At 42.4% G+C, this 144,179-nt stretch overlaps 5 protein-coding genes and 1 pseudogene across 6 annotated transcripts in view; 3 read left to right on the top strand and 3 right to left on the bottom strand.

Moving 5' to 3' along the window:
• Nucleotides 1–18,135, top strand: part of LOC311133969 (synaptoporin-like) — a gene marked incomplete at both ends in the record, with an annotated part of 138,022 nt that extends 119,887 nt beyond the window's left edge. Inside the window, 4 exons of the mRNA XM_084167596.1 lie at nt 13,907–14,034; nt 15,286–15,484; nt 15,696–15,887; nt 17,878–18,135. Coding sequence (XP_084023722.1) covers nt 13,907–14,034; nt 15,286–15,484; nt 15,696–15,887; nt 17,878–18,135 — 777 coding nt within the window. The remainder of the gene's footprint in view (nt 1–13,906; nt 14,035–15,285; nt 15,485–15,695; nt 15,888–17,877) is intronic.
• Nucleotides 18,136–42,947: 24,812 nt separating this feature from the next.
• thoc7 (THO complex 7) lies at nt 42,948–47,877 on the bottom strand. The gene is made up of 8 exons (XM_084166879.1): nt 47,418–47,877; nt 46,862–46,982; nt 44,289–44,416; nt 43,924–44,010; nt 43,661–43,718; nt 43,485–43,551; nt 43,318–43,387; nt 42,948–43,177 (listed from the first exon to the last, which is right to left on the bottom strand). Exons 1-8 carry the CDS (start codon nt 47,434–47,436, stop codon nt 43,119–43,121), a joined length of 609 nt encoding a protein of 202 aa, XP_084023005.1. The 5' UTR covers nt 47,437–47,877; the 3' UTR covers nt 42,948–43,118.
• Nucleotides 47,878–48,054: 177 nt separating this feature from the next.
• LOC311133880 (ataxin-7-like) lies at nt 48,055–87,023 on the top strand. The gene is made up of 13 exons (XM_084167485.1): nt 48,055–48,179; nt 57,680–57,779; nt 59,924–60,139; nt 60,314–60,382; nt 66,458–66,562; nt 78,227–78,464; nt 79,687–79,970; nt 80,278–80,360; nt 80,500–80,768; nt 80,892–81,081; nt 81,341–81,462; nt 81,700–82,777; nt 83,017–87,023. The coding sequence occupies exons 3-13, from the start codon at nt 59,932–59,934 to the stop codon at nt 83,032–83,034; spliced, it is 2,664 nt and encodes an 887-aa protein (XP_084023611.1). The 5' UTR covers nt 48,055–48,179; nt 57,680–57,779; nt 59,924–59,931; the 3' UTR covers nt 83,035–87,023.
• Nucleotides 87,024–87,140: 117 nt separating this feature from the next.
• Nucleotides 87,141–92,647, bottom strand: LOC311133878 (26S proteasome non-ATPase regulatory subunit 6). Its single transcript, XM_084167483.1, has 8 exons — nt 92,371–92,647; nt 91,736–91,941; nt 91,360–91,505; nt 90,892–91,111; nt 89,158–89,266; nt 88,836–89,004; nt 88,538–88,615; nt 87,141–87,367 (listed from the first exon to the last, which is right to left on the bottom strand). Exons 1-8 carry the CDS (start codon nt 92,513–92,515, stop codon nt 87,271–87,273), a joined length of 1,170 nt encoding a protein of 389 aa, XP_084023609.1. The 5' UTR covers nt 92,516–92,647; the 3' UTR covers nt 87,141–87,270.
• Nucleotides 92,648–94,704: 2,057 nt separating this feature from the next.
• Nucleotides 94,705–98,202, top strand: LOC311133967 (annotated as a pseudogene). Its single transcript has 8 exons — nt 94,705–94,721; nt 94,853–94,949; nt 95,102–95,219; nt 95,722–95,840; nt 96,448–96,625; nt 97,049–97,149; nt 97,323–97,444; nt 97,919–98,202. The product of its transcript is annotated as an uncharacterized misc_RNA (transcript).
• A 14,605-nt stretch (nt 98,203–112,807) lies between these two features.
• Nucleotides 112,808–132,276, bottom strand: LOC311133608 (prickle-like protein 2). Its single transcript, XM_084167127.1, has 8 exons — nt 131,824–132,276; nt 126,952–127,135; nt 122,974–123,087; nt 122,668–122,805; nt 120,893–121,096; nt 116,694–116,880; nt 114,621–115,559; nt 112,808–114,355 (listed from the first exon to the last, which is right to left on the bottom strand). The coding sequence occupies exons 2-8, from the start codon at nt 127,069–127,071 to the stop codon at nt 113,421–113,423; spliced, it is 2,637 nt and encodes an 878-aa protein (XP_084023253.1). The 5' UTR covers nt 127,072–127,135; nt 131,824–132,276; the 3' UTR covers nt 112,808–113,420.
• Between the last annotated feature and the right edge of the window lie 11,903 nt (nt 132,277–144,179).

The raw sequence follows: 144,179 nt of genomic DNA, 5'->3' as shown, positions 1-144,179 counted from the left end.
AAGTGGCCTTTAACACAGTAGACGAGAGAGGTACTGTAGCGATGATCATGTCCCTGTTTAGTTCTTCTGACCTTGTTGGTAATAATGGTATAATAGCTGGGTTCCTGGCTTTCAGGGTGGTTGTATAGACTCTTTATATGACCCAGAGTATTGTGATGGTGGATCAAAACATTTAATGGGCTGCAGACATGGTCCAGATTTCTGCAGTCGTAAAGAGAGAAGATTTCAGGCTTTTTGTTCCCAAAGTGGGTACTTCATGCTTCGACGCCTGTCGTCTTGAATAGAGCGGGTGGATAGCAGCGCCTATGGTGCCTGAGGGAACCTAAGTGTAGCTGATGAATGCTGTGCTTAGGCTCCTCAGTGACACTGACTGACTGACTGACTGAATACACAGTGTCCTTATCATGATTTACATTTACATTTTAGTCATTTAGCAGACGCTCTTATCCAGAGCGACTTACAGTTAGTGAGTGCATCCATTTTTTCATACTGGTCCCCCGTGGAAAACGAACCCACAACCCTGGCGTTGCAAGCGCCATGCTCTACCAACTGAGCTACACGGGACCATCTCCACCTTTACTACACACTTAACGATCCCTCTCCCTCTATCACCTCCTCACTCGTTCTCTTCTTCTCACCATTTCTCTTTCACCTCGTCCTCCGTTCTCTCTCTTGCTTTCGTTCTCCATTCTCGCTGAGTCCATGAGCCCATCCCTGGACTCTATGTATCTCATGTATGTTTTCATGGGGGTGAGGGATGTATCTTGTTGTGTGTATGTGTAGCTGACTGTGGTGATCTGTGTGGAAATAATTTCCTTTAGAAGGGCAAAAGAACATAATCATTCCCCAGCCCTTATCCTAGCCTCATCCTAGCCTCTTTCCCTGCGTTCTCCCAGTCTCCATCCTAGCCCACATCCAGGCTTCTCTCCCAGGTCTTATCCCTCCCCCAGGAGCCCAGCTGGGAGAGGCTGATAAACACACAGGCTTAGCACACACTCCCCTTCACAATGACACACTCGCCTGTTCAAAGGCCTCCACTATAAACGCGAGTGGTAAACGACTGAAATCATAGGGAATGGAGGCAGCTGCAGGAAAGAGAGGGGGAGGGCGGGAGGGAGGGAGGGGGGAGAGCGAGAAAGCTGGGGAAGGGGGTGGGCCCGGGAGGTTTTTTACCATAATGTGAGGTTGGAATTGCTCTCTCTCTCTGTCTCTTGTTGTGTTTATGTGTGTAAATGTGAAATGTTTCTGACTGTGTGTGTGTGTGTGTGTGTGTGTGTGTGTGTGTGTGTGTGTGTGTGTGTGTGTGTGTGTGTGCGTGCGTGCGTGCGTGCGTGCGTGCGTGCGTGCGTGCGTGCGTGCGTGCGTGCGTGCGTGCGTGCGTGCGTGCGTGCGTGCGTGCGTGTGTGCGTGCGTGTGTGTGTGCATGGTTGGGCAGATTACTTGAAAAATGTAATCCGTTACTGATTACAGGTACATGAAAAATAAAGTAATCGGTAACGTAATCCTTTGAATTACACGAAATGAGTAACGTAATCCGATTACATTTTGATTACTTAAAACGTTTAAAAACATATATATTTTTTAAAAGACATATTTTAAAACATTTAAAAACGTTTGTCTAATGTAGATTTTTTGTTGTTGTTGTATTTCCAATTTGGGGACTAGTGTGGGAGAATAGCCTAAAGATCCTTTCATTCACATGTTCTATTGTATGTGTAAGAACATAGTGACAGGGCTCCATGCTAACATTTACAGTTGGTCGCACCACAATTGCTATGGGGTCACATAATAATAAAAAATTAGTAGCCTCATCATCTTATAAAGTCATTCAACGTGTTTCATTAAGACGTGTACTAGACTACTAAAATGGTATTATTTAAAAAATTAATGGTTTATTCTAGCATCATGTTCAAGCACGAATGCATGATACCAGATATGTTTATGTGCATCCTAAACCAGTGATTGTCATGAACTTGGGGTTTGACAACTAGGCAATTGTTGTTATTATTTTAGTATCAGAATAGGGTTCCAGATGAATTTGTCTACATCTTTTTGGGCACTAATATCACATAGGCTAATTCATTTGGGGTTAATTAATCAGCTGAGGAAGTGGTTAGCTAGATCGCTAATTCTAAATATAGCCTAATATCACTGATAGTTAGCTGTTTAATTGAGATCCTTGTTTTATATATATATATATATATTATTTTAAAGGATTTTCTTTTGCAATTTAGTACAAAACAAAAGCGCACAAAAAAATAACAAAAAAACACAGCTGCCAGACATGTGAAATTAAGTATTGCTTAAGCAAGACATGGGACAAGAATAGAGCAACAATGAAAGCTACAGCAACAATAAGTGTCCCTAGTCAGTGTTCATAGTCAGTCTCTGTCCAGATGGTCCAGAAACTGACCCCAAATCTTGAGAAATCTCCTGGAGGAGTTAGTCCTGAAAAACAAATATTTTCCAAGTTAATGATGTTAAAAATGAATCTGCTAGCCATCTACTGAAGCAAGGGGGGGGTGGGTTACTTCCATTCTGTGAGGATATTTATTTTTTGCAGCCACCATTCCAAACACCAGAGCCTGTTGTTCCTCATAGGACGATCTTAGAACAGACTCTGAGCAGCCAGAGAGAGCAGGTTCTGCGTCAGGTTCAATGGCCCTCTCATATACCTTTGAGTACCAATCAAAGATGTTCCTCCAAAAATTATTAAGTAGGGGGCATAGCCAAAAAATATGAGTTTAATGAATCCTCTGAGGCTTTACACATGTCACACAGTGGGGAGATCTGGGGGTAAATTCGATGTAATTTGGTTTTGGAGTAATGAAGTCTATGTATGACTTTATATTGTATAACTGATATCTTGCATTGATGGAACAGGAGTGAATTCTAGACAGGGCTTCTCCCCATAGATCATCTGAGATCTCAATATGTAACTCTTTACCACAGGTCTCCTTGAGATGACTAGTAGAGGCCTCTGTGTAGTTGGAGAAAAAGGTGACAAACTGTGAGATGAGGTGTTCTGAGTTGGGAGGGCGCTGTAGCAAATCATAAAACTAATGTTGTACAGGGAGGGTGTCAACATTTTGAATTTTCCCGTTGATATAGTGTCTGACTTGTAAATAATGGAACAAATTTGAATGGGAGAGATTTAATGTATTCTTTAATTGGATGAATGATGCTAATTGCTTATCTATGTATAAGTCTTCAATTGTGGCCAGTCCCTTCTCCCTCCATTCAACAAACACCTTATCAGACCGAGATGGAACAAAATAATGATTAAAGCATATCGGGGTGTATACAGAGGTATCAGGCACCTTATAAACAGGCTTCATCTGGTTTAAAATTCTTAAAGAATTTCTCAAAACATAGTTGTTGCCTGTCAGTTTGTTTGGGTGCTCTGCTTTGGAGAAAAGCAAGGCTGGAAGAGAGGAATTTGTTACAGACTTGACTTTCATATTTAGCCACAGGGGGCAACATTGTCCAACTTATCTGTGAAACCCAGTTGGCAGGACGTTAATGCCCTGGCATTTGCAGCCCAGTAATAATGCTTAAAGATGGGTATGCCTAAGCCGCCACTTTCCTTGGGCTTTTGCAAGTGGGCTTTACAAATACGATGGTTTTTGTAACCCCAGACAAATGACAAGATTGTCGAGACCAAAGTTAAGAAAAATTGGAAGATTCTGGCAAAGATAAAGGAACCTGGGAAGAGAAACCATTTTTATGGCATTAATACGCCCCATCATAGAAATAGGCAATATTCTCCAGCTCTCTATGTTTTGTTTTAGCTTTGCAACCAGCTCACTGTAGCTAAGCTTGAAGATGAGCTTTGGATTTCTAGGTATTTTTTGTCCCAGGTAAGTTAAGTGGTCATGCACCACTTTAAATGGTATCCTCTCTAGCTCACTTGCTGTAATATTATCTGAGATACACATGAGATCACTTTTTCCCCAATTTATTGAATAGCCAGATAGTTTGCCAAATGAATTGATTAAGTCTAGTAGGTTAGGGACAGAGGCTACTGGGTCCGAGAGGCACATCGTCTGCATATAACGAAATGCGGCTTTCTATGTTTCCTATTTTAAGACCTTGGATATTAGGATGATCCCTTATTTGTATCGCCAGGGGTTCAAGGGTGACAGCGAAGAGCAGAGGACTGAGTGGGCAACTGTGCTGGACAGATCTATGTAGTTCAAAGGAACAGGATTTGTCGCTGTTGGTCAGAATAGAGGATGTTGGGCAGGCATAGAGCATTTTGACCCAAGCGATAAATGAGTCGCCAAATCCAAACCTAGTGAGTGCTTCAAACATGTATGACCATTCTATTTGGTCAAACACTTTTTGAGCATATAGCGATATAATTGCTGCCTTGGATAAACCCTGTCTGATCTGGATGAATAATGGTTGTTCCATGTTTGTTCAACCTATTAGCAAGCACTTTGGTGATTAATTAAAACCGCCTCTGATTATTAGATTAGTGGTACTAAGATCTGGGAGTAAATCAAAAACATTACGAAATAAATGTGGGTCATTCAATAGGGTGACAGGGAAATAGGGGTGACAGGGAAATAGTTAATGTTCCATGATACTATGATGTACCTACTGTGTGGGTCTGTAGTCATGGACAAGAGTTGAAAAGGGATGTTTTTACGAAAGAGAAAAGCAATACCTCTAGCCTTGGAGAAGAAGGGTGATTGATAAACTTGAGAAATCCAGTTGGATCTCAGATGCCGCTGCATCTTGGCTTTTATGTGCGTTTCTTGCAGGAAAATTATGTCAGCACCAAGTGATTTCAAGTGCTTAAATACCATACCCCTTTTGCACGCGTGCCCAAGACCGTGCACATTCCATGAGACTAATGTGACACCTTTAACATCTGATTGATTCCCAAGATCACTTCCTGACATTTATATCCAAGAGCATTTCAAATAAAACATCTTAAACATTTACGAATTAACATAAAACTTGTCTGGCAGCAGAAAACAAAAACCAAGCACAGTAACAGACCCCAGAGAAACCTGCCCTCCCCACTGCTTCCCCACAGAAACCCGCTCTCCCCACTGCTTCCCCAGAGAAACCCGCCCTCCCAACTGCTTCCCCAAATGAAGCACTCTTCTCCCCATCTTACGTAAATGAGGACCGCCGGGCATGATGGCTAGAACAGACCCAATACTACTAACAACAGTCATACTTAACTAACAGCCCTCTCCGTGGTTGTTGGAAAACAAATGAATACGTTACCATTTATGAATAAACATAAAATCCACTGTTTGCTCAGTCAATATCCCAGAGGTTTGTGGTGAGTGATTTCACCCTTTCATGGGGTTTGCTGTAGTTTTGATATGTAGCTTGCAGCCTCTTCGGGCTTGGTGAAGACTATTGTCATACTGTTGTGATGAACATGTAGCTTGGCTGGAAAACACAGGCTATATTTCACCTACGCCTCTCTCATGGTCTGCATCACATCTCGGAATGCGCGCCATTGCTCCATCACCTCCAAGGTGTAGTCGGGAAAGATGATAACCTTTTGGCCTTTGTATTCCATAGCTCGCTGTCGTCCAAGTCATAGAATTAGCTCCTTTTCCTGAAAGTGATGTACCCTTGCGATTATGGTACGCGGCTTGGCACCTGGTGAGGGCTTCGCCTGTAGAGAGCGGTGTGAACGATCAATGATGAGGGGCTTTGGGAAGTTGTCGTCGCCCAGCAGCTTGGGAATGAGCTTGGACACGAACTCTGTGGGTTCCCTTGTTCTTCGTCCTCCAAAATCCCCACAAGTTTGATGTTCAGCCTGCGACTCCTGCCTTCTAAATCGAGAACCTTGACTTGGAGCGCCTCGTTCTTCTTTTTAAGCTGCGTGCAGGTGGTTTCCAGGCCTCCGATCCAGGTGTCATGATCAGACAGGGCCTCATTGGCTGTGTCCATGCGGCCCTTCAGTTCGGCCTGTGCTGTCTTTAGAGACTCAAACTTTGTTTCGAGCCTGTCAAAACGATTGTTGATAGTTTTATTATAGCCTCTTTTATTTGTTGACACATTGCCATGGCAGAATCTTGTTGCTGGGTGTCTGGAGAGTTGTCGTCATCTGTACTCAAAATAGCGCTAGCTGCTGCTTGTTGAGCCTGGGCCTTTGTCAACTTTGCGTTAGCTGTTATGTTGGTTTTCGTCGCCATATTTCACTTTTTTGCTGCTAGTTAGTGCCTGGGGAATATACTAAACAATGTTTATATATTTTTTTGTTGGCAAACTTGGAAATAAAACATTACAAATTTAAGATTTCAAAATACGCGGAGAGGAGATCTGAAGGAACGCTTTTACTCCATACGCATGCGCACTAACGCCGCCTGTTTAATTGATATCTAACAGTAAATATAATGTATAGGCCTATGCACCCACCTTGAATGGCTGAGTGCCCTTTTTTTCAATATGAAATACAATTCAGACCAGAAACCTGGGATCCTTTTCTCTTCAACAGTAACAACAGTTGTTGCTTTCAATACAGTGTTTTTCCCCATGATTACATTTTGAAATATTGTGCAATCAGAAAGCATTTCACAAAGGAGAGAGAGAGAGAGAGAGTGAAACTGCACTGCTTCAAAGCAGCAAGCAGGAACTCTATAGTCCAGACGACTGCAAGGTGTAAATGTTTTGGAAGCCTCTATTCATTCAACCAGTTTGAATACAAAAGACGCCATCCACCTTTCATGAGCAATCAGCAGAACAATTGCATGTGAGAAGTCTTGATGGTGCGCTAAATGACAGCAATGATGACAAAGTTTTATCTAATTTTCCTCTTGATGAGGTAATCCCGAATGTAATCAGCTGTTTTTAAGAATGTAACAGTAATCCGATTAAACCATTTTTTAAAGGTAATGCGGCTGATTACAGTTACTTGTTTTTTTGTAGTCGGATTAAGTCATCCGCATTACATGTAATCCGTTACTACCCAACCCTCCCACTGGGCAAAAACTGGTTGAATTAACGTTGTTTCCTCATCATTTCGACCCAAAAAGTCAATGTGATGACATTGAATCAACGTGGAAAACTGATTGGATTTTTTTCACCCAACTTTTCACCTAAATCCAATGACATTGTCACGATCGTCCTGAGAAGAAGTGGACCAATGCGCAGCGTGATGAGTGAACATACTTATTTATTAGAGAACAAAACAACAAAACGATAACGTGACGTCCTTGGTTACAAACACTAACCATACACGGAACAAGATCCCACAAACACTGTGGCCAAACAGGCTGCCTAAGTATGGTTCCCAATCAGAGACAACAAGCAACAGCTGATTCACGTTGCCTCTGATTGAGAACCACACCGGCCAACCTAGAAACAAATAACTAGATAAAGAACCTAGAAACAAAACACATAGAAACAACACACCCTGGCTCAACATAACAGAGTCCCAGAGCCAGGGCGTGACAGACGTGACAATTATTGTTGATTTCACATTGAATAAACAAACGTTATTTGACAACTCAACCAAATGTAAATCAAAACTAGATGTTGAACTGACGTCTGTGCACAGTGGGCTATGTGTGTGTGCTTGTTTGCTTTTCATAAGCACCTGATCCCTCTCAACCAAAACAGTGTGATGTGAGCGGTAAATGCCATATCGCAGTACTTAAAGCACTTCTGCCCTCCTGCTGTGTTTCTCTGTGCTTGAGATTAGGCAATGAGAAGAGACTTACAGTATACCTGGGGAAATGGGGTGTTAAGAGAATGGAGAGACTGATCCAGTACATTGTAGATGTGCTTTAGAATGGCATCTCCTAGCCTAGCATCCTGCTCTGCTCTGCTCACTGCTGGACACCGTCTGTGCTCCACTGTTGCCATGCCACCTCAGGGATAATCCAGAACGCTCCACATCAGCTAGCACACATATGGAGCCACTGTACTGCCTAGGAGAGGACAGAGAGCAGGGATGCCTTGGAGCAGGACTATGGGATGGCCGGATGGAGCTTTCTTTACCTTTATCCATCTTTGATTTATGCAGGACAGGCATGTGTCATGGAGAATGGAATTAGGACTTTTTTTTTTACATGTTCATGATTCTGTGAATTGTGATTGGGGCTCTCTATCTCTCTCTCGCTCCTCTTTCTCTTTCTCTCTCTCTCTCTCTCTCTCTCTCTCTCTCTCTCTCTCTCTCTCTCTCTCTCTCTCTCTCTCTCTCTCTCTCTCTCTCTCACACACACACACATACACACACTCACGCACTGTGGATATATTAAGCAGTAGGAGCTGTATGGCTATGAGCAGCTCAGTTAATGAAAGAAGGTGATGAGATAAGGCAGTCTCAGCCAGTAGCCTAACCAGGAACACATTACAGCTCTATTAATGAAACACTTCTCACACTGGACTGTACATTCTATCTACTTACTACACATCAAACTACCTTCCCCTTAATATCCATTTACCACCACAAGGTGACACAGATCCCCTGATATTGGCTGTGGCAATATGTGGTGTACTGTACATGACAAATGTGATGTTCAGTTATTGTACATCAGTTCAAGCATGCATTTTCACTCCCTTTTTTAACAGTTTTTAAATGCCTCATTTAGGCTTATTGAAAGTAAAATGTTTTCAATTAATTGTCAGTTAATGATAGGGCTACCGTCTTCACTGTAGTTAATGCTCAATAGTACCCATTACCTCCAGTAGAGGGAAGCAAACTGAACTGTAAACTCTTAAAGGCCCAGTACAGTCAAAACGTGATTTTCCTGTGATTTATTTATACACTGAGTATACCAAATATTAGGAACAACTTCTGCCCTCATAATAGCCTCAATTCATCGGGCATGGACTGACTCTACAAGGTGTCGAAAGCGTTCCGCAGGGATGCTGGCCCATGTTGACTCCAATGTTGGCTGGATGTTGGCTGGATGTCCTTTGGGGGGGTGGACCATTCTTGATACACAACGTGAAAAACCCAGCAGAGAAGCAGTTCTTGACACAAACCGGTGCGCCTGGCACCTACTACCATACCCCGTTCAAAGGCCCTTAAAACTTTTGTCTTGCCCATTCATCCTCTGAATGGCACACATACACAATCCATGTGTCAATTGTCTCAAGGCTTAAAAATCCTTCTTTAACCTGTCTCCTCCCCTTCATTTACATTGATTGAAGTGGATTTAACAACTGACATCAATAAGGGATCATAGCTTTCACCTGGATTTACCTGGTCAGTCTATGTCATGGAAAGAGCAGGTGTTTTTAATGTTTTGTATACTCAGTGTACTCACACTATGAGGTTGGAGTAATACTGTGAAGTTGGGAAAATGATGATAATGCCCTTTTAGTGTAAAAGCTGTTTGAAAAGACCGCCTGAAATTTCAGCCTGACCACCAGGCAGTAAATTGGTTAATAGACCAATTAGAAAGAGGGTCCCAAACCTCTCTGCCAATTACAGTTAGTCAATATTGACACTCGTACCCAGGTGAGTGTGTGAGGTCAAGCTGGGTAATCTGAAAATGGCAGAGCACATTTAATTAGCCTTTCCAGGAATTGAAACCAAACTGTCATCTCTCCTCCTTTTGGCAAGCTGGCCATCCAGCTGCCTGTAATGGCGGAATGGAGCTGCATGCTAAGTAGGTGTCAGCTCTGATTATGGTAATCATGGTTTTGAGCAGCCTGTAGGCAAAGAGCTTTATACGGAAAATGGGCTTGGAGAGACCAAGATAGAGAGGAGGAGATGGTGTGTGCTGCTGAGATGCATGGAGAGGGACTTGTAGTGGAAGTACTGCTGCTTCTCTCTTTACCGCTCTTTACCGCTCTCTTTACCTTGTGTCTTTGAGGAAGAAACTAGGCTGTGTTTCAGATCAGTGGGTATGAAGGAGAGGAGACAAGGAAATAACTAGTGAGATGAATCTTTGGATAACTGAAGTAGTACATCATTTCTTCAAACCACGGAGGCAAAAACAAAGTAATAATCCAAGAGGTTATAGGCCCATTGCTCCTCAGGGAACATAGGCCATGGACCACTGCTGTCCATCATACTCTGTTCTGACTAGTTCTCACCATCCTGATTCAAGCTTCCATTAACATGTGTTCCATGGGTGCCCTCTTTTTCTGTTTCAGGTTTTTCTGTTTTATTGCTAAAAACTAAACCAAGGAAGAAAAACAAGGCAACAGTGTTTTGCACTAATAAGTACACCAAGTGTTCTGAGAAAATGAAAGCAATCCTGAAAAAGCACTGGCATATTCTGCAATCAGACAAAAAAATTGCACACCGCTTCAAGGAACCCCCACTGGTGGTATATAAGCGTGGTCGCAATATTGGGGATAGCTTAATGAGATCTGACTTGCCCCCTGATCCCACACAGACACTCTTGACACCTATTCCAAATGGGAACTACAAATGTGGCTCATGCGTACAGTGCAATAGCACTACAAAAATATCCTTCTTCAGACACCCACATACAGGTCCAAAAATCCCTATTAGGGGTATCATCTCATGCAAGACAAAGGGAGTAATCTATCTCATCACCTGTACATGTGGGAGAGCCTACGTAGGACAAATGAAAAGACAATGAAAACAACGCATAGCTGAACACCGCAGCTCAATCAGGTGTAAGAACACTGACTATCCAGTAGCAGCTCACTTTGTTGAAGCTAACCATCCCATCTCCTCCCTCAAATATACAGGCATTGAGCATGTTGCTCTACCAAGGAGAGGAGGTAACATCGAGACCCTACTACTACAGAGGGAGGCCTACTGGATATCCTATTTAAAAACATTGACCCCTAGTGGTCTGAAATTGACTTTGATCTCAGGCCTTTCTTATGACCAATTATATTTTTTGTGGACAGGTCTTGAAAATGAATGTATTCTTTCTACAGCTTATCAGCGTACACCCAATATGTTCCCCCTCTTGATGATGCTTATTATGCATTATGGTTGAACCAAAAGATTACATGTAACAAAAACATTTAATGAAATTGGAAATATTTAAAAATATATGTGAAATTAAATGAACCAATGTATGTTGATGTTAAAATTATGCTAATGATAATGATAACAATGGCATAATATATTCAATATGCTGTGGGCTATTGTCTTTTAACAGTTTCGCTTAATTCATTCTGATTAACCTAGCAGTTATGACACACCCCTCACTATTGTCATTGGTTGCACTAATTGCACTGTTTATCTACATAACCACGTTCAAGCATTCATGACATTACCCTGAAGCAGGGACGGCTTGTTCAATAGGGCGATATGGGCGACGCACTGCCAAACGGGAAAAGGAAGGGATTTTTTTTCTAATCAATTATAAAAATAAAAATAAAAATAAAAAATTATAATTTTTTTAAATAAATTTATAAAAAATTATATCACGGCAACAGCAGTTATCAGTGTTCACGTCTGATCTGACAGCCACTAAATGTCAAATCAGGCTAAAGTCGTGCTTCAAATGGCCCCGCCCGTTTTTTGGGCGATTTCAGTCAGGTTGAAAATCGCCCAGAAGTCTCTCATAGCCTGTCATGTAAAATCTATTTTTTTCACATTTCAAAGCTTTCAATACATTCTCTATGGGTGTCTGTGGGCTTGCACTTACGCGCTTTCGTCATACATAACGTAACCACGAATGAACGTAACTAAGAAAAGACCAGGTAGCAGCCTCAATCAATTCACTACTACTATCAAAATGGCTAGGCTTCAGTCCAACTCGATTGTGTCTTTGAAAGAAGTTCCTTTTTGTCGGCGAACAAATTAAGATAAATTGGCAACGAAACAATTAGGACCTCCCAGACCAAATTTAATAATTCAACAGGTTTCTACTAAAGGCGGAAAGTCCTACACCCGAGGATTTTCCAAAAATTGGTACGAACGAAAAAAGACATTGCCACTCACTCAACTGGATGACGAGGGATACAGGCTAGCTGTCCGCCGCCACAACGATGAGGTTAGTGTTGATAATCACAAGTTTACTGGATGTGGATATGGTGTAATAAAGGCAGTTTATTCAGAGGTAAATATATCTGGAATCGCGTTCACGGACCCGTTCGTCAAACTCTTAGGGAGCTATAAATTAAGCCCCATTACTTACCATATCAGATAAGAGAAATTGCTGCAGCTACATATATTTTACATCCTGGCCCTACATAGTTCACTATTTGCATCACTTACCAAAATATTACATGTGGTCATATATGCTTGGAAAGTGGAGATGCCATAGAACGTCAAAAAAGTAAACATTGCTGGAGACACATTGTCGTTTTGGAGAAGACATCGCGTTTGCTAGCGAAGAGATTTGTTGTGGCAAATGAACTTGGCCTGGGAATTGCCAGGAACCTCACGATAAGATATATGCATCAGCATTGCGAGTCTCATGATTCTATACGTATTGCGATTCGATACTGTGATTTTATTGCGCACCATATGTCTGTTGCAGAGGGATCAGAAAGCCATGAGAACGAGTTTTGATCAGTCATGGAAATAAAAGTGCTGAAAACTAATTGGCTCCCAATGTGAAAAGATTGAGAACAAGCTATGAAGGAACAATAATGGTGTTTTGGTGCAGGTACAGCCAACTAGCGCTAAAATATTGCGATATTGTCAATACAGTATATCGTAAAGTATCACTATGTAACTCGATTTCTTTCACCCCAATCCCTCAAATTAACGGTAAATAACTGAATTGTTTGCCCCACATTTAGCTAAGATGATTAGCTAGCCAGCTAAAATGTTTTATTTAGTTAGCAGTCGCATCTACAATAGTTTACTGTCAATAACATGTCTCCAAAAATGACGTGGTGTCTCCAATTGTGTTGACATTTTACAATTGCAATGCGCATCCATGAGTATCCACTTTCTGTAGCTCAGCTGGTAGAGCATGGTGCTTGTAACGCCAAGGTAGTGGGTTCGATCCCCGGGACCACCCATACACAAAAATGTATGCACGCATGACTGTAAGTCGCTTTGGATAAAAGCGTCTGCTAAATGGCATATTATTATTATTATTATTATTATCTGAAGAGAGCCCCGAAACATTGTGTGCAGACATTTTATGCAATAAATGAAGTAGGTTCAATCTAGTAGTTCTGATCTTCTGATTGGTCCTGATGAGTTGGGCGAGGTCACCTCCAGGCTACTGTCACTGTTGCATTGGCTCTGAGTCGGGTTCTCTGTCTTCAAATGTTCAGCCTAAGAGAGGGGATTTTTGTGTGTGTGTGTGTGTGTGTTTAACAGTGATGTGTGTGTGTGTGTGTGTGTTTAACAGTGATGATGTGTGTGTGTGTGTGTTTGTGTGTGTGTGTGTCCTCAGAGCAAGAACTCGTGAGTTGGAAGAACTGAGAGGCCTATGGCGTGGGTGTTGTCCTTGGCCACCTGCTGACAAGGCTGACAAGATAGGACCCTTTTGTCCATTGTTATTGGATAGGAACAGAACTTATAACCAGCTCCTGACCTAAATAGATCTTAGCACAACATTTTACTCAACATATCATATTCCATATTCACTATAACAAATATATTTACTACGACATTAGCAAGAACCGCCACATCCTCAGCCGGCTAATCCAGTGTGTGAAGTTTTGCGGAGTGTTTGAGTTAGCTTTGCGAGGCAAAGATGAAACTGAGGGCTCCACCAACCCTGGTAAGCCAACACTTTTGAGATCAGTCAATAAATGCTTCTGGTATTGACTTATATGCTGCCCCTGTCTTCATGTTGTTGCTGGACATATCTTTTTTTTAAATGTGTGTAGGTCACCTAAATCATCAGAAAAATTGCCCCTCCTGAGAATTTTTTCAGGAGCCGCCACTGGTGTACGGTGTTATGTTATGTCAAGCTCAATATCTGCTGTACGGGCCAGCGGGCGGTGAGAGGTCAGGCAATTTACTCCTGAACAGAGTTCCAATTCAATAATGTTGTGGTTTTTGTTTGTTTCTCAACAGCTTTTTTCCATTTTTGCATTTGCAACATGTGGAGGCTACAGTGGACAGCTGCGGGTTAGTGTGGACTGCCAGCTTGACAAGGCCAGCAGCAACCTCAGTATTGGCATCGATTTTGCCTATCCTTTTAGGTAAGAAACTCACTCTCTAGTAACATTTCAGACACATAATAGTAATTAGAGATGTGCAGTTCCCGAACAATTCTTTATTTTTAAATCTATTTTTACTGACTCGAGGGTCATGATACATTTTTCAGAGTGACTCGTTAATTTTACTTTGACCTGCGTGCCACAATGAATCCTACAGACGGATTATTATGCTCGTCTCTGTCTCCGCAGCTCCAGAGACGTGCTCCGACCACCGACTGTCTGTCATATGCACACGCACGAAAATAGATCATGCAGCATAGAGAAGAAAAATACATATTTAGAACTAATAATTGATCGCGTGGTGCAAGAATGAATGTAATTAATTGATGGTTGAATGTTATCGATGGACAGAGCTTTGTAGAACCAAAACACAGCCTACACAGCCTGCCTCTGCTCAACAAACTCAAACTCGAGAATTAATCGATTAGGGGGCTGCTGCATTTCGCAAACATTATGTGCTTATTTCCCTTGCGGCAGTGAAGTAATTTCACCAAGAGTCATTCACAGTCTAGTCCGGTTGCGGCCGCAACAAGACCTAATTTCAAAGGTATCAAGAAATAATCATATTTGTATGCCTAGCCATCACAAATGTTTGAAGCACACTTTTGTAGGTCTCAATTACAAATGACAGCTCCGATAAGCCCCCTATGATGAACGAGAAGCTTGTAGAATCATGGGTCTTTCGAGTTTTTAGTTCATCGTTCACCGGTAGGGGGTCCTGCGCGCTCTGGGCATTACTGAATCAAATGAATGAAATTAGTCTAAAGATTTGTTCTTTGGACTGAACGAGTCGAAAAGATCAGTCAGTAAAAAGAGTCCAGCGCAGCCCATGAACATTTAAAGAATACACAGAGAATAGGAGTCATCACCTCTAAAACTATTGCTCCTCATTAAAATGCCTTCTTTGTCTATGTGTTTCAAGACCAGCCTAGTGGGTTAATATTTGAGACAATTTCAGATGTATTTTCTAACACCATATGGAAGATTTAGTCAAGGCAATCAAGACCCATCTGTGTAGCACTCTGAAAGCTGTTATGTAGCCAAACAAAGTGATTAGCACCAGACAAGATGTCTAAAATGCTGTCAGTGGTAGCTTTGCTAATATTTCACTCAGAGACACATGAGATAAGAGCATCAGTGGTCTTTTGATTACTTTTAACATACTTATTTTCTCCATTATTTAAAGAGTGACTACAGGTGTTTTAGACTCCTCTGTTCCCCCCTCTGTGGAAGGTTGCACCAGGTGACCTTCGAGGCTCCGCTGTGTGAGGGGAGGAGGAGGGAGAGGCTCTTCCTCATTGGGGACTACACTTCCTCGGCTGAGTTTTTCGTCACCATCGCTGTGTTTGCCTTCCTCTACTCCTTCATGGCCACCATAGTCTACATCTTCTTCCAGAGCAAGTACCGCGAGAACAACCGAGGCCCTCTTATCGTGAGCTGCTCACCTTTCACCCTTTTCCATGTTCAAACCTACATTTTGAATAAGATAGTATGCTATGTGTTTGTAATGCTTCCATGCGACAATATATTTTATAGGCAATATATTTTGTGTACTGTACCAAGTCCCTGCACCTTTGACATCTGCTGGTTGTGCAAACAGTAACTTGAACAATATTCAGTAACATGTCCCCCTCCACCTTCAGGACTTTATAGTGACCGTGGTGTTCTCCTTCATGTGGCTGGTCAGTTCTTCAGCCTGGGCTAAAGCCCTGTCGGACATCAAGGTGTCCACAGACCCAGATGAGGTGCAGGAGCTGATGTCTGCCTGTAAGGTCATGACCAACAAGTGTGGCTCAGTGCAAGGACCCTGCTGGTCAGGCCTCAATACCTCTGTGGTGCGTCAGACTGTGAACCTCACACTACCACAACACACACACACCACATGTACAGTGGAGAAAAAAAGTATTTAGTCAGCCACCAATTGTGCAAGTTCTCCCACTTAAAAAGATGAGAGAGGCCTGTAATTTTCATCATAGGTACACGTCAACTATGACAGACAAAATGAGAAAAAGAAATCCAGAAAATCACATTGTAGGATTTTTAATGATTTTATTTGCAAATTATGGTGGAAAATAAGTATTTGGTCAATAACAAAAGTTTCTCAATAATTTGTTATATAATATAATTTGTTGGCAATGACACAGGTCAAACGTTTTCTGTAAGTCTTTACAAGGTTTTCACACACTGTTGCTGGTATTTTGGCCCATTCCTCCATGCAGATCTCCTCTAGAGCAGTGATGTTTTGAGGCTGTCGCTGGGCAACACGGACTTTCAACTCCCTCCAAAGATTTTCTATGGGGTTGAGATCTGGAGACTGGCTAGGCCACTCCAGGATCTTGAAATGCTTCTTACGAAGCCACTCCTTCGTTGCCCGGGCGGTGTGTTTGGGATCATTGTCATGCTGAAAGACCCAGCCACGTTTCATCTTGAATGCCCTTGCTGATGGAAGGAGGTTTTCACTCAAAATCTCACGATACATGGCCCCATTCATTCTTTCCTTTACACGGATCAGACGTCCTGGTCCCTTTGCAGAAAAACAGCCCCAAAGCATGATGTTTCCACCCCCATGCTTCACAGTAGGTATGGTGTTCTTTGGATGCAACTCAGCATTCTTTGTCCTCCAAACACGACGAGTTGAGTTTTTACCCAAAAGTTCTATTTTGGTTTCATCTGACCATATGACATTCTCCCAATCCTCTTCTGGATCATCCAAATGCACTCTAGCAAACTTCAGACGGGCCTGGACATGTACTGGCTTAAGCAGGGGGACACGTCTGGCACTGCAGGATTTGAGTCCCTGGTGGCGTAGTGTGTTACTGATGGTAGGCTTTGTTACTTTGGTCCCAGCTATCTGCAGGTCATTCACTAGGTCCCCCCGTGTGGTTCTGGGATTTTTGCTCACCGTTCTTGTGATCATTTTGACCCCACGGGGTGAGATCTTGCGTGGAGCCCCAGATCGAGGGAGATTATCAGTGGTGTTGTATGTCTTCCATTTCCTAATAATTGCTCCCACAGTTGATTTCTTCAAACCAAGCTGCTTACCTATTGCAGATTCAGTCTTCCCAGCCTGGTGCAGGTCTACAATTTTGTTTCTGGTGTCCTTTGACAGCTCTTTGGTCTTGGCCATAGTGGAGTTTGGAGTGTGACTGTTTGAGGTTGTGGACAGGTGTCTTTTATACTGATAACAAGTTCAAACAGGTGCCATTAATACAGGTAACGAGTGGAGGACAGAGGAGCCTCTTAAAGAAGAAGTTACAGGTCTGTGAGAGCCAGAAATCTTGCTTGTTTGTAGGTGACCAAATACTTATTTTCCACCATAATTTGCAAATAAATTCATTAAAAATTCTACAATGTGATTTTCTGGAAAAAAAATTCTCAATTTGTCTGTCATAGTTGACGTGTACCTATGATGAAAATTACAGGCCTCTCTCATCTTTTTAAGTGGGAGAACTTGCACAATTGGTGGCTGACTAAATACTTTTCCCCCCCACTGTATGATTCATTATAAACCATAGTATGTTTCATTTTCTGTGATACTCTGTCTCGGTCACACTTTATTTAGATAGTCCGGATTGTTCATCTGTAGATGCTCTACAGATGGTCATACTATCAACAAACTATCTGTTGATAAGCAACTGCTTGCTAAGGTTAGGTTTAGAATAAAGGTTCGGTTAGGGTTAGGGTAAGGGTTAAGTTTGGGGTTAGGATAATGGTTAGGGTTAGTGGTAGATAGTTAGTTGAAATGTTACTGATTGTCTGTAGATAGTCTTTAGAGTATCTACAGATGGACTATCCAAATAAAGTGTTACCTCTGTCATTCCCCAGGTGTTTGGCTTCCTAAACTTTGTCCTGTGGGCAGGAAACATCTGGTTTGTCTTCAAGGAGACTGGCTGGCATAAAGGAGGACCAGCTCGGTACGCTGGAGCGCCTCCCGAAAAACAGGCTGAGACATTCAACCAGCAGCAGCCCTACAACCAGGGCAGTATTGACCAGTCAGGAGGCTACAGCGCCCAGGGAGACCTGGAGCAGGCGTCAGAATACAGTCCTGTGGGAGGACCCACCTCCTACTCCAATCAGATGTAGCCTTGCAGTCTGATTGGCACACTGAAGGGGGGGGTTTGATCCTCAGATGCATCACATTGTTGGTGTCCAGTTTGTGCAAAACCATAAAAAAGAGTGTCCAAATTAACTACATGCAGTTCTTAGGTGGAAATATTCCGGTGCCAGAAAAAGTAAGTTGTCGATTGGTACAGTTATCACACGTAAGTATTTTGGAGTATTGTACATAAAACTAGATTTTGGTTACGTTTTTAGATGTGTTGTTGTCCTGAATGTTGTATTGCCGGTGGGTTGAGTCTGTTTACAGTTTCTCTTTTTCTGTGCTAGGTGCTATGCCACAGACCTTTTTAACTGGACGTCTTTTTCGTCGTGGAAGAGAAATGTGGTCTACAATTGTATCATTCTTGAAGTTTCCTACATAGTGTTGACAAAGTGCATGCAATTGTGCTATGTGTTACTATGCCTGTTTGTGCACATTCTATTTACGAAACCGGCAGGATTTCATCTCAGATTTACAGTAAGGTATCAGCAGTAGTTTTACTTCACATCTTAATCATTTGCATTTTATTTCATAGTCCTTTATACTATATATTTTGATAACAATTTATTATTATCTAATATATATACAATGATTATTTAGATTGTATTCAAGTTCCATTTTCCTGCACACAGGAAGAATTGCTCTCTGTTTCCCATATATACTGAACAAAAATATAAATGCAACATGTAAAGTGTTGGTCCCATTTTTCATGAGCTGAAATAAAAGATCCCAGAAATGTTCCATATGCACAAAAAGCTTATTTCTCTCAAATATTGTCCAGAAATTTGTTGACAGGTGTGGCATATCAAGAAGCTGATTAAACAGCATGATAATTACACAGGTGCACTTTGTGCTGGGGACAATAAAAGGCCACTCTAAAATGTGCAGTTTTGTCACACAATGCCACAGATGTCTCAAGTTTTGAGGGCGCGTGCAATTGGCATGCTGACTGCAGGAATGTCCAACAGAGCTGTTCCCAGAGAATTGAATGTTAATTTCTCTACCATAAGCAGCCTCCAACATCATTTTAGAGAATTTGGCAGCTCATCCAACTGGCCTTACAACTGCAGACCACGTGTAACCACGCCAGCCCAGAGCCTCCTATGCCCTCCCAGGCCCACCCATGGCTCCGCCCCTGCCCAGTCATGTGAAATCCATAGATTAAGCCCAAATTAATTTATTTCAATTGACTGATTTCCTTCTATGAACTGTAACTCAGTAAAATCTTTGAAATTGTTGCATGTAGGGTTTATATTTTTGTTCAGTATATTTACCTTTTCATTACACAAGATGCCCTTGCTCATAAAGGGGTTTTATGTGTTGGTTTGTGGGACGTTTTTTATGTTGTTGTTAACAATTGTAAATGGGAAAAAAAGTTTCTACCCGCTCTGTTTACAAATGGTCACTCATGATTCAAATGAAAGTACGAGTTTTTTAAGCTGCACTCAGACTACTGTGAAATGAAGAATAATGTAATACACCTCCTAGAGTGAGCTAGCTGAGTCCATTTAAGCACAAGGCCCCAGTGAAAAAGGCCCATAAGAACCTAGTTGTAATTAGAACAGTGAGCTCAGCCAAGCTTGTCTGTATATAACCATTACTGAACCCCCTCCATTTTATCTGTCATGTTTTTTCTGTCTTGAATTCTATAAACAAAGTAATTCAGGTTTGAATGACTTTTGAAAGTTTGTGTAATGAATAAAAATAAGCCTAATTAGACAATGTCTGATAATATTGATGATGATGATGATGATGATGATTATGAATTAACCCAGTGTCTTGAGCTCCAAAGCATGTGGCTTGCATTAACCAGGTAACAAATAATTAAATAATTCAACGTCCATGTATGTACTTGCCCTTCTGTGCGTGTAACATTATAATGTGAACAATTTGAAAACCACTTACCAGTATTATTATTCTGTTCATGATTACTGAGTGTGGATGATATTTTACAAGCATTTCGAATAATGCTAATAAAGATGTTACACAAATCCATATTCATGGTGTGTTCTTTTTCTCTCTCTCTCTGGCATTTTCACAAAGAGAGCTTTTGGGAACAGTGGGTTGTCAGGCCAATGTCCCTAATGGGTCAGGCGCTGACACCAGCTCAAACCTGATTCAGCCCTTACCCTGCCCCAACCAATGTCCCAGGTACCACTCAGTGCCCAGATAGAATGCCACCTCAAACACACCTCAGCTTGGTTACCAAAGTTTTGGGAGATGGCCCATGAGCGTCTGTCAGATGGTTGAGCAGAAACAGCGTTTCCCCAGAGAGTCAGGCAGTTATGTATGTTGACCATTGTATGCCCCCTCACCAAAGTGAAGGTATTCTGCTAGCAAACAAACAACCTAAACCCAGACGATTGAAAAGTGGCTTTATGTCTCAAAAAAGCTGATCAGTAGGCATCCCTGGGTGTTGAGTCCAGCAATCATTTGTCCCCAAGCTTTGGAATGAAAGGTATCTGGCTGCAATTGGTTTAGCTTGGGAATCTAACAATGAGCATCTGACCTGACAACAGATTCCTTACTGCTATTCTCAGGGAACAGCACTTCTGTATTTAACAGAAGATCCAATCGGACTGTATTACTCTGGCCTTAGCAAACAGCACCTGAGTGCGTGTGTGCGGATGGGGGCTGGGTCACAGTAAGACTAACATTTGCCTAAGAACACCTGTTGCCAAGTGACCTGTTCTACACTAAAGCTTCCTGATAATATGGGTGGTCAACATCAAAGCCAAAGAATACAAGCAAAATAGGATCTCAAATAATAGTCAGTCCAGCTTCTAAGAAGGTATCAAACAGGTATGTGAACCTATTGTACCATTACGTTAGCCTTTCTATACCATTTATATTATATTGAATATCTCATGGTATACAGTAGTGTCCGACTATGTGGGTGTGCCATTGCTATCAGTTTGCTGAGTACTATTTGCTCCTGGTTTGTGGAAACAGGGTTGAAGTGTCCAAACAGCTGTCCTCCATTTAAGGTAGGTACAGTATGGCATCTGCTTCATTCTTACTCAGCTACTGTAAACTTCTGTGCTGTTATTGCTGAATCAGAAATTAAATAATTATTTGATTGGGTAAGGTAACATAAATTAGTTGCAAATGTTTTGACATAATTTATGTCAGTCCTCTCCCTTCTGGTCTCTCTCTCTCTCTCTCTCTCTCTCTCTCTCTCTCTCTCTCTCTCTCTCTCTCTCTCTCTCTCTCTCTCTCTCTCTCTCTCTCTCTCTCTCTCTCTCTCTCTCTCTCTCTCTCTCTCTCTCTCTCTCTCAATTCAATTAAATTTCAATTTCAATTTAAGGGCTTTATTGGCATGGGAAACATATGTTAACATTGCCAAAGCAAGTGAAGTAGATAGTAAACAAAAGTGAAATAAACAATAACAATTAACAGTAAACATTACACTCAGAAGTTCCAAAAGAATAAAGACATTTCAAATGTCATATTATGTATATATACAGTGTTGTAACAATGTGCAAATAATTAAAGTACAAATGGGAAAATAAATAAACACAAATATGGGTTGTATTTACAATGGTGTTTACACTGGTTGCCCTTTTCTTGTGGCAACAGGTCACAAATATTTCTGCTGTGATGGCACACTGTGGTATTTTACCCAGTAGATATGGGAGTTTATCAAAATTGGGTTTGTTTTCAAATTCTTTGTGGATCTCTGTAATCTGAGGGAAATATGTGTCTCTAATATGGTCATACATTTGGCAGGAGGATTTCCCCAAGGTTGCTGTTGACGCATATCCCACCGTAGGTCCTCTGTAGCTCAACTGGTAGAGCATGGCGCTTGTAACGCCAGGGTAGTGGGTTCGATCCCAGGGACCACCCATACGTAAAAATGTATGCACACATGACTGTAAGTTGCTTTGGATAAAAGCGTCTGCTAAATGGCATATTATTATTATTATTATAGTTATTGGGGTCAAAGTTGTCTACACTTTTGTTGATTGGGGTGATCAGTCCTTGGTTCCAAATATTGGGGAAGATGCCAGAACAAATTGGAATTTGTGTATATTTTATCATTTCATTGAGGATACCATCAACACCTCAGGCCTTTTTGGGTTGGAGGGTTTGTATTTTGTCCTGTAGTTCATTCAATGTAATTGGAGAATCCAGTGGGTTCTGGTAGTTTTTAATAGTTGATTCTAATATTTGCATTTGATCATGTATATTTTTTTGCTGTTTGTTCTTTGTTATAGGGCTAAAAACATTGGAGAAGTGGTTTACCCATACATCTCCATTTTGGATAGATAGCTCTTCGTGTTGTTGTTTGTTTAGTGTTTTCCAATTTTCCCAGAAGTGGTTAGAGTCTAAGGATTCTTCAATTACATTAAGCTGATTTCTGACATGCTGTTCCTTCTTTTTCTGTAGTGTATTTCTGTATTGTTTTGGTGATTCACCATAGTGAAGGCGTAGGCTCAGGTTTTCTGGGTCTCTATGTTTTTGGTTGGATAGGTTTCTCAATTTCTTTCTTAGGTTTTTGCATTCTTCATCAAACCATTTGTCATTATTGATACTTTCCTTTCGGTTTTCTGTTTGAAATTGTTAGATTTTATATGGAAGCTGAGAGGTCAAATATACTGTTTAGGTTTTCTACTGCCAAGTTTACACCTTCACTATTACAGTGGAACGTTTTGTCCAGGAGGTTTTCTAAAAGGGATTGCATTTGTTGTTGCCTAATTGTTTTTTGGTAGGTTTCCACACTACTTTCCTTCCATCTATATCATTTCTTAATATTATACAGTTCATTTGGCTTTGATGCCTCATGATTGAGTATTTCTCTGTTCAAGTAGACTGTGATTTTGCTGTGGTCTGATAGGGGTGTCAGAGGGCTGACTGTGAACGCTATGAGAGACTCTGGGTTGAGGTCAGTGATAAAGTAGTCTATAGTACTACTGCCAAGAGATGAGCTATAGGTGTACCTACCATAGCAGTCCCCTCAAAGCCTACCATTTACTATTTACATACCAAGCGTGCGACAGAGCTGCAGAAGTTGTGACCCGTTTTTGTTGGTTATGTTGTCGTAGTTGTGCCTCACAAGAGATTGAAGCAATCTCACAATCCTGGAGCACGACTGGAGCAGGCAGGGCTACTAAAGTGCTTTTACCAGTTTCTTTGATTTCTTCAGACACTCATTCTCCTTGGGAAAGCATTGAAGCTTAAGTTCATAATCGTACCATACAATTTCTTTACATAAAAGAATGTGACTCCAGTTGAGTTCATGTATTATCTCATCAGTTCAGACTACTGTACTAGGTTACTTAGGAGTCCTGCATGTGGTCGGATACCCACGGTTCCCCGCAGCTTGCGGGTGGAATGAAAGCATTCTTTCAACCTGTGGGTCGGCTCGCAGTTCAGAACAATTACATTGTAGTTCAGCAGTGGTGGAAAAAGTACTAAATTGTCATACTTGAATAAATAAAATAAAATAAAATAAAATAAAATGTTATTGGTCACATGCGCCGAATACAACAGGTACAGACATTACAGTGAAATGCTTACTTACAGCCCTTAACCAACAGTGCATTTATTTTTAACAAAAAAAGTAAAAAATAAAACAACAACAAAAAAAGTGTTGGAAAAAAAATAACAAAAATAAATAAAAATTAAAGAAATAAAAAATAAATAAACAAAAATTTAAAAAGTAAAAACAATGAAAAAAATTAAAATTAAAAAAATTAAATAAAATTATTGTTTAAAAAAACGATAACGTAATATAAGGGAACATAACGTAAAAAATAATTAAAATTACAAAAAAAAAAATATATATATTTAAAAAAAAGACAGAGCAGAAGTAAAATAAAGTGACAGTAGGGAGGCTATATATACAGGGGGGTACCGTTGCAGAGTCAATGTGCGGGGGCACCGGCTAGTTGAGGTAGTTGTAAATGTCACCCAGTTAAATACTACTAAAAGTATCTGGTTTTAAATGTACCCAATGGTCAAAAAAGTACTCAATGTTCATACTTTAGTAAAAGTACAAAGTAAAAGTAAATGCTACACATCAAATTCCTTATATTAACCAAACCAGACGGCACAATTGACTTTTTATTTATATTTTTTATGGACAGATAGGGCACAACACTCAGACATAATTTTCAAACGCAGTATTTGTGTTTAGTGAGTCCTCCAGATCAGAGGCAGTAGGGATGACAACGCATTATATTTATAGGTGTGTGACTTGGACCATCATTCTGTCCTGCCTGAGCATACAAAAGTAATTTTTGGTGTCAAGGTAAAAAAAAGTACATATTTTATTTAGGAATGTAATGGAGTAAAAGTTGAGTTACATTTTAAATAACGAGAAATATAACATTTAAAGAGGAGCTGGATTGGAGAGGCCTATGCTGCCACCTACTGTGGTAACAGCAGAGGTGTAGGCATCCTGATAAATAAAAATACCACATTTTCCCTTATATCCCAGCACATGGACCAAGAAGGCCAAGTTGTACCTTACATGGTGAAAAATACACATTGATTACATTGTATATCCCACCAGGGGCAAATCTGGTGTTTTTAGATAGCTATATTAGATCAAAGTTCCAGACAGGAACTATTATTTTAGCAGGTGACCTAAATCATACATTTGATAAGATTGACAGACGTAATAATAAAAAAGGCACATTTAGGGAGCGTCCAAAGAGGTAAAGAAGAAAACAAAATTTCTGAACTTAAGCAGAATATGATCTTTTACTTCTGAAAAGAGCCAACAACTACAGGTTAAACTCAAATAAAGCATACTACTTTATGGCAAATAAACCTGGTTAATGTCTCACAGCTCTCACAAAAAAAATACATGCTAAACCAGTTATAATTTTAAAAGATAAAGATACAAAATGATAAACAACAATGATGAATGACAATTTAAACATTTTTCTATATAAATCAGAATTAAACAACAGTGGGACGGATCCTATAGCCTTCTTAGACTCAACAACTCTGAAGCAACTATCAACAGACAAAAAAAAATATCATTAAAAACAGAGATCACCCAAGAAGAAATATTAGTACTTTTAAAACATTCGCAAGGAGAAAAGCACCAGGAAGTGATGGCTTTCCCATTTAATTCTATTCAACATTTTGGGACAAAGTAGCCCCCCTATTTACACAAATGAGAACATACATGTCACTTAATTCAGCACTCCTTAGTTCCATGTATCAAATAGTAATTTCAGTTATATTAAAACCAGAAAAATCTGGAGAGTCCCCTGCTGATTATAGACCCATAAGTTGAATAAAATGTGAAAATAAAAAAATAACAAAGCTTATAAGCAATATAATGGCAAAAGTCTTACCAGACTTGATACATATCAATCAAACAGGGTTTATTCAAAATAAACACTTACAAAACAAATACAAGAACACGTTTCAGTTTAATACAATACGCAAAAAAACAAGATATAGATTTATCAGTAATGGCTGTTGATGCCGAAAAGGCTTTAGATTGTCTTGAATACAGTGGCTTGCGAAAGTATTCACCCCCCTTGACATTTTTCCTATTTTGTTGCCTTACAACCTGGAATTAAAATAGATTTTTTTGGGGGTTTGTATCATTTGATTTACACAACATGACTACCACTTTGAAGATGCAACATCTTTTTTCTTGTGAAACAAACAAGAAATAAGACAAAAAAACTGAAAACTTGAGTGTGCATAACTATTCACCCCCTTGTACTGCAATCTTTAAGTCATACCACAGATTCTCAGTTGGATTGAGGTCTGGGCTTTGACTAGGCCATTCCATGACATTTAAATGTTTCCCCTTAAACCACTCGAGTGTTGCTTTAGCAGTTTAGGGTCATTGTCCTGCTGGAAGGTGAACCCCCGTCCCAGTCTCAAATCTCTGGAAGACTGAAACAGGTTTCCCTCAAGAATTTCCCTGTATTTAGCGCCATCCATCATTCCTTCAATTCTGACCAGTTTCCCAGTCACTGCCAATGAAAAACATCCCCACAGCATGATGCTGCCACCACCATGCTTCACTGTGGGGATGGTGTCCCTCGGGTGATGAGAGGTGTTGGGTTTGCGCCAGACATAGCGTTTTCCTTGATGGCCAAAAAGCTCAATTTTAGTCTCATCTGACCAGAGTACCTTCTTCCATATGTTTGGGGAGTCTCCCACATGCCTTTTGGCGAACACCAAATGTGTTTGCTTATTGTTTTCTTTAAGCAATGGCTTTTTTCTGACCACTCTTCCGTAAAGCCCAGCTCTGTGGAGTGTACAGCCTAAAGTGGTCCTATGGACAGATACTCCAATCTCCGCTGTGGAGCTTTGCAGCTCCTTCAGGGTTATCTTTGGTATTTTTGTTGCCTCTCTGTTTAATGCCCTCCTTGCCTGGTCTGTGAGTTTTGGTTGCCGGCCCTCTCTTGGCAGGTTTGTTGTGGTGCCATATTCTTTCAATTTTTTAACAATGGATTTAATGGTGCGCCGTGGGATGTTCAAAGTTTCTGATATTTTTTTAATAACCCAACCCTGATCTGTACTTCTCCACAACTTTGTCCCTGACCTGTTTGGAGAGCTCCTTGGTCTTCATGGTGCCGCTTGCTTGGTGGTGCCCCTTTCTTGGTGGTGTTGCAGACTCTGGGGCCTTTCAGAACAGGTGTATATATACTGAGATCATGTGACAGATCATGTGACACTTAGATTGCACACAGGTGGACTTTATTTAACTAATTATGTGACTTCTGAAGGTAAGTGGTTGCACCAGATCTTATTTAGGGGCTTCATTGCAAAGGGGGTGTATACATATGCACGCACCAATTTTCCGTTATTTACTTTTCAGAATTTTTTGAAACAAGTTATTTTTTTCATTTCACTTCACCAATTTGGACAATTTTGTGTATGTCCATTACATGTAATCCAAATAAAAATCCATTTAAATTACAGGTTGTAATGCAACAAAATAGGAAAAACGGCAAGGGGGATGAATACTTTTGCAAGGCACTGTAGCCTTTTCTGTTCAAAACTTTGGAAGCTTTCAACTTTCCAGCTGAAGTAATACATTTAATAAAAACATTGTATAAACGTCCTAAAGCAAAAATATACTCAAATATTATCGGATGAAATTGCTTTAGAACCGCTTGCAGAAAGAATTAGACAGGACCTAAACGTAACAGGTATCAGTATTGGTAAACATGAATATAAACTAAACATATTTGCAGATGATCTCCTGATATACCTGACCAATATCGAAAACTCAATCCCCCCTATTTTCAGAATACTCAAAAATCTCAGGTTACGAAATTAATGTGGGAGAAAAAAAACTAAATAATGCAACAGGAAAATAAAAGCTGTCCTTTAAGTGGAACACAAAAAATCTGAAAAACTTAGGATGCTTAATAAGTGTAACAAATATATCAAGATAACTTCATTCCATTACTCAACAATATGAAAGCAGATCTAATTAAATGGAATAGTCTACCGGTAAATCTTACAGGTAGAATAAACCTCTTTAGAATGGCATGGCTGCCAAAGTTTAGTACATTTATTTTCGGTAATACCAATTACCCCACCGAATACATTTTCAAAAAGTATAATTGGTCATAACAGACTTTATATGGGCAAATAAAATTCATAGAATAAAAAGGAAGATTTTACATCTTCCTAAGTCTAAGGTTGATTTTAACCTTCCAGACATGGAATTGCATCCCCAAGACTTTTACTTGCGACATATAGTTAAATGCACTAAAGAGGAACAATGGGTACATATTGAAGATGAGCATGCTCATCCCCAGAATCCTTTTACGTGTCTATTTTCACCCTCAGCACCCCTACTTCCCGCAGCTGTGCATCAGAACAATCTTCAGGAAATCCTATTTGAGTCAGAAAAGTATATTCATATGATAGGTAAGCTGTACAAATCCTTGCAGAGAGCCTGACAATCTGACAATCTCTTAGAATAAAATATAAACTATTGGAACCAAGATTTTAAAATAACTGATATTGGCACAAGATGGATGGAATGTTGGAACATAACTAATGAGATTACAGTTAACGAAAATGTATGCTTAATCCAGTATAAATTAGTGTTTTCAATGTATTATACAAGAGACAAAAATCACAAATTCTACCAGCACAAAGGCTAGGAATGTCTGAAGGGTAAAACTACTAATGACTCAATAATTCATGCCTTCTGGGAATGTTACAAAATTCAAAAGTTATGGGCAGAGTTGGAAAGATGGATGTCAGAGGTATTGCAATGTTAATTTACTTTTAATTAGTCTGTCTATATATTTCAAGACATGACATATGAGGGTGCAGTGAGATACCCGATGGGTTGGACAATACTCTTCTCATCAATTATGTATATTTTAAAAGTATACTCAAAAACTGGAAATCAGCCAATGCTCCCTCATTCACGCAATGGAGAAGTCAAATGCTTTATTACCCTATCTAAAAATGTAAAGAGCGTGCGCGACGAAGAGAAACAAAATCGAGCAGTTTGAGGCCATGTGGCAGAAAGTGATAAGGACGCTGGAGATAGGGGTGGGGGCTAGTGGGTCTGGGCAGGTGTGATGTAGTGATGATTGTATGATGTAGTCGTTTGTATGTGTATGTTTTGTATTGTTAATCAAATTTAAAATAACATCTTATAAAAAAGAGAGTGTGTGTAAGTTGGTGGTCTGTTGACGGGGCATTGGCAAAGTGGGGTTATATCCTGCCTGGTTGGCCCTCTCCGAGGGTATCGTCGGACGGGGCCATAGTGTTCCCTTAACCCCCATGTCTCATCCTCCAGCATCTTTGCTGCAATAGTCTATGTGCCGGGTGGCTAGGGTCAGTCTGTTATATCTGGTGTAATTCTGCTGTCTTCTGTGTCCTGTGTGAATTTAAGTATGCTCCCTCTAATTTTCTCTCTCTCCCTCTCCCTACTCCAGGAGGACCATGCCTCAGGACTACGTGGCCTGAAGACTCCTGGCTGTCCCCAGTCCACCTGGTCATGCTGCTGCTCCAGTTTCAACTGTTCTGCCCGCGGCTATGGAACCTTGCTGTTTGGGGTTTTAGGCTGGATTTCTGTATAGCACTTTGTGACATCTGCTGATGTAAAAAGGGCTTTATAAATCGATTTGATTTGATTTGTGTGGCACCGGGAACTGTCCCATAGGCCTATTTGTGTGGTGCTAAAACTTTATAATGTTCCCTCTCCCCACGTGAGAATATGACTCGTTGCCAAGTTGACTCCCTGGATAGCCTAACTCACGCTGAAATGGCTAACGTAGGGCTAACCGGAGAAATAAAAAGAAAGCTAAAGGGAATGGGCTACAACAGCATCATTGAAACAGGTGCTGCGAATCAAATCCCCAGTTTGGAAGGACAACAACACGGTAGATGGATTATGGATACACAGCCTGCACAAAGTTTAAGCAGGTAGGCCTATTTGTTTTTGATAATTCAGTTAAATATCAGTTAGGATTATTACATTAATTCAGACTTTTGTTCATTAGACCATACACAGGCAATATAAAGTGTAAACCTGTGCAGCTGGTAAAGGTTTGTGTAGCCAATAGCCTACTAATGTAGCCTATTCTTGCAGCCTATATTCGACTCTGGGAATGGTTTATTTAAGTTTTAATTAGGCCTAAATTATTTGATTATCTAAACAATATTGAATGTAAAGGTATTGTTTTGTTATGTCAGCTATAGTCTTTCATTAGGTATGAAGGCTAATTAGAAGGCAATTTTTCTCAAAGTGATTTGAGTGATGCATCGGATTGTGAAAATAAAAATATATTGTTCTAAATTCATGGCATGGTTGTCACGATGTCCACCGAGGTTGCCCCTCCTCCTTGTTCGGGCAGGCTTCGGCGTTCGTCGTCACCGGAGTACTAGCTACTGCCGATCTCATTCTCATCACTCCACTTGTCATGTCTTGTCAATCACACACACCTGGTGCTCATTCCCCTAATTAGTATGTGTATTAGCATTGTATTTATACCAAGGTGGATGTTTTGCCCTGAGCTTGTTCCTTTTGACGCTTTGGACGTTTGATATATGTGAACGCATTAAACTCTGGACTTCGGTATTTTACCTCCTGCGCCTGACTCTTTAATTTCACCTCGTGCAATGGTTTCCTTTTATCCAATGTTGAATAGACATGCAGACAAATTAATGAATGTGGGGAAGGGGATTAGTAATAATAGCCTAATAATAATAATAATAATAATAATAATAATAATAAAGCCTACTACTCTGGAGTCATAAAAACAATTACATAAATTGATGTTATATGGCTGGTAACGGTTCGGCTCTTGGAACAATTCTATGCAGGTGGGTCGAATTACTGAGAAAACTCTGTACTGATGTCGGGTGTCAGGTGGGGCTCGGAATTGATGTGGCTGGCGTGGTACGGGTGCGGCTCCAAAAAAACGGACCCGTGCAGGGCTCTACTACATTCTAGCGTGGCCATCTAGTGACTACAGTCTGACCACCTGATCATCATCAAGACATCAGAGTGCCCTCCTGTGGTTGTGGAGGTGCACTGCATCTCTCTGGAAGGGTTTTGGACCAGGGCACACTCTGAACTAGGAGCATGGCCTGCCTGACTGGCTGCAGTGTGGTGCTCTGTGGCATCTGTATCTGTGCGACTCTCTCTGCTCCAATAGGCTGTGGTCATTAAGAGTAAGACCAATGCACACCAGCTAAGAGGCCTTAACTCCACTCTGCAGCCACTTTTCTCTGTCACAAAACAGATGTCTCTCTCTGGATATCACTCTTTTATCCCAACATAGATACATCCTGACATCCAAGATGATGTATAGAATATGTATATTTTCTCTGATGTCAGGGTGTCTGTGTTGGGGTAAAATAATGATATCCAGTGACAGACATCTGTGACAATATACTGTACACTGTAATGACGACATGCCAAAGCATAACTACATTTTATAAAAATAAAAAATAATAAAAAATAATAATAAATCATATAGGGCTAATCTCCTAAACTCATTCAAGGAACATCATGGATTTATTCACGACCGAGGGTGTTTCAGCATATTCAATAATGTGAACATTTTCTTTCAGGGTCAGGGGTTGAAGCAAAGTACAAGGATATATTTTGCTGAACTGGAAGAAGATAGGGAGAGGAGGATAGCACTTGAATACTTTCTGCTCCTCCTCATCATCAGCCTGTCTGTCACTTCAGATCTGCTGACAGAGCTCCAGACAGCTAGCCTGTAGTAGGCTAGGCTACTACACAAGCAACATAGCCTACTGTATAAGCAACATATTTGCTAAATAGGTCCAAGACAGGCAAACCTCTGAATAAATAAAGATGGAATTACAAGACTGCATTTTAAATGATGTTGCTCTACACGACAGAGACAAGACAGTGATATGCAGTTAGTTGACTCAGTGTGGAGCACGTGCTTGCAAATTCCGCTCCATCTCTTTACCTCGTTAACTTGGCAATGCTCCTTCCTTAAAAGACACAGCATCTCACCCAATCTCCAGGCAGCAGGGTGCTACCACTGGGCCCTACAGTGTGACTCAACAATGGAACTGTTTTATAATGATATTAAGTGAAACAAACAGCCATCCTCTCTCTCTCTTACTCAACAGAAACAAATGCTTTTCAGGCCTTATTCAGGGTAATAATGATATTCAGTGCCAAGGGTGACTGATACATAAATATGATTTATTTCAATGAATGAATGTGAATGAAACATGTTTGCTCTTGAAGGAATTTATTTTGCACGAGTCACGGACACAAAAACCATGAAAAGCAATGGACATAACAGTTGATGATAACACAAAAGTCACCTTGTCCTAGAGAGATTTACACGGTTTTCAAAATGTCACGCCAGGGTAGGCCTACACGAAACACAGCCCTTATTTTAAGTGTTTCTAAAATCCCCTATGGGAAAAATGAATGGTAGAAAAACGATTGGAACCATTTCCCTGTTTGACCTCTAGGTTTTATGGGTATTATGACTCATACTGTGGTACTCTATTGGTCAGATGCTCGACGTTTATGTAGTCTGTCCAAGTGTGGAAAGCTGTTTTAACATATATTCATTACTTTTTTATATAAATAATTACATTTTTTATATAAATAATTACATTTTTTATATTGATAATTAAATGCTCTATAATTTTTCTTTCACTTTAGAAATGTGGAGTAGGTTGTATACATTAGTAGAAAAAACATTTAAGTTAATCCATTTTTGTATTTAAATTTAAGTGTCACGCCTACTTCTGCTCCTGCTCCCTCCGGCGCTTGACATCGCTGGTCTACTAGCCACCAGTCCTGGCAACCCACATTGCGCTCACCTGGCAACCATCATTGCGCACACCTGCTCCCCATCATTAAGCACCCCTGGACTTCATCACCACCCTGATTACTCTCCAGAATTAAAACAAAAACCTATAATCTTACCTATTTGTAGTTAATAAATCCAACGTGAAACGTGATAACTGTAGTATCCTTAATTAGCATTGAAAAGGTTAATCCATTCTTCTCTAATAAAAAATCTCTCACCATAATTTCTAAATCAGGCTTGTAACATCAGTAGCTAGGCTGAGGGGGAGGGGCAAGTTGCCTACACACACACAGATACACACACACACTGGCAAAGCTTTTCAGCTGGCAGGCAGACACTGGAATAGGTTTCTGAGTGACAGAGGGCTTTGCATAGGCACTTTGTTGCGTTTTTTGGGGGCACTTTAAAAGAATGCCTGTAACGTAAAATGATGTTATTAACCGGTTCCTATGCTTTTAAAATAATGGTTCGGTTCCAGAACAGTATAGATATCTTTCGTTCCCAGTTCTGATTCTGTTCCTAGAAAATTTCATTATTTTCTGTTCTGTTCCCTGAACCGGTTACAACCACTGCTATCTACCTCTATGGTAAGACCACACAATAAATCTGAAACTGACCTGACGACTGACCTGTCGTTCGGCATACTAAAGTTGAGTGCAGTATCTTATGGCAGCTTCCAGCTTCAGCCAGCAATAACTTTTAATGAAGAAATGTGTAAGATTCGATTCATAGGGATCCGTGTACCATTTGTTCAATCAATATCCGAACTTAAACAGTGAAGATGGATAACCATTTAGACTGGATCCACATGGATGACACTCCCCTGGTCCCTGAACCGGTTGTTTCATCCATTATAAAACGAGTCGAAACTAAAAACTCTACTGTTTAAAAAAGGTATAATCTTTGTAAATGATATCATAGGTAGGACTGGCGGAGTTATGTCGCACATGCAGCTCTGTGCTGGAGGCGCTGTCTGGGGTGGCTTTACCAAGGGGGAGCGACTGGAACATTTAAATAAAGATAAAGGTTTCTTTCTGGTTGCTTTAGTTCAGTTGTTCCCAACCAGGGGTACTAGTCTAGGATCCCTGGTGGTACTTGGCCTATCCACAGGGAGTACTTGAGAAGACTCATGAGACCATAGGTTTACTGGTCAAATGTACATGTAATCCCCTGTAGCTCAGTTGGTAGAGCATGGCGCTTGCAACGCCAGGGTTGTGGGTTCGTTTCCCACGGGGGGCCAGTATGAAAAATGTATGCACTCACTAACTGAAAGTCGCTCTGGATAAGAGCATCTGCTAAATTACTAAAATGTAAAAATGTGGGTACTCAAGGCAGAGCAAAATTCAGATGGTGGAACAGTAATCGAAAAAGGTTGGGAACCACTGCTTCAGTTGATGTATGGGTAGCTGACTAAACTCCACTCCAGAAACATCCTTCACCATGGAGTGGAGTTTAGTCAGCTGATGTATGGGTTGCTTTTCTCGGTGTTTCTTGCAGTTTCAGTTCATTTCTCTAAATTCAATTCAATATACTTTATTGACATGAAAAGTAAAACACATTGTCAAAGTAAACATTTAACATTGATGGTCAAATACAAGAATATTCTAGATTGTTTGTAATTAAGCATTAATAATGATAGTGGTAATCATATTAACAGCAATTATAACAAATAATAATAAAGAATAGGCAAATATGAATAATCACACTATACTTTTCATTGTCTGTCCCTCAGGTTATGGCAGGAGGCCACAAATTTGGCTGCCAAAACACAGCATTTCGTTTTTTCACCAAGTATGTATTTACGTTTATCTTCATAATTAGTTTTTAATTCTTTGTATTGTATTATAATTTTGTGGAAGAATGTATTTCTTATGTCAGAATATCTGTCACAATTTAACAGAAAATGCAGCTCTATCTCTTCCTGGGGGTAGAATGAGGATAGTCTGTCCTCTCTGGGCAGCCAGGTTTGCCTGTGAAAACCGGTCTCTATGGCCAGGCTGTGCTCACTGAGTCTGTACATTGCTAGTGTTTTCCTCAGTCAGAGTGGTCAGATAGTCTGTCACCGTGTATTGTCTGTTTAGAGCCAAATAGCATTGAAGTGTTAATTTTGTTGTGTATTTCCAATAAGTTATCATTTTCTTGTTGCTTTGTGATAATTTGGTTGGGACAGATTTTCTGAGTGCTGTCCTGAGGCTTTTTTTTGGGTTGGTCGTTGTTAGTGAATTGAGCCTCAGGACCAGCAGGCTGAGGGGACTCTTCTCATTGGCATTTGGGGGCTTTGTAATGGTAGGAGTGGGGGTCACTTGTTTTTAAATGATTATAACATTTGGTGGCTCTTTTGTGGATATTAATCAGAAGTGGGAATTGGCCTAATGCTGCTCTGCATGCGTTGTTTGGAGTTTTTCTCTGTACTCTGAGGATGCTCTTACAGAATTTCGCATGCAGGGTTTCCATTGGGTGTTTGTCCCATTTGGCAAATTCTTTTTTTGCTTTGCTGCCATATAGTGTAATTGATTATATTATTTATTTAAATATTTTGAGCCAGATACTAATTGGTATGTCTAATTTGACAGATATTTTAATGACATAGAAATCCCTCCTTGCTTTGTCTTTCAGTTCATTCATGTCAGGTTGAAGTTCCCTGTGTAGCTGATTTGTGTGTGTGTTCTATATCAGTGGAGCCCAGTAAAAATGGATATCGGTTTCCCTGACATCTGGATATTTTCTGGAATATCATAATTGTTGTCTTTTTGAGATTGTGGAGGACAGCAGCACCAGGTCATCTGCATATAGGAGGCATTTTATTTCTGTCGTTAAGCGTGAGACCGGGGGCTATTGATTGTTCTAGTGTTTTTGCCAATTATTCTAGTGTTTTTTTCTCTCTCTCTAACTCCTCCTCTGATGTCAACTCTGTATTGTAACATGATTCCCTCTCGAGCTGCAAATAAAGAGGAAGAGAGAAGGAGAGGAATGGCAGAAAAATCAGCTACCAAGACAATGAGGAGTTGATTGAGGACGCCTCTGATGTGGTGGCCTGCTGATTATGGCAAAGATGAAAGGCTCTAATGTTCTCTTCTCCATAAGAGACCTCACCAATTTTATTTTATTTTATTTATTCACCTTTATTTAACCAGGTAAGCCAGTTGAGAACAAGTTCACATTTACAACTGCGACATGGCCAAGATAAAGCAAAGCAGTGCGATAAAAAACAACAACACAGAGATACATATAGGGTAAACAAAACATAAAGTTAAAAATACAACAGAAAATATATACAGTGGGGAAAAAAAGTATTTAGTCAGCCACCAATTGTGCAAGTTCTCCCACTTAAAAAGATGAGAGAGGCCTGTAATTTTCATCATAGGTACACGTCAACTATGACAGACAAATTGAGGAAAAAAATTCCAGAAAATCACATAGTAGGATTTTTAATGAATTTATTTGCAAATTATGGTGGAAAATAAGTATTTGGTCACCTACAAACAAGCAAGATTTCTGGCTCTCACAGACCTGTAACTTCTTCTTTAAGAGGCTCCTCTGTCCTCCACTCGTTACCTGTATTAATGGCACCTGTTTGAACTTGTTATCAGTATAAAAGACACCTGCCCATAAGCTCAAACAGTCACACTCCAAACTCCACTATGGCCAAGACCAAAGAGCTGTCAAAGGACACCAGAAACAATATTGTAGACATGCACCAGGCTGGGAAGACTGAATCTGCAATAGGTAAGCAGCTTGGTTTGAAGAAATCAACTGTGGGAGCAATTATTAGGAAATGGAAGGCATACAAGACCACTGATAATCTCCCTCGATCTGGGGCTTCACGAAAGATCTCACCCCGTGGGGTCAAAATGATCACAAGACCGGTGAGCAAAAATCCCAGAACCACACGGGGGGACCTAGTGAATGACCTGCAGAGAGCTGGGACCAAAGTAACAAAGCCTACCATCAGTAACACACTACGCCGCCAGGGACTTAAATCCTGCAGTGCCAGACGTGTCCCCCTGCTTAAGCCAGTACATGTCCAGGCCCGTGCTAGAGTGCATTTGGATGATCCAGAAGAGGATTGGGAGAATGTCATATGGTCAGATGAAACCAAAATATAACTTTTTGGTAAAAACTCAACTCGTCGTGTTTGGAGGACAAAGAATGCTGAGTTGCATCCAAAGAACACCATACCTACTGTGAAGCATGGGGATGGAAACATCATGCTTTGGGGCTGTTTTTCTGCAAAGGGACCAGGACGACTGATTCGTGTAAAGGAAAGAATGAATGGGGCCATGTATCGTGAGATTTTGAGTGAAAACCTCCTTCCATCAGCAAGGGCATTGAAGATGAAACGTGGCTGGGTCTTTCAGTATGACAATGATCCCAAACACACCGCCCGGGCAACGAAGGAGTGGCTTCGTAAGAAGCATTTCAAGGTCCTGGAATGGCCTAGCCAGTCTCCAGATCTCAACCCCATAGAAAATCTTTGGAGGGAGTTGAAAGTCCGTGTTGGCCAGCGACAGCCCCAAAACATCACTGCTCTAGAGGAGATCTGCATGGAGGAATGGGCCAAAATACCAGCAACAGTGTGTGAAAACCTTGTGAAGACTCACAGAAAATGTTTGACCTGTGTCATTGCCAACAAAGGGTATATAACAAAGTATTGAGAAACTTTTGTTATTGACCAAATACTTATTTTCCACCATAATTTGCAAATAAATTCATAAAAAATCATACAATGTGATTTTCTGGATTTTTTTTCCTCATTTTGTCTGTCATAGTTGACGTGTACCTATGATGAAAATTACAGGCCTCTCTCATCTTTTTAAGTGTGAGAACTTGCACAATTGGTGGCTGACTAAATACTTTTTTCCCCCACTGTATACAGTGTGTGCAAATGTAGTAAGTTATGGAGGTAAGGCAATAAATAAGGCCATAGTGCAAAATAATTACAATTTAGTATTAACACTGGAATGATAGATGTGCAAGAGATGATGTGCAAATAGAGATACTGGGTTGCAAATTAGCAAAATAAATAACAATATGGGGATGAGGTAGTTGGGTGGGCTAATTTCAGATGGGCTGTGTACAGGTGCAGTGATCAGTAAGGTGCTCTGACAACTGATGCTTAAAGTTAGTGAGGGAGATAAGAGTCTCCAGCTTCAGAGATTTTTGCAGTTCGTTCCAGTCATTGGCAGCAGAGAACTGGAAGGAATGGCGGCCAAAGGACGTGTTGGCTTTGGGGATGACCAGTGAGATATACCTGCTGGAGCGTATACTACGGGTGGGTGTTGCTATGGTGACCAATGAGCTAAGATAAGGCGGGGATTTGCCTAGCAGTGATTTATAGATGACCCGGAGCCAGTGGGTTTGGCAACGAATATGTAGTGAGGACCAGCCAACAAGAGCGAACAGGTCACAGTGGTGGGTAGTATATGGGGCTTTGGTGACAAAACGGATGGCACTGTGATAGACTACATCCAATTTGCTGAGTAGAGTGTTGGAGGCTATTTTGTAAATGACATCGCCAAAGTCAAGGATCAGTAGGATAGTCAGTTTAACGAGGGCATGTTTGGCAGCATGAGTGAAGGAGGCTTTGTTGCGAAATAGGAAGCCGATTCTAGATTTTACTTTGGATTGGATATGCTTAATGTGAGTCTGGAAGGATAGTTTACAGTCTAACCAGACACGTAGGTATTTGTAGTTATCCACATACTCTAGGTCAAGATGCAGCGGAGGGTGCAGAGCTGGTGGCCGGGGTAGTGGTAGCCAGGTGGAAAGCATGGCCAGCTGTAGCAAAATGCTTGTTGAAATTCTCGATTATTGTAGATTTATCGGTGGTGATAGTGTTTCCTAGCCTCAGTGCCGTGGGCAGCTGGGAGGAGGTGCTCTTATTCTCCATGGACTTAACAGTGTTTCAAAACATTTTGGAGTTGGTGCTACAGGATGCAAATTTCTGTTTGAAAAAACTAGTCTTTGCTTTCCTAACTGCTTGTGTATATGTGTACTTCCCTGAAAAGTTGCATATCGCGGGGGCTATTCGATGCTAATGTAGTACGCCACAGGATGTTTTTGTGCTGGTCAAGGGCAGTCAAGTCTGAGGAGAACCAGGGGCTATATCTGTTCTTAGTTCTGAATTTTTTGAATGGGGCATGCTTATTTAAGATTGAGAGGAAAGCACTTTTAAAGAACAACCAGGCATCCTCTACTGACGGAATGAGATCGATATCCATCCAGGATACCTGGGCCAGGTCAATTAGGAAGGCCTGCTCGCTAAAGTGTTTTAGGGAGCGTTTGACAGTAATGAGGGTTGGTCGTTTGACCGCAGACCCGTTATGGACGCAGGCAATAAGGCAGTGATCGCTGAGATCCTGGTTGAAGACAGCAGAGGTGTATTTAGAGGGTAAGTTAGTCAGGATGATATCTATGAGGGTGCCCATGTTAACGGATTTAGGGTTGTACCTGGTAGGTTCCTTGATAATTTGTGTGAGATTGAGGGCATCTAGTTTGGATTGTAGGATGGCCAGGGTGTTAAGCATATCCCAGTTTAGGTCACCAAGCAGTACGAACTCTGAGGATAGATGGGGGGCAATCAATTCACATATGGTGTCCAGGTCACAGCTGGGGGCTGAGGGGGGTCTGTAGCAAGTGGCAACAGTGAGAGACTTATTTCTGGAAAGGTGGATTTTTAGAAGAAGGAGCTCAAACTGTTTGGGCACAGACCTGGATAGTATGATAGAGCTCTGCAGGCTATCTCTACAGTAGATTGCAACTCCACAGTCCCGACACCTTACCACTGTTACACCTGGCTATCAGGTATGGCAGCGAAACAGTTAATTCAGCCTCATTTACTGCCTTTTAAAAAAGCATAGCTGATTTGGCTGACTTGCTTAAACAAATGTGGTTTCTACTGACAATTGAGATGTACAAACTATGACATAAGGGGACGACGAGCAGATAAGAGGCAATCAGTCATTTCGATTAAGACATTAACGAGCAAGCTAGGACGTAGTCAATATAACTATTTGTTCAGCACTTTTGAAATGTACAGCGACCGAATTCAGAACATGGGCCGTTCTTACAGCATTCTCCCTGTACATCAAGTCAGAACCGTAGGATAAATAAAGGGGCATATAAGCAGACAATGAAAGCTCTTACAATATTCGATGATGACATTTCTCTAAAACAGGCTACATGTGCACCACCAAGTCAGAACAGTAGGCTAAATTATGAGAGGAAAAGGGACCAAATTATTTAGGCACATTGGCTACTAACAGCTTACTACACAACATACACTTAGTATTGCTTTCTTAGCTACAGTATACATATCTCCCTGGCATATTACATAATTTATGCAGCAGCATACAATACATTTTTTGACTCACCTTGTTGTGCTGTGCTCACTTGAACAGGAAGGTGGAGTGGCGGTCTTTCGTGGGCAAATTTTGTCATCAAACATTGTCATCAAAGTCTGGCATTCTCTGGATTTAAAGTGCTTTCAAGACAACTGGGAACAAGGTTGAATCATGACGTTAGTGATCTTCAGGTCGGTGCTCTAGAAAGAGGCCCGAGTTCCCAACTTGGAATTCCGAGTTGGATTCAAAACGTATTTCTTTCCCGAGTTCCCAGTTGTCTTGAACTCACTGAAGTCTAAGATTTCCCAGTTCCGAGTTTCCAGTTGTTTTGAAAGCGGCAGAAGTCATGCTGAATTGACAGCATGGCCAATGTTGAATGTTTATCCTTTTAAGCTTGGAAAAGAGACCCTTAAACCCAGACTTGGGACCACACATCCACTCCACTGAATAGCAGGCTAGTGATTGCTTTGCAATGCTTGCAGTTAGCCACTGATTCCTTCCAAACCACTCATTGTTGAATTTGCGATTTCCAACTTGTTGTGTAATGTTTATGTCCAATGGCCGATGAGCACCGATAAGTTTTATTTATAATTTCTCTTCATATGACAAGGATTACATTACCAACCCCTATTTTCCGCTGGCTGCCCCACCACCACAGAAAGCACTGAGCTAGGCTGAAACACCTGCATTTTGGAGCTGCCTTGCTCAAGAAAGTAAAAACGAGACAATGTTTGTATGCGGCTTTATTAACTCAATTATTATTATTATTGATTTTTTTACATTGTTTGCAAACTGATATGGGACAAGTATTAATGCCAAAATAACATGCCCTGAATGACGGGTCGCCACTGACCTCACACCATGAAACATTCCCACAGTTGACCGTCAACCAGCATGTGATTAAGATGCCTGACTTATGTTGCACCAACTACATTTATTTAATGACGAATTACTGAGTTGTTGTTTGTTTAACCTGCTGACTAAAATCAAGGTCATCAAGCAGGTGAATGAGTCTACGGCTGAGTCCATGTTGAGGACCCAGCTCAAGATGGAGCTGATAGTGTACACACAGGACAGGTGGCGGAGAAGGACGACCTAGTTGTATCGGAGAGGAGTACTATCTTTAGCACAGATAACCATGCACCTCAAGTCCTTTTACTGCGTAAACACTGTGTAAATCACCATCTTAAATGGTGGCCTACAGCCCTAAAGATGAGAAGAACCTATAGCCTACCTACATTTCCACTATCTCTTCTGACTATAGATGGGAGGGCACTGGCTGAATTTCAGAGGTGGAATGGAACTCCTAAACTAATTCGCCAATTTCCTGAGAGCTAGTTTATGTCATGACATGTGAATGTCCTCTAACATTGTTAGAAGGCTAAAGCTTGAATGAGACAGAAGTGATGGTAGATCACTGTATCGGTCACTAATATTTAATAATGGGTGTGTTCATCTTCATTAGATTGCCAGTCAGCGTCTGGCTGTTTCAGATTGCGCTGGTGATTCGCTGCAGGAGTCTGCTTTCCAGCTGCAGAGGGAGATGCTTCAGATGCTGCAGGAGAAAGACAACATCGAGCAGCTGCTGGAGGACTTTGACATCGGCAGCAAGAGTGCTGCACTAGAGTAAGCTCAAACGCCTGAAAAAGGCACGCAGCTACCTAGTGGAGTTCTAGTATGGACAACTGCTTGTTAACATTTAGGGTGGGTGGTCTTTTCTTGGTCAATTGAACTACAGGTGCATTACATAGGAATGACACCTGTCAGGAACAACAGGTTTGATACTGTAATTCGAGCTCTATTACAGTTACTTTGCAACCATGTTTTAGTTTTTTTTAACCTTTTTTGGTTTATATGAAGATGCATTATGTAAACATAAAAATGTTATATTGTTACTGTATTCATTGTGTCCATTCAATATTATGTTTGTCTTTTTGCCACCATAGAATCTCTCAAACCAGTCCTTAGAGTTGAGGTTTTATGCTTTACTTTTTATAGGGTGTGGCAAACTTGCTTATGATCAATGTTTCGGTGTTCAAATGCAAAATTAAAGATAATGAAAAACAAAAATATGTGGTCAGAGCTAGTATATAACAGTGGTTGGAACCAAAATGATTTTCCAAAAGCTTCATTCCGAACAGAACCCCCCCCCAAAAAAATGTTTGTTCCAGTGTTCCAACCAGCAAAATAATGTTCTGAAACGGTTTGAACCCCCAAAAAAGTACCGGTTTAAGTCGTTTAATTTTAACCTGTGGCTTTAATTTTATAATTTTTCTCGTCAAATTACTTCTCCAATCAGCGCATATAGATCAGGCAAGCTAGTTGTTTACATGCGTGATGGGCAGACAAGTGTAGCCTATGGTGCAAGATGCGACTGAAATTTTGGGGATGGGAGAGCGCGAGAGGGTTGAGGAGGCTTGAAGCGCTGGGCATCTTGTCATGACATGCATTGCCTGAATTAGGTCCACAGAATTATACCTGGGAGGAGCGGCTTCTATGGAGGAACTTTGAATGTCCTTTGAGCTAGCTAGCTAGTTAACAAGCTTGTGTGCAGAGTAGCACCAGAATTAAAAACACATCTTACCTTTTTGTAGTTGATAAATCTAACGTGTAACGTGATAACTAGACCTATTGTATCCATAACTAGCATTGAAAAAGTTAATCCATTCTCTATATAATCAAAATCTCTCTACCTACCTTCTGAATTATGCTTGTAACATCAGTACAGTAGCATATGCTTCTGGGGGAGAGGGGTAGGTAGCCTAAACACACAAAGATTTTCAGCTTGCAATAAGTTTGAGTGGCAGAATGATTGCTTTTGTTAGGCGCTTTGTCGCGTTTTGTTGTGGGACTCGGAAAAAAATGCCTGGAACGTAAAATAACATTATTAACCGGTTCCCATGTTTTTTAAATAACGGTTCTGTTCCTGAACAGTATGGATCACTTTCGTCCCAGGTTCCGTTCCTTGAAAAATGTATTTTCCGGTTTTCGGTTCTGTTCCCTGAACCGGTTCCAACGCCTGGTGTATACATAAACATTTGTGAGAGGATCCTCAAACCAAAGTCATGTTAGTGCCAAGGTGAATATAGGAAAACAATAACCCCTAGCTACACTCCCACCCAGTGACAGCTTATTCATAAACATCCCTAACCCGACTGACATTCTAATGAAGAGAGAATGTGGAAGAGCAATTTACAACTTTATTCAGCAAAAAAAAAACATACAGGTATTATAAAAACTAAAATGTCAACTCAAGACAAACTCAAGTGAAACTTCATTGCTCAAATGAAAAGCATTATCAAAAACAAAAAAATAGTACATAACTAAATTACATTGACAGCTGAGATGCATTCATTCTCCATTCTCCATGGAGCTTTCCTGAGTGTCATCATTCTCTGACTTCTCATCATCTGAGAGAAACCAGAATATATAAACATCATTACACAGGAGTAGTGGAGGTGGATCACAATCAATAACCGACAAAACACAGTCCAGCATACTCATAGCCCATCTTGCCATAGGAGAGCACAACGGCTACAGTCATACTTACTCTCCAGTGTCTGCTGTAGTTCCTGGATGGTACTGAGGAGCACATGGAACTGTTTCTTCCTCAACTCCAGCTGAAGGACAAACAGACAATATATTAAGAAAACACCATACAAATCTATAATTAAGATAATATATCAATCAAACAAAGCACGCAGGAAACAGGCCTACCTTATCTTCCACATTCTCTTTGATGTGAGACAACTGCTGGAGCTCTTTGTCAAGCGCCTCCAACTGCCTGTGGTAAAAAGAAAAGCGCACATCTAAAATCGAAATATATGCATGTACATGTATACCTGTTGGCTGCCTCCATTAAAATGTGTAGAGAAATGAGGAAGTAAACTCACTTTAGTGTTTCATGGCGATCTGGATGTTGCTGGATGACCTTTGCCAGTGCATCATACTCTGCCAAATGCAAAATTAAAAGGACAAAGAACATTTTAAAGTGTACTCTAGCATGAAAAGTACTCTGCCAGATTCCTATACTAAAAGTATTGACACAAGACTAATCAATAACTGTGCAAGTTAAAAACAATAGATAATTTCCCCAAAAAGTATACAGCCATCTTGCACTTTAATACATATTTAAGTGCACCCAGGTTAACCTCACCTTGACGATTCTTTCGTATTCTCTTTGCCCTCTGGATCTCCTTTTTGCATTCTGATATTTTATCATGTGCTGATGTGATGTTTCGTTCTTAAGAGAAAGAAGATAATCAAATATGGCATGACTAAGTGTTGACTAAGTTATGGGTTGACAGTAGAACATAGTGTAATGCAGGGTTGCCCAAACTCTGTCCTGACCCTCCGGATGCACGTTTAGTTTTTTTCCCTAGCACTAACACAACTGATTCAAATAACCAACTCATCATTAAGCTTTGATTATTTTAATCCTGTGTAGGGCGGGAGGGGGGAAGGAATACGTTTGGGAAACCCTGGTGTAACGGACTGAGATGCAAGTGTCTTTTCTCTCACCTATGTCTGTGTATATTTTCTCATAGTTTTCCATTTCCCGGAGGTTCATGTCATACACCAGCAAGGTCTTCCCCATTGAGAATTCACATTGTGCCAATGTACCCAACATCCTCTGGTACTGTGTGAATCTGCAAAGAGGAATACATTATAATTTCACTTTGAGATAGTTTACATGACAGTTGATGTAAACGTCAATGAAAACAGTCAAACACCATTGGTCAATCTGTTAAAAATTGTAAAATGAATCTACACAAAAGTATGTGGACACTCCTTCAAATTAGTGGATTCGGCTATTTTAGCCACACCCGTTGATTACAGGTGTTTAAAATCAAGCACACAGCCATGCAATGTCCATAGACAAACATTGGCAGTAGAACAGCCTTACTGAAGCGCTCAGTGACTTTCAACGTGGCACCGTCATAGGATGCCACCTTCCCAACAGGTCAGTTCGTCAAATGTCTGCCCTGCTAGAGCTGTCCCGGTCAACTGTAAGTGCTGTTATTGTGAAGTGGAAACATCTAGGAGCATCAACAGCTCAGCCGCGAAGTGGTAGGCCACACAAGCTCACAGAACGGGACCGCCGAGTGCTGAAGCGCGTTAAAAGAAAAATGCCTGTCCTCGGTTCCAACACTCAATACCAAGTTCCAAACTGCCTCTGGAAGCAACGACAGCACGAGAACTGTTCGTCGGCAGCTTCATGAAATGGGTTTCCATGGCCGAGCAGCCGCACACAAGCCTAAGATCACCATGTGCAATGCCAAGCGTCTGCTGGAGTGGTGTAAAGCTCGCCGCCATAGGACTCTGGAGTAGTGGAAAAGCATTCGCTGGAGTGATCATCTGGCAGTCCGATGGACAAAACTGGGTTTGGCGGATGCCAGGAGAACGCTACCTGTCCCAATGCATAGTGCCAACTGTATAGTTTGATGGAGGAGGAATAATAGTCTGGGGCTGTTTTTCATGGTTCGGGCTTGGCCCCTTAGTTCCAGTGAAGGGAAATCTTAACGCTACAGCATACAACGACATTCTAGACGATTCTGTGCTTCCAACTTTGTGGCAACAGTTTGGGGAAGGCCCTTTCCTATTTCAGCATGACAATGCCCCCGTGCACAAAGCAAGGTCCATACAGAAATGGTTTGTTGAGATCGGTGTGGAAGAACTTGACTGGCCTGCACAGAACCCTGATCTCAACCCCATCGAAACACCTTTGGGATGAATTGGAAAGCTGACTGCGTGCCAGGCCTAATCGTCCAACCTCACTAATGCTTTGTGGCCGAATGGAAGCAAGTCCCCGCAGCAATGTTCCAACATCTAGTGGAAAGCCTTCCCAGAAGAGTGGAGGCTGTTAAAGCAACAAAGGGAGACCAACTCCATATTAATGCCAATGATTTTGGAATGAGATGTTTGACGAACGGGTGTCCTCATACTTTTGGTCATATAGTGTATATGCGGATGATACTATTATGTATGCTATTGCTCCGATTGTTGATCTGGCTGTGTCAAAACCAGTAAGATTTATTAGCTATGCTGATTTAAAACTTGTGCTTAATACGGACAAAACCAAATACATGTTTTTAAACTCTTGTAAGAATGTTTCAGATGAACTACATATATATAAATGCTGCTTAAGAAGCTATGATTTAAAGTTGGCTATTTCTACAGAAACAGATCATGCCTTTCACTAAGCAGTAGAAAGCAGATTATTCAGTATACCTTTTTATCCGTTCTTGATTATGGTGATATTTATCAAAGTGCAGCTGCTACTAATCTTAAACCTTTGGATGCCATCTACAATAGTGCCCTTCATTTTGTTACAGGTGACAGTTTTGATACTCATCTCTGCATTCTGTATCAAAAGGTTGGCTGGACTTCACTGAAGACCCGTAGATCTCCACATTACTCCTTTTGTTTACAAGGCCCTACTTCAAAAACGTTGTCTTATCCAACTTTGCTGTTGAAGTGTGGACATCAGAGTTGCTGAACCCCTTCACAGGATTGGTTAACTTGAGGTTCCTAGGTTCTCCACCGAGCTAGGTAAATCTGCTTTTAGTTTTAATGCACTGTATTGCTGGAACAAAATTCTAAATACATTTCATCTTGATGTTCTGGTGCCATTCAGGCAATTTAAAGTGTTGATTGGGAACTTCTTTGTGGAGGAATCAAACTGTTTTTCTGGGTGATTTGTGAGATTCTATCCATCCATATAATGTGTATATTTGTGTTGTATTATTTACATTTTAGTCATTTAGCAGACGCTCTTATCCAGAGCGACTTACAGTTAGTGAGTGCATACATTTTCATACTGGCCCCCGTGGGAAACAAACCCACAATCCTGGCGTTGCAAGCGCCATGCTCTACCAACTGAACTACAGGGGACTATACAGGGTGCATTTGAAAAAGAGACCTATGTCTCAATAGGTCTTCTCTGTTAAATTAAAAGGTTAAATAAAAATGATATATATATATATATATAAAATAGTCAGTCAAATCAACTTCTCCTGGTATTAAAGGCAATGATTGGTGGTTAGATAGTAGCAACAACGGCTTATCACACAGGGCAGAGCAGTCACATTTACCCTTCTTGAGGCGACCCAGTTGAATTGCACCATTTAGTAAAGCTCTTCAAAAGAACATTGATACGTCGGTCGTCTCCAGCCCCGTCTCCATCAATGAGAAGACGTTTTCGAATAACTTCGTCTGTAATGGAGAAGTTAGCAATGAGCACATTGACCACCTCCAGACCAACAACCTTTGCAAGCTAACCCTAGCTTCATGTCTGCTAACTAGTAACACATTCATATCGCTTGTTCATGACAAACTCAGAAAGGTCCGCCATGCACACTTATGTAAAATTATGTAGTTAGTTAAACACAAGAGATATGTAGCGCCTATCATCATCACGTACTCATGAAATACTGTACACAATAGTTCACTAGCTAGTTAGCATAGCTAACAAATACATGTAACGGTCGCTTGCTAACGTTAGCTAGCCAATCAATGTAGCTGAGGCCTTCAAGACAAGATTAAAATGGCCATTTCAAATACGCAGAACTATTTAAGACAGGTAGCTACTTCATGATTAAGAAACCATTTTCAACAAATTGGGTAATATCAAACAATTAACAATCTCACCATCAGTTACAGCACCCATTTGCCCATCAAGATTAGTTTCTTCTTTGAATTCAACTTTATTTATTCAAGGAAATATGCCACGTTCATACAACTCGGAAGTGGAAACTCGGAAATCTCCGACTTCAGTGCGTTCAAGACAACTTGGGACTCGTTAAAAAACGAACTCCGATTTGAACGTTCATCCAACTCGGAATTCCAGTCAGAAACTCGGGCATCTTTTTAGAGCTCCGACCTGAAGAACACTGGCGCTATGATTTGACCTCGTTTTTTCCCCCGAGTTCCCAGTTGTCTGAAAGCTCCAACAAAGACACGTTTGGAAACTCCGTGGCATAAATAAACAAGGCTACTGGAAATGTCCCACCTCTTAATAAAGGGACATGGATTGGTCAAAAGGCCTCGTGTTAAATTTTGACAGCATGCGAATCCCATGAAACTGCACTTCTTTGTTCACCATTACGGTGCCTTTATTTAGCTGGAAATTGTTACTTGGCCCCTTTGAGAAGACACAAAATGGCGCCAGTTTCAGCATTTTGAAACCGCGTGCTGGCAGGGCTGCAACGTGCGTGCGTGCTGGTGAAGTGACGTACATGTCCCAGAATGCATTCTGGTAAACAGACATGGAAGCACCTGGTAAAGACCTCCACAGTCAGTGAGCATTGCATTCGTTATTTTTTCACGATCTCCTGACTTTAATATCTGCCACATTCAACAGATTTTCATCTGTCTGCCGTCACATTTGCATCCCCAACGTCCAGGACCCTTGTAAGTGTAAATACATCATGTTTCTATTAAGGCTGTTAATGACTTATGCTGTGCTTTTGCCAGCTTCATTGGAAGACATGGCTGGCCAGCTAGCTAGCTAGCAAGCTTACTTGGGCTAGCGCTAATATTAGCAACTCTTCGATTGATTGCAAAATTAGCTACATTTTGGTGAGCTGGGCATCTTTTACAGCTAATTTCACAGTCAGATAATATATTTTGTGTTTGAATCTGTAGTTATGTCATGTTATTCACTTGGTTTTATGTGATGCAATCTGGAATCCAACATTCCCAGAGCTAGCTAGCCAACTGTCAATTTGCCCATGGTGTCAAAGTCTGAGATGCAACTACAGTCCCTAACTAATATAATAGTAGTATCTAATATACTAATACCTGAACCAGTGCCTGGGCAGAGGAGACAATGAATATGACGAGATCATCGTCTCCTCTGCCCAGATACTGGTTCAACTAATACCTAGCTACCATAGAGCTATGTTGTTTAGCTAGCTAGTTAACTTCACATAGAAATAACGTTAACATGTTTAACTTCTGTTTCTGGCACGCTATTGGCTGCCTGGCCTACATGTTTGTTTTTTTGTGCCCTATTTGAGCAGCTAACTTTAATTATTTAGTGCAAATGTAGGGTAATTAGACAAATTGTTGAACTTGTGAACATAATCGTTGAGGGATGTGCACTTGACAGTGCAATGTCAACAAACAATGTCAATGCCACCATCAACTGTCAGATGACAAGTGTGTCATTTTTTTATTTTCCCCCCTCGATGAGCCACTATTAAACATGAATAAGTATGATGTTACTTTTAAACTTGTCTCAATGCTGTGTAAACTATGCATTTATAAATTTCTCGATGTAAAATTTATTTTGTGCAGAGAACATTGGTGTTGAGCGGTGAAATGCCCTCCAAAGAACCATGCTAGAGTGGCTCTGTGCCACAATGTGGTTCATATGAACAGTCATATGCGTGACCAAAGTGTGCATTGGTTTTTAATCAGTGTAACTGACAAACCCAACCAAAAGTAGCCTAAATACATTGTATAAAACAGGCTTAATTTTTCTTTCCTGCTGCTGTAAATCTTTTTCATTATTTTGACACAATTATGTCATTTACTCAAATAATACATTTAACCTACTAGATAGCTAATGTTCTTGATTAGTAATTGTTTTAGTCAAGTTAACAAGTGGGTCGCTCAATGTCATTTAAGCAAGCCATGACACCCACCATCTCAGATTGTTCTGAATCCTTTCTGTAGTTAGAAACAGAAAAGATTAACATTCCTGCAATGTTATTTTGTTGAAATAGAATTTGATATCTGAGAAATTAAGCAAATTGATTGCATCCAAATTGGCCATTTTATAGGATTAATATAATATTTAATTAATATAGTACCTATCATCTGATTTGGGCCAAACTTTTTTCTATCAATGAGTAAGACATGAGGAATCCAAAGAAATGGGCAAAAGACACCCATGGACTCCGCCACACCCCACACCAATCCCACCCCAATGAGTATATAGTATCAGTTCTCTATGGCTGACAAGTAGTATGGAGTTGCGGCTTGGAGTATTGTTTCTTCATCCTATGTAATGTATTCTTAGTGAATTTGAAGATGTTTTTTTACCCTGTTCAGAGAAATTAGTCATTGAAGTTAAGTTTATGTCCCATCCTACCTCCTGATATTACCAGGTTCTGACCACGAGATGATGCTGTTCCTGCTATTAGGTGATTTAACAAAAAAATAGAATCCTCCCCCTCAATGTTAAAGGGATAGTTCACCCAAATTAGAAATTACATATTCGTTTCCTTAACCTGTAAGCAGTCTATGAACAAGGTATGACAGCAACCCATGCTTTGGATTTGTTTACCTGACTGGCCACTGTTTCAAATGTTAACTTTTTTACATTTGTGGCACATCCAATGCAAGTCAATGGTACCTATATTGGCATTTTCAGGCTTCATATCCATCTATAAGTAACATCATGGAGTTACACAATCATTTTTTTGATACTTTAGAATGATTTGGATATGAAGTGTGAAAATACTAATAAAGGTACCATTGACTTGCATTGGTTTCGTTGAAACAGTGGCCAACGAAACCAAAGCATGGGTTGCTGTCATACCTTGTCCATAGGCTGCTTACAGGGTAAGGAAACAATAAAAAAAAATTTATTTGGGTGAACTATCCCTTTAACATTGAGGGTGGTATTTCTTCAAACCTTTTTCACCAAATAGAGGAAACAGCACCATCTAGTGGTTAGGACCTGGTAATATCAGGATGTAGGATGGGACATGAACCTAACAACTTAAATGACTAATTTCTCTGAATGGGAAAAAAAACATCACCAAATTCAATGAGAATACATTACATAGGATGAAGAAACAATACTCCAAGCTGCAACTCCATACTACTTGTCAGACATAGAGAACTGATACTATATACTCGTTGTTGGGGTGGGATTGGTGTGGGAGTCCGTGGTTGGCTTTTGACAATTTCTTTGGATTCCTCATGTCTAACTCAATGTTCGAAAAAGTTTGGTCCAAATTGGATGTTAGATACTACATTTATTAAATATGAAAATGAATCCTATGAATTAAAATGGCCAATTTGGGTGCAATCAATTCTCTTAATTTCTTAGAGATCAAATTATATTTGAACAAAACAATGTTGTAGGAATGCTAATCTTATGTTTCTAACAACCAAAACGATTTCAGAACAATCTGAGATGGTGGGTGTCAAATCCTCTTTCTTGTGCTTTTTGAGGTGGAATGACCCAAGTGACTCTTTCACTATTCATTTTCATGTAGACCAAATGCAGCTAATGCTAGCTGACCGGTAAATAAAGTAAGTAACTTAGACATTTTTGGGTCTCATGATTTCAATAGATTAGGCCTTCTTGCTAGTTACACAATTTGGAAAATGTGGCTTTTGAATGAACTAGGCTTAACTCCTCTAGTAATAATATATGCCATTTAGCAGACACTTTTATCAAAAGTGACTTAGTCATGTGTGCATACATTTTACGTATGGGTGGCCCCGGGAATCAAACCCACAACCCTGGTGGTGAAAGCGCCATGCTCTACCAACTGAGGTCTCTCCTATCATTGCTACACTATGTTGCTTACTGTGTAGGGCTGGGCGATATGGCCTAAAAATCATATCTCCATTTTTTTCAAACATGGGCGATTCATGATCTATATCTCTTTTTTGTTTTCTGTAAATTAGCCTTGTTGCACAATTAAAGGTCAATACACTGCATGTAAAATTATATCTATACTAAATATAAGCCTCCCACAACCATAAGACTCACTAATCATTTAATTATTTTACCAAATTTTTGAACCTGCTTTTTTCCAATAATCACTGATCTGGCCTTCAAGACTGTCAATGAAAAATTATATATTTTTTATTTATTTAACCAGAACCATGCACAATGCACATCCACTAATAATGACCAAGTTCTTGTAGCAGGCGTTATAGAAAATTAACACACTCTCATAAACAATCTCTCAAGCGCAAGCCAACGTGCTAGTGAGAAACCAGTTAATCTTTATATTTAAAGTCTAAACAACTTGAATCTATTTGCTTGCTAACAAGGTAGAACAGTTGAACTGTTATGAAAACACCCTCTTGTCCGTCTCCAACTGTTTGAACAACATGACCTATTCACTTTGTTAAGATATTGAAGTCAAGTGGCCTACCTGGTTAAGAAGATGCATATTTTGTCAGAATGAGAACAAGTTTCCAATTCGTGATATAAATGCATCTTTTTATGCTCATTACACATTTTGTAAAACACAGACTGGACAGTCTGTGGCTGAAATGCTGCTAGCGGTACAGAAACGGATCATTCATTTTCCACAGTCATGTTCATTGATACGCTTGTTTTTAGTAGAGTCTTCTCTTTTTATTTTATTTTACTTTATTTTACTTTGTCTCCCCAATTTCGATCTTGTCTCATCGCTGCAACTCGGGAGGTCGAGTCTTGCGTCCTCCGAAACATGACCCGTCAAACTGCGCTTCTTAACACCCGCCTGCCTAGCCCGGAAGCCAGCCACACCAATGTGTCGGAGGAAACACTGTTCACCTGACAACCGAGGTCAAAAAAACTATATTCTTGCGATACAGGCATTTGGAACATTGTGCTAAAACATAAATTCAAATTAATATATCGCCCAGCCCTTCTACTTCACTTAATCTAGTAGGCCTAGGCTAGTTGAAGTCATGATGCATCAGTGCTGATGTAGCCTAGGCCTATATTGTGTTTTGTGATTTAAGGGTGTGTACATATTTTTGGATTAAACAAGGCCTCACTAGTATGTGCAGCTGAGCAAAAATGGAAGAAAACTAAACTTCCGGAGGACTTATCATCCTTCCACTCTCTCTTCTCTACCTTCTCCTCCTCTGTATCTGCTGCTAAAGCCGCTTTCTATCACTTCTGGCTCTAACCCTAGGAAACTATTTTCCAACTTCTCATCCCTCCTTAATCCTCCACCTCCTTCCCCTCCCTCCTCCCTCTCTGCGGATGACTTTGTCAGCCACTTTGAAGAAGACGGTAGACGGTAGACGACATCCGCTTCTCTTTCACTCCTATTGAGTCCACTGCTCCCGCTCACAAAGAACTACCCTACACATTGATCTCTTTCTCTCCTCTCTCTCCAGATGAAATCCTGGGACTAGTGATGTCTAGCACACCCGACAACTTGCCTGCTCGACCCTATCCCCTCCTCCCTTCTCCAGATCATCTCTGGAGACCTTCCGTGGTCCTATGTAGCTCAATTGGTAGAGCATGGCGCTTGTAACGCCAGGGTAGTGGGTTCAATTCCCGGGACGACCCATACGTAAAATGTATGTAAGTCGCATTGGATAAAAACATCTGCTAAATGGCATTTATTATTATTATCATTATATTATTCCTCACTTCCTTCATCAACTCATCCCTGACCACTGACTGATTTCAAGATGGCCAGAGTTGCTCCCCTCCTCAAGAAACCAACACTCGACCCCTCTGACATCAAAAACTACAGTCTGGTATCCCTTCTTTCTTTCCTTTCCAAAACAGTTTGCTGTCTATGACCAACTCTCTCATTATCTCTCTCGATCTTCTTGACCCTAACCAGTCAGTCTTCAAGATGGCTCACTCAACTGAGACCGCTCTCCTCTGTGTCACGGAGGCTCTCCGCTCTGACATAGCTGACTCTCTGTTCTCATCCTACTAGATCTATCTGCTGCCTTCGACACCGTGAACCATCAGATCCTCCTTTCCACCTTTACAGGGCTGGGCGTCTCATATCGGCAGGTTGCTCGTACCAAGTGACGTGGAGAGGATTTGTGTCTGCACCAGGTCCTCTCACTTCAGGGCTCGGATTTAGGCCCTTTCTTCTTTTCTCTATACACCAAGTCACTCGGCTCCTTCATATCCTCACAAATGATGTCTCTCCTATCATTGCTATGCAGATGACACTCAACTACTTTTCTTCTTACCCCCTTCTGACACCCAGGTGGCGACACGCATCTCAACGTGCCTGGCAGACATCTCAAGCTCAACCTCGACAAGATGGAGCTGCTCTTCCTCCCGTGGAAGGCCTGCATGCAAAGAACCTTGGCATGACCCTGGACAACACCCTGTCGTTCTCTGCAAACATCAAAGCAGTGACTCTCTTCTGCAGGTTCATGCTACAACATCCATAGAGTATGAACTTTCCTCACACAGGAAGCAGTGCAGGTCCTATTCCAGGCACTTGTCATCTCCCGTCTGGACTACTGCAACTCTTTGTTGGCTGGGCTCTCCGCTTTTGCCATCAAACCCCTGCAACTTATCCAGAACGCTGCAGCCCGCCTGGTGTTGAACATTACCAAGTTGTCCCATCTCACACCACTCCTCCGCACACTCCACTGGCTTCCAGTCGAAGTACAGATCCACTTCAAGACCCTGGTGCTTGCCTACGGAGCAGCAAGGGGAACTGCCCCTCCCTACCTTCAGGCTATGCTCAAACCCTACACCCCAATCGATTGGTCGAAAAATGTGTATGTGTATTTTTCCATATATAGACATGTTTTTACACCCTATGTGTTTTAATAAAATCAACTATATGCGTTGAGCCTGTCTGATGGCTTTAAGATTATGGTTTGATGAAATAAGACAAATGCCTCGAGGGCGCCAGAGATCTAGATAAATAAAATGTAACCTGACCCAACTATTCTCCTCCTGCTGGCTTTAGCATATTCTGCCATTACACTGCTGAAGTTGCTGGTAATAGGCTACACGAGGAGTCTGCAACCTTTCTCATGTGGAATGCCAATTTATCTTACCATTTCTACCGATCTGCGTGCCAGTTATGGTTTTCATATGCACATTTTCGTGAAACGGTTTAATTAAATTTATAATAACGTCTTCATATGTCAAAATCATTGTCATGTGGTTAATCAAAATTCTATCCAAATCTAAATAAAAATTATACAAACCTAAAAAGTAACTTATATTGCCATTGCCAACTATGTCAAATAAATAAAGCCAACAAATAAAAACATTGCTGCCTGCATGTAGAAAATATCCTGATAAAAATAAGTATCCTATAAATCACATTGGCTACACATGGCCTGTCTGCAAAGAACTTGAAACATTGTATCAACTATTAACTTTGGGTCTGCCCCAAAGCTTGAGCTAGTGAACTTGTAACATTGTATAAAATATTCTGGGCCCTCAGAGTTTCCTGCGCCAGTGAGCTCGGGACAACTATTTTATGACGCTTCCACTGGATCAGAGCATGACATTTTACCCTTTCAAGCTGAGTGGTTATCGAAAGGGAGAGAGCTGGAAAGATTTTTCAAATACATTGAGGAACTATTGTAATTCTCAATGGATGTAAAAACAGACTTTGTTTGCTTGCAGTTTGAGGTGAAGAAAACATTACTTTGAGAAGCTCCACAGGTCATTAATGGTAGCGCGTTAAGCCAATCAGAAATACTATCAGATCCCCAAATGGGTACATTTTCTATGTCTACATTTACGCGCAGGCCAGGTAACTTATAGGCCTACTTCTATGCGTGCGAGTCCTAACTCCACATTGACAGGAGCGCTCCAAACAAAAATACAATGATTAAATTGACAACTCGTAAATGGAATGAAATAAACCAAAACTTGTTTCTCACAAGTGTAGCATAGGTTGTGCACTCTGCAAACATTGTGTCCACTCCGACAATGATAACGGGAAGACTGGAATAGTAATTTATTTTATATTTTATTATTATTTATCTAGGCAGGTCAGTTAAAAACAAATTCTTATTTACAATGACCGGCCAAACCCGGACGACGCTGGGCCAATTGTGCGCCGCCCTATGGGACTCCCAATCACGGCCGGTTGTGATACAACCTGGAATCGAACCAGGGGGTCTGTAGTGACGCCTCAAGCACTGAGATGCAGTGCCTTAAACAGCTGCGCCACTCGGGAGCCCGAATGCATTAACATAAATTACCGTAACCAAAATAACAAACATTGTATATTAGAAATTATAGGAATTAACGGTAAATGTACTACTGGTGATATATGTAATGGGGAATTGATATACACTAACAATCAAACGCAAACAATTCACACCATGAAGTTATGAAACAATGAATGTGCACAAATTGGCGGGAGAGGGCGCATTCTGGAGAGAGAAGTGCATTGTGCATCTGGGCGCATGGTCAATCCGACGGTGATACGGCCTCAGCAGAAGTCAGAGCATTCATACTTCTTCCGCTTCGTGGAGCAGTGCAGAGCTGTTGTCAAGGAAGTGAGTTTGTGTTTTCTACAGGATGTACCGCCCCCACCTACCGTCAACCAATCATGTCAATTCTGAGTTATACAGAGCCCTCTGCATTGTTACAACATATGGGAGTCGCATGGCGATGCGGTACAGAACTCGATTTGGCCTCTGCATGCCTCTGGAGGCTCCGCAATTGCGTCACATCCTCTATATGGAGCCTCCAACCACATTTTCAGATCAAGCATAAAATGGCTTTTAGTCTAGGCCTCCGCAATGGATTAGTTCACTGAGATGGATTAGTTTGATGAGATGGGCGCAAATATACACTATGTTCAAAAGTTTGGGGTCACTTAGAAATGTCCTTGTTTTCGAAAAAAAGCAATTTTTTTGTCCATTAAAATAACATCAAATTGATCAGAAATACAGTTGAGACATTGTTAATGTTGTAAATGGCTATTGTAGCTGGAAACGGCTGATTTATTTTATGGAATATCTACATAGGCGTACAGAGGCCCATTGTCAGCAACCAACAGTCCTGTGTTCCAATGGCACGTTGTGTTTGCTAATCCAAGTTTATCATTTTAAAAGGCTAATTGAACATTAGAAAACCCTTTTGCAATTATGTTAGCACAGCTGAAAACTGTTGTGGTGATTTAAAGAGACTAGTTGAGTATCTGGAGCATCGGCAATTGTGGGTTCGATTACAGGCTCAAAATGGCCAGAAACAAATAACTTTCTTCTGAAACTCGTCAGTCTATTCTTGTTCTGAGAAATTAAGGCTATTCCATTCGAGAAATTGCCAAAAACTGAATTTGTACAACGCTGTGTACTACTCCCTTCACAGAACAGCGTAAACTGGCTCTAACCAGAATAGAAAGAGGAGTTACATTAGAGTGCCCAAACTTTTGAACGGTAGTGTATATATTTGTTACTGCTCGACTAAAGAAATCTTGGTCGACCAACAGCCTAACGACCAAACAATCGACCAGTCGACTAATTGGGGTCAGCCCTAAAGGGTTTCATATTCACCACCTACACCTATTTAATGTCTTATCTTTGTAATACTGTTTTCATTATTCACATTGTGTTGAATTGATGAGTAACCTACAATGGTAAAAAAAAAAAAAAAACAGAAATTGTCTAAAGTTCTTGAAGTTAGTTCTGGGCCTACTGATGTTTACAATGCTTTTGTGTACAAAAATAAAATGGATGGCCTAATTATTATTACTGTTCTGTATTTAATTTTTCAACTAATTTTCTTGCTGTCATATTAGGCTACTATGTGTGGTGCATTAGAAGCCTACAGTTTGCAACAGTTTTTCTAGTGGAAATAATTGGTTTCCTGTGTCTAGCTAAATTAAGTTAAATGGCTCAAGCCCCCAACCCCCCTCAAAAAATGTTTTAATGGGAAAATGATTTTAGTGTTGTTTTTTCTCATCTTTGGAAGGGATTATTGCGCTGCAAACTGCAGGGCTCTGGAGTGGTTAACCAGGGATAGTGCTTATTGGATTGGATTACTCTGCTGCGGCGAGGAGCTCCATAAGTAGCTCATGTGCTAGCTTGAAAGCTGCCGAGCACAGAGCTACAGCCAGATCCACCAGGAGCATTGGAGGCGGTGTTATCTTCCAGACAGACAACCCTGTAATTCCCTAAACAGTGATTACGGCATCAAGACAAGGAAAACAATGAACCTAATACTAACTTTTCCCACCCGTCTCTTTCTCTATCTCACCCAGATTCCTTCCACAACTTGTGTGGAGTGACCAGAGATCACCCAAACCGATGAGGTTTTACTGATCCAGTTAAGATTGCGTTCCCTTTTCCACATTTGACAAGGTAAGGTTTCAGTGAGTACAATACCCTGTATTTCTACTCATTCTACACATCAATCTTGAGACTCACTCCACAGTCCTGCAACATAGCTACAATCAGACTGCTCTCAGGTCTGCAGTTTTTCAGCGGCCATTTCATTACAAAATCTCAATAAGATATTGATAATAAATTAGTAAATGTAACAGAAGTGGTACGACGCATATGAGTAACCTAGGCTGAGACCGGAAGAGCCAATGCCTAGGCCTTGACTTATTAGGCTGATGCGCTCTTCTGCTGCACCATAAACCTGAGTTCGAACCCCATGGGTCATATTGGTTCCATGAACTGGATGAGTCTCTGTCAGGAGGTCAAAGCGGGATGAAGTGTCATAGAGGTATCCCTGAGACCTGAAGAGCAGCATTGGCTCCTGAGTCAATGCCTTCTGATGCACGGAGGACCCGTTGGTCCCATAAACAGTAGGCCTAAATACATATGGTATAACAACTGCATAGACCAACATGGAAGTGTAATATTTATCATTTGTAATTTCAAAGTCTGTCAGATGCAGACAATTTGCCAAATAATATTTTATTATTGATTAGTATACAATTATTTAATATTTGTAATACGTTAACACTGTGGAACCATATACAATCCCCCATAACCAGCTCCATCACAGCATCATACCTACACATTTCGCTGTCTGTCATAAATTGTTGCACTGATTAGTTGTCATTTATAGGGCTAGTTTCTGCCCACTTGTTATTTGTCCTTTTAGACTTTTGTAATGGCAGTAGAAGTTTTGCCCATGCAGTGAAAATGCATTCAGTAATTTCTGGTTACTACTGGTAAGCAAGATTAAAAACTAAATATGGTTGTGTAGGATTTCACCACTTATTAACATGTTATGAAAAATGTATGCACTCACTTAACTGCATGTCGCTCTGGATAAGAGCGTCTGCTAAATGACTGAAATGTAAAATCTTATAACTTTCACTTCGAACTTCAAGCCTGTATGGCAGGTGAGGTTACAGTGTACACTATCTGTTACAAGTTGATTCTGCCCATGAGTAGCAGGAGTAGTTTAGGCCTGTGCTGAGAGTTACAAACATGAGATAATATGAAGATACATCCGAATCCCATTTTGAAAGTGGAAGGTATACTTCCGAGGAATATTTCAACGCTATAAAGACCTCAGACATTCATATTTTTGTAAGACCTAATCTACAGACTCTTATATAACTGTACATCTGAATGAAGTCTTTTAGAAAGGTAACCGTGAACGGATAGCTTTCTTTCTGCTTGTTTGGTGTAAAGTGTTCCCAATTCCTAGATTATGGATGTAGGAATTCCATCCATGCGTCACATAGCACTGATGTGTTGCAAAAGGTTGTGAGAAATATGAATCTGTCAGTACTGTAAACTGGAAAGCAGTCGCGCTTTAAGGAAGTAGGACATCAATGAATATCTACTCCCCCATCCCGCGACAAAAAACAGGTCCCTGTCTTAATTGTTTGACTTTAACAAGCATTTTTATATAAATGAACTGTTCGGTCATCGATGTGCATTATCGAGGGTGTGTACCCTCTCTGTCATCATTCTGAAGTTGGAAGCAAGAGTGATTCAGGTTGTTATGATATAATACATCGGAGCATATTCATTTGATCAATATTAGGGCACTGTAAAAAATAAAATAAAAATAGTAATAATATGTTACTATAACTAACCACATTTTCATTAATTAAACAGGTTTTTCGATAAAAAAAACCCAACAACAACTAATTACTACAATGTGAACTGTATCAATTAGGCATAGGCTATAAGAAGGTGATGAGTATAGTATTTATTTTCTAGTTGACAACATATTGTTGTCACATCCCGTGTAAGTGACCTGGATTTATTACGTTTAATGCACTCAGGGAGGTGAATTTAGATGTTCCTCCTTAAAGTTTTATCTGCGATATCTGCGATTGCCAAGACTGTATGTACCGGGGGACGGCCTCGCACACATGCACCCGTCAAAACAAGAGCTATTCCGGTGGTGTCCTCTAGCTTCTGAACACATAATCAAAGGGATTAGCGTTACGGAAACATGCGTTTGCCCGAGTCTATCAATGAAGCAATCCTGAGAACACCACAACGCTGACTGCCGTTTTGTTACATTCTAGCGGAAAGAATGTCGGAAAGGGCCGATGATGACGTCAGGGGGGAGCAGCGCAGAGTGGCCAGGCAGCTAAAGCAGCAACAGCAGCAGATCCAGCGGGGAGAAGGCTCCACAGCAATGGCGACTGTTGCGGAGCGCAGATCCATGCCTAGTCCAGAAATAATGTTGGGACAGCCTTGGAGCAGCTGGGTCAATGCTGCCAAACTCCACGGCAACGACGGTGAGTGCTCGTGCGTACTGGATGTGTGTGTAGAATCGAGACATAACGATGATCGTGAGCTTTTTTGCCGATTGCGTGCAGTTTTTGGAATATGAAGAAACGCTACTGGTAACAACAGCAGAAGCAAGCAAGTGCAACTATTTATCTCAGTGTGTAATCGATTGCCTCTTTTAGGTGCTGAATCAGAGGAAAGTTTGAAAGAGTTCGGGAAAAATCGAGAAGCCATGCGACTGTGCAGAGATGGTGAGTGTTCTCGCTTTTGTCAAAGCCAAGGTGTGTTTTGGATTTGTTGGGTTGCACCGGCTGAAATCTGGTTGTTCTGTTTAACAAGTGCACCAGACTGACCGGTGACAACAAAAGTCTGATCAATCAATGATATAGCCCAGGAATCTGTGGCCACTAGTTGACACCTTGAAGAGGGGGCTCCTATCCTCTGACCCTAAGTAGGTGCACACCACAGGTAACAACCAGGGCTTATTCAGTGGGGTGGAAAAATATACATGTAATGTAATAAAGCTGAAATGTATGTTTGTCTTACACAACAGAGAATTATAAATCTATTTTACACCATAATTTCTGTCTGACTGTTAAGTATCATTGTGCCCACCTGAAAAAGCCTGTGTGCACGGTTAGGGGATGGGCACACTCAGTGTGGTGATGGCACTTTCACAGTTAAAATGGGTGCAATGAGGCTTTCATTAAAGCTAGAATCTTAATTGAAACAATAAGAAAGCGGACTCCCCGCCTCTGTTTTGGTTAAAAGCTGAGGGAAGGGCCTGGAGAAATATAACTGTTCGCAAATTCATAGAACAAGTCATAGATGCAAGGACTAACCATCCATGATATCAGACTTAGAGTTTTATTCATGTTTTGAGGCTATACAGTGTTTGTTTACATTTACATTGTTTACAAACATTGGACTAAAACAAGCTTATAAGCTATATTCTTCAAGAATCAATGCATATATATATATATATATGTGTGTGTGTATATATCTTTTTTTTTAAAGTCCAAAAATGAATGTAGCAACTAAGGATTCTAGCTTTAAAGTGGCAATATGTAACTTTTTGGGCAACCTGACCAAATTCACATAGAATGTAAGTTATAGGTCTATAATTCTACTTGAAATTAAGTCTATGAAGCGGTAGATCTGTTTTATGTGTGCTATTTCTAAGCTTCCCATTCTTAAGTTTAGTTTTAGTGTTTTTTTTTTTAACTTAAAGTTTTGTACACCAGCTTCAAACAGCTGAAACAACAATATTTTTGATTTTGGAAAATATATTTCACAGCATTTTAGATAGTGTAGAGATTCATTTTACCATCTTATTTTGTCACATAAACTGAAATTAGGCAAACTATTCGAGTTTTGGCAACCAGGAAATTGCGCCGCGATTTCTGCATAGTGCAACTTTAAGAATAACTGCTATTCTTGTTGGAAACGGTCTAAAACCTCAGATGGCTTTCCTATGTTAGTTGAATATTTATAGTGCTACTAAAGTACTACACATTCACATCTTTGTTTAGCACATATTTATATTAGCACACTCAATAAAGTACTCATAATTTACAATATTAACAACAAAGGATGACCTTACTCTTTGTTTTGGCTGCTATGATCTATAATTGATTTATTACATGGGTTGGTGTCAGTGATCTGATCAAGGCTGTCTTGAAATGTTAATTACCATGCTATAAAATTAGAGAAGCCCAAGGCTGTATGTGCAACACTGACATAACAAAAAAATTGAATGCAGTCAAACGCATTTAATTATATTTTGCCACATAGCCATCAGAAGGCATAGTGGTCCTTTTGCAAAAAAAATCTGAAGAATATTATGTTTTTTAGTAATGGTGACAAAAACGGTGCTGTAAATAGTCACTCTAGGCTGAAGTTACCCGTAAGCACAAATCTAGGATCAGCATAGCCAATCCTAACCTTTAGTATAGTAACAAGATACTGTCCTCAGTGTAAAGTCACGCTACAACTTGATTCCCAAAAAGCAACTTGTAAAAGTAAGCACTATACATGTAAGGACATCATGTACTGCACACAGTCAGTCTAGTCTTTACTCACTGTTTGGGAAGTAAGAACGGAGATGAGAAAATAGTCTGTTCTATTCATTAAATATCTATAAGGTGAAAGCTAAATTCTCCCTTAATAAGTTACCCCACTTATAGTCAAGAGAGCAGGGGAAACGCCTCGATCACACCTACAGTGTCATTGCGTTTTGGTACACCAGAAGTACATTCATTTCCAATGGAACACTGTTTGCCTTGCAGCATTGCGTTGCAGAGGCAGTTGCAGTGCGTTCTGTGTGTTGCATATGTTAGATTTCAAGAACGTATGCATCAAATTGTATGCGTAGACGGCTTGACGGAAATGGTCGCAGAAGGTGAATGTTGAACTTTTGTTGCACACATATCCAGATGAGGTGTGATTGAGGCTAAACTCACCCCTGAAGTCCTCTATAGCTGTCATGTGTCATAGGCCTACACTTGTGATGTCAGCAATACGTAGGCAGCTCATTTCAGACTTTTCCAAATAGCTTTTTTTCATGTTGAAATGGAAGGGGTTATATACTGTAGCCTACTTGTCAGGGCACTTATCTAACAGTGCATTTGCATTGGCAAACAATGGTGCCAGTGTGCGCACCGCAGTGACATTGCACAATTAAGAACAAATCACTTGTATGCTAGAGGTCTCACAGAAGCCATAACAGAAGACCAGACCTGTCTGATTTACACACTTATTTCCAGGCGTAAAAGGAGCCAAAACTGTTCAGCAAAGCACCTGGATCCAGACAATTTTGACATGACCTTCATTTACATCTTAACTTTTTCTCAGGAAGACCAAGAAGCTTGTTGACAGAATGTGATCAGGAAAGTCACTGTTGTGCTACTGCATTAGTCCAGCTACAATAGCCTATTATTACAGTGATTCAGGAAACCTTTTCTTTGTGTCATTTAGTGCTTGTTGGATCACTAAGAGGAGTATGGACCAGAGCTCGGTTTGTGTAGAATATGTAATTGAAATGGGGATAATGTTGGCTCCAAAGGTTCGAAGACAGTTCCATTTTAGTGAGAATGCTAATTCAATTGGTTGTTTTGATACGTTTGGTGCCAATGTGGAAGATAGTTTTGTCAAACCATATATCTACACACCTGATGGGGACTGAGAATGTATGCCACTGCCCGCTGATTCTGCAGAGGTGAAATGTGGCAGTGTCTCATAGTAGGTGTTGGCACTGTGAAACAGCACCAGCTACATGTCTGAAGGCCTCAGAGTCTGGGCCTTGTTCGTCAGGCAGAGGATTCCGGAACTGTTTGAAAGGACCTGAACAGACGAAGTGAAATATCACTTCTTTTTGAAAATGAATGGAAATATTTGCTCATTTTAGTAGAATGAGAACATGACCTGAACAAGACCCAGATGTTCTGAACTTTGTTTTTCCCTAATTGTTTGTGTGACCTGCAGGATCCAATGGGATGATATTAGTGCAGTAAACTGCTGTCTGTAGGAAAACAGGGGAGCACTGATCGTGTCCTAAAAACATCAATAGAATAGAATACGACTTTATTGTGTCCATTGGTTAGAACAGAAATGTGTCTTCTGCCTTTCCCAACACCCAGAGGTACACACACACTCGTTGAGAGGCACAGGGTCAGCAGCAGTGCAGCATCCCTGGATGGAGAGCAATTGTGGGGGGCTAAGTGCCTTGCTCAAGGGCACAACTGCAGGAGATGATACATGGGATCAGAGACCAGCAGGCTGCCAGTTCAGTTCCATTTCCATTTTTCTGTTGACCAGCCTAGGGCTTTAACCAGCAACCTTGCGGCTGCTGGGCCTCTCTAACCTTGAGGCTACTGCCACAAATGCCTTCCTTTCCTCATTCTCTCTACCTCATCACCATGTATAGGTGCATGCACTGGATAGGGTTTCCACCATAATGGCCTCACCTATCACAGCCTCACCTATTGATTACAGTTCAGTGGTCTTGAAAGAAAATAGATGAGTACAGGACGGCTGATGCTAGGGTGTGTCCTTAGTTGGACTGCAGGCCTACTGGCTCCACACACACCAGCTCCTCTCCTGTGTTTTATATCACATTGGGTCCACAAACTCCTACATGCTCATCAGGTCTGGAGTGTGTCCTCTTGTCTTTGTCTCCTAGCACATTGTCATTCAGACCAAGCCTTGTGAAATGGGGGTACTATGGCTTACCCTGTGGATGACTACACCACTACCATGACTCACCACATATCTCCCTGGTGGAAAAGCCGTTCCTACGCACGCACACACATACACACACACGCTCCAGAGTCCAGACATGACACACTCACATATTGGAACATGACTGAGGGATTCTCTCCTCTGATCTGCTTCTGAGTTCACTCACTCCCATATCTCTGACTCGCCTTCACCTATTTGACTGATAGCAGACTGAGAGGGGGAGGCTGGGGAATGTAGTGGCAGCAGGTCAGAGGTTGCTGCCCTGTGTCTGTGTGTGCAGTCAGCCTCTGTGCTGTGTGCCTCCAATAGCTGCTACTACTCTACCTAGATCATTCATCACTGCCATGGAAAAGGATGGTGAAATTAACTTCTCACTCACTCACTCACTCACTCACTCACTCACTCACTCACTCACTCACTCACTCACTCACTCACTCACTCACTCACTCACTCACTCACTCACACCTTCACCCGCTCTCCCTCTCTCATCTCCATACCACACAAGTAAATGGAGAATGAAATGGCACAATGGAGCTTCACCACTTTTGAAGTCAGGCGCTTCAAGTGCAGTGCCACTGCCATGTCCTGAATGCAGAGTGGACTGGTGATTCAGCTCATTTAAGCGACCAATGGACACCCATGATAGCCAGTGTGAGCTTTTGCATAGGAATTTAATGCGACTCCTAATTTTTCCTATGAAAACAATTTCACCTTGTCAACTTTGTTTTCCACTCATTTAGATATGAAGGGTTTGTTCTTAAGAAGGTACGGTTGCATTTAAATCATTCGGTAGTAGACCGTAACTCTGTTTGGTAGGCCTATGAACTCTTTATATGTTAATTAACCAGACATTTTCATCTGAGCCAGTAGTCGATACTTCCACCTCAGTGGTAGGAGCTGACACTTAGTGAAGTGGGCCCAGACACTAACCCTGTGTGAAGTATGGGTCGGCTTGTTAATTCCCGCTCCACAGCAGCAAATGACTTCCCTAAGAGCACAGGTAAGCTTTTGTGTGGACATCGCTTGGTGACGTTTCAAGTGTCCTCAGCTGTGTGTGTGTTACATTTTTTACATTTGAGTCATTTAGCAGACGCTCTTATCCAGAGTGACTTAAAGTTAGTGAGTGCATACATTTTTCATACTGGCCCCCCGTGGGAATCGAACCCACAACCCTGGCGTTGCAAACGCCATGCCCTACCAACTGAGCTACAGGAGGCCTCGTCTGCCATGGCGGTCAGGCGGGCGCTCTGGGTGGTTTCATAATTAGCCCCTTCATTAGCTCTTTGTAGTTCTCCTTGTGAGGGTCTCATCTTCTAACGTACCCCTCTGATTTCCATGATCATGAGGCTTTCACCAAAAAAGGAGGGAGTCGTTTGTGAGTGGTGGTGTTGAATCCATCAAACAACCAATCGGATCTGTTTACCTAGCATTTAACTAACACAACGACTGACAAAGGTTAAATATTTTGACATTGTTAACTGCATTCAACAGGTAATGTGGTTTTCTTGACACGTAAGATAACATGCATTCCTGTGAATAATGGTGTCCTTTTTTGCCTGGATGAATGTATCTATTTGAATATTTGCAGGTATGGTACATTAAAGCCCAAATGGCAGTCTCTCTATCGCAGTTGCTCTCCATTCTCTCTTGTTTATTTGAAGTCGCATATCATTCAGAGACTCTGCCACTGGCTGTATTTCTCCTGCCTACTTTGTTGTGTAGCGAGTCTGTGTGTGTGTGTGTTTGTTTCTGCAGCAGGTAACCTTTGGAGTGCTGGCTCGGTCCTCTTTATCACTAGGTAGTTTACGTAAACGTAGTTTCCTCTACTGTGAAATGGGGCTAGTACCTAGGAGTACCCTCTGCGTTTGTAATCTCTGCACCTGTACAATCAGTTTTTCTCTGCAATGATTTATCAACCATAACCATCCTAGAGTATTTAATGCTAGTCTCCATCTCCCTCCATAACACAGCATGGTTTGAAATGTTTCATTCAGCAACTGCCTGTGTCTACCTCCTACAGTTTAGGCCAGATACTGGTTATCTTCATCCTGTTAACCTGTGTTTTTCTCTCCCCCATGGAACCACAGACATGCCCATATTTGGCCAGTGTCCAGCACAGGATGACTTCTACCTGGTGATGTGCAGCCACTGCAGTCAGGTGGTGAAGCCCCAGGCCTTCCAAGCGCACTACGGTAAGTCTCTCTCACACACACACACACACACCACTCATGCAAACATTGTCCCTAAGGGCTGATCCAGGGTCGGGGTTTATATTGTTTTGTTTTATAGCTCTCCTGATGGGAAAGGTTTGGGCAGGGAGAGAACTAGGGATGGGAATTGCCAGGGACCTCACAATACGATATTATCACAATACTTAGGTGCCGATATGTGTTGAGATTCTCACAATTCTATATGTATTGTGATTCGATACTGTGATTTTATTTGCGAAACATGTCTGCAGCAGAGGGACAAGATAGAGCCATGAGAAAACAACATGTTTTGATCAGTCAAATTGGCTACCTATTTAAAAAGATGGAGAATAAGCTATGAAGGAAAAATAGTTTTGGTGCAGGTACAGCCAATTAGCGCAAAAGTAATATTGCAATATTGTCAAAACGATACGATATATCATCAGAAATATCCCGATATGGAACTGTATTGATTTCTTTCCCCCATCACTAGAGAGAACATTCTAGACTTGTGCTTTGGGGAAATCTGCTTGGCACTAATCTCTGTCAGGATGGCACACTACTGTGTGTGTGTGCGCATGTTCAAACACTATCAACCTCAGGAGGATTAAAAGCACACCTCCCGTTCTCCACCTCTAACATGAGAAAGGAGCACTCCGGCTTTTGATTTCCACCGCCTGAGAATTTATTGTTTTATAATATGCCATTTATTTTAGCATGTTAAGCTGTCCCTGAGACATCTGAAGATGTCTAAAACATACTAGTTTCCCTCTCCACAGTGTGTTAGTTCTTAAACTGGCTCTTTGGCCGGCACGCTGGAAAGAATTGAATTTATTATGGATTTCAGAATCAAGGGATCGCTTTGCTGTGTATCTCGTTAAAACCAGCCTGTTGAACCCTCTATGCACACACTTGCGGCACGCACACAGACACACACACACACACACACCCCTGTGCTTCAGTGCAGTTAAGGGAACTGCTCTGTCCACAGACACAGTGAGTGCCTATGAGCCAGTGTGGTGGTGTTAAATGTAAACTCTCTCGCTCTCTCTTTCTCTTTCTGGTTAGTTCCTCTCCACGGTGGGCTGTTATGCGTCAATTGGCATGTATAATTCATTTATTCCAGCTGTTCTTTAGGTCAAAGTTTGGAGACCTTTTAAAATTGATTTCAGTGCACTCTTCCACTTACCGTTATCATTGATACCTCTAGTAAAGAAGAGCAAGGTGCTTTCTGTTGTTCCTTGAGCCATTTCATTTAAGGATTTTTGTCAATGAAATAGCCTAGTCTAAACTGGCAGATAACCTTATGTTATGGGTCATTCTTCAATATTTTATCGTTTTATCATGTTTTCTAACACATACTGTATATTGGATAGGTCAGTGTTCCGACTCCTCACTACATTGACAGAGGGAGAGCGTTCTAATCTTTTAGGCATGCTTTCAGAGGCTTTAGTATGGATCTTTCAGTCCTTATAAACTAATGAGTTTGTAAAATTGCATGCAAGCAGTTTGCTTTTTAAGCTAAATTGGAATATTAATTTTCTAGTGTAATCCTGGTGAGCCTCTAGCCTATATCTTCCTGTGGGTGTCAAAACCAATGCCTCAATGGCACATCCTTCCATTTCTACTCTGGGCTGATCACTTAAGTCCATCTGTGTCCCAATATGCATACATTACTACACTGCACTTTATGTTGGTGTGGACATTGGGATCAATACCATTAAAAGTGTCCAGTCAAGGCCACAGGGCTGCAAAGGAATCACTACTGTCCTTTTTACTATGGGGTGTTTGTTTCTTTCTCAAAGGAAAGATTGAATGAAAAGCTAGGCCTATAATATTTCATAACTGGTTGTTGCTGGTTATACAGTTATCAGGATTGGCCACAAGATGGAGACACAATAGCACTCAAGTGTCATTGGGAACACTCATTGGTCGTGTGTCAAGAGTCAAGACAGAGCAATCATGGACTAATGGCACGTGAATATAATAATAATAATAATAATAATAATATGCCATTTCGCAGACGCTTTTATCCAAAGTGACTTACAGTCATGCGTGCATACATTTTTGTGTATGGGTGGTCCCGGGGATCGAACCCACTACCTTGGCGTTACAAGCGCCGTGCTCTACCAGCTGAGCTACAGAAGTTCATACTTTCCACAAATTGAGGATAGCCTAGTGCTGGTGTGGTTGCGCCTGACTACTATAGCTTAGTAGTTCATTAACCTCTACGGGATCAATTTGTAAGTTGCTCTGGATAAGAGCGTCCGCTAAATGATGTAAATGTAAATGGGATCGGTGTCCCGTATACGGGACAGTTGAGCTAACGTGCGCTAATGTGATTAGCATGACTGTTGTAAGTAACAGCAAACTTTCAAGGACATAGACATGTCTTATATGGGCAGAACGCTTAAATTCTTGTTAATCAAACTGAACTGTCCAATTTACTGTAGCTATTGCAGTGAGAAAATACCATGCTATTGTTTGAGGAGAGCGCACAACAACAAAAAACGTATCACGCCAATTGGTTTGATACATTCACCTCTGAAGGTAAATAATGTACTTACATTCAGTAATCTTAATCTTGCTCTGATTTGTTATCCTGAGGGTCCCAGAGATAAAATGTAGCATAGTTTTGTTTGATATTCAAATGTAACTGGGTTCTACAGTTTGAACCCCTGTTGTCTCTGGCTCCACACCCACCCCTCCCGGCCATCTAGATGTGTGAAAGTTAGTGTATAAGCTAATGATCTGTTATGTATGACATTACTGGGAGTGTGTAAACTTACATTTTGTATTACCATATCATTTTTGTATGTTCTCTATAGTTATGTACTTGAAAATTTATCAATTCGGCACATTTGGGCAGACTTGATACAAAATAGTCCAGTATTGCAATGCTTCATTGGATCAATCTGAAACTTTGCGCACACACTGCAAAATCTAAATTGCGCCTAAACAGCAATATTATATTGTGGCCTTTCTCTTGAATTTCAAAACATGTTTTTTTGTTTGTATTATCTTTTACCAGATCTAATGTGTAATATTCTCCTACATTCATTTCACATATCCACAAACTTCAAAGGGTTTCCTTTCAAATGGTATCAAGAATATGCATATCCTTGCTTCAGGTCCTGCACTACAGGCAGTTAGATTTGGGTATGTCATTTTAGGCGAAAATCTGATACTTAAGAGGTTAACAGAACTTCCACTTTAGATGTTGTGCAATAACATTAAATTAGATAGGATGAATCTGGCTTGGATCATTGTCTTAAGTCAGATAGTGTGACTATTCCACCTGCACTGATCTGTCTCGGGTCTCGCAAAGGGTAATGGGATAGATCAAAAGTAGTTTGGCTACAATGTGCTGTCTAATGTGCTAAAATATCACCTAGGTGACATCGTCTGCTGAAAAACAGTCTGAATTAACCTAAGCTAAAACAATAAAAATGTCAACGTTTTACATATTTTTTACATCTAGCTAAGGATTTTTGTGCCTCACCGAGCAGTATTTCTGAAGTTTGGCAGTGGGTTGAAAGCTAGCATAAATGTGTCCAACATAGCTTGCTAGCTGAGCCTGTCAATGAAATGATGCCGCTAACCAACCAGTGCCTATTTCATGGAGTTAATTGAGAGCGCAGTGATAGAAAAAATGAGGAACTATGTTTTCATGTTTGAATGACGGATTGTCGGGAATCTCAACATTTTAGGATGAGTTCCACGTCCTACAGGACAGATCGGTTGAGGGACGAGCGTCGCGTAGGAGTGATGCGATTTGACGTAAGACAATGGTCTTGGATAGCTCACATCCACTGGTACCACAGACTGTCTGTCTCATCTTCATAGTGATAGTCTCAGTGAATTGTAGAGATAGACTAGTCATTATGAAGCTCCATAGTAGGCCTGTTCATTCATTAGTCTTCCAGTGTACAGTGTGTGAACGCAGGACTCGCCAGTGCCTCTCTGAAGACTACTGGACTTGTCTGGCCAGTGAAACATTAGTGGACTTGTCTTCTATAGAGTAATGAGCTCATCTCTGCAAGGCACCAAAGACGGACCTTCATTTTCTGCACTGGTTGTAGTCTGTAGTTTTACATGACTTTCATTCCATGAAGCCACTGTGTTGCTTTGTTGTGTTGCTGCTGGTAGGAAAGGCATTAGCTGAGAGAGTCCGCTAAAGTTCAGTGCACTGTGATTCTATATGCTGTGATTCTTCTCTCTCTGAGGGCAGATCCACTGAGCTTAACACAATCTAGACTGTTTCACCTCATTCTCCTGTATTGCTTGAAGCCCATCCATATGGTGTATGGCAGGGGTAGGCAACTAGATTCAGCCGCAGGTCGATTTTTGTCGGAGTGAATGGGTGGGGGGCCGGAACATAATTTGTATAATTTTTTTACTTTTTTTAATCGACCACAACTAGGCCCAAAAAGAGATTGTATTTGAAAATAACAATAATTTCATACCTTGATTACATTGACACACGATCACATGCATACATACAGGTAACTGGCAAAATAAAGAAACCACCAACATAAAGTGGCTTAATAGGGCGTTGGACCGCCACGTTTTAAAAAACAAAAACGGGGATACCAAAAAACAATGCTTGCGGGATGGTTTTGGCCGACAGGCCGCCTGTTGCGGTCCCCTGGTGGATGGTGTGTTTTGACAGTGGGGCTATATGCAGAGTTATATGCTCTGATGAGAACAGGCCTGCACTGTTGACAGGACTATGTAAATACACCATCCACACCATATGAGGATGCAATCCACCAACTGGTTGCTCTAAAGCAGATCTGGTTTTATTAACCGATTTCTACAATAGTGTTGTCAAGGTGTAAGAGGATATTTTAAGGCCTATTCCTTTTGATTGGGCCTTTTTGTTTTATGTGTAGCCTACACTGAGTGTACAGTGTGTAGGCCTATACTGTATGCCGGGGCCCACTATCCAAAATGTTCCCCAGCCAGCCTGTCTCCTCAGTAGCCAGGGATTCCACGGAGAGAAGATGGTGTGAGAATAGACCATAACACTGCTCCTCTCCTCTCCGTCACTGTTTTCCTGTTCTACTGGTCTGCCAGGACCTCTGTGGCTGGCTGGCTCTCTCAGCGTTTGGCAGGCGTTGTGGGAACGTCACGCTGGGGAAGCCTGCTTGTGCTTGCGTGTGGGTTATTAAGCAACTTCTGAGCTGGACTGAGCAGCAGCGATGGGTTGGGGGGTTGAATGGGAGGAGAGGCTGGGTGCTAGCCTAGCCTGTTAGCAGGAAGACAGTGTGTCATGGGCGGGAGGGTATAAGAGGGAGAGGCCCTGGGGGGAAGCTCCAGCTTGACTCAGGGAGGAGCTTTGTCACAGCAGATAGGCTGGGCTGGTTTAGTCTGTGTGAGGAGGGAGAGGAAAGGCCTGGGGTTGTTGCTCTGTTAGCTAGCTGGTGTAGTGTAGAACTGTGGGTGTGGGGCTAGGAGTGGTTGCTGTGCATTCGGTCCTGCTCTGTTGCTGCTCACCCACTGAGACAGCCTTGGCATGAAGCCCAGATCTGCATGGAGTTAGTTGGAGTTTCGTATCTATGTATATATCTATCTATCCATCTCTCTCTTGTGCTTTCTCTCCATTCTCTTATTTCTCTACTCTCTCACTGTTTCCTCTCATACACTGATTGTATGTATATTTCTTGGTTTCTCTGTCTCTCGCTCTCTCCTTCTCTGACACATGCTTTTCTTCATGGCTAGAAGATGAAACCGGTTTTGTAGTGCTGCTCTGCTGGTTGGGAGGAGGTAGTGCAGTCAGTGTTTCTGTTTCTGTTATCTGGCTGTAAAATAGTCAGATTAACCCTCTCAGGACTGGAACAGCCCCGAGTTACTTTGGCCAAAATTCAACACCACATTGGAGTTTGCATTTAGTCTTTAGCTCACTTTCATTTCAGTGCTCTGCTCTTATCTAAAGAGCTGACTCTCTTGCTTTCTCTCACATGCTTTCTTCCTCTCTTACTGTATAACTTTCATTTTCTCTCTTTCTGTTTTACCTTCATGTTCTCTTTGTGTGTGTGTCAGCTTGTGTTCGTTTATGGGGTGTGAGAGCTGCATAACTTTAGAAATAACTGTTCAGGCTAAATACTGCAATACGGTTTTGATTGCACGGGGCCCTTTGTCCTGTTCAGCAGCTGCTGTTTTTTTGTCTTTGTTTAATTATTTTCATCTCTGTCTTTTATCAGTTATAGGAAGCCCAACCGTTCCATTCTGGCTGACAGGAAATCAAGCTCTTGACCCGTGTTTCTAGTTCAGGATGAATTGGCCTGGATCAGCAAGGCTTTCTTTGCTTTTGAAGCTGCCTGCTTTTGACTCTATTAAGGAAATGTTTACCCGTTGATTCCATGCACATTTATAGCAAAAATGTTACTGTTCAAAGGCCCGTTGTTTCAGGAAGAAAGAACACTACTACCTTATGAGTTATGTGCCCGTGTCAAGGAAATCACACTACAAACAATCACCCTCATGCTCTTAAGGAAATCGTGAATGTCATGGATACATTAGAACTAGTAGATATATGGAGGCTTAAATATCCTGATCTAGTGAGGTATACATGGCGGAGACTCAATCAAGCTAGTCGTCTTGACTTCTTTCTTATGTCATTCTCGTTGGCACCAAAAGTGTTGATAGGGGACAGAATGCGGTCGGACCGTCATATAATTGGCATATACATTACTCTTACTGAATTTCCACGTGGGCGAGGATATTGGAAATTTTATCAAAGCCTATTGGATGATAACTTGTTTTTAACTAGGACAGAGGAATTTATATTATATTATATATTTTCCGACATAACATAGGTACAGCAAATCCCCTTATTGTATAGGACACCTTTTAAATGTGCCTTTAGAGGCCATGCAATTCAGTACTCATCTCGAAAACAAAAGCAATTTAGGTCAAAAGAGTCCACACTAACAAAGGAAATAGAAGGTCTAACAGAACAGATAGATAGCAAAAAAAAAATGTAACAAAGAGGCTCAGAATAAATTAGAGGAAAAACTAAAAGAAATGGAGAAACTTATTCAAGAAAGATCAAGTGTAATATATTATAAAAAATAAAGCAAACTGGATGGAATACGGGGAAAAATGCACCAAATTATTTTTTAAATCTTCAACATAGGAATGCTACCAAAAATAATTTATTGAAACTGGTTACAAATGATGGAGTCACCCATGATTCACCAAATTATATTTTGAAGGAGGAATCAAAGTACTTTAAGCGTATGTTTTCGTTTCAGTCGCCTCCACCTCCTCTAACTGAAGCAAATTGTAGAGATTTGTTTTCTATTGATAATGTAACATTAACAGCTATACAGAAAGACTCATGTGAAGGTGAATTAAAGAGAAGGAACTTCTGGATGCAATTAAAGGCTTTAAGTCCGGGAAAACTCCAGGGTTGGATGGCATACCAGTCGAGGTATACCAAACCTTTTTTGATATACTCAGAGGACCGTTATTAGCATGTTTTAACCACTCCTATGTAAATGATAGATTATCAGACACTCAAGAAGAAGGTCTGATTTCATTATTACTGAAACAGGATACAAGTGGAAAATATAAAGATCCAGTCCATTTTAAAAATTGGAGGCCCCTTACACTTCAGTGTTGTGATGCAAAATGTATAGCGCATATAATTAAAAAGGTATTGTCGGACATTATTCATTCTAATCAGACAGGTTTTTTACATGGGCGATACATTGAGATAATATAAGGCAAGTACTGGAAACAATAGAACACTATGAAAAATCTGTGAAACCAGGCCTGCTATTCATAGTAGACTTCGAAAAGGCATTTGATAAAGTACGACTGGGGTTTATATATAAATGCCTGGAGCATTTCAATTTTGGACAATCTCTTTATAAATTGGGTTAAAATCATGTATAGTAACCCTAGGTGTAAAATAGTAAATAATGGCTATTTCTTTTGAAGTTTTTTTAAACTGTCAAGAGGAGTGAAACAAGGTTGTCCACTATTGGCATATCTGTTTATTATGGCCATCGAAATGTTAGCTATTAAAATCTGATCCAAAAATAATATCAAGGGATTAGAAATCCAGGGCTTAAAAACAAAGGTGTCATTGTACACTGATGATTCATGTTTTCTTTTAAATCCACAACTTGAATCCCTCCACAGCCTCATAGAGGATCTAGATACCTTTTCTAACCGCTCTGGATTACAACCAAATTATGATGAATGTACTATATTACGAATTGGATCACTAAAAAATTAAATATTTACATTACCATGTAGTTTACCAATACAATGGTCTGATGGTGATGTGGATATACTCGGAATACATGTCCCAAATCAAATAAATGATCTCACTCTAATACATTTTAATAGAAAGTTAGCAAAAATAGATAAGATCTTACTACCATGGAAAGGAAAATACCTGTAAATTTGTGGAAAAATCACCCTGATTAACTCTTTAGTATTATCCCAGTTTACCTAACAGTTTTTTAAATGATATGAGGAAAAAATATTCAATTTTATTTGGAACGGCAAGCCAGACAAAATTAAACGGCCCTATTTATATAATGAATATGAATTCGGAAGACAGAAATTATTCAATATTAAAGCATTAGACCTATCACTAAAAGCTTCAGTCATACAAAAGTTATACTTAAATCCGAAATGGTTCTCTAGCAATGTTCAAGAATGGCCTTTTTCCCTTTATTCAGATTACAACCTCTCACTTTCAGTTATTTGAAAAGGAAATAATCCCCCAAATATCACTATTTCTAAAACAAGGCATCGAAAGTTGGTTGCAATTTCAATTTAATCCTCCAGAAACAACAGAACAAATATTGCAACAAATATTGTGGTTAAACTCAAATATACTAATTGATAAAAAACAATTTTATTCTGACAAAATGTTTAAAAAAGGTATAATCTTCGTAAATGATATTATCGGTAGGACTGGTGGAGTTATGTCGCACACGCAGCTAACAAAAACATATGGATATATCTGCTCTACCCAAAATTACAACCAAATAATTGTAAAGTTGGTTGTTGATCATTGCTAGATAGCCATTTTCAAGTCATGCCATAGATTTTCAAGCTGATTTAAGTCAAAACTGTAACTAGGCCACTCAGGAACATTCAATGTCGTCTTGGTAAGCAACTCCAGTGCATTCAGAAAGTATTCAGACCCCTTTTTCCACATTTTGTTACGTTACAGCCTTATTCTAAAATTGATTAAATACATGTTTTTCCTCATCAATCTACACACAATACCTCATAATGACAAAGTGAAAACAGGTTTTAAGACATTTTTTCAAATGTATTACAAAATAAAAAACCGATACCTTATTTACGTAAGTATTCCAACCCTTTGCTATGATACTCGAAATTGAGCTCAGGTGCATCCTGTTTCCATTGATCATCCTTGAGATGATTCTACAACTTGATTGGAGTCCACCTGTGGTAAATTCAATTGATTGGACATGATTTGGAAAGACACACACCTGGCTATATAAGGTCCCACCGTTGACAGTGCATGTCAGAGCAAAAACCAAGCCATGAGGTTGTAGGAATTGTCCGTAGAGCTCCGAGACAGGATTGTGTCGAGGCACAGATCTGGGGAAGGGTACCAAAACATTTCTGCAGCATTGAAGGTCCCAAAGAACACAGTGGCCTCCATCATTCTTAAATGGAAGAAGTTTGGAACAACCAAGACTCTTCCTAGAGCTGGCCGCCTGGCCAAACGGAGTAATCGGGGGAGAAGGGCCTTGGTCAGGGAGGTGACCAAGAACCACTCTGACAGAGCTTCAGAGTTCCTCTGTGGAGATGGGAGAACCTTCCAGAAGGACAACCATCTCTGCAGCATTCCACCAATCACGCCTTTATGGTAGAGTGGAAGCCACTCCTCAGTAAAAGACACATAACAGCTCGCTTGGAATTTGCCAAAAGGCACCTAAAGGACTCTCAGACCATGAGAATCAAGATTCTCTGGTCTGATGAAACCAAGATTGAACTCTTTGGCCTGAATGCCAAGCGTCACATCTGGAGGAAACCTGGCACCATCCCTACGGTGAAGCATGGTGGTGTTTTTCAGCGGCAGGGAGACTAGTCAGGATCGAGGGAAAGATGAACGGAGCAAAGTACAGAGAGATTCTTGATTAAAACCTGCCCCAGAGCGCTCGGGACCTCAGACTGGGGTGAAGGTTCACATTCCAACAAGACAACAACCCTAAGCACACAGCAAAACAACGCAGGAGTGGCTTCGGGACAAGTTTCTGAATGTCCTTGAGTGGTCCAGCCAGAGCACAGATTTGAACCCGATTGAACATCTCTGGAGAGACCTGAAAATAGCTGTGCAGCAACGATGTGATATTTCAGGGTTTAAAAAAAAAATAAAGAAATGCAGAAAATTCTAAAAACCAGTTTTTGCTTCGTCATTATTGGGTATTGTGTGTAGATTGATGAGGGAAAAAACGATTTAATCAATTTTAGAATAAGGCTGTAACGAATCAAAATGTGGAAAAAGTGAAGGGGACTGAATACCTTCTGAATGCACTGTATATTTGGCCTTGTGTTTTAGGTTATTGCCCTGGTGAAAGGTGAATTTGTTTCCCAGTGTCTGTTGGAAAGAAGAATGAACAAGGTTTTCATTTAGGATTTTCCCTGCACTTAGCTTAATTTGGTTAATGTTTATCCTAAACAACAAGCATACCAATAACATGATGCAGCCACCACCACGCTTCAAAGTATGAAGACTGGTACTCAGTGATGTGTTGTCTTGGATTTGACCCAAACATAAGGCTTCGTATTCAGGACATAAACTGAATTTCTTTGCCACATGTTTGGCAGTTTTACGTTAGTGCCTTATTGCAAACAGGATGCATGTTTTGGAATATTTATAATTCTGTACAGGCTTCCTTTTCACTCTCATTTAGGTTAGTATCGAGGAGTAACTACAATGTTGTTCCATCCTCAGTTTTCTCTTATTACGGTCATTCAACTCTGTAACTGTTTTAAAGTCACCATTGGCCTCATGGTGAAATCCCTGGGCGGTTTCCTTTCTGTCTGGCAACTGAGTTAGGAAGGACGCCTGTATTTCTGTAGTGACTGGGTGTATTCATCACCACCCAAAGTGTAATTCATAACTTCACCATGCTCCAAAGGATATTCAATGTTGCATTTTACATATTTATCGTTCTACCAATAGGTGCCCTTCTTTGCGAGGCATTGGAAAACCGCCCTGGTCTTTCTGGTTGAATCTGTGTTTGAAATTCACTGCTCGACTGAGGGACCTTACAGATAATTGTATGTGTGGGGTACAGAGATGAAGTAGTCATTAAAAAATCATGTTAAACACTATTATTGCACACAGAGTTCATGCAACTTATGTGACTTGCATAACAAAGGGGTTGAATACTTATTGACTCAAGACATTTCAGCTTTTCATTTGTAATTAATTTGTAAACATTTCTAAACATAATTCCACTTTGACATTATGGGTTATTGTGTGTATGCCAGTGACACAATCTAATTTTAATCCGTTTTAAATTCAGGCTGTAACACAACAAAAATTTGAAAAAGTCAAGGGGTGTAAATACTTTCTGAAGGCACTGTAGGTCATGTGTCTGTGTGGACTGTACATTAGGTTATCCCTAACCTGCTTTTCCCCTGACCCCTATCTAGAGAGAAGACACAGCTCGTCCAGCAAGCCCACCTCCACCTTAGCCACCTCCTCACCCCTGTCTCGGAGCAGGAGCAGTGGGACGGGTGGTGGGGGTGTCAGCGGAGGGGCCATGGGGCGCTCTTCCAGTGGGACCAGCGCCTCGTCCAACTCCAAAATCCTCAAACCAGCCAAAGAGAAGCTGCCAGGCATCCAGCAGAGACCTCACTTCCCTCCCTTCAGGATGCTCAACGACAAGATGTAAGTCATGTCTAGCCTAGCCATGCTGGTGAACCATGCTGAACTCTAGTAAAACGTATTGTCATGTTGAACTTCAGCCTAGGACTGGGCGATATGGCTCAATGTTTTTCCAATATATGGGCGATTCACGATACAGTGTATATCTAAATATTTTTAGTGTTTTTTCCTAAATAAGCTTTGTTGCACAATTAAAGGTCACTGCATTTCAAACAGTCAGCAATAATCTAATGAAAGGGGCGGAGCTGGACAGTTTTTCCTGCCCAAAGTCGACCTTTCAAATGTTTATTTAATCCTAACCTTAAAGCGTAGTCTCAGCGATATGACGTAGATGCAGAAAGTAAACAGCATAGTGGGTCAATTTCCGCAGCAACTAAGAGCGCTAAAGTGCGAGGCTCAACTTCTCTGTTGTTTTGCGTGAAGCGCAAGCGTGAAGCGAACCCGTTCACATGTACAGATACTGTGCATCTCACTCATCTCATTTCAGTATTTTGCTGAGTCTACCTTTAACCATAACCACACTGCTAACCTTATGCCTAACCCTAACCTTAAGTTAAGACCAAAAAGCACATTCTTGTTTTCATAGTTATTCATAATATAGTCCATTTTGACTTTGTTGCTATAGTAACTAGTGGAAATTCAGTTGTGAGTGGCAGGGGAGGGGCTTGGTGTGTCTATGAGTGAGAAGGTGCACACAGGACAGAAAGAGATGAGACCAAAAAGACAACATGAGAACAAGCAGACATAAACGCTCATAAATAATACAAAATAATCTTGATTCTTGCGAGACAGGCATTTGGAATTTTGCACTAAAACATCAATTCTAATTAATTCGATATATCGGCCAGCCCTACTTCAGTCCCCTGCTTCTTAAAGCCCTGCTTCACGTTTGTTTTGATCCTCTGAGTTAGATCTTATCTCTTCATCTTAGGTCCTCTCCCTGCTCCTCAGAAGTCTAGCTCTGTCGGAAGTCTTCCTGTGCTACTCTCTGTCTAAATGAGCCCCTTAAAGAGTTAGTTTTAAAAATAGATCCTTTATCGAACTCCATTTGCAACCACTCAAAACATGTTGGCTTTCTGCTTGAGGATTTGAACACATTTCAAACTCTTCCTACAGCTGTTCTGTTAAAATGAAACGTTTTTTCTGAAGTATTTGATGCTGCTATAGATGAATGAACTCCCTCTATCCCTCGCTTTCTCCACCTCCGTCCATCCCTCTCTTCCAGCCTGACCCCTGCGGTCAAAGTGGAGAAGATGCGTCTGAAGGTGGATTCGTCGGCCAAGATGGTGCAGGTTCCCTCGGCCCCCTTATCGTCCTCTTCCTCCAGCAGCACTGTGAGCTCCTCGTCACCCCTGAAGCCAGGCCTTAACTGTCCCTCCATACCAAAGGCTCCCCTGCTGGCCCCCGGCCAGATCCCCAACGGCAAGGGCCATCTCTCCCTTTCTGCCCTGGACAAGAAGCAGGACAACAGCGCCAGTAGCAGACAACACCTCTACAAGAGACTGTCAGGTGAGAGGAGATGATAGGGGTTTATGTCTGTAGGATGTTTTGTTTTAAAGGTCCAATGCAGCTGTTTTTATCTCAATATCAAATCATTTCTGGGTAACAGGTAAGTACCTTACTGTGATTGTTTTCAATTAAAGAGCAATTTCTCAAGCAAGAATTTTGCTAGGACTGTCTGGGAGTGGTCTGAGTGGGGAGGGGAAAACTGAAAACTAGCTGTTATTGGCAGAAATGCCACTAACTGAATACTATGTTTCTCTGCTACCGCTCTCTCTTCCTTTCTACCTCTCCTGTTCTCTCTCTCCTCCATCAGAACGTGAGTTTAATCCAGATATCCACTGTGGAGTCCTGGATATGACAGCTCGGAAGCCATGCACACGATCCCTAACATGCAAGGTACCAAGCCCTCTCTTCTGCCCCCTCTCTTTCTCTCTGTTCTGTGTGGTTATGAATTATTCCATGTCACAGCCTTCAGATACTCAGAGGTGCAGCTCACCCTGACCTAACATACGTTTTGGCCTTCTCCCTCCCTCAGACACATTCCCTAAGCCAGCGGAGGGCAGTGCTGGGCCGGAGGAAACGGTTCGACACACTGTTGGCTGAGCACAAAAGCAAAGCCCGGGAACGGGAACTGCAGCACCCCCACCCCCAGCAGACCACCCCTCTCAGGGAACCCCACCCCTCCCCCTCCCGGCTTGCCCCCCACCACGACGCCCACCAGGTGCCTCATGGCAACGGAGCCACCGACGTCACCAAGCCTTTGGCGTTTGGCAAGCCCAGACCTCACAATCTTGGTCTTCCACGGTGAGTCACTTCACGTGCTCTTCCTGGGTTCTCAACATCCAACAACTACTTTTTGCAGTGTGGTACAGCCAGTACCTGCATCCCTGATGTGTGTTCCTAAATCACTGTTTCCTCTGCACTCAGACTGAACAGCATTATTTCTCACGGAGGTGGGGGTACCCCGGGAGACCCCTTGTCGGTCCACGAGTCGCCCCACCCCTCTACGTCCGCCCCCGACGGGGTCTCCCGCCTGTCCAGTGACGAGGGGGAGAGGGAGGAGAGCACAGACAAACTGGACTGTCACTATTCAGGTTACCACCCACGGCCGGCAGCTGTAAGTTCACCACAAGTTCACTTTATATTTGACTCTTACAGGAATATGCTCTACATTTATTAAGCTCCTTAAATTCACATCACAGCAACAATGAAACAACAGCATAGCCAGATGTGTGAAAAATCTGTCCTTATCCAGTTTTGACAGGCCCTATAAACAGTACCAACCTCCATTGAGTGGCAGCTTGCACCGTGCATGGGAAGCAGCAGTGTGTGTGATTGATTGGTTTGTGTTAACTATTTCCATCCCTGCTGCTCAGTTTTGTACCTTTGGAAGTCAACTGTTTGGGAGAAGCTGCTACTCGTTTGACCGGCGCTGGGATCGAATGCGATGTGCTCTTACCGCCATGATGGACAAGCACGTCAACACTCAGATGTGGAAGTAAGTCTGTGCACATTCATTAGACCAGAGTTCCTTCCATAATACCTACCTAATTCACAAACCTATTGCAAAATCACAGAGGCAGGGAGCAATAGTGTTGCAGGGTGGTGAAAGGAGATGTATGGGACACCATAAGCTAGCAGTTCCAGTGTCTCTCCAGGACTGTCCTGCGCTGACCCCTCTCTAGGTGTAAATGTTACTGATGGGGATGCTCATGGTGGTCTGTTTGTGTTATAGGAAAATCCCTTTCGCCTTGGAGAACTCCTCCTCCTCTTCTTCCTCTGCACCGGCCCACAGGACAACCACAAACTCCATGTCCTCATCCCACGGTAGCGCCCCTGTCTCGGGCTTCCTCAGCCCCTCCTCTGCGCCCCTTCCGCCCCCCTACACTCAGTCCTACGACAGCAAGTCTGTGCTCTCGTACGGGACCACCTTAAACGCCCGTGCCTCCCCGCAGGGCGCAGCCGACCACCCTGCCTACAGCGCAGCACAGGCCAGACAAGTGTCTTCGTCGCCCCAGATGCCTTCAACCCACTCCTCGGTCCCCTCCCTGGCTTCAGGACGACCGCTCAAGTCCAGATCCAGCGTCAAGTCCTTCAGACCCCGGGAGTCCTCCTCCACAGCTGCCATAACCAACTCCACCTGCGGGGGCAGCAGTGGAGGCAGTAGCCTCAGCTCGGGGAAGAAGAGGAAGAACAGCTCCCTCCCTACATCGTCTCACGCTACCACCTACTCCTCAGAGTCCTCTTCCTCCTCCAACACCACCCCTTCCTCCTTCAAGAAGAACTGCATGGTAAACAGTGGCAGCTCAGGGAGCACGTACCACCACGCCTCGCTAGTCCCCCCCTCCTCCTCCTCGTCTCACAGTGGCGTCCACAGTGTGGGACTCAACTGTGGCCCCAACGCCAGGACCAACTCCCTCAGTCTGAAGGCAGAGCCCTCGGGGCCAGCTGGGGTGTCGGGGCCCGGGGTCAGAGGCCCCCCCTCGGGCAGCCCGGCCGAGTCCATCAAGAGGATGAGTGTGGTGATGAACAGCAGTGACTCCACCCTCTCCCTGGGGCCCTTTGTCCACCAGGCCTCAGAGCACCACAGCAGCTTCAGCCATGCCCACACTGACGTCCGCCTGGAGGGGAAGAAACGCAAGGGCTCCCCCGCTGTCAGCTCCATCAACAGTGGAGGAGGTTTAGGGGGCGGTGGAGGGGGGCCGGGCAGGCCCAAAGTGGCCAAGTCTCCAGCCATCAACAACATCCACAGCAAACATGGACGAACAATCCCAGGAGCCACGGGGCTCCCCAACAACTCCCTCATCCATCAGGTGGGTTGGACACCTCACACACTGGCTGCTAATGCCTATCATCAACCAGTCAATCTCTTTATCTGTTGGAAAATTCACTGTGCAGTCAGGACTTGTATATCTTCAACATGTACATGTGACCACATATAGACTTGAGAAAAAAACATTAAACTAAAAATCACCAATGAATGAATGTTGTAATTTATCATCTAACTTCCCTGCCCCTCTCTCTCTCGCTCTCTCTCTCTTGCTCTCCTCAGCCAAAGGCCCGCCCCTGACAGCGGTGGCTGGGTTCTCTGTATGGAACCGAGGGGCGGATGAAGAGGAGGCAACATGTGCGCTGCTCCGGACTGCACGAGGCCTTCTAATACGTTACTCTCAGCTTCCCAAGATCCTCAGGGTGGATATGATCTGGACAGCCCAGTGACGTCACCGTTGTCGTCTATAGTGTAACTATTCCTCCCAAAGCCATGTAGGAGCGCCGTGTGGAGGTGGCAGGCGTTAGCACCCAGGGTGGGTCACACTTGGCCCCCTGTCAGTCAGTGTACTGAGGGAGGTATTCCTATGGGGAAGACAGGAGAGAAAAGGAGGGAGTAGCAGCCTGCCTGCCCTTTGACCTAATGTTGGAATTCCAGAGGTACGGAGGAAGGGAAAAGTGCTGGCACAACAGCCATGGCACTGCCCACCTACCGTCATGACGTAGAGCCACTGGGAGTGACTGGAGAGCCCTTAAGCCGCAATCCGTTGGTTTCCGACGATCTCTTCCGTGCGTGCGTGTGTGTGTATGTGTGTCACTTTAGATTCTACTGGACTACTGGAAATTCAAATGTACACCTCCACGCCTGAACTCAGAAGCCTTGGAAGGAGAGGGCAGGAAGAGGAAAAACTGTCAGTTGCAACACTTCGAACACAATCACATTGTTGTTTTTTAATCCTTTCACTACATTTTGTCGGTTGGTTTTAATCAGTGTGACGTGTGCGTACATAACGTCAGGTTATGTACAGTAAGTAGCCAGAGATGAACAACATGAGGAGCAGATCCAGTCAATTCTCTATGTGAGTTCCATACATGACCGAAACAATTATGCAAGTGTTACTTTTTTATGTTTCTTATGTTTTTCACTGAATTTACCTACAAAAGTCTGTATGGAGATGGGGAAGAAAGTAAATTGTGCATGCATATGTGAAAAAAGGATGCCTGATACGACAATTTGATTGAATGGTTGTGAAAGAGGGAGTACTTGTCTTGAGGACAAGTGTTAATTCCTACATTATTTTCATCTTACAAATGAACAGCTACAGTAGACCTAGCCCTAACTGTGAACAGCACTAAACAAACACAGACCCACTACTTGCTTTAGGACATTTAAGTTGTGCTTAATTGCCCCAAAAGCAATCCAAAGGCAGCCATCTGTTTCTCCCACCCTAGTCTGTAACCACTACGCCAGCTTCGGCTATTGGCTATTAGGGTTTCCATTCCGGTACAATATAGTGTTGTAGTTTGTGAGTAGAGGGGTTTGTCATGACTCACATCACACTTGTCCTTCGTCAAAGCACGGAGTCTTAAACTGGCAATACTTCCCCTTGTCTGTCTCTCTGAGATGAGATGATGCTTCTTGGGATCAAGTGGTGTTTTTTTTGGGGTGCGAGATTCATGGAGATGGCTTCAGAGTAGGTTACTACTTTTTTTGTAACTCCTGTAAATTTCGTAAACTCCACTGATGTCAGGCAGCGAGCGTAGTTGAGGAGCCGAGTGTTTTCTATCTTACTTTCGCTTTTTCTTGTATGTATTGAACAAATATCGAAGTATCCCTATTTCAGAATACATATTTTGTTAATGAATTGTACATATTGAAATATGTATTTTTGCACAGGCATTTTCTTATACAGTTTGTTTTGGTACAATTGAGATCATTATTATTTATTTAGTAAATGAAATAAGTTTAAGAACTTAACTTATTTGAAGTGGTTCACTGCCAAGTCTATAATGCAATACGCCTATAACTAGAGGTTAAAGCGTCACATTAATCATGTACTGGGATCCTTTTAAAACAGGGGTGTCAAACTCAATTTTGCCCCGAGGGGCACATTCGGTCTTCAACGAGGTGAATGTAGGTGTATTCTCATTTCTACACAGTTTCGATTTGGTTTTAGTCCTTTTAAAGCAGGGTTCCCCGAATTAGGCCCGGGGGTGGTTTTATTTGGCCCCTCAAGTTTTCTGAGCAAAAAACAACTTTTTTTTGTTATTTTATTTTCATTGTTGGACATAAGGCTGTAAAAATACCAGGAAATTAGCTCCAGGTAATTTTAATTTTGTAAGTCTGCTTCCAAGTATTCCCACACTTAATAGAGATGTGATCATATACAAATGTAAGCAAGGTTGTTTTAGTCAAACATGATATCTGTTCGGGCTTCTTGCGGTCAATTAGCAATCTACAAATTATTATTTTTATGTAATTATGTTCAGGCCTCCCGACCATCTGCTCAAGAAAAGAATCGGCCCGCGGCTGAATCTAGTTGATGATCCCTGTTTGAAAGTATATTGAGTTTGTTTTGTTTTACTCAAATTACCCCTGGGCTGGATTGGACCCCCCTCCATTTGTTTGACACCCCTGCTTTAAAAGGTAGTGTTGCCACAAGCATGCGTTTGTGTGGCAGACATTACTTTGTTGTTAACTCTCCAAGGTCTCACTTGTGCTTTTTACTATTTTCAAGTTGCCTCTGAATCAACAAAAGAAACATCTTTTTTTTTTTTACCCAAATAGCCTGTGATTCTGAAATGTCCCGCAGGCTGAAAGCTGTGCCCGTTGTCTAAGCGATTTCCATGGATTCAATCATTTACCTTTTTAGACGAAGACCTTGTAACATTTCATAATTTGAAACACTTTCCTTTAAGGCTGAAGGGACTTAGCAATCATTAAAGCAAGGAAGATGAACACTTCAAACAGTGGAACTGCTTGCATCATTGTTGCCAAACTTAATTTGAAGCACAGCGTTTATGGAAATTCTTAGTTTGCAGCTTTTAGAAATGCTGAAATAAGAAAGTGCCTGCATTTGTTTCACACTGACTGTTTGAGGACAGAGCTTTTTTAATTTTAGTTTTACCTTACTTGAATGTTCAAAGTGTTTTAGGAGCTTGCTTTTAAAATATGCCTATGAACCCTAAATGTGGTAAAAACCTGATAGCTTGTCAGCTAGCTGGTATGAAACACTTTGGCCTCTATTCAAGCCGTATCACGGAAGTTAAGCGTTACATTGTCGTTGAAATTTAAAAGCAATGTTCCCGCATTAGCGTAGACTGCATTCGTGGTAAACACTGCAAATGTTTGCCTGGCTACCCAAACTCCTTGCTCCGGGAAACCGCTACGCCACACCAATGGATGTTTGTTTCTTCTCCGTAATGAGTCTGGAGCTGAGTACCTCCCTGATGATTTCTAGAACGCAAACACATTCTAACCCAGGATTTCCCAAACTCGGTCCTTGGGACCCCAAGAGCTGCACTACACAGCTGATTTCAAATAATCAACTAATCATCAAGGTTTGATCATTTGAATCAGCTGTGTAGTGTTAGTGTAAAAAAACTAAACGCGCACAGTTTGAGAAACGCTGTTCTAACCGTTCTGAAAATTCGTCATTGGCTTTGATACTCTTGATTGTTTAGAGAAGATCCAATCGCTGATGACTTCTTGTATAACACTACCACAAATGACTTCAATGATGGCAGTCTCATACTGAGTTGTTAATCAATGCATGACCTTTACATTTCCATTGTGCAATCTGTAACGCTTAAAGGATCCAGATTGAATAGAGCACATAGTGTTAACCGTTATTTTTATCAATGTTTTCCAGATAAGAGACGTCAGATCTTGGTGCAGACCAGGGGGTGTTGAAGCTCCCTGGTCGGTTATGAGTTGTTTAACAGGTTCAGTAAAGTGTTTTTGTTTACCCTCAACCTCCACTGACAACGCTGACCTTGTTTCCATATGATGGAAACTTTGCAAAGATGTTTTTATCAAGTACCACATACTTGGAATGTGAAAGTGAGACAGAACACAGCTTGCTTGTGGGAGGAAAATATTTTCAGTACAAACTCCTATATAAGAGCGTGTATAGTTTTTTTTTTTTTGTAAACATTATCAGAATCATTTGATCAGCTTGACTTTTGTGTATTGGGCTGCTATGTAATTCATGAACAAACTTGTTAGGTTAGATTTACTTAATATTTAAGATTGTATAGTCTTTGTTTTGTAACATGTTTCTGTAAATAAAAAATAATTTATACAGCTATTTATACAGAAAAAAAAACAGTCTTTGCTTCATTACTGAAATTGTTTTATTTCAGAAATCACTTTCATCCATGTCTGTATCAAAGGAAAAGAAGAAGTCACCAAAAAGAATTTTATTATATACACAATAAGGGTCAGTTCTTCAGACAAACTATTGGTGTGGATACTGGTACAACAGAAAACCCCAGATCTCCCTCCCAAAGGACAAAGGTAACACTGCCATCCATGTTACATGTTAATAACTCGGGACAGCTTCTGGACGCGGTTGAGCAGTAGGTCCCCTTTCTTGATTGTCTCCTGGTACTGCCAGTTCTTGCTATCAGGTCTGAAGGAAATAAAATACAACACTGAGCTCTGCCACTTTTAATATAGAAACCAATGTTTTACTACCGTTCAAAAGTTTGGGGTCACTTAGAAATGTCCTTGTTTTCAAAAGAAAAGCATTTTATTTGTCCATTAAAATAACAAATTGATCAGAAATACAGTGTAGACGTTAATGTTGTAAATGGCTATTGTAGCTGGAAACGGCAGATTTTTTTATGGAATATCTACATAGGCGTACATAGGCCCACTATCAGCAACCATCAGTCTTGTGTTCCAATGGCACGTTGTGTTTGCTAATCCAAGTTCATTTTAAAAGGCTAATTGATCATTAGAAAACCCTTTTACAATTATGTTAGCACAGCTGAAAACTGTTGTGCTGATTAAAGAAGCAATAAAACTGGCCTTCTTGAGACTAGTTGATTATCTGGAGAATCAGCAATTGTGGGTTTGATTACAGGCTGAAAATGGCCAGAAACAAAGTACTTTCTTCTGAAACTCGTCAGTCTATACTTGTTCTGAGAAATGAAGGCTATTCTATGCGAGAAATTGCCAAGAAACTGAAGATCTCGTACAACGCTGTTTACTTCTCCCTTCACAGAACAGCGCAAACTGGCTCTAACCAGAATATAATGAGGAGAGGGAGGCCCCGGTGCACAACTGAGCAAGAGGACGAAAACTGTGTCTAATTTGAGAAACAGACGCATCACAGGTCCTCAACTGGCAGCTTCATTAAATAGTACCCGCAAAACACCAGTCTCAACAGTAAAGAGGCTCCAGATACACAACTAGTCTCAAGAAGGCCAGTTGTATTGCTTCTTTAATCAGCATAACAGTTTTCAGCTGTGCTAACATAATTGTAAAAGGGTTTTCTAATGATCAATTAGCCTTTTAAAATGATAAACTTGGATTAGCAAACAAAGGTGCCATTGGAACACAGGACTGATGGTTGCTGATAATGGGCCTCTGTACGCCTACGTAGATATTCCATTAGAAAATCAGCCGTTTACAGCTACAATAGCCATTTACAACATTAACAATGTCTACACTGTATTTCTGATCAATTTGATGTTATTTTAATGGACAAAAAAATTGCCTTTCTTTCAAAAACAAGGGCATTTCTAAGTGACCCCAAACTTTTAAACGGTAGTGTATGTGAAAATGTTATTCTTACCTGTTGGTTTCCACAATCTCGTTTACTTTGTCGATTTTGCAATGGAGGCGACCAGCAGCTATGAATCGGGAGAGTTCCCTGAGAGCGAAGGAAAAACAAATGTAGTTATCACAGTACAACCTTTTCTGTTCCAGTGTAATCAAGAGCAATAATCATTGTCTTCTGACAGGCGGCATCATTCCTACGCGACTCGCAGTCCTCAACCAACGGAGTAATCGCTATCTGACGTAAGACAACCTCCAGGATGAGCACTAATAGGTTTTGTGGGTATGGGACAAGAGGTAGACGTGAGACTCACTGGTCAATGAACTCTGTACTGACTCCAAAGGCCTCAGCCATGTAGCCCAGGGTGAGTGAGCGGTAGGACTCCAGGAGCTGGCTGTAGGCATGGATACGCATCTCCCTCACGTAGTAACGGTAGTGAGGGGCAAACAACCAGTCCTTCTTCATATCCTGCTCCACCGTGGCTGCAGAGAGAGGACAGAAACAAACAGGTTTACAACTAAGGAATGACGGGAAGTGAAACATACATGTCCACTCACTGGCTGCAGACATCAATGCTCTTCAGCTTTACTTTTTGTAAGCCTAAATGAGGGGAGAGCAAAGGAGGGGTGTCTCACCCAGTGACTGGAAGAAGACAGAGTAGCGACACTCGTAGAGGGAGAAGAGGTACTGGCGGACAGCAGGGAGACTGTGCAGCACCTCCAGGATCTCTGCTCCCTTTATCACCTGGGGGAGAGGGAGAACAACACATTAGTCCACAGGAGATGCTACAGTCATGCCAGAACTAGAAATCTACCAGCTAGAAAGTATTCAGACTGCTTGACGTTTTCCACATTTTGTTACGTTACAGCCTTATTCTAAAATGGATTAAATAAATAAAAATCCTCTGCAGTTTACACACAATACCCCATAATGACAAAGCAAAAAGAGCTTTTTGGAAATGTTTGCAAATGTATTAAAAATTAAAAACAGAAATACCTTATTTACATTAGTATTCAGACCCTTTGCTATGAGACTCGAAATTGAGCTCAGGTGCATCCTGTTTCCATTGATCATGATTGGACATGATTTGGAAAGGCACACACCTGTCTATTTAAGGTCCTACAGTTGACAGTGCATGTCAGAGCAAAAACCAAGCCATGAGGTCGAAGGAATTGTCCGTAGAGCTCCGAGACTGGATTGTGTCGAGCCACATATCTGGGGAAGGGTACCAAAACATTTCTGTAGCATTGAAGATTCCCAAGAACACAGTGGCCTCCATCATTCTTAAATGGAAGAAGTTTTGAACCACCAAGACTCTTCCTAGAGCTTGCCGCCCGGCCAAACTGAGCAATCAGGGGAGAAGGGCCTTGGTCAGGGAGGTGACCAAAAACCCGATGGTCACTCTGACAGAGCTCTAGAGTTCCTCTGTGGAGATGGGAGAACCTTCCAGAAGGACCACCATCTCCGCAGCACTCCACCAATCAGGCCTTTATGGTAGAGTGACCAGACAGAAGCCACTCCTCAGTAAAAGGCACATGACTGCCCGCTTGGAGTTTGCCAAAATGCACCTAAACACTCTCATACCATGAGAAACAACATTCTCTGGTCTGATGAAACCAAGATTGAACTATTTTGCCTGAATGCCAAGTGTCACGTCTGGAGGAAACCTGGCACCATCCCTACGGTGAAGCATGGTGGTGGCAGCATCATGCTGTGGGGATGTTTTTCAGCGGCAGGGACTGGGACACTAGTCAGGATCGAGGCAAAGATGAACGGAGCAAAGTATAGAGAGATCCTTGATGAAAACCTGCTCCAGAGCGCTCAGGACCTCAGACTGGGGCAAAGTTTTACCTTCCAACAGGACAACGACCCTAAGCACACAGCCGAGACAAAGTAGGAGTGACAAGTCTCAATGTCCTTGAGTGGCCCAGCCAGAACCCGGACTTGAACCCGATTTAACATCTCTGGAGAGACCTGAAAATAGTTGTGCAGCAACGCTCCCAATCCAACCTGACAGAGCTTGAGAGGATCTGCAGAGAAGAATGGGAGAAACTCCCCAAACACAGATGTGCCAAGCTTGTAGCGTCATACCCAAGAAGACTCGATGCTGTAAAACTTGTTTTTGCTTTGTCATTATAGTCAAGGGGTCTGAATACTTTCCGAAGGCACTGTAGAACATAAGTGTCTTCACTTAAAAGAAGTTTGAATGTTCATGTTCTGGCATGTAGAAAGTATTGTCTACACATTGTTTTCTGCAACCACACTGTCTTAAAACGACCAACTCTAGAATGACGTAGTCACATGGATGCACTGTTGATGACAACACTGCCACCGTGGCTCCAGAATCTTCCTCCTCTCCTGCTACCAACCTTTTCTCTGAGGTCGGGCCTCTTCAGGGCAATCATGCAGACGTAGACAGTGTACGTGACGAAGGTCTTGTAATCCATGAGCTCATAGGAGGTGAAGGTGGACACTGTGTCCAGGAAGAGCTCAGCAGCCTGTTTAAAGTCACGAATTGCCACACAGTACAGGCCCTGGTACACCTTGAGACGGTTCCTCCTGTCCCAGTCACCCCCCTCCTCAATAAGGCTGTGCAGACACAAACAAGGTCACTGTAATGATGATGCTTACAAAATACGAGGATATAGAAAACAATGGCTTACAACAAATAAGAGTCAACAATGGAATGCAGGCAAAACGATATGAAAACACCTAAACAGGCCTAAACAGTTCCAGTCACTGCAAATATAATTCTTAGAATAGATAGTGAGGACCCCAAATGGCATGTCATCAAAGTAGTGAATGCAGAGAGAAGCAGTCCCTTTTAGCCAAACTACCTTTTAGCTTTCTCAGTGTTGCGTGTGATGAGGTCACTGTCCATGTAGAACAGTCCAATCCTTAGCAGGTAGAACACAATGTCTAGTCGATGTCCCAGGGCCACAGTCTTATCAAAGGTCTTCCTGAAGGCAGTCAACGCTTCCTCCTGTGAAATGAAAGTCAGTGACTTGTTTGATTGAGCTAGTGATGTACGTGCCTGGCTAGGTTTTGCAGAGGCAGCTCCTTGCTTTATAAGTATAAAATATGTAGCTCTACAATGAGCTATGGGCTGACACCATGTATTCTATGAGGTCAAATCATGGTACTAACAAATAACATGGTTTCTTACTCTGTGGCCTCTGCTCTGAATGTAGTAGCTGATTAATGCAAACTCACCTTATTCCCGATTCTGATTAGATATTCAGCTCTAGCCATCATTGCATCTCGGATTTCACTCTCCCCAAGGTTCTTCTCTGCATCTTCCAGGACGTCATCCAGGCGTTTTAGCTCGTCCTCGTTGGCCTTCTTCATCTTACTCAGCAGGTCTGTGTCAAGCTGCCACTTTAGGTCTTTACACAGGCTTTCATAGTAGGGTGCCATATCTGAAACAAGAGACAATTCATCATCAGCTATAGTGGCTAGCTAGCTACAACTTGACGGTTGTAACCTTGGCAACATTCTAACGTTAGACATTTTTATTTAACCAGTATATTGCCGTTATCTGTTTGAGTAGCTAACTAGCAAACTTAGCTAGTTATAATACCTTGTATATTGAGTAGCTAACTGACCAGTAGCTAGGTAACATTAGCAGTCTGATTTATGTCTGACAGTGACGCAACGTCACTGGTTTAATTTCAGGCCAGAGACAGTCAGAGTATGTTAACGTTAGGGAACTAAGCTAGCGAGACAACCGTGTTACTTGCAGCACCATACTACGGCCAGAGCAACTAACGTTAATGTGGTAGCGGAACAAACTAGCTAGCTAACGTTATTGTTGTTGGTTTTTTTGCGAGGCAGAAGCCTAAACTCACTATTCTCTTTGATTGAGTCCATGAGCTCGGTTTTCACTTTAGCGTCCTGTCGGTGACCGTCCATCGTGAGCAAAAATTTCAGCTGTGCTATCCTAAGATCAGGGTTTTTAGGCAGACCCTCTTCTTCCAGATTTTCCAACGGCATTTTGACTACTATTAAAGTAATGAGCGCAGATATTTTTTTTATTTGTGACAACAATAATCAGAGGGATCTTCTGCTAGTTTGCTAACAATGACTACGGAAAACACTGATCTGCCACTTCCGCGGTACGGCGCAAACGAGTTGAAAAGAGAACGTCAGAGGTGACAGGATGAGAACGTGCTGCCCTCGTCTGGCTAAAAAGGGAATGCCCGCCGAGCACACGAATAATACCAAATGATCTCATTATAAAGCAGGTCTGTAACAACTTATCACTCAACAAAAAATATATATTTTGCCAGATGTATTTCTTACTTTCTACAACATATACAGCGATGAGTACTGTGTCAGAGACAGTGACTCAGGGGTTGAAAGGTAAGCTCCCTCTGAGATGTAAAAAATGAATCTTATTCCAAAAAATATCTAACAAAGCAATTGTCTGGTGGACATGCAGACATAAATAAGTGTGTTACATGGAACTCTCAAGATACACAGCATGGAGACTTTGCTGAGGCACCTGGTAGGCACAATTTGATTATTTAAAAAGGACATACTTTTTCATATCTGTATTACTATATCTAATTATTAGTTAACATGAGAAAGAATTAAACTGTTGAAACCATGATTAATATATATATATATATATATATATATATATACAGTACCAGTGAAAAGTTTGGACACACCTACTCATTCCAGGGTTTTTCATTATCTTTACTATTCTCTACATTGTAGAATAATAGTGAAGACATCAAAACTAAAATAACACATATGGAATCATGTAGTAACCAAAAAAGTGTTAAACAAATCAAAATACATGTTATATTTGAGATTCTTCAAATAGCCACCCTTTGCCTTGATGACAGCTTTGCACACTCTTGGCACTCTCTCAACCAGCTTCACCTGGAATGCTTTTCCAACAGTCTTGAAGGAGTTCACACAAATGCTGAGCACTTGTTGATAGTCCCACTAAGCCCAAACCAGATGGGATTGCGTATCGCTGCAGAATGCTGTGGTAACCATACTGGTTAAGTGTGCCTTGAATTCTAAATAAATCACAGACAGTGTCACCAACAAAACACCCCCACACCATAACACCTCCTCCTCCATGCTTTACGGTGGGTACTACACATGCAGAGATCATCCGTTCACCCACACCGCGTCTCACAAAGACACAGCGGTTGGAACCAAAAATCTCAAATTTGGACTCCAGACCAAAGGATACATTTCCACCGGACTAATGCCCATTGCTCGTGTTTCTTGTCCCAAGCAGGGCTCTTCTTCTTATTGGTGTCCTTTAGTAGTGGTTTCTTTGCAGCAATTCGACCACGAAGGCCTGATTCACACAATACCCTCTGAACAGTTGATGTTGAGATGTGTTTGTGACTTGAACCCTGTGAAGCATTTATTTAGGCTGCAATTTCTGAGGCTGGTAACGCTAATGAACTTATCCTCTACAGCAGGGGAAACTCTGGGTCTTCCATTCCTATGGCGGTCCTCATGAGAGCCAGTTTCATCATAGCGCTTGATGGTTTTTGCGACAGCACTTGAATAAACTTTTAAAGTTCTTGAAATGTTCTGTATTGACTGACCTTCATGTCTTATAGTAATGATGGACTGTCGTTTATCTTTGCTTGTTTGAGCTGTTCTTGCCATAATATGGACTTGGTCTTTTACCAAATAGGGCTATCTTCTGTATACCCCACCTACCTTGTCACAACACAACTGATTGGCTCAAACGCATTAAGAAGGAAAGCAATTCCACAAATTAACTTTTAAGAAGGCACACCTGTTAATTGAAATGCATTCCAGGTGACTACCTCATGAAGCTGGTTGAGAGAATGCCAAGAGTGGGCAAAGCTGTCATCAAGGCAAATGGTGGCTATTTGAAGAATCTCAAATATAAAATATATTTTGATTTGTTTAACACTTTTTTGGTTACTACATGATTCCATATGTGTTATTTCATAGTTTCGATGTCTTCACTATTATTCTACAATGTAAAAAAATGTAAAAATAAAGAGAAACCCTTGAATGAGTAGGTGTTTTCAAACTTTTGACTGGTAGTGTATATATTAAGAAATTAACTTCTTATTATGAACAACATATTTATAGCTATAACTTAATTAATTGCTGTATGAATGGGTAATAACATGACAATAGAGAGGTACAAATTAGACAAAAAACTGAGCATCATGACTCAACTAAACAGGTGAGAGAAGTAATGTTGAAGTAGGCTATCCATGCCTTCTCCATGTGCCATTGTGAAAATGTTGATGAAATATATGTAGGCCTATAACTGTAATTGTAAAATGTTTATCCTGTTTATGTTCTCCATTCCAGACCATGTGGTAATGCTCTAGTCTTCATAATCATTTTCGGGACTGGCAGATCTTTTCAAAATGGGTTCCATGTTACTGTCATCAGTTCCCCTTCACCAGTAAGAGACATCAGCACAAAAACCTCATTCTCACACAAGTTAACTTTGCACATTCACTTGTGCTAAAATTAACACCTAGCCTACTTCACCAGGCTTGTAGACATACTACTGGTGAACTGTCTGTTGCCTTAACCATGTCTGTCTGCTTGCAGTACATCCAGAGCTTTGTCAATAGCAGTTGGATTGGGCGACGTGAGGAAACCCCACCGGCACAGACAGTCAAACTTATCTGGTCTATGTATGCTGTAGGAGGTCTCCTGGGATCTATGAGTGTCAGGTGCATTGCACAGATTTTTTTCACCATCTATACTCTTTTTATTTTGAAAGAGAGCCATGTGACTATCATTGTTGCGACGGTGATAATGTTTACGAGTAGGGGGGGATATTTTTGTTTTTAGCAGACGTTCTTATCCAGAGTGACTTACAGGAGCAATTAGGGTTAAGTACATTGCTCAAGGGCACATCAACAGATTTTTCACCTAGTCGGCTGAGGGATTCGAACCAGCAACCTTTCGGTTACTGTCTCAACACTCTTAACCGCTATGCTACCTGCCTAGGCTAGGTTACCTGGTTAGGCTACCTGCCACACCTGATAGATCAGTTTCTGTATGGATTCACTGCAGGTAGGCCTATGTGATATTGCACCTTAAATTTCATGCAGATTAGTTTAATCTAAGGATCATTATGTCATGGTAAAATAGAATCCCAGAATGACCTTGTATCTTACAGTGATAATAGTAATTTATGTTTTATTCTTGTTTGTGAACCTCAGGTTCAGGAGCAAATATCCATGCGATATACCTGGGTGAGAGTTCACTCTAAAAGATAACGGGCATGGTAACACTAACGTCAGCTACTTTTGCCTCCATTGTTAAACTGTCAGGACAATTTGTTGGACTAATGAAAAGTGCTATTTTTGAATTTCAACATTTCCCTGAAAAAAAGAAGCATCAAGCATCACACTAAACATATGGTTGTCAATGTGTGCCAAATCGGATATCCTGATGATTGATGCTTTGTCTCAACTTTCTCAGAGAGATTCTTGGCTGTGAGAATAGCTGGAACATCCTGCTGTGTGTTCCAACATGCTTCTCTGTGGTACAGCTGCTAACACTGCCCTTCTTTCCTGAGGCCCCAAGGCACCACCCTCTGTCTTTTATCCCATACCTCAGGGGGTTTTGGCTCGAGGGTCATATCGGGATTTCGAAATTCAACGGAGGGCCGCACAGATTTTTGCGGACCAGAAAAAGGCAGGTTATTTCTACATACTATCTATCTAGTTTTAGACGTTCAAGTGTGGCCTGGATTTAAAAAAAACAACCAAAATAATAATTTCCCAAAAATATGTTTTAATGTTTTTTTACTAAATCCCTCACAGGCCGTATTTAATCGGCTGGCGGGCCAGATGCTGCCCGTGGGCCATAGTTTGCCCACCGCTGCCATACCTACTGTACATCCTACTCACAACCTCTTCTTCTCTTCTGCCCTTTACCCTCAGATCAGTGAGTTCTCCTTTGACATCTTCAAGGAGGCAGGCATCCACTTGAATAAGAGCCGCTGTGTGATTCTGGGTGTTGGAGTGTCTGAGGTCCTCACCGCCATCATCTGGGTGTGTCGCTGGGGAACATGGGCTACACTACAGGGGGTGCACTACGATACCCCTCTGCAGTATTATAGTAATCAGTCCGGTCTCGAGACCACATATTGAGAGGGGCCCTCTGTAACTTCTACAAAGCATGTACCCAGGCTAAAAAGGTTAAAAGTAGAGTACTTTTTAATTAACTTGAAAATGTCACTGGTTAAGTGGTCATTAGACAACAGTGATAAGGACTAATAAGCTAAAGTAATCAGTGAACAGTATAGGAGAGTGACCATAGGGAAAGAAACACTGTGCAGGAATCCACCCCCTGTGCATACCGTACAGTAGCTCCGCTAGGTGGAACATGTTTGTCACTAAGATGTGAATGCCACTCCTGAGCTCCTAAACATTAAATCATGTGTGAGCTCCTCTGGCTTTGCCGTCCCCTAGGCGGAGGGAGGGAGGGAGTGATGGATGGAGAAGGTTCCGGATAAGTTCTGTTATGTGCAATCATCCCCAGGGCCTGCTGATCATGAGTGTGTGGAGGAGAGCGCTACTCTGGGGGGCTTTGGGGCCATGTCTGCCATCATGATATTAATCACCATCACTCTCAACCTGAAGGTGAGCTCTTGACCTTTCAACTCTCCTGCACTGTGACAAACCTACAGTAAGAGGACCAAGGGGATGATACGTGGATGAGACAGTTTTGCTCAAAATACCAATATTACATTGCTGTGATCATCAATGGGTGATTGATCAGATGCATACTTCCCTGTTGCCTGTGGTATTCCTAGCTGGAGTGTTGCCGTCTCTCACACATTATATCTTTATCCAATCATGCCAGCCTGCAGCGTTTGTCTTCACTGGAATCCGGTGCTGGCTTTCCTGTGCTGGGACTAGTCTTCCCTTTCTTATTGTAAGTCTATAGCGCACCATCAATATACTGTACCTCTATATGTATTCAATACATGTAAAGGACAGCAGAACACTTCGGAATGAAGTCTTGTTATATAATGCTTTTTATAATGCTTTCAAAGTTACCAATTGAGATACAATAAGATTTCCTGAGCTCAATTCACATTGTTCTGCACTATGACCGTTTGATACCCCAGAGATACCAGGCATACAGTAATTCCATACTTTGAACATCATATTAAAACCTTTTTTTATCATCAGTATTACTTTTGTCTCAGCCGGTCTGTGTAAAAAGCAGAGCTCTAAATTAGGTACCAGTGGAATATATAAAATTGAAAGGTTTCCTATAGCCATGAGTAGAACAATAGGACAGGACTATTTAATCACAGGCTCTCAACCAACCGTCCAAGTTGTTCCCCTAGTTATTGTTGCTCTAGGAACTCACCTGCCTCCCTGCATCTTCTCTTTACCACAGGAGCTCTTTACTCAAGTCGTTCAGCTTCGTGCTGTTCGCCTGCATGTGTCTGTTGGCATGACTCTACATCTTCTCCTACCTCCTGGAGACCAAGGGGAAAACCCTCCTGGAGACCAAGGGGAAAACCCTCCTGGAGACCAAGGGGAAAACCCTCCTGGAGACCAAGGGGAAAACCCTCCTGGAGATCTCAGGGAGTTTAAAAACATCACTCTGTGTGTAAAACCCCTCTCAGATGACAAGACCCTGGAGAGACAAGACCCTGTTGAAAGCAAATGAACTGAGATGTATTATACTCTGAGTTGTTTAGTTTGTATTTTAGCATTGTCCATCATATATCTTTATACACTGCATTCACAGCCATATACCATATTCAATAAAAAAATCTAAACGTGTTATATATCTGAATGAGTTTAATGGACCAATTGAAAATAATAATATGCTATTTACTCTGATTTCTTTCAAAATCCCTTTTCAAATAGTCGTTCAATTACTTGTAAAGTCCTAAAACAAATGTTGTTTCCAACTTGTGTTATAGGACCTCACAGAAAGCCATATGGTCTGGTCTGATGTTCTTCTGTTTTCCTGAGGTTCATAGTAGGATATTTATAGGACAAAAATGCACTCTCTTTATCTCTCAATTTATCTCATACACCACATAAAATCCACCCCAAGTCTGATTTCTTACGGACTCATTAGTAAGAACCGTGTAGACTTAACCGATGCCCATGGCCAACGTGGGAGACTCCCTCAGCCTCTTAGCTGGCTCTTTGTCCATAATGATGAGGCTGGGTCTTTGAGGGTTGGCTTTTCTAGTATGGTCCTTGAGCTGTTGGCTCTTTGAGGGTCTCCCCTTCTCCCCCTTATCACTGGCTGCCAGCTGCTGCTGGGCACAGGGTCTTCATTAGCAGTTAAATGCACTGGGTGCACAGCTCCTGTTCGGGGATGGGGAATGATTGACATTATCTTGGCTGGGGTGAGAGGGTGTATTGGCGTCCTCCTGTTTGCGTTGTCTCTAGAGGGGATTAACTAGAGGATTAATTAGAGCTACCATAGTGATGCCTAACCGTCTTTCCCCATAGACCTGCCTGCCTGGTCACTGCCTGGCCAATGGGCTGCTTTTACTCTTTAATGGAAAATGCTGACACTGAGGTAAATATCATGGACACATATAGCAGGTATTTCAGTCTGAGCATTTGTGTCAAATAAAGGGTTAGACTTAGACCAAACAGTATCCATGACAATGCAATGTTCTATATCTAAACTGTAAACTAAACTGTCAATAATAATAGATTGATCTTGGGAAGATGAACACTCGATTTTGTCATATTTAAGTGTAAGGGATAGACTATATTGGTTTATTATTTCTAGTGCTGTAGTAAAATAAAAAATATATAAAAAACCTTCTAGTGCTGTAGTGACATCATGCTCTCAACAGATGGCAGAGTTTATCTGCGTTGTGAAAACAACTTCATTCAAGGCATGACAGAATAGAGTTGAATCTCCTACAGTAGGTAAGGAGAACATATCTCCCAAAACTCCAATACTGAACCATGCTGTGGCACTGTAATACATTCATATTAACATATTAACATATTCTCTGATGGAATGAGTGATAAAAATAGGTTTGGTTGACTGATGCTGCTTCTCAATACAACAATATCGTATGTCTCTGAGAATGTATTTATTTAAAGTCCATTCTCTATCCTTAACTGTTTTCCCTGCTCCTCCATATTAAGCACTCAGGAACAATATTGCGTAGGGGGGGGGGTGACAGAGAGAGCGAGAGAGGGAGGAGAGAGAGATAGAAAAGGGCAACCAGTGAAGAACAAACACCATTGTAAATACAACCCATATTTATGTTTATTTATTTGCACATTGTTGTATATAGACATAATATGACATTTGAAATGTCTTTATTCTTTTGGAACTTCTGAGTGTAATGTTTACTGTTAATATTTATTGTTTATTTCACTTCTGTTTACTATCTACTTCACTTGCTTTGGCAATGTTAACATATGTTTCCTATGCCAATAAAGCCCTTAAATTGCATTGAAATTGAATTGAAATTGAATTGAAATTGAATTGAAATTGAATTGAAATTGAATTGAAATTGAATTGACAGAGATAGATAGTGTGTGTGTGTGAGAGAGAGCGAGAGAGATAGCGAGCGAGAGAGAGAGAGAGGGGAATAGAGAGAAAGAGAGGAGTGTGTGAGTGAGTGAGTGATGGAGAATAATATGATGTAGTTGTGGTGATTTAGTACAGGTGGCACACAGATGGGACCCCCTCTGGGACCTGGAGCCGTTAATGAGTCACTGCCAGAGAGCCTGGGGATGTCATCATGAACCAGACACATCCCTCTGGCACGGCAGGATAAAGGTACCCGGTGTGCCACTCCCCATTACCATGAGATTCTTCCCAGTCATTTGATCTGTGGATTACTACCCACCCCCAAGCTGGCACAGTTTCAGTGTGGATGTGGCAGATCAGGAAACAACACATTATGAAGGGAAATGCTGCATGCAAATTTAACCAGGATTCCAGAATGATTATACTACTGATGTAGAGCTGTAAACAGTATACCAAACATTAGGAACACCTTCCGAATACTGAGTTGCACTTGGAAAAGAGACCCTTAATCCCAGATTTGGGACCACACAGCCACTCCACTGAATAGCAAGCTAGTGATTGCTTTGCAATGCTTACAGTTAGCCACTGATTCCTTCCAAACCACTCATTGTTGAATTTGCGATTTCGATCTTGTTGTGTAATGTTTATGTCCAATGGCCAATGAGCACTGATACGTTTTATCTACAATTTCTCTTCATTATTTCTCTTCATATGACAACGATTAAAAAGGATTTGCCAGTAGATTGTCGACTTGATTCATGATGATGACTGCTAGCTAAGATTTTGAAAGTATGATGTTGACATGATCAGTCCAATCAAAGCTACTGTAGATATAACGTGATTTGATGTCATTCTATCTGTGGTCAATGACCTTGAGCCTTCTTGGATGGGCACTTCTAATGTAACTCCATGGCAGCACACAAGGGGCTTGAATTTCCGAGCTCTACCCTTAGACTTGGCGGTGACGTAGTGTCCCCATGAGTGACAGAACACTGAGCCAATCACGGCACAACTAGAGAACATTACCAACACCTACACTCCGTATTTTCCGCTGGCTGCCCCACCACCACAGAAAGCACTGAGCACCTGCATTTTGGAGCTGCCTTACTCAAGAAAGCAAAAAAGAGACCATGTTTGTATGCTGCTTTATTAAGTAATTGACCTTTTATTGATTTTTTACATTGTTTGCAAACTGATATGTGACACGTATTAATGCCCAAATAACATGCAAAACAGGCAAGCCACCCCCCCCCCCCCCCCCCCCAAAAAAGTATATATTATTTACAATTATGATTATTTTTTAGCTAAAAATGAGGGCTCTGCCCCACCTGCCCTGAATGACAGGTCGCCATTTTATGTCTCTGCGTGCGGTTTGAAGGAAGATGCTAAAAAGCGTTAGCACAATTGCTAACTAGCGTTAACGCAATGACTGGAAGTCTAACTGCTAGCATACTAGTAGATACTGTAGACTTCCAGTCATTGCGCCAAGGCTAGTTAGCATTGTCTTGCGAAACTATCTCTAACTTCCTTCATACTGGAGAGAGACATAAAAATGGTATCCACAAATTCATCTGAATCTGGGGAAGTAGATAAAGCTTCATTGCCAAAATCCTGAGGTAAACCTTTAACACACTATCCTCATCAGAGAGGTTAGGCTTAGGACAGCCAAAGGCTCTCATGCACAACTATGTGAAGGAGTGGGTCCCATCGTTTAGGAGAGGACTCTGTGTGGTCATCAGAGAAGGAAATCCCCTCCTGCCCTCCTGAACCTCAGTCACGATTATGGGTCATATGGTCCAATTATCCAGAAACATCCGGCTTTAGTCAGCAGAATATAGAGAAAGCCTGCAAATGTCTCTGTATCAATATAATCATCATCTGAGGTTGACAAATTGCCTTTAATCGTTTTATCTCTTCTCACCTTCCAACAGAGTAATTTCATCCCACATTGATTAATCAATCTCAATGTCAGCTACTATCAAAGGTCAGGTATGAGGCTACCTTTATCGCTGTGCAGTGTATGTGTGTGGACTGACTCTGTGTTGTTAGGGTGATTTCTTACCATGGTAATTGGACACACATGACGAGGGGGAGACGGCCAGTAAACCTGAGCCATTCCTGTCACGCCTCTTCTATTCACCAGCCTGGGCCCCCATGTGTGTGTATCCGTATGCTGTGTGTGTGTGTGTGCAGAGTGTGATAACACACCAGCATTCTTCAGTTGTAAATAATTGAATCAGGCTATTTAAGTCCCCTCAGAGCAGAGCTGTAATTTGGTGCAGTTTTGCTCTTAAGGACCGGTAATTATAGCTGTTAAGGACTTCCAAAACAACTCAAGACCTTCACTTCTTTCTCCAAGTAGGGAACAAATTACATCTGTGCTGTTGGACATGTCTGGACAAGGTGCTGTATGAAAAGACACATTTTCCAATTAAAATGCGGAGACCAAATTCTGTCCACATGCCTAATGTGATCGAATACTCTCTCACTATATATATGTTTACGAATGATAAAAACTCATTATTGTGAATGATAAAAGTCATTATTTTGAAGACACTCAAGTGGGTAAACACATTCAGTACTCTATACATAGCCTACGTCACAGGTGCCTTCTCTGTGCTGGCCTTGAAGACCATTTAAAAGCTTCTGACCTGCCTTGGCGATCTCAGCAGAGACAGGAGAGTTCTCCATCTTTATGTCTCAGCTGTCCATCTGACCACCATCCATGTGCATACCTCATAGTTAACCAAGACACAGCTTAATGTTCTCAGAACAGAACCGTCTCTGACACACTAGAATAGAAAGATGTGTTCTGTGCGCATCGCTGGGCAACGTGGTAGTGTTACCAGTCATGGTCATGATACAGGAACAAGCTCTGGGTTTCAGACTCTCTGTGTTTCATCCAATGAAGCCCTCTGTCTTCTAACTTTAGAATTGCACATGACCCTGAGTGCCATGCATGCCTGGGGCAGTGGAATGTCAGGAACATTGGTTAATTGGCTGTTACATTCTAAGGACATTCTATTTAGAGTAATCTGAATGCTCTTCATGAGTCCTAAACTGACCACGAGAGACTGCCAGTAAGAAGCACAAACAGACATAACAGATATATCTTTGTTAGCAGTTTTCACAGTAACGGATGATCTATCACAAAACTAATGTGCCACACTTATTTTCAGTCTCTTTGTTGGCCTGCAGTAGTTTAGCTTCATTTGAAATATGTAATCGTCATTAGCTTAGGCAGGATCAACTTAATTCTACAATTAAAATGTAAATTGAAAGACAAGCTGTTCTCGAGTTGGCATGCTTTGGATGTTACATACTTTGACACCTACCATGCTTTTCACAAGCCCCCATACAAACACCATATGTTAAACATGTATAGAAGTATTCAAACCGCATTCCCATAAGAATGTACTGTGTAAATATGACGTGGACCATGACATTCAGTAAGACAAATAACAAACATGTTATAACCACTAACCAGAGCTATATATTTAGAATAAATATATGGCTCTGGATATAAGTAATTGATCATACTGGGTTGAGTGAGTTTATCCATCCACAGAGATGTGTGTTCTCTCCAGTGGGTGTAATCTGCCTGGAGTCAGCCGGTCCCCAGCGGACCAGACCACTGTCACTGTCCTGCATAAACACAACACAGGGATTATCCTCTATGGCGCAGCCCAGAAAGCATATGGCCACAATCTGTGTCATTTCAGACAGCATCTCAGCTCTGCTTTAATTAAAAACATGGAAAAGCCACAGACTCTCTCTCAGTGCCAAACCATCGACACACTGACTGACTGTCAACCCCTCTGTCCTTGGGCAAAAGCCCTGCAGGTTTGAGAATAATTAAATTAATTAATATGTGAATAAATATATGGATTGGGTTGATGAAGTAAAACTGTGCTCTGATGTGTTTGAAATGAGTTTCTGCTGCCCCGTGAAGGGAAACCAAGCCTCCTCTATCTCCAGATGACTGGAGATAGAGTAGACTTTTTAGTTTTGTTTTCCAGGACTCATTACTTTGGAAACAATGATGCAGTGACAATGTGCATCTCTGCAGGTATGACTTAGGCAGTGGCAGCAGAGGCATCATGCACCCATTATTTTAGAGGGGGCAAGAAGTATGTGAGGATGGAGGCGGGGTGGTCCGGAGAGAATATTGCCTTTTCAAACACCTGAAACAGCTTCCTGCAATCTAGAGCCATAATCACAAAATACGTCTATTTTTCTGCATAGGTTATCTAAGCATACCTCTTTACCTGTTCAATTGTCATTTAAACCAAGCATTTTTCTGCATATCTAAGCATGCCTCTTGAGCTGTCTGTATCATCTTGACTGGTAAAGAAACTATGCTTCTCTGCATCTCTGCTAAAATCTAGGTAAAAGAATGAAAGGAATGTGAGTCTTATTGAGTACATTTAATAATTGCTTGCTTTTCTAAAGTCTACCAACCTTGCCAGCAGGAATGCCAGCTAAAATAGTTAGACAAGCTACTCTAGCTTGATTGATAGCCTGAAATGGCTTGGCGGCTAGTTATGAGGTTGGGAGATTGGGAACCTATCTAGCTGGCTAGCTAAATTCAACTTCAAAAAATTGCTAGGTGGCTATTATTACAGAGAAAAAACAAAACAGTTGTGTTTTATTTATTAATCAAGAAGGAATCAATAGGCTACATAGCTTGATCACATTCATTTACAAACATATCTCCTGCCCATCACCTGCAGCTCAAATCAAATCAAATGCTGTGTGTGTCACTCTACTGTACACTCTCTCCGCCTCCAACTCCTTCTGCACCTTGGAAGGAACCACTTAGTAGGGAGAATGGGGAATGCCTGGTCCAGTCAGTGCGCCCCCTCTACAAAATACATCTGACAAATCTTTTTACAAACAATTATGATAAAACGTTGGCTTAAAAATGTAGTTTAGTAATTCATTTGATAACTGAAAAAGACAAAAAACAAGACAAATCTGGGCATGACACCACTGAGTGGCAGTGGCCTACGGGCCCAGTAAAAGAGGCTAAAAATACAGAATCCCTCAGTTGTCTGGACATAAATGTGTCTCATGTTTGTGCAGCTGTTTTGGTCATAACAGTCAACAAAATGAGAACTCCTTTCTCCCCGTTATTTGACCGCCGCAAAGTATATATGAACACTGGAAGACATGCCATCTGAAGGAACCTACATAGAGTGCATTCGGAAAGTATTCAGACCTCTTCTCTTTTTCCACATTTTCTTACGTTACAGCAGTATGCTAAAATGGATAAAAAATAAAAAAAATCCTCATCAATCTACACACAATACACCATGATGACGAAGCGAAAACAGGTTTTTTGAAAATGTGCACATTTATTAAACATAAAAAACAGAAATACCTTATTTACATAAGTATTCAGACCCTTTGCTATGAAACTCGAAATTGAGCTCAGGTGCATCCTGTTTCCATTTATCCTCCTTGAGATGTTTATTCAACTTGATTGGAATCCACCTGTGGTAAATTCAATTGATTAGACATGATTTGGAAAGGCACACACCTGTCTATATAAGGTCCCGCAGTTGACAGTGCATGTCAGAGCAAAAACCAAGCCATGAGGTCGAAGGAATTGTCCGTAGAGCTCCGAGACAGGATTGTGTCGAGGCACAGATCTGGGGAAGGGTACCAAAACATTTCAGCAGCATTGAAGGTCCCCAAGAACACAGTGGCCTCCATCATTCTTAAATGGAAGAAGTTTGGAACCTCCAAGACTCTTCCTAGAGCTGGCCTCCCGGCCAAACTGAGCAATCGGGGGAGAAGGGCCTTGGTCAGGGAGGTGACCAAGAACCTGATGGTCACTCTGACAGAGCTCCAGAGTTCCTCTATGGACATTGGAGAACCTTCCAGAAGGACAACCATCTCTGCAGCACTCCATCAATCAGGCCTTTATGGTAGAGTGGCCAGACGGAAGCCACTCCTCAGTAAAAGGCACATGACAGCCCGCTTGGACTTTGCCAAAAGGTACCCAAATGACTCTCATGTAGGGGTGTAACGATCCATCTACTACATCGATGTATCGATTTATATTCCTATGATCCAACTACATCGATCTGTGCTCGGCGAGTTGGCCTTTTGGACAACATATATCAATCTAACATCGTTTTAAAATGTAATAAATCGATTGTATCGATACTAGGCAATAACCCATTGGATTTAAGCACGTCAGACTTTATATGGATGTTTTTTCTTAGCACTTTTAATGATAAAGGCTTTAAACATTACTCGATTCAGTCTGCCTATCTGTGACGTCATCGCCCCGCGCCAGCAGCAGCGCAAAGGCGCAAAGACAACAAAACATAGCATGGGGGACGACAGAGGAGAAGCCGACGAGCGAGAAATTATCAAGCCACCATTGCGGTCCTTACAAGAAACAGGAATCTAGGAAACTTCACCTGCACTGTCCAGTATCCAGGTATTTATTTCAGTCACACTGGTTGAATTTTTGGCTAAAAGGTTACTGAATCGATTTCAAGTCACTGAATCGTTTCGGATCGTATCGTTCTAAATGAACCAATATCGTCCTTGAATCGTATCGACAACCACGAATCGTGATACAAATCGAATCGTTGTTAAATCGAATCGTTACACCCCTACTCTCATGTGAAACAAGATTCTCTGGTCTGATGAAACCAAGATTGAACTCTTTGGCCTGAATGCCAAGCGTCACGTCTGGAGGAAACTTGGTGGTGGCAGCATCATGCTGTGGGGATGTTTTTCAGCAGCAGGGACTGGGAGACTAGTCAGGATCGAGGGAAAGATGAACGGAGCAAAGTACAGAGAGATCTTTGATGAAAACCTGCTCCAGAGCGCTCAGGACCTCAGAATTGGGGCGAAGGTTCACCTTCGGACAGGACAACGACCCTAAGCACACAGCAGGAGTGGCTTTGGGACAAGTCTCTGAATATCCTTGTGTGGCCCAGCCAGAGCCCGGACTTGAACCTGATCGAACATCTCTGGAGAGACCTGAAAATAGCTGTGCAGCGATGCTCCCCATCCAACCTGACAGAGCTTGAGAGGATCTGCAGAGAAGAATGGGATAAACTCCCCAAATATAGGTGTGCCAAGCTTGTAGCGTCATACCCAAGAAGACTCGAGGCTGTAATCGCTGCCAAAGGTTCTTCAACAAAGTACTGAGTAAAGGGTCTGAATACTTATGTAAATGTGATATTTCAGTTGTGTTTTTATACATTTGCAAAAACCTGTTTTTGCTTTGTCATTATGGGGTATAGTGTGTACATTGATGAGGGGGAAAAAACAATTTAATCAATTTTAGAATAAGGCTGTAATGTAACAAAATGTGGATAAAGTCAAGGGGTCTGTAAACACACTAATTCATCCAACATGTCAGTAGCATCCCACTGGGCAAAAACTGGTTGAATCAACATTGTTTCTACTTCATTTCAACCCCAAAAAATCAATATGATGACATTGAACCAATTTGGAAAACTAATTGGATTTGCAAAAAGTAATCAAAGTACACTTCCTGTCATAAGTTTTAGAACACCTACTCATTCAAGGGGTTTTCTTTATTTTTACTGATGGACTGTCGTTTCTCTTTGCTTATTTGAGCTGTTCTTGTCATAATATGGACTTGGTCTTTACCAAATAAGGCTATCTTCTGTATACCCCACCTACCTTGTCACAACACAACTGATTGGCTCAAACGCATTAAGAAGGAAAGAAATTCTACAAATGAACTTTTAAGAAGGCACACCTGATAATTGAAATGTATTCCAGGTGACTACCTCATGAAGCTGGTTGAGAGAATGCCAAGTGTGTAAAGCTGTCATCAAGGCTCATGCTGCCAAACATGCCCTTGTAAAACTGACTATCCTACCGATCCTTGACTTCGGCGATGTCATTTACAAAAAAGCCTCCAACACTCTACTCAGCAAATTGGATGTAGTCTGTCACAGTGCCATCCGTTTTGTCACCAAAGCCCCATACACTACCCACCACTGTGACCTGTACGCTCTTGTTGGCTGGTCCTCACTACATATTCGTTGCCAAACCCACTGGCTCCAGGCCATCTATATATCACTGCTAGGCAAATCCCTGCATTATCTTAGCTCATTGGTCACCATAGCAACACCCACCCGTAGTATGCGCTCCAGCAGGTATATCTCACCGGTCATCCCCAAAGCCAACACCTCCTTTGGCCGTCATTCCTTCCAGTTCTCTGCTGCCAATGACTGGAATGAACTGCAAAAATTTCTGAAGCTGGAGACTCTTATCTCCCTCACTAACTTTAAGCATCAGTTGTCAGAGCACCTTACCGATCACTGCACCTGTACACAGCCCATCTGAAATTAGCCCACCAAACTACCTCATCCCCATATTGTTATTTATTTTGCTCATTTGCACCCCAGTATCTCTATTTGCACATCATCTCTTGCACATCTATCTTTCCAGTGTTAATACTAATTGTAATTATTTTGCACTATGGCCTATTTATTGCCTTACTTCCATAACTTGCTACATTTGCACACACTGTATTTATATTTTCTGTTGAATTTTTTACTTTATGTTTTGTTTTACCCCATATGTAACTCTGTGTTGTTGTTTTTATCGCACTGCTTTGCTTTATCTTGGCCAGGTCGCAGTTGTAAATGAGAACTTGTTCTCAACTGGCCTACCTGGTTAAATAAAGGTGAAATAAAAAAATAAAAAAGGCAAAGGGTGGCTATTTGAAATTTCTCAAATATAAAATATATTTTGATTTGTTTAACACTTTTTGGGTTACTACATGATTCCATATGTGTTATTTCATAGTTTTGATGTCTACACTATTATTCTACAATGTAGAACATAGTAAAAAATAAAGAAAAACCCTTGATTGTGTATGTGTTCGAAAACTTTTGACTGGTAGTGTAAGGGCATTTAGTCTTTTTTTCATCCAACTCTTAACCTAAATCCAATGACATCGTGATTTGTTTTATGATTTCACGTTGAATTCACGTTAGTTGACAACTCAACCAAATGTAAATTAAAACTAGACGTTGAACTGACGTCTGTGCCCTGTGGGATTGGTCTTCAATCACTTTTAATCTAGAGTGTGTAGTTAAGTACCTGGTTTTGAGACCTGCAGCAGAAGGGTGGGTGTGGAGTGGAGTGGACACAGTTTACGGGGGCCAGAGACTTAGCTACCGTAATCCTCAGACCACATGGACATCAGACACAATCCAATTTAGAATTCTGTTACTTCACCTTTCAAACACAAACTTGACCTGGATCTCTTGTCTAAGTGTTGACCTGGATCTCTATCGTTTTGGATGTAAAGGTTGTATTAATTGAGGGGATAGCTTGTGAGTTACAAACAGTACTTCACTAAAGCCCATATGAATCCCATCAGCATAGTTATTAATGTGTTAATACATAGAGCTGCATCAGCAGCACATAATTTATCTGGGTTTATGATTAGCTCAGCTAGAGTTCACAGACATCTGTTTGTAAACAGTGCCACAAAGGCCCAATAATCACAATATTTGCATCACTTTACTCATGACCTCATGGGGGAATGACATTTACTGAGGGGTGACTTTTTAATCAGCGCTTTTGCCATGTTCTCATTCATTCATGCGTGAGCAGATGGCGAGGGTGACTGTTCACTGCCAGACAAATCATCACATGAACACTGTCACGGATCTCCCTGGTACTGCTGCTCATTCCGTTCACCAGTTCCGGAGGTCTACGTCACCGGCCTTCTAGGCGTCACTGACATGGATCATTACCACCAACCCCGGACTGTCTTGTCTCATTACGCACACCTGGTTTCCATTCCACCTGATTAGTATGTGTATATATGTGCCCTCTGTTCCCCATTGTCCTTGTCAATTATTGTCCCATGTCTGTTGGTCTCGTGAGTACCATTTATTGTGCTCTTGTTATTACGGATCTCGTCCCGTGTATGTATTTAGAGGTTTACACCTCGCTCTTTTGTTTGTGTTACACTCCTGTGTTATATACATACGTGTTTGTTTTTGGTTTCGTCCCCGTCGTTTGCTATGATGTACCTTATGTTGGGTGGAGAAATAAAACTACTAATACAGTACGTATTCCTGCGCCTGTCTTCCTATCATTATACAATGTGACAGAATAATCAACCCATAAATGGAGACAGCGGGAAAGGCAGAGCTGGCGACCTTCGTAGAGACAGTCCAGCATCAATAGGACTGTCTCTTCAGACTCTGCAGCGCCATGGACAGCGTGCTTGCAACCATCATGCGTTTGGATGGGAATGTGCAGTACCTCCAGTCTCCAGCACCGGTTCCGGCACCAGTCCCCACACAACCACTACCTGCCTCCATCCCATCTGAACCGGTCTGCGGAATACCCCTGTCCCTCCAGGAGTGCTTTGACGGCGCGCCAGCGAGATGCAAGGGGTTCCTTCTGCAATGCGACCTGCACCTCGCTCGCTACGCCGAGGCTGTTTCTGGGAGAGACAGGGTTGCCACCATCATCTCGGCACTGACCGGACGGGCCCTGGACTAGTCTGGGAAACGGGCGGACCCAGGTCGAGTCCTACGAGCGCGTCACCCTCCTCTTCCGCTCGGTTTGATCATCCTGTGGAGGGCTGAGAGGAGGGTGAGTGTCTACTCCGACTACGTCAGGGATCTAGGACCGCCTCGGAGTCGCCCTGGAGTTCCAGACCATTGCGGCCTCAACCGGATGGAACGAGTCGGCTCTGGTCACCGTTTTCCGCAGCGGACTGCAGGAGGAGGTACAGATGGAGTTAGCTTGCCGTGATGACAACCTGTCACTCGACCAGCTCATCAGCATGGCGATCCGGTTGGACAACCTCCTGCGGTCCTGACGAAGACCTGCACGGAATTCGGAGCCCATGGCTACACCTGCTCCGTGGCCAGAGCCGATGGAGTTGGGCTCTGCACGATTGGCTGAGGCAGAGTGTAGGAGAGGGAGGAATCTGGGCCTCTGCTCCTATTGTGGAGAAAGGGGTAATTCCTCCCCAACCTGCCCTCTATCCACTAATAGGCGAGGAGGTGACAAGCCAGGGAATTCCCTTGTTCCAACCCAGATAGGATGCAAGATCGCCTCTCCTTTTCTGTCAACTCAACCAGTGTGTTTTCCCATTAAATTCCCTGAATACCCTAGCCCCTCACTCCCGTTAGCTCTGATTGACTCCGAAGCTGCCGGGAATCTTTTAGATAGCGCACTGGCCACTGCATTATGCATTCCTTTGGTTCCCCTACAGTCACCCATTCCGGTTCGAGCCCTGGATAATAGTCCAATAGGGACTGGGCTCGTACATCACATCACTGTTCCCATTTCTCTGCTGACCCATGACACTCATTTGTTTTATGTCTCCCCTGGTTGAGTTGGCATAACCCTGTTATTTCCTGGTCCGAGAGGAGACTGCTGGGTTGGGGGAGTGTCAGGGGAGGTGTCTCGCGGTGTCTGTGAAAACCACTATGGTGGAAAGTCCGGACCACGCCACTCAAGTGGATTTACCGGAGGAATACCAGGATTTGCACCGGGTTTTCTCTAAGACCCAGGCTACACGCCTGCCTCCTCATCGCCCCTGGGACTGTGCCATTGACCTGCTGTCTGACGCAGTCCTCTCGAGAAGACACATCTATCCCCTCTCCTGTGCGGAGACCGAGGCCATGGAAACCTACATACAGGAGAGCCTCCAGCAGGGTTTTATCTGTCCCTCTACGTCATCAGCCTCCTCAAGTTTATTTTTTGTTAAGAAGAAAGATGGGGGACTGTGCCCCTGCATTGATTATCAAACACTGAATAAAGCCACCGTTGTTCAACTATCCATTACCCCTCATCCCAACCATGGAACCCACACCTGCACAGTGCCCGGAGAACCACGCCTACGTGCCCACGGGTGTGCGGGACCGCATCCTTTCCTGGGCGCACACGGCGCCTGTGACTGGTCATCCTGGGATAGGCCGTACCATCGCCTGCCTGAATGAGAAGTACTGGTGGCCCACTTTGGCTAGGGACATCCGGGTTTACGTCTCTTCCTGCTCCATCTGTGCCCAGTCTAAGACACACAGACACCTCCCGTATGGAAAGCTCCTTCCCCTGCCGGTTCCACAATGACCCTGGTCTCACCTCTCGGTGGACTTTGTCACTGACCTTCCCCCCTCCCAGGGGAACACCACCGTTCTCGTCATTGTGGACCGGTTTTCCAAAGCTTGTCGCCTCCTTCCTCTGCCTGGGCTCCCGCCGGCCATGCAAACTGAGGCTCTTTTTACGCACGTCTTCCGGCACTACGGGATCCCGGAGGACATTGTGTCAGATCGTGGCCCTCAGTTCACCTCACACATATGGAAAGCGTTCATGGAACGCCTGGGGGTCACGGTCAGTCTCACCTCCGGGTACCGTCCTCAAGCTAATGGGCAGGTGAAGAGGGTCAATCAGGAAGTGGGCAGGTTCCTGAGGTGTTACTGTCAGGACCGGCCGGGGAAGTGGGCGGATTTTCTACCTTGGGCTGAGTACGCGTAGAATTCCCTCCGCCACTCCTCCACTAACCTCACTCCTTTCCAGTGCGTGTTGGGGTATCAGCCGGCCCTGGCACCTTGGCATCCGAGCCAGACCGAGGCCCATGAGGTGGACGAGTGGTTATGGCGCGCTGAGGAGATCTGGAACGCTGCGCACACTCGTCTCCAGCGGGCCGTGCATCGGCACAAGGAACAGGCCGACCGCCACCACAGTCTTTAGTGAGGGAACGGACACCTGTCAATCTCTCTCTGAAATACTATTTTATTCCAATGCAGGACCACATTAGCATATAAACAGGCATGCATTTTCTATTCCTACATTATAGATATTCAATACATAAATGATTCTATCCATTCAAAATATAAAAATATGTGGGACCTCATTTACATAGTATTTACATTGCTTCCTTAATTTAGTGAATTCATTCATTTACTTATATACAGTACATCCTATAAACTTGAGTACAATGGTATATACCTAAATCACATTGCATGAAAAAGCTGGACCTTACTGAATTGTCTGTACCTTACAGTTGCTGCATGGAAATTACATTATTATTACGATTGCACGTTGGCTTTGATAAATATGGTGACAGACAAGCAGAGCGCAGTGTGAGAGTCAGAAAAATATAATCAATACTCAGGATAACTTCTGAAACATTAAATGGATAAACATGCAAAACATTTGTGCTGTCAACGGTTTACCCAACTGCATATCACACGCTGTCAACCTCACAATACTCAACAACTTCAGAGGAGTGGCTGTTTTTCTTTTTCTTTTTTGAACATATGAACTATGTTAGTGTATAAAGAGGGAGGGAGGGCACATTCTCTTGTCTCTTGCCATGGGGCAAATGTTAAGAGATTATGCAGTTCTTGCTTTTCCGCCGTTTACGGGTGTGCAGCTGTCCCCCTCTGCCGCTCATTTGGTGCGGTCCACCCACCCCTGTGGAGCTGTACTTGTGGAGGAGCTCCTGGCTGCTCAGGTACCTCAGCTGCACAGGCCTAGGAATGGGCTCTCCCAGGAAGTAACCCTCGTCCTCTGACTCAGACGATGAAGAGCAGGTGGAGCACCACTCGTCCTCATCCTCATAGTCATCCCAGGAGTAGGGCCCGGCGAGACGGCGGTGGGCACTGGGCTTCTGCAGGGTGAGGTCAGAGGTGGTGCGAGGGCACTGCCTGAATGGCTCTGGCCCCCTGCGCCTCCCCCCTACACCCCCAAACGGGTCCCTGGTGCCCCGCGGAGGGGGGAACTGGTCATAGTCCTCCCTGACTCTCAGCTGGGGCCTCTCCTGGGGTCTCTCCCTGTGCTCAGCGGCCAGGTGCAGGGCGTTCTCCGAGCGAGAGCGTCTGGAGCGACGGGAGCGGTGGTGATGGTGTCTCCGGCGCTGAGGGGTGTCTTCAGGGGCAGCCATGCCCGGGCCCTCTCCTCGTCTCCGCGTGCGCTCGCTGATGGGCGGGAGGCGGGCAGCATTGGCACTGTTCACCAGGCTGACCCTGTCCTCCTCCTGGTAGGTGAAGCCGGCTGGCAGGCGGCTCATGCCCATCCCCAGGCCTTGGGGCTCACAGTACTGCAGAGGGTACTGCACCTGCACCGGGGGCTCCAGCTCCATGTAGGGCTGGCCTGAGGTGAGGCTGTGCAGGGAGTCAGAGCTGTGGAACTGGACAGAGGAGTTGAGGGTGCCCATGTTGCTCTTCTCTGACACATTCATGCCAGAGTCTTTGCTCAGGTCTGGCATGGAGAAACGAGACAGGTGCTCCTGGCGCTTCCCTCCTCCGTCTGCTGACATTCCTTCAGAGAAACAACAGGGGGGTTAGTCAGTGGTCAACTTCATCAGTTATCCTCATTATTATCATTATTACGTCAATAAATCTCATATCCATTGACATAATAGACATTACACTCTTATGAGAAAGGCATACAGTATGTAATTGCCTCTGGATAGGTTGCAGTATTCTGTGAGAAATAAATGTCCTAAGCAATTAAATACAGTATATTGCTTCAAATACAATCACATTAATTAATCTTCCCGCCATGGTGAATTTGGAAGAGTTACCTGTAGCGTTGGACAGGGCCAGTGACTCCATAGAACCCCTGGGTGTCTGCTCTACGGGAGTGAGCTGCTCCGTGAAGCTAAGTGCGCTGATGGGGTTCCTGCTGCGTCCCAGCTGGGGAAGCCCCACCTCCCTCTCCCTGTCCCTCTGGTTCTCCCTCTCCCTGTCCCTCTGGTTCTCCCTCTCCCTGTCCCTCTGGTTCTCCCTCTCCCTGTCCCTCTGGTTCTCCCTCTGGAACACATGCAGACTGACTGAGCGCTTATCAGAAAAGCCGTTGTGGTGTGACGAGCTGTGGGGTACGTCAAAGCTTTGCTGGGGTTTCAGTTTGGGGGGGTAGTAGTCCCCTGAACCTTGATGGAACCAGTTCTCATTCATAGAGCGGCCCTTCAGGGCTGAGATGGGCAGCCTCTTGGTGACACCTGTCTCCTTGGACCTGTGGTTTGGTTGGTTGCCCTGCCCGGGGGAGGTGGAATTATATGCAGTCCTGACGTTGCATTGGCTGGGCAGATGGAGTGGGGTGGGTGTTGCTGTGTGGTCTGATCGGCCCTCGTAGGGGTACGTGTCACCCCCCTGTCCCTGGCTCTGCCATGCCGGCGGCTCGCGGGTCAAACTGGGCGTCTGGCTGGACAGACTCAGCAAGTCCATCTGTAAGGAGAGAGGGTCCACCTCACCCGAAAACCTCCCCGCCTGCCCCCCGTTCTTTCCAGCCTTGGAGCTGCGGCGGGACTCTCGAGTGGAGCGTGCGCTCTGGAAGGCAGAGTCTGAGGAGTCTGACCCGTTAGGCTCCTCCCCCAGGCTGCAGGAGCGCGAGCAGAAGATCTGTCCCTGTTTGGGCAGGAAGGGGCGACCTAAGAGGGAGCTCTTACAGCGGGCACAGCAGAAACAGCCCTCTGTGGCGTGCCAGTGCTGACCATCATATGTCATCTGGCCCTGGTCAATGCCTGAGGGACAGAGGGGAAAACACTTATAAGCCAACATTTTTATGAGAAGGACCCAATAATCTTTACTCTTTTGCTCTGTAATGAGTCAATGCCTGCAACAGAGAACCATCAAGACTAATCATTGTGGAGATATTGTAGGTGGGGAATGTGAAAGATAAAGTGCTATAAGCAGCAAGGCAAATTAAGGCTAATCAAATACAAAACATCAGCTAAATATTCTAGAGGGAGAACTCCCTTATCAAAAGATATAGATATCGTCCATAAACTGGAACATTTTCCAACTGCATTTTAATAGGAAATGAGTAGGAAATTATAAGTAAACTTGAGTGAAGAAAGGCCCTGGGGCTACAACACTTAGCTGAGTTTAGGGGTAAACTCATTATGTACCATGCATTGCATTTTAAGTATGTTTGCAGTTGCCGGGGAGAACAGTCCTCGGTTAATGGCTGCCATCTGGTTTCAAATGGTTTCTGATGGTTTCCATTTATAATCAGTATTACTCAAATACTTTCTGTATCCTGTATAACAAATAATGACAGAGCTGCATGTCTGTTTGCTGAGGGCCGTGCCAGATCACAGCTGGGGATCCTGTTGAGGGATAAGCCAGCGGCTCTCTGGACTGAGAGAATAGCACAGAGATGGCACTGGGCCAACTGGTGATAAGTCGCTAGGTTTACCCTGTGAAAAGTAGTCCTGCTCAGAACGGGTTTGGTTAACATACAGAAAATTACCTTCTGAAAATGTATGAAACTGTTTATCTACTATATACATTTTAAATTGTTCACCCACTGATCTTTTTCCCCTTTGTGAAAACAGTGTTAAGTTCATCTAGTCTGTTTTAAAAGACACTACCTGTATCCGTGCCTTGGGGTATCTGCATGCCAGTGTTGAGTTAAAGCATAGACACAGTTCAATTCTACTGAAAGCAGGTCATCTCTGCAGCCATGCATATTTCTCCCTGAAATGTTTCTCCAGGCTAAATCCAGGTCATTCCTCTGTTCTCTCTTAACATTACTGAAATCTTGCAGCTGAAATAGCGTCCCATTTGTCTTGCTTTACGTGTGCCAGTGCTCTAGCGCTCTACAGTAGGGTTTGTGCGTTGGCTCTGATGGATGGGGTGGGTGCGTGGCATACCGATGTGTTCCCCACAGGAGTCACAGTACTCTGCGTAGAGGGACTCGAAACAGCTGCAGCAGTAGGGACGGCCCTCCTTCATGATGTAGCGCTGGCCGCCCAGCACCGTCTCACACTCGAAACAGCAGAAGTGCTTCATGTGCCAGTGCCTACCCTCTGCCTCTGTGCACTCGTCCGCAAAGATGATCTACAGACGGAGAGAGGAAAGAGAGGAGAGAGGGATGAGGAACGTATCATTTATCATGCTGCTTTTTCTCTGAGGCAAGGCCCTGCTCACCCAATTACAGAGAATGACAGGGCAAAGACTTCAAGGCCTCGCTGCCTGTAGCCCTCTTCCTCTCCCTATTCCTCCCCCATACTGACAGACACTGTCCTACTGTATTACACCATCCACACTGTCCACTCTTTGGGATCATGTGTATGGAGATCTAATGAAAATCAATGTTGAATTATTCCAATGTTATAGCAGTGTATTTCAAGACACCATATAGGCCTCCTCTGTTTACCCATGTCTAAATCATCTATTGTGTTTTGCATGGCAGTTAGTGTCACTAGCACTTATAGTAATCAATATACTATTTGTTGTACTTCTGTTATATGTGTGGATGAGTATGGGAAAGCCTAAGACATCGAAACTATTAAATAACACATATGGAATCATGTAGTAACCAAAAAAGTGTTAAATGAATCAAAATATATTTTATATTTGAGATTCTTCAAATAGCCACCCTTTGCCTTGATGACAGCTTTGCACACTCTTGGCATTCTCTCAACCAGCTTCATGAGGTAGTCACCTGGAATGCATTTCAATTAACAGGTGTGCCTTCTTAAAAGTGGAATGTCTTTCCTTCTTAATGCGTTTGAGCCAATCAGTTGTGTTGTGACAAGGTAGGGGGGTATACAGAAGATAGCCCTATTTGGTAAAAGACCAAGTCCATATTATGGCAAGAACAGCTCAAATAAGCAAAGAGAGATGACAGTCCATCATTATTTTAAGACATGAAGGTCAGTCAATACGGACCATTTCAAGAACTTTGAAAGTTTCTTCAAGTGCAGTCGCAAAAACCATCAAGCGCTATGATGAAACTGGCTCTCATGAGGACCACCACAGGAATGGAAGACCCAAAGTAGCCAACAAGTGCTAAGCATATGTGAGACCTCCTTCAAGACTGTTGGAAAAGCATTCCAGGTGAAGCTGGTTGAGAGAATGCCAAGAGTGTGCAATGATGTCATCAAGGCAAAGGGAGGCTATTTGAAGAATCTCAAATTTTAAATATTTGTTTAACACTTTTTTGGTTACTACATGATTCCATATGTGTTATTTCATAGTTTTGAATTCTACAATGTAGAAAATAGTACAAATAAAGAAAAACCCTTGAATGAGTAGGTGTGTCCAAACTTTTGACTGCTACTGTACATTTTAAAACATGAACATGTAGTGTGTGTGTGTGCATCTATCAGTTACACATACATGTCAGTACATACACACAACAAGTAGGTCACATGGAGGAGAGGTGTTGTGCCGTGAGGTGTTGCTTTATTTGTTTTTTGAAACCAGGTTTGCTGTTCACTTGTGCTATATAAGATGGCTCTGTATAATACTGTATGTTTCCTTGAATTTGTTCTGGACATGGGAACTGTGAAAAGGCCCCTGGTGGCATGTCTGGTGGGGTAAGTCTGTGTGTCAGTGCTGTGAGTAAGTTGACTATGCAAACAATTAGGAATTTCCAACACATTAATGTTTCTTATAAAACCAAGAAGTGACACAGTCAGTCTTTCCTCAATCCAAGAGAGACTGGCATGCATAGTATTAATATAAGACCTCTGATTACAATGAAGAGCAAGACGTGTGGCTCTGTTCTGGGCCAGCTGCATATTTTCTTTGCAGCACTTGACCATATGACTGGACAATAATCAAGATAAAATAAAACTAGAGCCTGCAGGACTTGCTTCTTGGAGTTTGGTGTCAAAAAAGCAGACCACCTCTTTATTACAGACTGACCTATCCCCATCTTTATAACCATTGAATCTATAGGTTTTGACCATGACAGTTTACAATCTAAGGTAACACCAAGTAATTTAGTCTCCTCAACTTGTTCAACAGCCACGCCATTCATTACCAGATTCAGCTGAGGTCTACAATTTAGGGAATGATTTGCACCAAATACAATGCTCTTAGTTTTAGAGATGTTCAGGATCAGTTTATTACTGGTCACCCATTACAAAACAGACTGCAACTCTTTGTTAAGGGTTTCAGTGACTTCATTAGCTGTGGTTGCTGATGCGTATATGGTTGAATCATCAGCATACATGGGCACATGTGCTTTGTTCACCGACGACTGTGTGGCAGCGCACGACTCCAACACCATCATTAAGTTTCCCGACGACGACGGTGGTAGGCCTGATCACCGACAACGATGAGACAGCATATAGGGAGTAGGTCAGAGACCTGGAAGTGTGGTGCCAGGATAACAACCTCTACCTCAACGTGAGCAAGACAAAGGCGCTTATTGTGGACTACAGGAAATGGAGGGCAGAACACACCCACATTCACATCGACGGGCTGTAGTGGAGCGGGTCGAGAGCTTCAAGTTCCTCAGTGTCCACATCACTAAGGACCTATCATGGTCCAAAAACATCAACATAGTCGTGATGAGGGCACGACAATGCCTCTTCGCTCTCAGGAGGCTGAAAAGATTTGGCATGGGCCCTCAGATTCTCAAAAGGTTTTACAGCTGCACCATTGAGAGCATCTTGACTGGCTGCATCACCGTTTGGTATGGCATTTGCTCAGCATTCCAACTGCAAGGCGCTACAGAGGGTAGTGCGTACGACCCAGTACATCACTGGGGCCGAACTCCCTGCCATCCAGGACCTCTATACCAGGCGGTGTCTGAGGAATGCCCTAAAAATGGTCAAAGACTTCAGCCACCCAAGTCATAGACTGTTCTCTCTGCACGGCAAGCAGTACCGGAGCGCCAAGTCTGTGACCAAAAGGCACCTGAACAGCTTCAACCCCAAAGCCATAAGACTACTGAACAGTTAATCAAATGTCTACCCGGACTATTTACATTGACCCCCTCTATTATTTATTTATTTATCTTAATTGTTTTGCACTGACTCCCTTGCACTGGCTCTATGCACACTCACTAGACTCTACCCACACATACTACACTGACACTCCAACACACTACATACGCTCACACACACACACAACCACAGTGCCTTCCTTAAAGTATTCAGACCCCTTGACTTTTTCCACATTTTGTTACGTTACAGCCTTATTCTAAAATGGATTTAAAATCAAAATAATCCTCAGCAATAATCCTCAGCAATCTACCTCACACAATACCCCATAATGACAAAGCGAAAACAGGCTTTTAGAAATGTTTGCAAATGTATATATCTACAAAATATATATATATATATATATCCTTTGCTATGAGACTCAAAATTGAGCTCAGGTGCATCCTGTTTCCATTGATCATCATTGAGATGTTTCTACAGCTTGATTGGTGTCCACCTGTGGTTAATTCAATTGATTGGACATGATTTGCACATTCCTCATCCCTCTCTCCTCTCTTTCCTCTCTCCGTCTGTAGAAAGCCACACACCTGTCTATATAAGGTCCCACAGTTGACAGTGCATTTCAGAGCAAAAATCAAGCCATGAGGTTGAAGAAATAGCTGTGCAGCAACGCTCCCCATCCAACCTGACAGAGCTTGAGAGGATCTGCAGAGAGGAATGGGAGAAACTCCCCAAATACAGGTGTGCCAAAAATTTCTAAAAACCTGTTTTTGCTTTGTCATTATGGGGTATTGTGAGTAGATTGATGAGGGAAAAAAACTATTTAATCAATTTTAGAATAAGGTTGTAACGTAACAAAATGTGGAAAAAGTCAAGGGGTCTGAATACTTTCAGAATGCACTGTACATACTGTATTACCTCAATTACTTCAACTACCTTGTACCCCTGCACATTGACTCTGTACTGGTACTCCTTGTATATAGCATCGTTATTGCTTTTATTGTGTTACTATAGATTTTTTATTTAGCAAATATTTGTCTTACTTTTTAACTCTTTTGGGAATGGGCTCGTAAGTAAACATTTCACTGTAAAGTCTACACTGGTTGTATTCGGCGCATGTGACCAATCAAATTTGATTTGATTTGTGTGTGTTTAGCAGGGTCTGCTCCTACCTCGTCACAGGCGGAGCAGCGTGGTTTGAGTCTCTCTGCGTGGTGCCGACCACAGTAGATCTTCCCTTCCTGGTAGAAGTAGATGAGGTCCACCAGCAGCTCATCACACATGCTGCACACGAAGCAGCCAGGGTGCCAACACACGCCGTGTCCTGCCCGCGACGCAAACACTGCAATGTCACCTCCGTTTATCTGCCCTCCACACTAGGAGATAGAAAGAGAGCGATGGTGGAGGAGAGAGATGGGGAGGAGAGAGATGGGGAGGAGAGAGAGATGGGAGAGGAAAGAAAAAGGGAGCAGAGAGAGGAAGATTTGAAGACGAGAGAGGAAGATTTGAAGAGGGGAGAGGAAGATTTGACGAGGGGAGAGGAAGATTTGAAGAGGAGAGAGGAAGATTTGAAGAGGGGAGAGGAAGATTTGAAGAGGGGAGAGGAATATTTGAAGAGGGGAGAGGAAGATTTGAAGAGGGGAGAGGAAGATTTGAAGAGGGGAGAGGAAGATTTGAAGAGGGGAGAGGAAGATTTGAAGAGGAGAGAGGAAGATTTGAAGAGGAGAGAGGAAGATTTGAAGAGGGGAGAGGAATATTTGAAGAGGGGAGAGGAAGATTTGAAGAGGAGAGAGGAAGATTTGAAGAGGGGAGAGGAATATTTGAAGAGGGGAGAGGAAGATTTGAAGAGGGGAGAGGAATATTTGAAGAGGAGAGAGGAAGATTTGAAGAGGGGAGAGGAAGATTTGAAGAGGGGAGAGGAAGATTTGAAGAAGAGAAAGGTACAGGGAGTGGGAATGGTAGGGAGGGGAGAAAAGGAGGGGGAGAGTGAGTGAAGGAGACAGAGAGGGAAATTTAGAGAGGTGGGACAGAGACAGAAAGGGAGAGAAGAGAATTACAAATCAGGTTATCTAACTGGCACACAGACCTGCTAACTGGCACACAGACCTGCTACGCATAGAGGTCAGCCGGGGCAGGGGATTAAATCAATACAGACTCTTAGAACAATCTACTCCCTCACACACTCACTCCTGTGGTTGTCTGCTTAGCAAGAAACTCAGCGAGTAAAATGTGGATACAAACAGGGCAGAAACATAACAGAGCATTGCAGAACTGCCTCAGGTCTGTAAGGGAATGACTGGGGGCTGAGTGTGTTTCTGAATGAAAACAATGTGCTTTTCATCTCATATAATATTGGCTCCATGTCTTAAAGCTGTAGACTAAAGCTAAATCAAGATTTGTTTATCTAGACTGCGATGTACCTTCAGGAGATCTAATCTGGAATGTACGTTCCAAGGTACAGTATAACATAAGGTGAAGAGTTAGGATCAAAAACACAGCATCAAGGAGCCTATAAGCCATTAGTGTGTCAGTGTGACATCTGTTCTGGCCAAGCTATTGGGAGAGATGAGGAGGGAAAACACAGAAAGGCAGGCAGGCAAATCTACCACAGTTGAGAGGCTGGGTCATGACTTGAATGTGAGGCTCCATTTTATCAGCTTCTTTTAAATGTCAGCTGAGCTCTTCACGTGGTGAATCACAATAAAAGACAGAAATGTCACTGGGTTCTACCACAAAAGAAAGGTGAGTCCTTTGCCTTTACAGTATTTTCTTTGATTACTTTTGTAATGTGTTTTTCGTGTGAGAGATGGCTTACGCGTATTTCTATCATATCTATCCAACTATGGCCACACCTGTATAGCCTCTACTATGTGTCTGTCCTCCATCTGACCTTCTCATGTGAGCGCCTGTGTGTGAACCAGTCCCAGTCCCGCTGGAGTTACTGTACCTGCTCACAGATCGCTCCAGTCATCGTCACGGGAAATGGTCTCACATTGCCGCGGCCCAGATTCTCCCGTTTCCGTTGGTTACTGAAGAGTTTGAGCTCCCTCTTCTCCTCATCGTCCAAAGTGTTACAGTAACGCACCTGGAAAACACACAGAGATTATTCAACATGTAATGAAGGGCTGCAGAGACAAACACAAATGATCCAGAGTTAGAGACACTAGAGAGTTAAGATGTCCCGGTGACAAATGCCCCCTTCCCAACATCTGTGTGCCTGGGGGGCAGACGGGAGGAGGGCTAAGGGTCTTACCTCATTGTCGTGGGGGGGCAGCTGATGGAGGAGCTGTTTGATGCGGTGCTTCTCTCCTGGGCTGTTCACATAGGGCACCTTGTCCTCAGGCAGGGAGCTGTAGTAGTGATGAACCTGACGGGAGAGAGACCAGGGCTGGTCAGGCCACCACTACCACTAATACTAGTGACATGGTACAGAGATTGGCCCACAAGTGGCAAATTAACATTTATTGGAACCCTGTAGGCTATATGAGTAAGGAAGAAAATGTATATCTACATTGTGAACCCCCTACCACAGGAACACACACACACACACACACACATTACAGTCATTAACCGTGTGTTTGCCAGACAGAGGCTTAATGCTAATCTCAAAATGACTGCTACATTCTTTACATTATGCTGGCCAACAATGAATGTCATCTTGGTGAAATGTATTAGTCTTTCAGAGTTACACGGGGGGAGAACATAATCGGGACCAGTGTTCTTCAATGGCTGTGATTTCAGGAGTATCGAGCGCCAGAGGACGGAAAGAGAGAGAGAGACGTAGAGATTAGGGGGCCAGAAGTACAGGAGAGGCAATTAATATGTGCTGACCACAGGGCCACAGGTAGCCAATTTTAATGGCCCATCTATCTAATGAATGGATCTTTGGACTGGAACCTGTCAGCTTTGTCCTTGCGTACAGTACAAAGGGCCTGCCACCACAACAATATGGATATATCCCTGAATAATGAAGAAAGCCTTCTGCATTTATTCACTGCAAAGGATACAGAAAAATATAGATATTGAAAGCCTCTGATATCCAAACTCTGATAAATCACTGAACACACGTCCAACAACAACAGACCATTACACTCTTGATGCCCACACTGTTGTGTGGTAGATGTGTGGAGCAGGGCACACCCAGCCCCCCTCCCCAGAGCCAGTTAGGATGAGCAGATTGGGATAATAATAGTAATTAGGGCCATAGAAACTACACTGAACAAAAATATAAAGGCAACATGCAACAATTTCTAAGATTTTACTGTGTTACAGTTTATATAAGGAAATCAGTCAATTTAAATAAATAAATTAGGTCACAGATACCTTAAAAAAAGGTAGGGTCGTGGATCAGAAAACCAGTCAGTATCTGGTGTGACCACCATTTGCCTCCTGCAGCGCGACATCTCCTTCGCTTAAAGTTGATCAGGCTATTGATTGTGGCCTGTGGAATGTTATCCCACTCCTCTTCAATGGCTGTGCGAAGTTGATGGATATTGGCGGGAACTGGAACACGCTGTCGTACAAGTCAATCGAGAGCATCCCAAACATGCTCAATGGGTGAAATGTCTGGGGAGTATGCAGACCATGGAAGATCTTGGACATTTTATACTTCCAGGAATTGTGTACAGATCCTTGCGACATGGAGCCAAGCATTATCATGCTGAAACATGAGGTGATGGCGGCGGATGAATAGCATGACAATGGGCCTCAGAATCTCGTCACGGTTTCTCTGTGCATTCAAATTGCCATCGATAAAATGTAATTGTGTTTGTGTAGTCCCCTGTAGCTCAGTTGGTAGAGCATGGTGCTTGCAACGCCAGGGTTGTGGGTTTGTTTCCTACGGGGGGCAAGTATGAAAATGTATGCACTCACTAACTGTAAGTCGCTCTGGATAAGAGCGTCTGCTAAATGACTAAAATGTCAAATGTGTCCGACACCATCTGCCCAGTACAGTTGAAACCGGGATTCATCCATGAAGAGCACACTTGTTCAGTGTGCCAGCGGCCACTGAAGGTGAGCATTTGCCCACTGAAGTCGGTTACGAAGCCGAACTGCAGTCAGGTCAAGACACTGGTGAGGATGACAAGCACGCAGATGAGCTTCCCTGAGACGGTTTCTGACAGAAATTCTTCGGTTGTGCAAACCCACAGTTTTATCAGCTGTCCAGGGGTGGCTGGTCTTAGATGATCCCACAGGTGAAGAAGCCGGATGTGGAGGTCCTGGGCTGGCGTGGTTACACATGGTCTGCGGTTGTGGGGCTGGTTGGACGTAGTGCCAAATTCTATCTTGGCAAAGGAGCAATGCTCACTAACAGGGATGTAAACAAATTTGTGCACAAAATTTGAGAGAAATATGCTTTTTGTGCGTATGGAAAATTTCTGGAATCTTTTATTTCAGCTCATGGAACATGGGACCAACACTTTACATGTTGCGTTTACATTTTTATTCAGTGTAAATGGCCTCAGATTGAATCTGCTTTCTAATTGTACAGAGACTATATGGCTTTTAAAGGGTAAATCTAATGGTAGGGTTTATGTTAGAAACCAACCTCCCCCCACAGCTCTTTTTCATCTCTGTTCACTGGAGAGACTGACAGCGTTTAGGACACAACCAAAGACCAGTCCTGACACACTATAACAAGCAACAGTGATTGTTTATTGGACATACCACACTTTAACAAAACACCATTGCAACAGCCTGCCACACATGGGCAAGAAGGGAGGACTGCCATTCCAAAGTACAATAAATGTTAACAGGCTGCCGTTTCCTTCAATGTAAGTGTAAAGGTTGAAATAATAAAAGCTTTAAGATTTAATTTCCTCTTGGATGACAAAAGCAGATTCTTCCCTATCTCTTGTGACACTGCGTGATCTGCCTCTTCAACAGCTGAGAGACATCAGTAACGGCTACTTTAGTAACATATTTGGCCTCAACTTCCCGTATCCTGGCAACTTCCTGACATTTTATTAGCTCTGACATCGAGAGAGAGAGTGTATATTGGCTGGGCCTTCCTGAGACCAGAACCAATAACTTCTCAGTACAGTCAATAATGGCAGTCTTATAAAAATGAGTAAAAGCAATGTTCAGGAAACTCAGTTCCCTATTACTTAAAACTCAATAAAAACATGATTATTGTAGTTGAAATGCAGCTGAGATTCTTTCAGTTTCACATTGCAAATACAATTGTGTTACTGCATGAATCCAGACGTTCATTACAGAGCAAGGGGAAATCATGTGTAGTTATTATGGAAACACTGGTTGATGGAATGGCTCCCACAGTCTTTGTGGACTGCTAAAATACGTAGTTACAGAATGGTGACTTGACACCAGTTGAGACTGAATAGCAGGTTCCTCCAGATGGAGCAGTGGAACTCTGTCCCTGAGGAGAAACCTAAACCTGGATGGAGCTCAGATTCTACAGATTAACTGGTGGTATTCACCATCTCCCTCTGTGGCTGGGCAGGGCATTGAAAAGTACCTCAATAGATAGCCTCCCCCCACCGTGCAAGGTCAAAAAAACATTTATATGACTTGACTGACTTGTATGTCAGTTTTGGAAGAGCTTAACTGTATACCTGGAAATTCAATGTACATAATTATGCAACCAGCAGTAAATCCTACAAACTATAGCCTATTTCCTCAATGCAAAGCCTCTCCTTTAACGGTAACATTGCCAGTCTTATTGCCCTACTGCTTTGGAAAGCTATCAGTCAGTCTATCCTCTTCGGTCTCCAGTTTGGCAGGCCAGTGTTGTGCTGCTTTTAAAGTGTGGCTTAATTGACTGGAGGTCACGTGACCTTTGGGGATGAAAAATGGCTGTGCTCAGCCTTGCGCGACTGAAATGGGGACGAGAACAGCGTATTGACCACCCCATTGCACAGGCAATAAGGCTTGCTTTCAGTTCATCAAGAAAATGAAACTCACATGTATAAAGGTTTCATTGTCCAATAAAAAAAACTCCAACACACGCACACCTTGTTTCTGCATCTCCCAGCTTAACAAAGTCAACAACGGGCTCGTAAATTACGAGTAAACAGTTTGCAAGCAGAATTAATTAGATATTAATTCAACCCCTGGCATCATATAATCCTTGTAAACCAATCGGCTTACTTGAACACCACACATACAACATAAGATGGTGAGTTAAACTTTGATCCATCACAGAGAAGATTGAATAGGGAAATCAAACCATACTCCCCGGTGTGTGTGTGTGTGTGTCTATCTTTCATACCTGTTCAGGTTTGAGCCCCGGGGGCACCCAGGCATACTCCTCCAGTGCGCAGCCTGAGTCGTCGTCTGAGGTGGAGTTCCTCTGGAAGTCGTACATCAGCTTAGTGACGGTCTTCTCCATCTCCAGAGGCACGGCTGTCACCACATGCTCCTCACGCCTGCACTTACAGTGGATACAGATCTTCCTACAGGACGCAGGGACAGAGAAAAGATGTCAGTGATGAGTTATCAAAGGTTACAGTAGACACTTTTCTCTTCAGGAGTTATCCATAGTCAAAGCTTAGAGTGGACACATGTCCAAGTGAATAGTGTTATTAAACACTTGCTAACCAACCAGGACTTATGTCTTGTATGTATGGCAAAATGTGGGTTGAGTTCAGAACTCTTCCGATGTCTATCTTTGTTTTGAGGGTTTTCTATTGCAAAGCAACGAAGCATGTGATATCTAAACTCCACCAGAGTTCAAGGGCCAGGGTTCACATGTCAAGGCTTCCTGCCGTGCGTCTCACCGAGGAAGAAGGATCTCAGAGACATTCTAGCTCCCACAATTCTCTAGGTAACGCAAGTGAGGACATAATAACAAACCGGTTAAGGAACCCCCCCCCCCCCCCACCCCCCCACCCCACCCTTAGAAATAGAACAAACTGATGTTGTGAACTAGGCTACACCCACACTCAGATGAACATGGTGAAAGTCCTCTGTTCGGGCAGCAGACCCTGTAACCAGCGGACATGGGGTTAGCCTGCAGGTCATATCCACTAACCTCTGCTGCCCCTCTGGCAGCTAATTCCATAACCCAGCCAGACGCCTGGTGGGCAGCACAGGGTCAGAGGAACAGGGGCTTAGGCCTCTTTGACGGCCAGAAAGAGACAGAGACTTTTACTGGGAACAGTGTAGATGCCTGAAAGCACAACTCTGTGCAGTTACCCTGTTAGTCAGTTAGCTAGTCACACCACCTGATTTGCCTCACCATCCAAAGAGCGTTTCTGCCTTTATAAACGGTGAACTAAACATTTGTATCTGCAATGGGTTGTTATTAACTAGTTATTCCCATGAGCATTATGAAGTGAAATAGAGAGGTGGCTGATTACTATTGAGAACAAAAAAATTACATATGGTTTTGGTCGGATGGATTCCCCAATTACATTAGTGGACAGCTTTCTGACATGTTAAAAATTATTAAATAAACTAGTGATGCATGTCTGGGGCCTAGTACATGTCTAAAAGGCAGATCTCTGCTTCTTCAATATCCTTTGGCAAGGGCAATCTACCTGAGTTCCTGGAGGCGATTGGCTTCAGCGAGAAGTCTACATGAATATTAAAGCAACATACACTGAAACGCCAAGATATCTTATCTATTAATATTGATGGAAGCGGTAAGTAGTACATGGAGCCAGGCCTTGGCTTGCAGACAAAGTCATCAGCTCTCTGACAACCAGTCCATCCGTACAGTGGAGGAGAATGGATAACTAAACAACCCATCCCAGAGGTAGGACACCTAGCCTGGGGCTAAAGCATCCTGAGTCCTCTCATTACAATACAGCAGTTCCCCATCATGACTAATGGATGTGTGATTAACAGGAGACAAACACACATACTCACACACCGAATGTACGTTAGCACACACGAGAGATGATTCAGGAAACCACGCCAAAAGAAACATGAAAAAATTAAAATAAATATGCTACACACACATCTCCCACTCCTCTTGATGCTAGTGGGTTCATTCTGTCTTTTTAGTGGAGAGCAGGATTAGCGATAAGGGATTAAATATAGCCTGGAGGAGTACATTGGGCCTGGATTCCTGGTTAGAGTAGTGTCTCTGTTTTGACACCGACAGAGGCCTTACAAACACCAAGCCAATGGTTCTCCTCGTCTTTGAGCTGGACATGTGAGCAGAAGGGCTGGAGTCCCGTGGGACCCATGAGTCTCTCTCTCTCTCTCTCTCTCTCCAGATGGAGGCCATCGTCCAGTGATTCACCTCTCAAACATCTGATCTCCCTGCTTCAGAATTGGCAGAGATATGCCCAGGGCCTGAGCCTCTGTTTGACTGGAACTTCCAGCCTGAAACACTATCCCATGTTACGCTGGTCATCTACATGACTTCAATTAGGGGGGATTGAGTGCTCTGGTAATACAAGTACATCACCAACGCCTCTTAAAAAACCTCCACAAAGTAAAGGGAGGAGAATGAAGTAAATTAAGTAGACTGTTTCCCCTTTAAACATGACTGACCTTTCCTCTCCTGGGGCAGATAAAGCCAGGCCGTCCATGGCCAGAGCACAGCACAACACAGCAGGAACCCTTTACGGACTGGAAGATATCCGAGTGGACAATAATCCCTGAGACGGATGTAAGCAGACAATCATTCACCACCGCAGTGTTTATCATCGCATCGCCCCTCACGTCCCCCCGGCAACAGCCAAGTTAAACAGCTACACGCTGACACACTGCACAGTCAGTCGACACACCAACAGCACAGGCTAAATCCACTATTGAAACTAATGCCCAAGAAACTACAGACTGACCCACACACAGACAAGTTCTAACTAGACTAGAGATATGTACTGTATTTTATCAAGCATTATTTATTCACCCCTCTAGAATTCTTAACAACCACCTACGGACTAGTACAAATCCTCTGAGGTACTGGTACAAATCCTCTGTCAACTGAGGGAATAATCAACAGGTTGGGTTGAGTGGTGGTGCCATTCATTTAACTAACCCAAATTTAACAGGTACATCTGCCATAGGGTAAGGTGTCATCCAGGTTCGTAAACACCTCCTCTAAAATGTGCAACACATCCACAACCCTCGTCTTCCTGAAAAACAGCCATGGAGCTGAGAGGTCTTGATATGGTCTCCGAAAGGACCCCCATCCCAGATTCATTCCAGAGTGGCTCCCAGAGCCAATGCCACTTTTCATGGCATCATTCCGGACAGATTAGACACCATGTTTAAATGGCAGCCCAGAGGAGAGGTTCTGAGGAACAGCTGGAGGCAGACATTTCTCTTTTTTCTGCTGCTTTTGTTTTCTCTGGAAAAGAGGAGGACATATTCTTTCTCTATTTTTTAACTGCCTTTTGTTCTGTGAGATCAGATGGACATTTCCATTCAGTGTTATTAAGATTGCATGTTCAAGGGTTTTCAGGAATGTAATGGTACTGTGTCAAAGGAAACAGTAACAAAGTATTTAGTCTTTGTTTGGCCTAATTTGGTCGTTTTTTGAAGCATGTATGATCAGCTTTAATCACTTAACTGCACAACATTCAGAAGAGCAGTCAAACTCAACAAAGGCGTTTGTTATTAGCAGCTAATTCCTGGTGACTCGATCCAATATGTTCCATCTAATGGAGATTAGGCCTGCGCCCACCTGCTGCAATAAATCATAATCCATAAACCATTCTTTCTCTCCAACACACACAGGCACCTACAAGACAACAAACAATCTGATAAGCAGCCACACATACACTGGACACTTTATTGCATAATGTAGTTTGTCTCAGAGAAGTAGATTGGGGAAAAAAGGCCAGTCATCTCTCTACGCTGCTTCTTTATGTGATTTGTGCAGGTTTAGAGTGGTAAGTGCAGGAAGTGAGCGAGGATTAGATTGATGTAACATCTAACTGAGCATGATGCTTTTCAGCTACAGCAGCTTCATACCAGAATATCATATTACTTATTCATAAGTGTTTACTTGTTCTGTAACTGCTACTGTGCCAGATGCATGGCAAGTCACAGAGAGGGCAAGTTTTTCAGGCTCCTGAGACTCAGTCCTCATATGGAACTGTAGCTAATCTCAAGAGAGACTGTCAAGCTGTCATTGGGGAACCCATCTGTAAAAGGATCAGCAAGTTTGAAAAGCTGACAAACACAATGTAGCCTAATGGACTGAATTAAACAATTTCATGGTGTTGAAAATGGATGGTCAAAAACTGACCTGGCATTGTTTTGCATACCAAGACATAGATGGTTGGTTGCCTATGAACTGAGGCAACCGGTAGTCTAGAGGTTTCAGCGCAATACAGCCTGATATCTCCGTTACCCCTGGACTCTTATCCAGCTGCTGGAGTGTCCCAGTATTAATTATTCCCCAGTTAGTCCGTTCATATGCTAATCCAAAGTGACCTATCTGACTCAATCAATCCTGTGGCAGGCCAGGGCCAGATCATTAGAGGCAACACAACAAAGACTAATCACACTGAAAGGCACAGGTTAGCTTGATTACGAAGGGTAGACAAAAGGGATAATAACACATCCATTACAGAGGATAGCTTATGAGTGAGAGGTGAAGATAGTGAGATGATTTCTACTACTGCATGTGAGCACACTTAATTTGTTTTAAATTACAGAATGATAAGTTCCTAAGTAGTAGCACTAGCAATGAATGCCTAATTGTCAAATACATTTCAACTCATAGCCCACTGATGTTGATATGATTTTAGTTTAAATCGAGCACACCATGAGAGCCACATAGGCTACACTGTAGAACACAAAAGGCAACAAATGTAGCCTATCTTGTGGTGAGAAAATATCAAATGTAGCCTATCTTGCAGTGAGAAAATACCAAACCCATTTTCAACACGACCTTTCAACAGCACTAACAGTTCACCCAAACTGGCACTTTTTGTCATTTCCTTCTCGTAAACTAAACCAGTGGTTCCCAACCAGGGTAACTAGGACCCCTGGGGGACTTGGCCTATCCACAGGGGGGTACTTGAGAAGACTCACGAGACTATAGGCTTACTGGTAAAATGCACATGAAGGCAGAATCACTGAACTAAACCACAGTTTAAAACCCGAAATAACAGCTGCGCAATAACAGCTTGATACAAAATAATGGAGCAAAACGTAGAATGTAGGCTTTGCTTACCTTATTACAAAGTAGGTGAGAGGGAGAGCATGGCTCTGCTTCCGGTGATATTAGTATTCAAACACACTTTCATCATTGCAAGCCTTTTCATAGTCTAGGCTAGCCTACTATTCATGCGGCACAGTTTTACATATCCTGCACTCTCACTCTCTGGTCCGTGCGAAGCCGCAATTCGTCCCCTTCGCTCCGCGAGCCTTTTAGTCAATCTGCTCCGCAAACACATCCACCAAGCGCACGGATTCTTGGAAGTAAAGCGACACCTATAGAAAAAACCCAATAAGCGGTTGAACACAAATACCAAAATGCAATAGCATAAAATGTGTACGTTTCGAACAAATCCAAAACAATTCTTTTCGGATGCAGCAACAGAAAACTAGAAAGTACAAAAATGTTCCATAGGGACTTTCAGTGAGCGCTGAGCAGCTACTTGCTCGCTTGAGTGCCTGGCTGAATAAGTGCCTGGCTGTCCTTGCCAGCACCACCACCTCCTCCCCTGCCGAATGCTAATGACCATCCGTGATGTCAGGAAGTCCCCGTCCTAACGTTGGTGGTATAATTAGCGGTGTGAATGACTGGTGTTTTGGAATCATTTGCATGCAAATTGAACCATTTCCCCGAATGAACTGTCCCCGGGCAATCATCTAAGAGAGAGAGAGAGAGGGAGAAAGGGAATATAAGGACTGTGGGGTATTGGAGGTATAAGCCACTGTAAACAAAATGCATAACAATTACCAATATAATGTAGAAGAATGGAGAAGGGTCATAGCCTATGGCCTACAGAACACTAGTGTGGACTGGAGTAAGGTAATCGAACAGCACTTATTTCCCAATACACTGCAGTCTAAAAGGTCATTTTATATACTGCTTGATTATCAAATGTTTATAAGCAGTTTATCAACAGATATTTACAAAAAAACACATTGTTACTAGGCCTCTGAAATATCTCCCTGTCCTTGACTACTTTCTTCATGACCACTGAGAGGTGAACAATAGCTTCACCTTTCAGCTCATCCACATCAATGAACAGGAAGGAAAGGTGACAGGCAAGAATGTTTTTGAACACCAGGCTATTGGAACATAGTTGGTACAAAACCATTCATAATTGACTCTGTACTTTCAATCTACACTGAAAAGCTCCCAGAAATGTTTCATAAGCACAAAAAACTAATTTCTCTCAAATGTTGTGCACAAATCTGGTTATATCCCTGTTAGTGAGCATTTTAGCCTTTGTCAAGATAATCCATCCACCTGACAGGTGTGGCATAGCAAGAAGCTGATTAAACAGCATGATCATTACACAGGTGCACCTTGTGCTGGGGACAATAAAAGGCCACTCTAAAAATGTCCAGTTTTGTCACAGATGTCTCAAGTTCTGAGGGAGCGTGTAATTGTCATGATGACTGCAGGAATGTCCATCAGAGCTGTTGCCAGATAATTAAATGTTCATTTCTTTACCATAAGCAACCTCCAACATCGTGTTAGAGAATTTGGCAGTACGTCCAACTGGCCTCACAACTGCAGCCCACGTGTAACCACGCCAGCCCAGGACTTCCATATCCGGCTTCTCCACCTTCTTCTGTGCGGAGGGGGGCCGGGGTGTTGAGGACTATTTCTGTCTGTAATAAAGCCCTATTTGTGGGGGAAAAACTCATTCTGATTGGGTGGGACTGGCACCCAAGTGGGTGGGCCTATGCCCTCCCAGGCCCACCCATGGCTCCGCCCCTGCCCAGTCATGTGAAATCCATAGATTAGGGCCTAATGAATTCATTTCAATTGACTGATTTCCTTATATGAACTGTAACTCAGCAAAATCTTTGAAATTGTTGCATATTTTTGTTCAGTATATATTCACACCATAGTAAAACAACTTCAAAGCCAATGTAGACAAATTGATGTATAGGCCTAAGCATATCATTGTAACAACTGGGTCCTAGGGGTCTGTTTGGGACCAAAATAAATAGTTCCACTTTCGGAATGAAATCAGTGTATCCCATTACAAATCAAAATATATACTTGATTTAACTATGTGAAGTCAGTCACAATTAGTTATCGCCTTTGGAGAGGTGATTTGGTATTGATAGGTTTATTTATGGACTCAAACCAGATTACTTCCATCTTGGCTATTTTGGGCCGTCGTAATCTTACAAACACTTGCACGGCTCTAAGGCTGTAATGCTATCCAAGCTCCTTTCCAGAATTAGTGTTAGGAGTGTTTAACAATGTCCGACTGCTGCTACTAATTTGCTTATTTGTTTTGCATTGAATATGTAGAGAGAGGGAAAATGACGACCAAACCCAACATAATAGTTGTATTTCTGGTGAAATATTCTTAATTTATGGTTAATTTCAAAGGGGAAACAGTATAATGAGGGGGAGTTATTAATTAAATCAAGATGTGTTTATTTTTCCTCAAAGGCCTCCTCTGCAGTGTGTTAGCAAAGAGGAAAAAGGAAAGTAAAAAAACGAAACAGAACTAGTTGAGACAGTTTGTGAAGCTGCTAAAAACAGCTGGTGGCTCTGAACAACTTTCTCAGTTTGAGGAAGATGCAGTCGTCTTTCTGCTCCTTTACCTCTTGGAGTCAGCCTACAGCTTTCTCTCCCAATGCTGCATGTTAGGCCTGGATTCCCCCTCTCCCTGGCTGCCCGTCTTTAGCCCCACATACAAGTACACAATCCCAACCCCTTTACAAACACAAGAGTATCAATTACCCCTCAACCTGTATTTAAGGCCTTTCCACAGGCTTTTATGAGGAACTGTAAGTGACAGCATCCCCACTCTTCACAGCTGCAGAGCGGGTCAACTGGTCTGGGGCCTGTTGCTGCTTCATATGGGTTTCAGCCTTTCCCCAATAAACTGATCCAGGGCCTAGTTTCTTTAATGCTCTAATAAAAACATAGGGGCCAGCTTGGGGAACATGCCATGGATAACATTTACTTGACTGTAGTACCTCTGCATGGTCATTTTAGTTGAGGAGAACAGGTTTACTCCCTTCCAAAGCATGCATTAGCATACCAGTGCCTTGGTCCCGATCAAAGAACAGGATGAACGATAGTGTATACTTAATGTCCGGAGGGGTGAATTAAGCAATAAGGCACAAGGGGGTGTGGTATATGGCCAATATACCACGGCTAAGAGCTGTTCTTAAGCACGACGCAACGCGGAGTGCCTGGATACAGCCCTTAGCCGTGGTATATTGGCCATATACCACAAACCCCCAAGGTGTCTTATTGCTATTATAAACTGGTTACCAATGTAATCAGAGCAGTAAAAATAAATGTTTGGCTGTCAGCCAATCAGCATTAAGGGCTCGAACCACCCAGTTTATAATAAGTCATTTCAAATATGTTTTATAGTTGCACTTCCTGAGAGGATCTTATCTGACATTGCTCGTTCTGATATTTTTAGTTTCTTTCTTCCTTTTTTTTTCGGAATTATGTGTGTATTCTTATTTTTTTATATATACAATGTAGTCCCCTGTAGCTCAGTTGGTAGAGCATGGCACTTGCAACGCCAGGGTTGTGGGTTCGTTTCCCAAGGGGGGCCAGTATGAAAATGTATGCACTCACTAACTGTAACTCGCTCTGGATAAGAGCGTCTGCTAAATGACCCCAAAAAAAAATATATATATATAAACGCAACAATTTCAAAGATTTTACTGAGTTACAGTTCATATGAGGAAATCAGTCAATTGAAATAAATTCATTAGGCCCTAATCTGGATTTCACATGACTGGGAATACAGATATGCATCTGTTGGTCACAGATACCTTTAAAAAAAGGTAGGGGCGTGGAGCAAAAAAACTGTCAGTATCTGGTGTGACCACCAGTTGCCTCTTGCAGCACGACACATCTCCTTCGCATAGAGTTGATCTCAGATGATCCCGCAGGTGAAGTTACACGTGGTCTGCAGTTGTGAGGCCAGTTGGACGTACTGCCAAATTCTCTAAATTGTCGTTGGAGGCGGCTTATGGTCGAAAAAATGAACATTCAATTCTCCGGCAACAGCTCTGGTGGACATTCCTGCAGTCAGCATGCCAATTGCACGCTCCCTCAAAACTTGAGACATCTGTGGCATTATGTTGTGTGACAAAACTGCACATTTTAGAGTGGCCTTTTATTGTCCCCAGCACAAGGTGCACCTGTGTAATATTCATGCTTTTTAATCAGCTTATTGATATGCCACACCTGTCAGGTGGATAGATTATCCTGGCAAAGGAGAAATGCTCACTAACAGGGATATATAAATAACTTGTGCTCAAAATTTGAGATAAATAATATTTTTGTGTGTTTTGAAAATGACTGGGATCTTTTATTTCAGCTCATGAAACATGGGACCAACACTTTATTTGTGTTCCGTATATATTGCTAGGTATTACTGCATTGTTGGAGCTAGAAACACAAGCATTTCGCTGCACGTGCGATAACATCTGCAAATATGTGTACACAACCAATAAACTTTGATTTGATTTATCATACTCCAATATTATCTAAACCTTACCAAGGAAGGAAGTGAAGTACCAAGAAAAAAAGAGATCTGTCATTATAAGAGCTTGCGTTGGATCCAATGGTCTGAATTGACCCACAATTAAATGTTTTAACACCACCATCCTCTTCTCTCCTTTCAAGTGGCAAATGCTGATGATGACTATCACTGAGTTAACACCAAGGCAGCTGGGTCTCACCCCAACAGCTGATCACTGAGCTGATCACTGAGGAGAGAGAGAGAGAGAGAGAGAGAGAGAGAGAGAGAGAGAGAGAGAGAGAGAGAGAGAGACAGAGACAGAGACAGAGACAGAGACAGAGACAGAGACAGAGACAGAGACAGAGACAGACAGACAGACAGACAGACAGACAGACAGACAGACAGACAGACAGACAGACAGACAGACAGACAGACAGACAGACAGACAGACAGACAGACAGACAGACAGACAGACAGACAGACAGACAGACAGACAGACAGACAGACATAGAATACTACTTTTCTGGTATGACTACTTAGAGATAACCACATTCATTTCTAGAGACTGGGCTCGCATCAAAGCATTTGGGACCAACAAGCCAGTTAGATAGATCCAACTTCCTTTCCCTCAGACTAGCCTTGTTTCCAGCCTCAGATAGGGGGTTTAGGGGGTTGGAGTAATTCCCCAAATCTCTGCTACTACTATTACCAGTCTCATCCAGCGGGTTCACCCAAGTACTCTGTCCATAGACAGGATTTAGAGTAAAGGGACTAAGGCTGTGGATGGATACTCAGCTCAAGAGCACTTCTACAATAATGTTCCCAGCAGATAAGTGATTATTATATTCCGTGTTGAATTGTTTTTTTATAGGGGGGGAAAGAATAACGAGAAGAGTAGCCAGTTTGGCTGAAATTCTAATCCGTCCGTCCTTCCGTCTAGTGGCCCTGCTATAGCCAGGCTGGGGAAGTCATTAGGCCACAGGGAGAGCATGTGTTCTCCTGCTCCAGCTCCATGCATTGAAGGGGCCTGGGCTCTAGAGTGACCTTGAGGAGAGGCTCTTGAGGGGAAGGCTATTTCTGCCCTTGCTGGCCCACTTACAACAAGAGCTCTTCAGCGTGAAGAAACGTGTTGCTAGGGCCCCATCCATCAGACCATCCATCTCAAGCCACAGACAGCCTGGCTCTCAGGGGCTGTGGAGCACGTTCCTCAGTGTACAGTACATTACCCTACCCCTGTCTCTCTGTGAGCTTTCCCAGTCATACATGTGGATTCAGATTCAAAACATAACTGGGTCACGTTTGGGAGTCAGTAAAGGTATGCGTAGAAGATGCAAAGGGAAATGTCGACTGAAAAAACATGAGCAATTGAGAAAGAAATTATTTTGCATCAACATGTAAGAAAATGGAAAAGCCTCTTCAGTGAACAGTCTGCTGTCTAATCCTGCCACACCAAATATCCAGGGGCTGTTTTATGACTAAGCTCCCAATCATCCCCCAGTGGAGGATTTCAATCAAATCAAATCAACATTTATTGGTCGCATACACAGATTTGATATCGTTATCGCAGGTTATCGCAGGTGCAGCACGAAATGCTTGTGCTTCTAGCTCCAACAGTGCAGTAATACCTAGCAATACAAAACAATACACACAACAAGAAATGAAAAATATCAGAATGAACAATGTCAGAGACCGGAATATATATATATATATATATATATATATATATATATATATATATATATATATATATATATATATATATATATATATATATATACTGTATAATGGTGTGTATAGACAGTATGGACAGTATATGAATAGAAAAGGTGTGTACAGCAGTAGTTACATAGGATGAGCCTTGACTAGAATACAGTATATACATATGAAGTGGGTAAAACAGTATGTAAACATTATTAAAGTGACCAGGGTTCAATGACTATGTACATAGGGCAGCATTCTCTAAGGTGCTAAGGAATAATCCATAGTCACGGCGGCCATGTAGGGGTCAGTACCTCAGCATCTCTCAATGGCTGGTCACTCCCATTCAGTCAGACTGCAGGGTTCTGGAACACCACAGAGTTCTATTCTAGAAGCCTCTCCTCCTTGGAGCTCCTCAGCCCTCTCCTCTCTCCCTGCAGGCATCACAGTGGCCATACGGAGAGGAGAGGAGTTACCAGATGTTTCGTTAATAATAGATCTGATCAGCCTCATTAGGATGACCACAGCAGAGCCAAAACAGCAGCAGCTTGATACATGATTTCGCCCCATTCTGTCAGTAAACTAAAGCCTCAGATGCACTTTACAACACCACAGCCAGGTATGCAGAACAACAGTACTGTACATATTGATAATGCATACTGCTTCAAGAGAGGAATAGAAGATGCAACACTGAACACAGGCTGTGGTCTGGGGGGGGGGGGGGGGGGGGGGGAGTACAAATCCCCAGTGATCTAAACACAGCCAACGTGTGTGATCATCTTCTCCTGTTTTAGCCAATCACCTGGGTCGTGCTCCACTTTCTCCAGAGCCTCCTGTAATGGTTTAAACCTCAGCAATTCAAACTTTTAGTTAAATAAACCCTTGCTTAAGTATGCCATGTTTAAATATTTAGTTGAGAAAGACTGGCTGGAAGGACAGAAGGATCAGTCAAACAGTGGTGGGTCTGCCTGAGAGGCTCTTTCTGTCCATTTTCGTCAGGGACCAGGAGGGAGCACAGTGCTCTGCTTATGTCCACTTATAGTTACGTTTGATTTGCAATTTGTTATCAACACAATTCAAGCAGAACATTCCTCAAACATCTGTCTAGAGGAGACTTTTCCTCCTTGCTGTTCCACGAATAAGAACATGTAGTAGACTAAGAAAACAGAACAGTTACATTTATTAAGCTTTTATAATTGCCATTTTATATCTGTCACATGTAATTTGTGCCAGTAAGGGTACACCAATAAACTTAGAAAGACAACAAGTGGCAATGAATATGTACTGGCAAAAAAGACCATATAGGGCTCTTGCCTTCTTAAAGGCGGGCACGCTCACATACACACACTGCAGTCTGGTAAATGTATCAGGGTTAGGGATCAGGGAAGGCTTGGACCCGAGTCCAGGATGGACTGCTATAGCTTCCTGTTACAGGAGAGTGAGCGAGAGAGAGAGCGAGAGAGCGAGAGAGAGCGAGACAGAGAAACTTAGAGAAAGCCAGGACACTCTCATTAATCTGCTGGGAAAAATATTACCATTGGCTCCTGCTTTAAATACCTCTGTGATTTGCAATAGCAAATACAAAACCTCAGAAAAATCAGATCAGAGTCCAATCAGCCTACTACTTGCCTGTTACAAACACCAAGCTCCAGTCAGTTTGATGGGTTGGTGTTGTCAAAATACGATTGGTTAGAAGCTTTTCGTACAGGACCAATCTGCTACTGTCAAGCCCGTCTAAACTATATGTAGACCTACCCAGGAATAAAAAAACAGACCTGGTTTATTCACTAATCCATTTCTACCCTGCCGCTTTCACATCAATAATCCAACCTAAAGCGTTTCACTTGGATAACTTTCTCACAGGGGACTTATGCTTTAAGTACTACAGGCTATTCTTTAATAAAAATGTATTTAATTGATAGAGGTTTTGCAGAATAAGTTAAAAGTGAAGGTGTGTAGAGCCAGGATGAAATAGAGTTGTCTGTTATGAACAGATTAAACTAGATGAAGAGAAAAAGGGGGCTTTAATACACTTCAACCTGATTTCAGAGCCAGCAGAACAAAAGGCCACGAGCTTATCTAAGTGGTCAATAAGGTCATAAAGAGGATGACTTCCTAACCACACAGCAGAGGTTCTGGGAGGAGGGGGGTCCTCATCCAATTAACAGTGTTTCATCTCAACCAACCCTGATATAAAACAACCACCCATTCATTCCACCCAAGATCCATTTAATTATCCGATTTCCTGCAACAAGCTGTGATCGATGATGAGCCGATGACACACAAGCTCCATGTCGATATAACCACCGCTGCTTTCTCCACAGGGGCTGTCTGGTCCAGCTCCGGTGGCAGTTATGGATTGGTAACTGGAGAGCGATTGGCATTTCTAGGATCTTTGGAGTGAGCTGTGGATTTCTGTTATCAAACACAGAGTGAGTGTGAGCCCACCACTCAATGGAGTATGCGTAGTGTTGGCGTTGGCAACACAAGGACTGATTGGAGAAGGTCTGAGACAGCACTAAGGAATAGATAGATGACTCATTCAGAATCCACGTGTGCTGTGTAATAATGAAAACTCAGCAGAACACACAGGCATGCACAAATACACACACACACACACACACACACACACACACACACACACACACACATACACACACGATCAACAGTTGCAGACAGTCCAACAAAAGGTAGAGGTATTGAGACACTCAGGAGCCCCTCCACCACATTTCCCAGAACAAAAGCTTATACTTGTACTCTCCCATCTGTCTTTCCCCGCTCCTCACTGTAGCTTCTATTACCTCCCCTTTGGTAGACTTTGGCCCATTAGAAATCAGTGAGAGAGCAACACCCTGAGAGGAACTAAATGACCCTGGCACAAGGCTGTTTATAACTTCCCAGCCTGCCATTCGCCCCTGTTTATTTGAACTGTGAACCACACCGTGTATGTGTGTGTAGAGGGGGAGGGCGAGGCCGGCTATTCTAAAGTAAATCCTGTGTCCTGCCCCTTTCACACTCCACACTCTGAGCACGTTTATCTCCCCGCAGGCACCCAGCGCTCCTGTGGTTCTCCAGGCACAGACAGTCCTCTGTGTGCCCAGCCAGGGCTGCACGGCACAGGCATGGAGAGAACAAACACCCCCTGCCCTCCTGGAGCCCCAGAGCCCAGACACAGGACATGCTGTGACACACATATGGGAAGGCCTCTTTCAGCATTTGACTACCGCCTGCTAGGCCATCTCCAGCCCCCTCCATTCACTGCACAATGCCAGTGATTATGTATGGAGATTATTCAAAGCAGACACTGTGATGAAGGAGGGAGACTGGAGTAACAGTGTGTTTGGGATTTGGTTCTTGGTAACAGTGCCTGGGGGTAGTGGAGGATGAGAGAGTGTATCGTAAATGAACCCACTGTTTTAATCCACAGCCTGGAAGGACTGTACTACCAACCCAGATACCATAAGATCTCAAATAACTCTAGGAACATGTACACCCACACCCAAACTGAAGAGATACATGTATAATATTGAGTTCCCTCTGTACTTTTCGGAGTTCATTTATTGCGGGGGGAATGTAATGTACTAAGATCTAAAATAGCAGACATTTACCTAGGCTGACATTTCTGAAGTACTGTTGGGCTGTGATTCTGCTGTTAACTGTCGCTATTTCTAACCCCCATCTATCCATGTGTGGGTTGCTCTTAAATAGCATCACATAAATCAATGGCAATAAATAGACTGTTCAGTCTGATGATTGTATGCACACGTGACTGTAAATCGCTTTGGATAAAAGCGTCTGCTAAAAGGCATATTATGATGTGGTAATATTGACCAGGAAAACCAGATAGCAAGGCTGTCACGTTTTACATAAGCCTCCATTATGAATCTAATATGTCAGGCTCAACCCCTTCTCAGTTATACGCTAGTTAGACAGAGTGTAAATATGCAATCATTAGAAACACACATGAGACAGACACAGCATGAGAGAGAGAATTTAAGAGAAATAGCAGTGGAACGAAGAGATTTATCTGACATGGTCAAAATCAAATCAACTCCTGGTGCCACCAGGAGTTGGGAGGTGGCTGGCTACATTTACATTTTAGTCATTTAGCAGACGCTCTTATCCAGAGCGACTTACAGTTAGTGTGTGCATACATTTTCATACTGGCCCCCCGTGGGAAACGAACTCACAACCCTGGCGTTGCTAGCGCCATGCTCTACCAACTGAGCTACAGGGGACTGAGTAATTAATATAGAGGAGATTCTCCCATTGGGTTTCTCATCGATTGATTCAAACCTTCCATTGGCAGATCCTTCTGTTTTTCTCATTGTAAGATGAGAGGCCATTCTTCCTACACAGTGGCTGGAGGGGTGAGGTCACTGACACGGATCAACCAATGAGGGACCAGACTCAGTGATGGAGTTCCTTTCTGTCTCCCAGTGCAGAGCCCTTGGCCATCACTAAATCACCGCCCTCAGTCGATATGGTGGCCCATGGGCCCTCTGCTGTGCTGACCTCCTTCAGAGAGAGATATAGTGTACCTGGAATTGATGTGCCTATTGATCAGCATTCAGCTCGGCCTGACCAAGCCTGGTTCCTCTGTGAATCCCCCAAGGCCACAGACCTGACTAACAGATCAGCCTACTGTTTCACCCTAAACTCCATTGATTACTCACAAAACGCAGACCCTTTAATGTGGACATAGGGGAGGTTTTCCATTTTCCTTAACCATTTCCAATCAATACAGCTTCAGTTTCTTTAGATAGTGAAAATGGATAGATTGACACAGAAAATGGATAGATAAATATATAAAAATAAAAACAAGCAGTATAAGATGTCTTCCACATTAGAAAAGGACATGAGTGAGCACATTTTTTGATGACATAGCATGAATCTGAGGGTTGCACAAAAAGCTGAACACATGAACCCTGCCATCTGGGACTCATTTAGTATACATGTGCAAATGATTACATATTTCTCAAAAAGAACATTTGAGAAGTCTTTAACCTTTTGACACAAATTTGAATTTGTTCTTTTCTGACTTAAGCATAAGTAAGCAAAGTATAGTGTCTGCCAAAGAAAGAGATCGCTTGAGAGCGAGTGATAGATTCAGAGAGAGAGAGAGAGAGAGAGACAGAGAGAGAGACAGAGAGAGAGAGGGACAGAGAGAGAGAGAAAGAGAGGGAGAGAGAAAGTGAGAGGGACAGAGAGAGTGAAACAGAGAGAGAGAGAGGGAGAGCGAGCGAGAAAGAGGGCGAGAGAGGAGACAGAGTAACCAACCAAGCAGGGACTTCCATAACAAGCCCCTTCACACTCCCAGCATTCTCAGCTGCAAATGACCGTTTTAGAGCAGAGGGGTGAAATGTGTCACCCCCCTGGCTGGCAAGCTGGGTAAACTTTAGAGATCCTGTGTTGACCCACAAACACAGCTCTTCAACTTGGGGAAGCCCTCCACTCTTACTGTACTATTAAATCAGGGCTATTCAATTCCGGTCCTGGAGGGCCGAAACACCTCTGTTTTTCATCCTCTCCTTCTAATCAGGGGCTATTTCAGACCTGGGACACCAGGTGAGTGCAATTAACTACCAGGTAGAAACAAAAAACGTAAATGTTTCGGCCCTCCAGGACCGGAATTGAATACCCTGCTGTACATATTGTTCACAACAACAACAACAAAAACAGACAAAGTCAACGTAGTCTTTATGGACTATTATCAAAAGTCACGATAAGAAGTCAAGATAAAGTTAAATGTGTCACATATAGGCAGTTAAAGAACTCAATGACATTGATTAACTTCAAGCTTGAAGACAGATAGCATTCTAAACCACAGTCTTTGTTTAGGGTCTTTGCTCATCTGGTACCATGTCTAATGTGTGTGTGTAGCCGGTCCTTAACCAGCCACTGGTTGGCCTGCGAGGTGGGCCCACCTCATCTGGTGTCCCTGTGGTGAGTGGGTCCAGACCACAGTCCACGGTTCAGAGGTCAGGGACCCACACTCAGAGGAACAGCGGCTGAGGGTGTTGGGGTGTGGGCTGGGCTTAGAAAGAGAAAGTCCTATCCCACAGCGATAGGGGTGGGCCTCAATGCAAAGAGATGCAGCTTCACTTCACTGCACACATCATATTGTGTATCAACTAATTGTACAGATATAAATGAAGTTGTCCTCCAAAGAATAGGGACAGTGGTAGGTAAAAAA

Source organism: Coregonus lavaretus, assembly GCF_964263955.1.
Source record: "Coregonus lavaretus genome assembly, chromosome: 8".
Classification (NCBI taxonomy): domain Eukaryota; kingdom Metazoa; phylum Chordata; class Actinopteri; order Salmoniformes; family Salmonidae; genus Coregonus; species Coregonus lavaretus.
The sequence above is the reverse complement of the archived record's forward strand: the minus strand, read 5'-3'. Positions and strand labels throughout refer to the sequence as shown.

Excerpts from the sequence above, each read along its gene's own strand:
- LOC311133878 (XM_084167483.1), bottom strand. The coding sequence starts at position 92,515 with ATGCCGTTGGAAAATCTGGAAGAAGAGGGTCTGCCTAAAAACCCTGAT. Across the intron at positions 91,506-91,735 it reads TAATCAGAATCGGGAATAAG|GAGGAAGCGTTGACTGCCTT; the intron begins GTGAGTTTGCAT and ends TTCATTTCACAG. Across the intron at positions 89,267-90,891 it reads GGCCCGACCTCAGAGAAAAG|GTGATAAAGGGAGCAGAGAT; the intron begins GTTGGTAGCAGG and ends CCTCTCCCCCAG.
- thoc7 (XM_084166879.1), bottom strand. Across the intron at positions 44,417-46,861 it reads ACTGGGTCGCCTCAAGAAGG|ATTCACACAGTACCAGAGGA; the intron begins GTAAATGTGACT and ends TCCTCTTTGCAG. Across the intron at positions 43,178-43,317 it reads ACTACAGCAGACACTGGAGA|ATGATGAGAAGTCAGAGAAT; the intron begins GTAAGTATGACT and ends GGTTTCTCTCAG.
- LOC311133880 (XM_084167485.1), top strand. The coding sequence starts at position 59,932 with ATGTCGGAAAGGGCCGATGATGACGTCAGGGGGGAGCAGCGCAGAGTG. Across the intron at positions 60,140-60,313 it reads CAAACTCCACGGCAACGACG|GTGCTGAATCAGAGGAAAGT; the intron begins GTGAGTGCTCGT and ends TGCCTCTTTTAG. Across the intron at positions 78,465-79,686 it reads AGGATGCTCAACGACAAGAT|CCTGACCCCTGCGGTCAAAG; the intron begins GTAAGTCATGTC and ends CCTCTCTTCCAG.
- LOC311133608 (XM_084167127.1), bottom strand. The coding sequence starts at position 127,071 with ATGGAGAAGACCGTCACTAAGCTGATGTACGACTTCCAGAGGAACTCC. Across the intron at positions 116,881-120,892 it reads GCTGCTCCGCCTGTGACGAG|ATCATCTTTGCGGACGAGTG; the intron begins GTAGGAGCAGAC and ends CTCCGTCTGTAG. Across the intron at positions 115,560-116,693 it reads CTCCTGTGGGGAACACATCG|GCATTGACCAGGGCCAGATG; the intron begins GTATGCCACGCA and ends TCTGTCCCTCAG.